General features: G+C 42.7%; 2 protein-coding genes across 3 annotated transcripts; one reads left to right on the forward strand and one right to left on the reverse strand.

Annotated features, from left to right (window-relative positions):
* Positions 1–461: 461 nt before the first annotated feature.
* Positions 462–52098, forward strand: LOC139464204 (solute carrier family 49 member 4 homolog). The gene is made up of 12 exons (XM_071245726.1): positions 462–891; positions 2616–2706; positions 8982–9145; positions 38466–38520; positions 41182–41216; positions 42024–42074; positions 42586–42715; positions 46756–46864; positions 48519–48586; positions 48755–48873; positions 50889–51071; positions 51968–52098. The coding sequence occupies exons 1-12, from the start codon at positions 462–464 to the stop codon at positions 52096–52098; spliced, it is 1566 nt and encodes a 521-aa protein (XP_071101827.1).
* A 10119-nt stretch (positions 52099–62217) lies between these two features.
* On the reverse strand, positions 62218–115426 carry LOC139464206 (sodium- and chloride-dependent GABA transporter 1-like). Of its 2 annotated transcripts, XM_071245728.1 has the most exons (14): positions 115374–115426; positions 96383–96499; positions 93756–93887; positions 92857–93232; positions 91741–91873; positions 78546–78680; positions 77192–77295; positions 76447–76571; positions 72661–72773; positions 70623–70751; positions 67965–68064; positions 63431–63531; positions 62878–63048; positions 62218–62505 (listed from the first exon to the last, which is right to left on the reverse strand). In XM_071245728.1, the coding sequence occupies exons 2-14, from the start codon at positions 96495–96497 to the stop codon at positions 62401–62403; spliced, it is 1839 nt and encodes a 612-aa protein (XP_071101829.1). In that variant the 5' UTR covers positions 96498–96499; positions 115374–115426; the 3' UTR covers positions 62218–62400. The 2 variants fall into 2 exon arrangements, with proteins under 2 accessions (XP_071101829.1, XP_071101828.1); XM_071245727.1 differs by lacking the exons at positions 96383–96499; positions 115374–115426 and adding an exon at positions 95679–95693.
* Between the last annotated feature and the right edge of the window lie 649 nt (positions 115427–116075).

Genomic DNA, 116075 nt, shown 5'->3' on the forward strand with positions numbered 1-116075 from the left:
CCAGGTCATCAGAACACACAGGCTCAGGTCGTAAAATAGGATGGTAGTTGGGTAGAGCTTATCATATCATAAGTAAACACATACAGATGTTGCCCCCAACAGCCAGTGGAAAAACCGTACCAATGCAGGGATGCATTACTCCGTAGTTTGTGAACTTCGGAGAGGTAAAACAAAGATATACCCAACAACAGCGTAGAATAACGTCTGGATGAGGCTGTGCATATCTGCTAGTGACAGTAACACGGTGTATCCATCTCAAGTGTTGGACATGATGCAAAGAGAAAAGCGTCTGTGTTTGAGCATGAGATACAATAGGTGAGATACACTCAATACCACCCAGTTGCTTCCGCACACCGAGGGATGGATCACAAGGTTATGTTTCTGTAGTTAATACAAACAGCCTTCACAGTCTGGACTGTAAATTCACACGAACTTCCATCATATTTGTTCCTCAGTCAAGTATGACGGAATCAGTTGTCACATACACTAATGAATTGCCCCGTAGTACAGATGACAATGTCACCAGTGACCCAAATGAACAAAATGTGAAAGAAATAATTCAACTGGAGAAAGGTGATAAAGAGAGTGTATGGCCTCAGTCTGGGAGAAGGAGGTCGTCAGTAACATTTGACGAGAACGTCACACAGATTCGCTTTGAGAGGGTGGAGCAGTTGGACCTGCATGTGTATAGACGGCGGTGGGTGGTCCTGGCCCTCTTCTCCCTCTTCAGTTGCCTCCAGGCCGCAGTGTGGAACCAGTGGGGCCCAATAGCGGCAGTGAGTGAACGTGTGTTCGGCTGGACTGATGGAACTATTGCACTGTTTGTCAACTGGGGTCCTATTGCCTACATCCTCACAGCGCCGCTCTGGTCATGGATACTGGACACCAAAGGTGAGTGAGTGAGTATAGTTTTACGCCGCTTTTCACATTATTCCAGCAATATCACGTCGGGGGGACACCAGAAATGGGCTTCACATATTGTTCCCCTGTCGGGAATGGAACCCAGGTCTTCGGCGCGATGAGCGAACGCTTTAACCACTAGGCTACCCGACCGCCCAAACACCAAAGGTACATTGCTCAAACATGACAATATATTTTTAAACATAAAAACGTGTTACATATTGTGCCGGTAGTCCTGTTTAATCTCAAAAGTTTCGCATGTTCTCCCCATGTGTTCCGCTATGTGTTCCGATCTGCATGTTGCCGACGTATCGTATTTCTTCATGCGAAGCAGGACACAGGCCACATGCATGTGACGGGGAGACCTGTTGTCATCAGTTATACGAGGGGCGTTCAATAAGTTTTGCAACTTGGGCATTTGTCTTTACACAAACAAAGTCAATTTGTGGCAGGTGTGACATTAGTCATAACATCAGGTTGACACGTGTCATAACAAGTTCCAGACACAACAATAAGTTAGATGTGATGGCTTCATTCACCTAAGGGTGGTCACAATCATGGATTCTCTCAAACATGAACAACGCGCTGTAATAAAGTTCCTTACCAAGGAGGGATGCAAAAGAAATCCATGATCGCATGTGTAAAGTGATGGGTAAGGATGCTCCTAACTATTGCACAGTTTGTCGTTGGTCTCTACAGTTTAAAAGGGGTAGGGAGTCCACAGACGATGACCCAAGGTCAGGCAGGCCTTCAGATGCCACCCAACCGGAAACCATTGCTGCTATAGAAAGAAGAAATTTTGTCTGTCCGACGAGTGAAAGTATCTAAACTTTCTAGGGAATTCCAAATATCAGTTGGAACTATTGGAACCATTATTCATGAGCATCTTTGTATGTCCAAGGTATCTGCAAGATGGATATCGAGAAACCTCAGATCTCAAGACCGCCATCAGAGAACTGAAAGTCAAGACTCCCTGGATCTCTAGACTGCTGATGATGCCGGATTTCTTTCTCGTCTAGTGACAGGTGATGAAACATGGATCCACCACTGGAACCCAGAAACTAAATTGGAATCCATGCAATGGAAGCACCCCAATACTCCGCCTCCGAGTACGTTTCGCACTCAACCATCGGTTGGCAAAGGTAATGGCCACCATATCTTGGGGTGCAAGAGGCATATTACTGATTGATTACATGCCACCCAAAACTACAACCAATGGACAGTATTATGCTAATGTAATGAAAGAATTGCGAAAATCTATTCTCCAGAAACGCCGTGGGATGTTAACACGTGGTATTCTACTCTTGCATGATAACGCTCCGGTTCGAGAATTGCACAAGCTGCCATATGTGAATGTGGATTCGAACAGTTAAATCACCCACCCTAAAGCCCAGACTTAGCCCCCAGTGACTATTTCCTGTTCCAGCAAATGAAATCTGCCCTACGTGGAGGACGCCTCCAGGATGACGAGGACATAAAGGCTGCCACAGAGGCGTGGTTAAAGGGCCAATCTGCGGATGTCTATAAAAGTGGTATTGAAAGCTTAAAGGACAAATGGAATACGTGTATTGAGGTGAATGGAAATTATACTGAAAAATAAAAGTGCAAAAGATATTCTGCGATTTGGTCTTATATTGAAGTTGCAAAACTTATTGAACGCCACTCGTATCAGTCGTCAGTTTGTGTGTTGGCCAGAGCTCCAGTGACTGTTCCAGGGTTGAGGGTGTCGTGTCTGGTTGCTATGGCGCTGATAGCTGTAGGGTCCGGTCTCCGCTGTCTGGTACGAACACCCCCGGCCTACACCTGGTAAGTAACACTTTCGCGTGTACGCCATTGTTCCTTGTTTCACCTTCTACACTGGTGAGAATCCACACCATTGTTCCTTGTCTCACCTTCAACACACTTCGCCACTGTTCCTTGTCTCACCTCCAACACACTTCACCACTGTTCCTTGTCGCACCTTCAACATCAGACACCACACCATTGATCCTGGTCTCACCTTCAACACATTTCACAACTGTTCCTTGTCCCACCTTCAACATCAGACTCCACACCATTGTTCCTGGTCTCGCCTTCAACACACTTCACCATTGTCCCTTGTCACACCTTCAACACATTTCACCATTGTCCCGTGTCACACCTTCACACAACAGTTCCTTGTGTCAACTTCAACACCCGACACCACACCATTGTTCCCGGTCTCACCTTCAACACGCATTACCATTGTTCCTTTTCGCACCTTTAACATCAGACACCACACCACAGTTCCTTGTCTCACCTTCAACACCCTACACCATACCATTGTTCCTGGTCTCACCTTCAAAACATTTCACCACTGTCCCTTGTCTCACCTTCAACATCAGACACCATACCATTGTTCCTGGCCTCACCTGCAACACATTTCACCACTGTTCCTTGTCTCAACTTCAACATCAGACACCACACCATTGATCCTCGTCTCACCTTCAACACATTTCACAACAGTTCCTTGTTGTACCTTCAACATCAGATTCCACACCACAGTTCCTTGTGTCACCTTCAACAACCGACACAACACCATTGTTCCTGGTCTCACCTTCAACACATTTCACCACTGTCCCTTGTCTCACCTTCAACATCAGACACCACACCATTGATCCTGGTCTCACCTTCAACACATTTCACAACAGTTCCTTGTCGCACCTTCAACATCAGACACCAAACGACAGTTCCTTGTCTCACCTTCAACATCAGACACCACACCATTGTTCCTGGTCTCACCTTCAACACATTTCACCACTGTTCCCTGTGTCACCTTCAACATCAGACACCACACGACAGTTCCTTGTCTCACCTTCATCACCAGACACCACACAACAGTTCCTTGTCTCACCTTCAACACCAGACACCACACTATTGTTCCTTGTCGCACCTTCAACACCAGACACCATTGTCCCTTATTGCACCTTCAACATCAGACTTCACACCATTGTTCCTGGTCTGACCTTCAACACACTTCACAACTGTTCCCTGTCTCACCTTCAACATCAGACTCCACACCATTGTTCCTGGTCTCACCTTCAACACACTTCACCATTGTCCCTTGTCACACCTTCAACACATTTCACCATTGTCCCGTGTCACACCTTCACACAACAGTTCCTTGTGTCAACTTCAACACCCGACACCACACCATTGTTCCCGGTCTCACCTTCAACACGCATTACCATTGTTCCTTTTCGCACCTTTAACATCAGACACCACACCACAGTTCCTTGTCTCACCTTCAACACCCTGCACCATACCATTGTTCCTGGTCTCACCTTCAAAACATTTCACCACTGTCCCTTGTCTCACCTTCAACATCAGACACCATACCATTGTTCCTGGCCTCACCTGCAACACATTTCACCACTGTTCCTTGTCACACCTTCAACATCAGACACCACTGTTCCCAGTCGCACCTTTAACAGCAGACACAAAATCATTGTTCTCTCTCTCACCTTCAACACACATCACCATTGTTCCTTGTCGCACCTTCAACAACAGACACCACACCACAGTTCCTTGTCTCACCTTCAACACCAGACGCCACAACATTGTTCCCTCTCTCACCTTCAACACACGTCACCACTGTCCCTTGTCTCACCTTTAACATCAGACTCCACACCACTGTTCCTGGTCTCACCTTGAACACATTTCACCACAGTTCCATGTCTCACCTTCAACACCAGACTCCACACCATTCTTCCTTGTCGCACCTTCAACACATTTCACCATTGTCCCTTGTTGCACCTTCAACATCAGACAGCACACCATTGTTCCTAGTCTCACCTGCAACACATTTCACATTTCACATTTCGGTGTCGCACCTTCAAGATCAGACACCACAACACAGTTCCTTGTCTCACCTTCAACATCATAGTCCACACCATTGTTCCTGGTCTCACCATCAACACACTTCACCATTGTCCCTTGTCATACCTTCCAAATATTTCACCATTGTTCCTGGTCTCACCTTCAACACACTTCACCATTGTCCCTTGTCACACCTTCAACACATTTCACCATTGTCCCTTGTCACACCTTCAACACACTTCACCATTGTCCCTTGTCACACCTTCAACACCATACACCACACCATTGTCCCTTGTTTCACCTTCAACATCAGACACCACACCATTTTCCCTTGTCTCACCTTCAACATCAGACACCATTTTACCTTGTCGCACCTTCAACATCAGACTCCACACCATTGTTCCTGGTCTCACCTTCAACACACTTCACCATTGTTCCCTGTCTCACCTTCAACATCAGACGCCACACAATAGTTCCTTGTTGCACCTTCAACACACTTCAGACACAACACAACCGTTCCTTTTCGAACTTGCAACATCAGACTCCACACAACAGTTCCAAGTCTCACCTTCAACTCACTTCACCATTGACCCTTGTCGCACCTTCAACATCAGACTCCACACCATTTCCTGGTCTTACCAACACACTTCATCAATGTTCCTTGTCACACCTTCAACACACTTCACCATTGTTCCCTGTCTCACCTTCAACATCAGACGCCACACAATAGTTCCTTGTTGCACCTTCAACACACTTCACCATTGTCCCTTGTCGCACCTTCAACATCAGACTCCACACCATTTCCTGGTCTTACCAACACACTTCATCAATGTTCCTTGTCACACCTTCAACACACTTCACCACTGTTCCCTGTCTCACCTTCAACATCAGACGCCACTGTTCCCTGTCGCACCTTCAACATCAGACACCACACCATTGTTTCCGGTCTCACCTTCAACACGCATCACTATTGTTCCTTGTCGCACCTTCAACACCAGACGCCACACCACTGTTCCCTGTCTCACCTTCAACACACATCACTATTGTTCCTGGTCTCACCTTCAACATCAGATACCACACCATTGTCCCTTGTCTCACCTTCAACATCAGATACCACACTATTGTCCATTGTCTCACCTTCAACACTTCACCATTGTCCCTTGTCACACCTTCAACACATTTCACCATTGTCCCGTTTCACACCTTCAACACATTTCACCATTGCCCCTTGTCACACCTTCAACACACTTCACCATTGTCCCTTGTCTCACCTTCAACACACTTCACCATTGTCCCTTGTCACACCTACAACACACTTCACCATTGTCCCTTGTCACACCTTCAACACACTTCACCATTGTCCCGTGTCACACCTTCAACACACTTCACCATTGTCCCTTGTCACACCTTCAACACATTTCACCATTGTCCCTTGTCACACCTTCAACACATTTCAACATTGTTCCTTGTCTCACCTTCAACATCAGACACCACACAACAGTTCCTTGTCGCACCTTCAACATCAGACTCCACACAACAGTTCCTTGTCTCACCTTCAACACACTTCACCATTGTCCCTTGTCTCACCTTCAACACACTTCACCATTGTCCCTTGTCACACCTACAACGCACTTCACCATTGTCCCTTGTCACACCTTCAACACACTTCACCATTGTCCCTTGTCACACCTTCAACACATTTCAACATTGTTCCCTGTCTCACCTTCAACATCAGACACCACACAACAGTTCCTTGTCTCACCTTCAACATCAGACACCACACAACAGTTCCTTGTCTCACCTTCAACATCAGACACCACACCATTGTTCCTGGTCTCACCTTCAACACACATCACATTGTTCCTTGTCGCACCTTCGACATCAGACTCCACACCATTGTTCCTGGTCTTACCTTCAACACACTTCACCACTGTCCCCTGTCTCACCTTCAACACCAAACGCCAGACCGCTGTCCCGTGTCCCACCTTCAACATCAGACTCCACTCCACTGTTCCTTGTCTCACCTTCAACACACTTCACCATTGTCCATTGTCACACCTTCAACACATTTCACCAATATTCCTTGTCGCACCTTCAACACACTTCACCATTGTCCCTTGTCGCACCTTCAACACACTTCACCATTGTTCCTGGTCTCACCTTCCACACCAGACTCCAGACCATTGTTTCTTGTCTCACCTCCAACACACTTCATCACAGTTCCTTGTCTCACCTTCAACATCAGAAACCACACAACAGTTCCTTGTCTCACCTTCAACGCCAGACTCTAGACCATTATTCCTTGTCGCACCTTCAACACACTTCACCATTGTTCCTTGTCTCACCTTCAACAAAAGACTCCACACCATTATTCCTTGTCGCACCTTCAAAACACTTCACCAATGCCCCTTGTCGCACCTTCAACACCAGACTCCAAACCATTGTTCCTTGTCTCACCTTCAACACCAGACTCCACACCATTGTTCCTGGTCTCACCTTCAACACACTTCACCATTGTCCCTTGTCTCACCTTCAACACCAGATTCCATACCATTGTTCCTTGTCTCACCTTCAACACACTTCACCACTTTCCCTTGTCCCACTTTCAACACACTTCACCATTGTTCCTTGTCTCACCTTCAACACACTTCACCACTTTCCCTTGTCCCACTTTCAACACACTTCACCATTGTTCCTTGTCTCACCTTCAACACACTTCACCACTTTCCCTTGTCCCACTTTCAACACACTTCACCATTGTTCCTTGTCTCATCTTTAACACCCTTCACATCACCACATCACCACAGAATGTATCCATGGTTACCAACACCAACCACTGCACAAGTTTTCTTTACGTGTTTTGCTGTTATACTCTATACTAAATCCAACATACCATCCATGAGACCTTTCTGTACACTCACTATCCTTCTGTACTCACTATCCTTTTGCACACTCACTATCCTGTACTCCCACTATCTTTTTGTATACTCAATGTCCTTCAATACACTCACTATCCTTTTGTACACTAACTATCCTGTATTCCCACTATCCTTCAATATACTCACTGTCCTTCTGTACATTCACTATCCTTCTGTACTTTCACTATCCATCTTTACACTCACTATCCTTCTGTCCACTCACTATCCTTCTGTACTTTCACTATCCGTCTGTACACTCACTATCCCTCTCCACTATCACTATCCTTTTGTATACTCACTACCCTTCGGTACACTCACTATCTTACTGTACTTCAACTATCCTTCTGTATACTCACTATCCTGTACTCCCACTATCCTTCTATATACTCACTGTCCTTCTGTACACTGACTATCCTTCCGTCCACTCACTATTCTTTTGATCTTTCACTATCCGTCTTTACACTCACTATCCTTCTGTACACTCACTTCCCTTATGTTCACTCACTACCCTTATGTACACTCACTATCCTACTGTACACTCACTATCCTTCTGTATACTCACCATCCTTCTGTACATTCACTACCCTTCTGTACACTCACTACCCTTCTGTACACTCACTACCCTTATGTACACTTACTATCCTACTGTACACTCACTATCCTTCTGTATACTCTACGTCCTTCTGTACACTCACTCTTCTTCTGTACACTCACTATCCTTCTGTACACTCACTACCCTTCTGTACACTCACTACCCTTATGTGCACTTACTATCCTACTGTACACTCACTATCCTTCTGTATACTCTACGTCCTTCTGTACACTCACTCTTCTTCTGTACACTCACTATCCTTCTGTACACTCACTACCCTTCTGTACACTCACTACCCTTCTGTACACTCACTATGCTTTTGTACACTCACTATCCTTCTGTACACTCACTATGCTACGGTACACTCACTATCCTTTTGCCCACTCACTCTCCTGTACATTCACTATCCTTCTGTACACTCACTATGCTACGGTACACTCACTATCCTTTTGTACACTCACTATCTCTCTGCACAGCAATTACCCTTCTGTACACTCACTATGCTTTTGTACACTCACTACCCTTCTGTACACTCACTATGCTACGGTACACTCACTATCCTTTTGCCCACTCACTCTCCTGTACACTCACTATCCTTTTGTACACTCACTATCCTTCTGCACAATCACTACCCTTCTGTACTCACTATCCTTCTGCCCACGCACTATCCTTGTGTACCGACAAACAACTCATGCTGCTGTTATTCCACAAATCTCAATCTCCCATCAATTCAGGGTTGCTAACGGCGGGCAACTGTTAAATGGGGCTGCTGGCCCCGTTGCTATGGGTGGCATTGCCAAGTTGGCCTCCGTTTGGTTCCCACCCGAGGAAAGAGCCACAGCGACTGCCATTGGTTATGTCATTCAAGGCTTGGGCATCGGACTAACGTTTGTGATCGGTATGTACTCACTTTGTAACAACACATGATAAGATCCTCATCTCGTTTTCGGGGCTGTCGGGTAGCCTAGTGGTTAAAGCGTTTGCTTGTCATGCCAAAGACCCGGGTTCATTCCCGACATGGGTATAATGTGTGAGGCCCATTTCTGGTGTCCCCGACCGTGATATTGCTGAAATATTGCTAAAAGTGGCGTAAAATCAAACTCACTCACTCACTCACTCACTCTTTCAAACTTTCGGCAACCTTTTGAGTTGCAATAGGGTCATGTCTTTCGACTGCCAAATTGTTATGTGTTCATAACTTTGGTATGAGGTAGTAGTATAAGTATTTGGGATTCTGGAATACTTCTACTGGAGCCAGATTTATACCCCTATACTGCTACTACAGAGGGCATTTTTTTTATGTGAAAATGATGATGCGCACAAATAATCGTCATGAGACTAAGCTAAATTGTAAAGAAAAGGGCTCTAGCTCACCACTACCTGAACCATTTTCGAACACTATCAATGCTTCTATGATATAATTTTTTATAGACAATGACAGTTCTGGCTCACTTCCACTGGAGCCAGATTTGTATACCTATACTGCTACTACAGAGGGATTTTTTATTTAAAAAAGATGATGTGATTCAACGATCGTCATGAGACTAAACTAAATTGTAATGAAAATATTCTCCATTACTTTTACTCATACACATACCATTATTTTGAACAATGTGATATTCAACATTTTTACTAAGTTCTTCGTTCTTTTACGAGGAGACCAGACGTATACACATTCTCGAAATTGGAAAAAAACAATTAATGACCCTATTTGATTGGTTTGCCATCACTGATATAATATATACCCTGTGGTAATTTTCCATTATTATAAACTTATGTAAGCATTCGTTTAGATTTGATCAAACAATCTATTTTTAATCTCCAACCAGTTCTTTGGTTTTGGCACGGAATAATTGATGCTTTTGTTGTCTCCCCTGTTCTATAAACTTTTTTCTTGTCTTCGCTAATACCACTGGTCTTACGAGAATTTGATCAAATCTCCTACTCCATTACGTTGTATTTGGTGAGATCTGACAACACTAGACAAAACTCCTCCTCGGATATCTTACAATCAGCCATTGCTGTTGAAATATGATCCTCAATACTGTTCAACTTTGCTTCGGCGAGTATCTGAATATTATCATGTTTTAATGCTTTCTTTTGCAACTTATGAGAAATAAATTTTATCGCTATTCCTGCCAGTCCTTAGACTCCATGCCAAGTACGATAGGTGCGGCGATTATAGTTGATAATAAACCAACACCAGCTACGCCGAGTCCCGTGCTAGCCGTTACAAGCGCAGTGTCAACTCTGTTGAGAGCATTCACAGCTCTGTGATACTTTTTATACAATCCAAGTCTCAACTCCCTCTCCTTCTCTATTCAATGTTTTATGTCGCTTATTTGATGTAATCGAAATCCATCAACAGTATCCATCTTTTCAGATGCTTCATTGAGCACCGGAAATAAACCCATAATGTATGGTATTATATCATATAATAGTCTTTAATTGGTCTTGCTTAAATGTTTTGAGAGTATACACCAACCTTATTAAATGTATACTATATGGCATAAATATCTTAGTAAGAGAAATGCTTTCACCTTTATTAACTTGGACCCCCTCAAAGGTTGCAACGGAAGATACTCCCATATAAATAATACTACAACGTTGACCCTCGTGTTTCTTAAGCTATTTAATTGATAAACCTGGTAATATTTCGAAGGCATCTTCTGGTGCATCTCCAAACAAGACTTCAATAATAAGTGTAGAAAGATCAGGTATAGCATTCAAGTAGTTTTTTATATCCTTGAATTCAGTAACCAAATTCAAAGTGACCATTTTAATGATGGACGACTAAATAACAGATGACCTGGGTTTTTTAGCAGGGGAGCGACTAACACACTCTTTCGTTTTGAGGGGATATAAGCCCCGAGTGCGATCCCACTATTTATTATCTTAGTTAAATGATATCACATATGATGGGGCAATGATGATATTCAGAAGCAACTCAATTTTTTCTTCGACCATAGTCCATTCATTATCATCGCTGCGTGTAAGATTGTATGAAGTGTTTTATTGTGTCTACTAACGTCAACATCACTTAAATCCTAGATTAGCTGTGAATACAACTTCTTTCCGCTTGTATACATTATCTTGTAAGTGTAAAGCATATAACTTGCCATCAGTACTGGGTTTACCGAATCCTTCTGTGTCTCCAAGATCGGAAAGCGCAGTTGTATTACATTGTCTAAGGTTATGCATTCCAGGGCCTGATGAATCAATCATTATTTATAATATGGGGTGTTACACTCAAGTATCCTATATGTACAGGTTGATGTTTTACATCTAATACAGAAATTTTGAGGTCTGAAATAATACCCCGCTTTAATTTTTTATATTGTAATGATGAGAAAGATTCTGTTCTACCGCTATTATATTTTTCATCTTTGACTGGAATAGCTCTTAGCAGAGTTGACGGACTTTCGAGTTGAATATTATCTGTTGTACTGATCTGATCAAGATGGATGCACAATTCTTTACAGGGAAATAAATCGGGTAATTTAATTCCATGCAATGTTCTGTTGGGAAATAAACTGACGTCCAAAAGAAACTTTACCAGAGTTTGAAATCACACTTGCTCAAAAACAACAAAACATACATGCATGAAGTAAAGTGTATTGAGCAGATCAATATATCAACATAATCACTGAAAATGACAATCATGCCGCGACCGAGAATGACGTCAGAGCTCCCCAAAGTTTGGTGTGGTACAAAACTCGAGCTTTCAGAATCATGGACAATAGGCAGAGTACATAAACAATCGCTCACGTTCAATTACAAGTCATTAGTAGCGTGTGTGACCACCAAATGCCTCAATACACGCAAAACCCCTTCGACGCACAGAAAAAGTCAGTCGTCTGATGAGGTCACGTGGGTTTTGACGCCATTCTTCTTAGAGGGACAAGATCAGATCTTGCCGGTTGGCTGGAGAGTGTGGTTGTTGTCGAACACGACGATCTATAAAGTCCCAGAGGCGTTCTATGGGGACATGTCGGGTGAGTGTGCAGGCCACGGCAGGTCATTGACGTTGTTGGCTGCAAGGAAGTTAGTGACAATTCTGGCTGTATGGGCTCTAGCGTTGTTATGCTGATAAATGACAGCACATGGCTGCTGTTGGAGAAATGGTGGGACAACTGGACGAAGAATGTTATCCATGTTACGCAGAGCTGTCAAGTTTCCGTCAACGATGACCAGCGGTGTCCTCTCCTGCCCACAGATCCCTCCCCACACCATGACACTCCCTCCACCATATGGTACGACCTCCTGCACGCAACACGCCGCCGTTCGTTCACCCCCTCGTGTGTAAACATGTTGTCTTCAATCAGCCCTAAACATACAGAATCGACTTTCGTCAGTGAAGACAACCCTCTGCCAGTCACGTCATTGCTAACGTCGTACAGTCCGGGCCCATCACAAGAGCAGACGATGATGTTGCGCTGTCAATAGCTGTCCTCTGTATGGTCTAAAAGCCCTGATTCCATGAGCCCTGAGTCTCCTGGCCACTGTCTGTCGACTAACCCTGTGACCTAAGGCATTTGTCGCCAATGACGTCATTGTCAGGAAGCAATTTCGGAGGTGCAAGGTACGCAAGTAGCGGTCATCATGGGGCGTGGTCACCCTGGGTGTTCTTGGCCTGTCAGCAGTTTGCCCTGTCTGTCTGTAACGTTGCATCAAGTTGGTAACGGCAACACGGGAGTAACCGAAGGTTCGTGCAATATGGGCATGGGTGGCTCCCATCTGTACCATACCCAAGGTTTGTTCACGTGGCATTTCTTTTGTGTTTTTTTTATCACTGTGGATTTCTGACTTGCTGTTGCAATCGTTTTATACCCTTACCCGCACATGCATTTGCAGTTGTCCGTGGTGCACATGTTTTTCACTTTTTCGCGTGTTATCTCGCAAACATTTAACAGACGATTAACATATTCTGCATACACTATTGTTGTATTCAGTTGGTAAAGATTCTTTTGGACGTCAGTTTATATATTTAATCAGTAATCCAAGTGTATCTGCTAAGTTGTAAATATTTACATGCTTTTCTCCAGCGCCTAAAATCAGCATCTCATTCGACACAATTTGTGTGAGACTAGCTCCCAAAGGCTTAACAATTTCATCATTGAGTGAGCATACGCTGTAAAACCCATCATGTATAAAGATAGTTTTGGTTCTATTATTGGTTTCAATTAGTAATACCTTATTATTTTCTCTCGCAGCACTTATATTGGTCCACCGTGGGCAATACGTTACATCGCAGAGAGTGACTTCAAGTTGCCCAGCCGTGTTATCGATAGTATGAAGCAGTTGAATAGACTGACCATTTGTTATTCCCGGGAGTGTAACAGAAATATTAAATATACAAAGATACTATATCATAACTTAAATATGAAATCAACTTTTATTACCAACCAATCGATTCTAGTAAGTGCCTCTGGTCCTAAATTTTTTGTTCATTTCCCTGATATATTTGAAAAATACAGGGTCATGGCAACTAGCGATAAAATGGTGCATGATTGGTTCGACGATCCAATGCAATTTTGGCAGAATCAGTTAAACTTTGCCATATGGTGTGCCACAACAGGATGTGGTGTATCTCTTTATGCCCCAGGATTTGAACTGAATAAGTCTGTTTCTATCATTTCAGAAGTACTATCAGATTAGACGTATACTTAAAGGAACTAGTGCCCCATTACCACAGGATCGAGCATGGAATTCCACAAATGATCCGCACAATAGGCTCGCGTATGAGCGTATTTGTCAGGAATTTATTGTTTCTACGAGTAAAGATTGGCGTATTAAAGGACTTAACCATGGTTTAGGTGTTCCGTACAATGGACAAATAACTGTTCAAGAAGAAAGTGATGATTTAGTTAAACAAATTCCCCAAAAACCATTCAATCCATTTAGGTTGTTACAGACAAACAAACTTTATGTAAGAATACATGATCTTTATTTAAAAACGCATAATTGGCATCACAGCTGGGAACTTTTGAGTAACGATTGGAGAGGAGTTATTATGAGTTTTAAGAGTGGTTTAATTGATATTGTTACAAAATGTGTGTAATTAAAAGATACTGCAAACGCTTGGAATTAATTTCCTAATGATAAAACAGAAAATAATTTTCCAAACCCAGGAGTTGTATGAGTTAATGAATCAATAAGAACTTATGTATGGGCAATTCTTGGTGCACAATCGCAAACACAAACGGGAATAATCAGTTCTGGGACAGAGCTCGATGCGCAAAAAAAGTTTGTCACAAACGTAGAGGATGCTATTAATTCACCAGTTGACATACTATCTTCTATAAAGTGTTATCAAGATGAATTACAGTACGATCAATCCAAAGTAGACTACATTTATGGGGCAGAACTATACATGTCTCCGAATAATATGGAACTTAAGATCGATCAAGTGATCGGCTATAATAATAAAATTGTGGTTGCTACTGATCAACAAAAAACAGGTATAAATTCAGATATTAACACCGAATTAATAACGCTAACAAAAACGGGTGAAACGGGAATAGTCAAGCCACAGATTTCTTCCAAAACTCAGCCATCTACTGACGTACAGTCACAAGTGCCGCCACATATTACAGCTAAAAATAAATGACATTGATGAAAAAACAGCGCTTATAGTAGGTAGAGTCGAGGCTGGTTTACTCATGATTTGGATAAATAGTCTTTAAAGTACAACAGCCTGGCAATTGCTACGATCAGTGCCCACAAGTTTTGACTAAGCCAAGTGGCGGTCTTAGCTAATCAATTCAAGAGCCAGGAAACAATACTCCCTATTATACCGGGAAGTGCAGATGCAGCTTTCCCAGCAAGCTTTCCTAATGCTTCTCTTAATGCTTTTAATTGCTTTTTTATCCACTCTTTTACACCAGTTTTACCACTAGGAGGTGTAGGCGGTGTGGGCGGTGTGGGCGGTGTGGGCGGTCCACCACCACCGGTTAATGCAAGAGTCAAAGTCTAAATAATAAATCCCAATGTGGTTAAAATACTGGCAATGGTTATCCCCTGTTCTCTGAAAAATGTTTTAATTTTATCGGCCAGTGTAGTATCATCGGTAGTCAGGACTTGATCAATAGTTTCTCGAATTCGACTGATTTGGGAACAAAGTGCGTTTCTATTACTGGAAGCAGCTTCGAGGCTGAACTTTCTTCTTCTAAGTTATGCAGCGTCTACTGAATTCATCGTCCGCCTGTCCAAGTTTTGTTTTCTCATAAGCTATATGCTTGTCGAGTTCAGATAGCTTGGCTATATTATTGATGAGTTCTCCCGCTTTGTTTGCATTGTCTTGTCAAGGCCTAGTACATCCCTTATATTGTACTCAAAGGATGGTACTTGTAATGTGGAATTATCGTAGTAGGTATCCAAGATTTCTCCAAGGCCATCCGAGGCCTGCTTAGCGTGTTCTTCCAAATTATCTTTATCTATGGCACCAAGTTAAGTACGCCCAGTCTGAGGAACCTTAGTAGTCTTCGCAGAAAGACACCAGTCACAATATTCCTTTATATCTATTGTAAACTTTGCATAGTCACGTCCAATTCGGGTAACATATTTTTTGTCTTCTTTTATGTCATCGTAATAATCATTAACGGTTGATTTCAAAAGTTCATTGTTAAGATTCATGCCACCAAAGCTAGTTTCATCAGTATCCTCTTTGATTGTACTAGTATCAGTTAGGTTATCTTGATTAAAATCATCCATTTTTATATTAAACATAAGGTTACATAATTTCAATATAAACAATGTCTTCACAATACGCACGCAAGTTCAATCCACAGCGTAGACTTTGGGATCCATTAGGTGTCAAAGCAATTCGTCAGTCGGTAACTATAACTAATAACCCGAGTACCATTTATCAGAATCAAACACTTCTGGTTCGCTTTCCTAATCTCAGAGCTCACGATGTGTTAGTTCCAGGAACTTCCCGACTATCATTTACAATTAGTTTGACTTCTACTGACACTGCCAGGGAGCTCGTTCAGAACATAGGTCGAAGAAAATCGTGATTACAATAAGCAGCAATGAGGTTTTGAGTATTGACGACAGCGATGTATACTTCTGTTACATGGATCTCTGGAGAACGGCTAAACAACGGGAAAACTTACAGTACCAAGGTATTTGTAATCAGAACACATTGAGACTGCGTTTGGGTGCTTCTACTGGCGATAATACCATCGTAGAAGATAAGGCTGTTGCTGATGCATGAGGTAACCGATTCTATATTCCACTCTACTTTGAATTACTAAATAGTCACATGCCCTTTTATCAAGCATCCCTAGGCGATAGGTTAGAATACAAACTCACTTTTAATGACTAGGGCAGAGTAATCAAAGCTACTGAAGATGCTAGCCATTCTATTGACAATATCTCACTGGAATATGATATGAAAACAGATCCTGAATTAGCCAGACAAATTCGTGACTAGTATATCGGAAGTTTAGCCATTTTGTACGATCGCATGCTTTGACACCGAAAGATCACCACAAACAAAAGAGATTCCATGTGGAATATCAATCATTGAAGGGTATTTTAATGTTCTTCCAGGACCCCTCTGAACCATTTGCAAGACATTGCAAGGCATTCTACAACCCCAAGGTTACAAAAGTAGAATTGACTATCGAGGGTGTGCCTAATCAACTATATAGTCAAGGCATGCGAGCATATCAACAGTGGGATGAGATTAAAAACTCCCTTCTATAAAACGAAGCCCAGAAGTTAAAGCGGTCGTGAAAGATCTGTCTCTCTGGGATGTATCGATGGCTGAATTCCTTACCACGAAGTATGCACTATGGCTCGATATGCAAACCACAGACGATGACCAACTACACGGTAGTGGGCTTAGAATAGAAAATACCAGTGAGTGTGTTACTATGCAGATAAAGAAGCTCTTCGAAGCGGCTGGTAAATTGAACATATATTTGTACGTGATTATGGATGCGCAACCTAATATACAGAATGGAAGAATCATGCAAGTAATCTATTAATAATCTTTTACCTAAAGAACCGCACTGTGCTATTATCGGCGGGCAAATGGGTTGCGGAAAAAAAGCTTTTATTCTAGATATTTTACAAAGTCGGGACATTTAAATTATTGGGTTGTTTTTGCCCATATTATTATCATGTGCCCGACTATAAACGTTAATAAAACATACATCGAGAGATTGGGTAATGGATGATCCCGGGGTGTGCAAAGTTGATCTGGGAGATCGTTTACAAGACAAGAGTATGTCATGAAAAATTACAAAGGAGAATCAACACTTTTCATAATAGACGATTTCAGTGTGAGTAAAGAACTAATCAAAAAAGAAAGATATGCTTTCATATTTAGCATTGTCCGGACGGCATATGGAGCATAGCGTTTAGGTACTTACTCAAAAATACAACTCTGTCCTGAAAGATCTCAGAGAGCAGACCAAATGGCTAGCCCTGTTTCATTGCAAAGACCGTGATTCATTTGAGGAATGTCTACGCGAAAATGATGTTCTACCAAGCTCAAACGAGATAAAGTCAGAAAACCAATCAATCAGCTGCTTATGCAATTGCTTACCAAAATAATAGCAACTGTTTAGCAAATTTTAGCAACTGCTGAGCAAAATATAGCAACTGCTTAGCAAAATATAGCAACTGTTTAGCAAATTTTAGCAACAGCTTAGCAACTGCTTAGCAAAATATAGCAGTTATGGCAAAATTTTGCAAAATTATAGCAAATATAAGCAAAATTTAGCCAATATAGCAAAATTAAGCAAACTACGATAAATTGAACATTAGCGGTTTTTATGTAATTATGTGGTTTGAAATAATCATTTTTTCACAATAGTTTATTTTTTCAGACTGTATTGGATATGCAATATTTTATTATGTTAGACTTAAATATCTCCTAAGGTATTACATTATGGAATGCGACGAACTTATCGAACAACTGCACCAAGATGAGCCAGAACCTATGGTAGATAAATCTTAAGATAAACATAGAGAAAGACTCGCAGCTTTGGTAGCCAGTGGAAAATGTTCCCAATATTCTGGGGAAAATTATACCACTGAAAAAATTGATAACATAATTGACGAAGAAATTAAAAGACTAGACTGGGAGCTACCAGGGATAAAACAATAGGTTCGGCTATGTTACAACAAAACACAGTTGTAGCTAGTATGTTTCTTCCTATCCCGGCAGAAAATCGCATGTATTTATGCGAATCTCGAGAAAGACCCATCTATCATACACGCTATAGGCGCAGTAAGCTGTGGGTTTTGTGTGTTGGATCTGACTTGGCCCGGGCTGTCAAAATCAACTTAAACATCACAGATGTAACATGACATGTATTCACATCTATAAACTAGTTTAATATCTACCTATATACCACTTTACAGTGTCTCAGATCGCGGAAAAACAAGGTGCTGAACATAGTCACTATCAAAAGTGTTTGGCTTGTGTTGGGTCCGACTTGCCCAGGGCTGTCAAAATCACCTTTAAACACATAGATGTATCATTAAATGTATTTACATCTATAGATTAGTATTCTATCTATCTATATACCACTTTATAATGTCAAGAGTCCATCGTATATAAAGAAAACAAGGTGCTCAGAGTGAAGCCCTTTTCCCTCTACATTCTCAACATAGTCTCTATCAGAAGTGTTTGGCTTGTGTTGGGTCCGACTTGGCCCGGGCTATCAAAATCACCTTTAAACACACAGATGTATCTTTAAATGTGTTGAAGTCTATAGATTAGTATTATTTCTACCTATATACCACTTTATAATGTCACAGTACATCGCATTTAAAGAAAACTTGTCCATTAAAGTCAAGCACTTTTACTGTATTTTCTTAAGAAATATCTCTATCAAAAGTGTTCGGTCCGACTTGGCCTGGGCTGTCAAAATCAACTTAAACCTCACAGATGTAACATCAAATGGATTCACGTCTATAACCTAGTATAATATCTACCTATATACCACTTTATAGTGTCTCAGATTGCAGTATTTACAGAAAACAAAGTCCTTTGTCACTGTGCCGGTTGACATGAATTCAGGGTGTCCTACTATGTTAGTCGATCCGGTTCAGAAAGGTTTTTATAGATCTTCGTTTAGGGCGTAGATCTTCTTGTTCAGGGCATCATGGTTTGAAATTCCCTGGCCATGATGCCATCGGTTCTGATATCTCGAAGTGACTCCGGAAAGGAATACCACAGCTCTGTACAAACATAAATATCTTAGACGTTATTCACACCCAAAACAGTACCGTTGCCGGTCAAGTCAAACACATCGGACGAACCTATTGTAATATGTTGTCATCTGACAATGTTATGGACTATGTGTCACGGTGCATTGCAAAGTCACCTTAAGAGCTGGTAATTTACAAACAAATATTGGATAGTGTATGACAGGAGATGATGACATACCGTGGGTTCTGTTCCCTTAATCAGCCGAGCAGTTTGGTGAAGTCGTCCAAGACTTGCGCGGGTATGTAAGCCAACATGGACAATGACGGACTGTAATGTTAAAGTAACGGTCACTTCAGATGTGTCTGTATCTACCATCAAAACCGGTTTCAATTATCATTGTGGTGAGCTTATTATGACTGATTATTCATTACTACGTGCGTGAAACAGTCCTCATAATGTGCGATGTTACTTCCTTTAACTGCTAAAAGATATGATATATACCTTAAACCTCTCAATGTCCCAGAGAAGATTGGGAATGTCAGCCACCTTGGCTCCTGACAGAGATCTTGTCACTATGCCATCCAAGATATTTGACCAAAGAGTCACCAAAAAGTACTACAGTCATTGTCAGATCGTGATATTTGGAATAGGATGTCAGTGAGCTACCCCGTCACGTTTAAAGGTTAACACTTGGAGAAGGTTAGGTGAGACACTTTGGATTTCAAGATAAAATTCTCTCTCAACCCTGCTTAATGTTTCTATTTATATGTGTGTGTTTAGGAAAACAGGATTATCTGAGAAAGTTGTAATCTGCCATACCGCTAGAATACATGCTGCATTTCCGAGGAGCCACTTCCGACAAAGCTTGTACTGTGATAACACACTTGTCCTGAACCTGACTTGGACCACTCAGTATATTTGTCGTGATGGTCAAAAGACGCTGTCAATTAAAATTTTTAAACACCCGGGCCAAGTCGATCCGACAGGTGGAATGATACGCAGGATGTAAAAGAAAAAAAAACAAGTACAGTACAGAAACTGAAGTAAGTTGTGTAGGGTTACCTATCTAGGTTTTTCTGTATGCTTACACATCATCACGTCATACTGTGTTTAATTATTTTTTTTAATTCTAATCCTGCTAATGTTTGTCAGTTGCCAGTGATGTTATGTTTTTATAGAATAGTAATTTTCATAGCAATATTGACGATATGTTATGACTTGATTTCGTACTTGTGAGGGAAACTACACTATCATGGCTTACAAAAGTATACCGGAATCATTTAAGGACTGACATGTTAACGGAAGTTAAAAAGACAACATTTTGGTTTTGTTGATGAGCCTCAACAAATACATAAGTTACCAATAAAATGGTAGGCTATTAACTACCACTAAAAGCTCGGGGCAGCTAACTAAGGGCAAATGATTGATTGATTATGCAACACCTACTTGATTGCAATAACACAAGGGGCAATTAAGCAAGCTGAGTAGAGGTGTAATTTGGATTAATTTCACACTTAATGAGACACAAGATTTGTAGTTAAGCTAAAACATTTCTCAATTTAAATTCAGTGTGATCGAATAATCAAATTAGTGTAATGTAAGACGATGTCTGAACTATGAAACCAAACATTAATGGTATTAACTCAAATTTGGGTGCAGAAAGGTGTTTTTCTTGCAAAAACATGTACATGTGCATATGTTAATGTACGATAACTAAGTGGTACCTCCGATGTAAGTACATGTACTATATGAGTAACTGTTCTAAGATTCATCTACCCAATAAAATTCAAACTTCCAAATACACTGATGATGGAGCTCTCTGCGTTCACACCAGAAGCATAAATATGGTTCAAAAGTTACTGCAGAATGCATTAAATAAAATTCAAATATGGGGTTTCTCACTAAATGCCGAAAAACCCACAGGGATAGTATTCAAACACAGAAATATGCGTGCAAACACACCCAAACTACAACTAAACAAAAAACCATACAATTCCAAAAAGAAACCAAATTCCTTGGACTAATCTTTGATCAACACCTCACCTGGGGTGCTCACATTAAAAACCTAACAAATAGATGCACTGAAGACCTAAGCACACTACGCTGCCTGACAGGTTCCAGCTGGTGGGCCTCCAAGGAGACCCTACTATCACTTTACAAATCACTAATTAGATAAAAAAATAGACTATGTATACCAAATATACAACACCTCCTTATTAAGCGATAAACTAAACTCAATTCAATATCAAGCACTCAAGATAATCACACACACTTATCATGGCACACCGCACATATCGCTACAGGCACTAACAGGCGAAATACCCCTGAATCTACGCCAAGAACATCTAACAATTAATTACTCGGCCTCAACCCAACAAAACCAACAAATCCAACAGATCCTTAAAACTAACATAAGCCCAAGACTCAGCTCTAGCTTGCAAAAACCCTCAATTAACGCCAATCTCTCAATGCATAATAAATTACCTAGATACACACAACCTAAATAATTTATAGTTAAACACAGCCCCAAATTACACCTTCACACCCAAACTCCAAACCCCAAGAATCAACATATTTCTCTCCACCAGACTAAATTAAGAAACTGATCCAAATACCGCTAAATCCATCACATTAGAATGCATTCACGAAAAATGGCCAAATTGGTGTCACATTTACTCAGAATGCACAGGATTCGGCATCCATATCACCAAACCCAAAAAGGAAACACAATCATGTAGGCTCCCAAATAATCACTCAATTTTCACAGCCTAATTAAGGGGAATAGTAACAGCCCTGCACAGTGATAAAATAAATAGACACAAAAAACCCTAATCCTTCCAGACTCATTAAGTGGGCTCCAGGCCATAAAAAACAGAAAGACAAAAAACGCCCAAAACTAATACAACAGATAATTAAAAGCGCCAACAATTTACATAAACTAGGTAAAGACATAGAAATAGTTTGGATCTCTGCCCATGTTGGAGTGTTTGGCAAGAGAAAAAGCAGCCGAATCAGCAATAATATTAGAAGAAGTAAGCATCAACCTAACAATATAAAAAAACGAAATTAAAAGTATCACAAAGGAAAAAAATCTTCCCAAAGTGGCAAAATAACTATCAGAAAACTGATTGCAAACTAAAACACCTGCTACAAAATCCACTCAAAAAAACAAAAATCCATCATAAAACCAAAAAAAATGACAGAGTAATAACTAAACTACAAACAGGCCATACTAAGTTAAACTCCCACCTACACCAAATTAAAAAACACCAAACCGCCTCAACATGTAGCATTCACACACTTGGCTTGGACAGACGTGTCCTCCAAAGTTCGCTACCTCATGCTCATACTATGAGAGACCTTTCAAAGTCACTGCCGAGGGAGCTGGTTGCCATCCTGGAGCCCCTGTTGGCTTCCCGGGTTGGCCACTCCTCCCTCAAGACTTTTTTAGACTAGGCCTGTATAGTTTATATCTTTGGGTTGCACTTCTTTATTTATTCATTACACTTTTTTTCCCCCAGTAGTATAAGTGCAACCCCGTGTGCTAGATATGCTATAGTGTAATTATTACACGCGGAAAGCGCACGTTAAATCTCCGATATTACCAATCCACCATAACATTATATTGCACACATTACCAGCAACACAGAACAACACTCCAATCCACATTAAATTGCAACAATCAAATGACACTATCAACGGTACTAGCAATGGTACTTAACCCCCTAACATTTAAAGCACCAGGCATATATCTAATCAAAACAGACCTACTTGGCCGCATTTAAAATAAAAAAAATAAAAGTACAGCAAACAAGCCAACAACAACCCAATAAACTACCTTTAGTCCACCTTCCAGCTTTTGTATGGCATTTTTCAAAATTCCAAATTTGTTCTCCAAATTAAGTAAGCAACCCTAAAAGCCCCCCCCACCCCACACCCCAACCCCCCCCCCCCCCCCCCCCACCCCCCCACCCCCCTAGGTTGCCTCACCTTTTCGGACATACCCCTATCGACCAAACACCAAATGACCTGGCAGACCCGTGCACGAAATACGCATTTGTCGGAGAGCGCACGTTAAATTCCTAATTTAAGTAAGTAAGTGTAACATTTATACATAAAAGTATTCTTTTTCTACCAAGGATTTAAGATTGGGAGGCCTCTAAATGCATAAGTTATTTCTTTTTACAAAAGAATAGGATTTCGATCAAAAGGTTTACATGACAAATACGACTTTCAATCACATTTAAATCTAAAAGGTTACAGTGCATTTCAGCCTAGAGTGGGTGTGGAGAGTATGCGAAAAGAGGCTTCACTTCGTATACATATAAATACATTTTATTGATACATATCTGTCGGTAAGTTGATTTTGACAGCCCCGGCCAAGTCGGACCCAACACAAGCCAAACACTTCTGATAGACACTATGTTGAGAATGTAGTGGGTATAGGGCGTCACTTTGAGCACTTTGCTTTCTTTAAATACTGCAATCTGAGACATAACAAAGTGGTATATAGGTAGATATAATGCTAGTCGATAGATGTAAACACATTTCATAAAACATCTATGACGTTTAAGTTGATTTTGACAGCCAGGACGAAGTCGGACCGAACACTTTTGATAGAGATTTTTCTTAAGAAAATACAGTAAAAGTGTTTGACTTTAACGCACAAGTTTTCTTTAAATGCGATACACTGTGACATTATAAAGTGGTGTATAAGTAGATACAACACTGATCTATAGATGGAAACACATTTGAAGATACATCTGTGTGTTTAAAGTTGATTTTGACAGCCCGGGTCAAGTCGGACCCAACACAAGCCAAACACATCTGATAGAGACTATGTTGAGAATGTAGAGGGAAAAGGGCTTCACTTTGAGCACTGTGTTTTCTTTAAATACAGCGATCTGAGACACTGTAAAGTGTTATTTAGGTAGATATAATACTAATCTATAGACGTGAATCCATTTCATGTTACATCTGTGAGGTTTAAGTTGATTTTGACAGGTAATTATGGTGCACGTTTGTGGTTGGTGATTGTTCAGTAATGTCATGTGTGTATGTTGCATCAATAATATGTAGGTATGGTTGCCGATAATGAAGTAATCAGCCAATAACACTTTGGCCAGTCTTGGCCCTGCTGAGAAAACTGAGGAAACACCACAAACACCGATTGCACCACAAATCAGAGTGACTAAGAATCCTCGAAAAGTCAGAGCTGGTAGGAAGGGTGAGCTAGCAAGGAAGGCAAAGGCCTCCAATTCAAACACTGAACATAGCCTGATTAAAACTTGTGCTGCCTATATACTAGGAGTTGTTGCTATAGGAGCGGTATGGATTTATAAGAAGAGAAAACAACACACGTTCAAAAATTAGATGAGGTTCAATTAGAGTTAAGCCCTCATGTAATGTTATAAAGCAAAGACTACTCCAGTTACAGACGGTAAAATGTTATGCCCATATAGCTAAAATGATTACTAAAGCCACACCACCAAAGCTAGATTTTAATGGTTATGATATTTGTATGATGGTTCTAGGTGTAGGCCTTGCAATTGCAACAAAAAGCATGCTAATCAAACAAGGGCTTATCCCAGAAGACATAATGCGGTAAATAAACATTTGAATATTTTATAAACATATAGTATGGCATCACTTGCAATGATGGTTGGTGGAGCTATTGTTAATGCTCTAGCTTTTTCGGGGAGTAATCATTTATTTTCTACTATGAGGGAATCAAACCCTAAAGAAATTAAAGAGGAGCATAAACGACATAATAAAGCATTAGAACAACCCGAAACAGCTCAGTCACAATGGGCCAGGCGCAGAATGGAGAGATTAGATTTTAATAATGATGAACTGCGTAAACAAGGACATTCAATTCAAACGTTTAAGGATGTTGAATCTGCCATGCATGAATACTTCCTTGTTTATGGAAAGACACTTGACCCAATACCAAGGCCAACAATAAGTCAGTTTTTTACACCTTCAGAAAGACTGAGAGATAGCGTTTATAGTTTTGGGGTTGACTGGTGTGTCCATATTTAACTACGTTATTATGCATAAGCTATGATCTATTACACACTAGCTAAAAATAACCATGACGGCTCAGCTATGTCGCCATGACCTGTCAACACACTAGGTTGAGCTGAGTCTTATCAGCTATTAATAATAACCCTGACAGCTCAGCTATAAATAGCGCTGACTGGCTGGGCTGACACGCATTTAGACAAATGATACTAGAAGTGTATATTTATCACAATGGTGAGGGGCACATCAAGATGTAAATTCATATGCATGGGCCAAACACAAAATTGTTGAAAGAACTGTATTGCAGATTTTTGTGGGATACATGCCATTGCAATTAGAAAAGGGCATGTTAATTATACGTGTTCTGTATGTGGGATTGGGTTCAAAGGTAAAAGTCTTGGTGCTGTCAAAAACGGTTTCAAATTATTTATGAGAGGAAAAAGGATAACCACAATGAGAGAAATAGATTGGGTAGAATTCAAACCAATTACAGATTAGTTCGAATGTAGTGATACATCACAATGGTTTTTGTCAGACAGTTGAAGGCTTTGGCAAAAGAACGTGGTCTACATGGTTATTCTCGAATGAGAAAAGCTGAATTGATTGATTTACTTGGTTTGGAATACAACAAACCCCAGACTGTTAAAGAACTCAAAGCTCAAGCGATAAAAAGTAATTGTCGAATGAGAAAAAGCTGAATTGATTGATTTACTAGATGATAGTGAGTGAGTGAGTTTAATTAAAGTCACGTCGGCAATATTTCAGCCATAATGTGACTTGAAAGAGTTGGACAAGATTAATAAAAAACTGTCTATGAAGGACAGTAGAATAACTAGCAGTATATCACAGATTGACTTAAAACTAGTTGTAGAACATTAAAACTATTTTAACAGTTGGATACGACACAATATAAAAATGTGGCTATAGATCACCAGCAACAAGGGGAAGGTCACCATACTAGGGACCAAGGGGACTTACTGTACCTCTGCTACCTGCATGGTTCCCCTGCAGGATTTACACCTTTACCCAAGTTACCGGTGATTGTTGCAAGTTTAGCCAGAGATTAAAATCAACAAATATTCTGCAGTTAAAATAGAGGTAGATATAAATATACATTGAAAGAGGTGGTCTTACATACCCTCTCAGGGGGACAATAATTTTACGTCAAGGGCATAGCCACGAACAATCTCTGTTAATAATGATACACCACCGATTCATAAAATACATATCAAAATTTGTGAACTAGTTCAATATCTTTTAAAAAGTTGAGGATTAAATATGCATTAACATTGTTAAAAAGGTCCTTAACTGTTTTGACACTGAAATATTGATCCCTTGTGATGGAAAAATCGATACAGTCAAGCAGGACATGCCTGACTGTGATTCTCTCATCACAAGGGATGCAAAACGGAGGATCCTCACCTTTCAAGAGATAATCATGAGTATATCTGCTGTGGCCAATACGACATCGTTGCATAACTACCTCATCAAATCTGGACTGACAACCCAAGTAGGTGTAACCAATATTGGGTTTAATGTCATGTAATTTATTGTCTACTAGGGTGTCCCACTTCTTTTGCATTAGATCACGGATGTAAGATCTTATTGCAGGTTTCAAATCACTATATGGTAGCAGAAGTGGTGTCACAGACTTGTTGAGCGCTGCCTTTGCAGCAGCATCGGCCATGGTATTTCCAGTTATGCCCACATGGCTCGGCAACCAACAAAATACGATGTCACATTGGCCAGTTGAAAGATCATTGTATACTTCTAAAATATGTAAAATTATCGGATGAGTAGAAGACACCTTAGTTAACACCTGAAGACAAGAAAGAGAATCCGAAAAAATGATGAACTGTTTACATGAAGACTGTCGTTGAATATATACCAAGGCTGTAAGGATAGCATTGGCCTCAGCAGTGAAAATAGAGCTATTGTCTTGTATTCTAGACGATATAATCTTGGAACGTCCTTGGACCCATCAGTAAAAATGGAACGGTGAGTGTCATATTTGCTTCGCAGTTGTAAATATTCCTGTTGATATACTAGTTGATTTGTGTCAGATTTTAGAAAGCGTGTCAGTGAAATGACTACTTCTGGCCTTATCAACTTCCGGGAAGGAGTGAGTGAGTGAGTGAGTGAGTTAATATTTAAAGTCACATCGGCACTATTTCAGCCATATCGTGACTTGAACAAGGTAAACATTTATATTATATATATAAACCTGTCGCCGAAGGACAGTACAACAATTAGCAATGTATCACAGATTATAATTTTAAAAACTAATTTTAGAGCAATAAAATGATCAAATTAAATCAGACGACACAGTATAAAAACGGGCTGTAGATCGCCAGCAACCAAAGCTAGGCCACCATACTTGGGACCATGGGGACTTACGGTACTTCTGCTACCTACATGGTCCCCAGCAGGATTTACACCATCCCTCAGGCTACTGGCGATGATCAGAAAGATTAGCCAAACAGTTAAAATCAACAAAAATGCTACGATTAAAATCACAGCAAAATGAAAAGATACTTTGAATGATACCCGACTTACGTACCTTCCCAGGGGGACAATAGTTTTATGATACTTCAACCCCCTGTAAAGATACAGCCACTAACAATCCAAGTCATGAATTCAATTTACCAAATTAAAATCACTTTCTATATACTGTACATATTATAATCAAAATTTATCTATCAATTCTATTTCTTTTAAAAAAATGATGAGTAAATGAGCACTGATACTAAAAAGATCCTTGATGGACAAAACTTTGAAATACTTATCCCTTGTAATGGAAAAATCAATACAGTCCAGCAGGACATGCTTGACTGTGATTCTCTCATCACAAGGGATACAAAACGGAGGATCCTCACCTTTTAATAGATATTCGTGTGTATATCTTGAATGGCCAATACGACATCATCGTAAAATGACCTCTTCAAATCTGGACTGACACCCCAAGTAGGTGTAACCGAGAGTTGGCTTAATTTGATGTAATTTATTGATACCTACTTGGGTGTCCCACTTCATTTGCATAAGATCTCTGATGTAACATCTGATCACAGGTTTATAATCACTGTATGGAAGTAGAAGTGGTGTCACAGATTTGTTGAGGGCTGCTTTAGCATCAGCATCAGCCATTGTGTTGCCTTTTATGCCCACGTGACTGGGCAACCAGCAAAAGACGATGTCGTATTGGCCAGTTGAAAGATCATTATAAAGTTCTAACATGTTTAAAATGATTGGATGACTAGAAGAGACTTTTTTTAGTGCCTGAAGACAAGATAACGAATCAGAAAAGATTATAAATCGTTTATATACAGATTGTTTTTGAATGTATCCCAAGGCTGTAAGGATAGCATTGGCCTCAGCAGTGAATATAGAGCTATTATCTGGTATTCTGGACGATAAATGTTTTGATCCAATGACGGTGACAGATGCTACTTGGCCACCATCCTTGGATCCATCAGTAAAGATTGAACGGTGAGTGTCGTATTTATTTCTTAACTGTAAATATGCTTGTTGATATATGAGTGGATTGGTCTCAGATTTTATAAAACGTGTGAGGGAAATGTCTACTTCTGGTATCACCAACTGCCAGGGAGGAGAAGACAAAAGGCGGTAAGGAGAGATGAGATCTAAATCTATATGGGCAGCAATAACATTTGATTTAATCCGAATTCCAAGTGGGGGAACCAGCTTTGGTTTCCTCAGAAACAGTTCTTCATACTGAGGATGAAAAACGGAGGCATATGCAGGATTAGAAGGGTTAGAGTGTAATTTTGTGATATATTGAAGGGATAATTCAATACGGCGTAGAGACTGTCAACAGGAGAAGTTCTAAAAGCACCAAGGCACAGTCTAAGTCCCTGATGGTGGGTTGAATCTAACTTTTTTAAATTACTCTTGCAAGCTCCAGCATACACAATGGAGCCATAGTCTAATTTAGAGCGGATTAATGATCTATAAAGGTGAAGAAGGGTAGCCGGGAAGGAGAGATAAGATCCAGATCTAGATTTGCATTAGTAATATGGGATTTGAGCCGGATTCCAAGTGGAGGGATCAGTTTCAGTTTCTTCTGAAATAGATTTTCATACATGGGATAGAAAACGGAGTAATAAGCAGGATTAGAGGGGTTCGAACGTAATTTAGTAACATATTGAAGAGACAATTTAATACGGCGGTGTTTTAAGGAAGGTTCATCAGCCTCGACATAGAGGCTGTCAACCGGAGAAGTTCGAAAAGCACCAAGACAAAGTCTTAATCCTTGATGGTGGATAGAATCCAGTTTTTTTAAATTACTCTTACAAGCTCCAGCATACACAATCGAGCCATAGTCCAGCTTAGAGCGAGTGAGAGATCTGTATAAGTGAAGAAGGGTTTCCTGATCCTCTCCCCACTTTGAGTTTGAGACGACTTTTAGCAAATCTAAGGCCTTCAGGCATTTTGTCTTTAGATATTTAATATGTGGCAAAAAAGTTAGAGGATGGTAAAAAATTAAACCTAAAAATTTGGCTTCTTTTACAATCTTGATTGGAGTGCCATCTAAAAAGAGTTCAGGATCTTTATGAGGTTTATATTTCCGACAAAAATGGATACAATTTGTCTTGGTCTGTGAGAACTTAAAGCCATTCTCAAGACACCATTTATGAATTTTATTAAGACACAACTGTAATTGGCGTTCAATAGTACGTATATTTTTACCACGACATGAGATATTAAAATCATCCACAAACAAAGACCCATCAATTGAGTCATTTAATACGTTAGATAAACTATTTATTTTTATGCTAAACAATGTAACAGACAAAATATTGCCTTGTGGAAACCTCTGATCCTGATTATAATGATCAGACAGGGTTGTTCCAACACGAACTTGAAATTGTCTGTCCGTTAAAAACTGCGATATAAAATGAGGCAAACGGCCTCTTAAACCAAAGTCGTGTAAATCTTTTAAAATACCATGTTTCCATGTTGTATCATAAGCTTTTTCAAGATCAAAAAAGATTGATACAGCATGCTGGCTATTTACAATGGAATTTTTAATGAATGATTCTAAACGAACCAGATGGTCAATAGTACTTCGATTTTTGCGGAAACCACATTGAATATTGGTAATAAGATTATTGGTTTCTAAAAACCATACTAAACGGTTATTGACCATGCGTTCCATGGTTTTACAAACACATCTAGTTAACGAAATAGGTTGATAGTTAGATGGATCAGTATGATCCCGGCCAGGTTTCGGTATAGGGATAACAATGGCATTGTGCCAGTAAGGAGGAAAGTGTCCAGTTGTCCAAATATGATAAAAAATATTTAGAAGTGTTTCTAGACATGGATTGGGTAAATGTTTAAGGAGCTGATAGTGGATATTATCAACTCCTTTTGCGGTATCATGAGCTTGCGTTAGGGCAGTATTGAGCTCATGTAGTGAAAAGACTTCATTGTAGTCTTCACCATTATCCGAATTAAAGTTAATAGTTTTCTTTTCTTGTTGATTTTTATATTTCTGAAATTTGGGATTATAATTGGCTGATGAAGAGTGTTTGGCTAAAGTTTCACCCAACTTATTTGCGATGTCTACTTTGTCAGTAAGTAGACCTTGACCATCTTTAAGATGATGAACGTCAGAATTTGAACCCTTCCCTTTGATTCTTTGTACCATGTTCCACACCTTTGTCATTGGTGTACGGGAATTAATCTTTGATACAAAGTTTCTCCAAGACTGTCGCCGATTTTGTTTGAACGTACGTCGAACCTTGGCACCATTTATCTTTACATTATTGAAATTGTGAACTGTAGGGTGACGGCGAAAGTATTTTTCAGCCTTCCCCCTATTCTTCCTAGCCTGTTTGCAATCATCTGTAAACCATGGTTTACGAATGTGTGGTTTAACAGAGGACTTAGGAATAGTTACATCAGCAATATTATTCAGCGTGTCCGTGAATAACTGAAGAGGATCAGGGACGGTAATGAAAATGTCAGATGTCAATTTGTCAGTACAAAGTGTCTGAAATAATGGCCAGTTGGCCCTTTTAAAATTCCACCGTGACTCAGGTGGCTCATCATTCAGGTTAATAGCAGAAAGTATCGTGGGGAAATGGTCGCTTCCACATAGATCATTGTGGACTGACCACTCAAATTCGTTATATACATTTGGATCTGTGAGTGACAAATCAAGAGCAGAATAAGTTCCAGTAGTGGGATGTAGATATGTGTCTGATCCATCATTACATATGCATAAATTATTATTTGAAATGAAGTCTTCCAGGAGTTTCCCTTTGTTGTTGGTATCTGTGCTACCCCACAGAGGGTTATGCCCATTCAAGTCACCCATAATGACACAGGGTCTTGGGAGCTGATCAAACAAATCCTGAAGATCAGACTGCTGAAGAGGAGACGATGGTGAAATGTATAAAGAGCAAAGTGTGAAAGTTTTATGTAAAGACAGACGGACAGCAACAGCTTGAAGGTTGCATTGAATAGGGACGGGGCTATGGATAACATCCTGCCTCACCAAAATGGAAGCGCCACCTGTCGCCTTGTCACCTGGAGGTGAAAACGAATGATACGAATTGTACTGACGAAAATCAAATTTATCTGTATTTTTCAGGTATGTTTCTTGTAAGCTAAAAGCTGATGGTTTAAAATCCTGTGATAATAACTGTAGATCATTGAAATTGTTCATAAGTCCTCTGCAATTCCATTGTATTAAATTAGTGGCTCCACTCATGGTGGTTCAACTGGGATACGTGAACGAGTGGAAGGAACAGTCCCATGTACTGGGAGAGAAGGAGTGACCTCCATGTCCAATGGTTCATAAGAATTATGAACCGCTACAGGGCACGCGTCAGGAGAAGCCTCCTTCAAGTGCTGGAGTGCTCTGGCCTTTCTCCTCATTTGCTTTTTGGTCTGTTTTTTAGATAGATGGGCTTCGCCCTGAACTGATTCGATTTCCATTATAATTTCTGGTTCAGTTGGTTGAATATGCGAAGTTTGCAAGTTTTCCATTTGAGATGAAGACGTCATTGTTGATGGCTTATCCGGAGACAATTTAGGTGCTTCAACAATGATGATCTGGTCATTGTGGACCCAAGAGATTTCAGTATGACAATGAGTGGATCTCATGGTGATTTTGTGACCTTGACTCAGAGAAGAGACTGCAGCTGAATATAATTTATTTGAAGTGGTCTGAGAGGGAACAAGGAGTTTTTTAGCATCAGAGTAGGAAATATTATTTGTATGTTTGATTTTTAGTATTTTCGATATGTGATCGAAAATCGGGCATGATTTGGATGACGACAAGTGCTCACCGCTGCAGTTAGCACATTTGATCTCATTTGTGCACTCTGTGCCCTCATGAGGACCACTGCAACGGGAGCATCTTGTCTTGGCCGTGCAAGATTTGGCCCCGTGACCGAAGTGTTGACACTTGAAACACCAGAGTGGATTTGGAACATAAACCTCCACTCCGATGTTAAAGTATCCAGCTTTTATTGATGATGGAACAGTAGATGTTGAAAATGTGAAAAGATATGTCTGAGTTTTTAATATATTTCCATCTTCTGTTTTGCGTGTGAATCGCTTGACAGCGGTGACACCCTGATGCTTAAGTTCTGCTATAATCTCTTCTTCCGTCATTTCTGAAAGACATCGTGCTCGATCTCGCACGATACCTTGACTAGAATTCAACGTCCTGTGCACTGAGACAGCAACCTGCGTGTTAACAAACTGCTGGAGACCCAGCAAGTTGATAGATTGCTGTTTCCGTGCACATTCCACAAGTATGGAACCAGACGTGTAACGTTCTTCACTTCACCACAAGTACTTTGGATGCCCTTTGATATGGCAAACGGATTAAGTCTTAAAGGAGTTTCATCGACCGATGCGATAACAATGAATTGTGGCCAAGAATCTGCAACAATAGGTGAAACCTCATCGTCAGACGAAACAGAATCGACATGACGACGTTTGTTTGCTTTGAAAGAACCAGGGGATTTGTTGTGAGACATGGTGTGAGTATGTAATTCGACATCTCTGCCCCCCATCCGCCATCGAGTGCCAACAAGGACGATGCTGCAGAGGAAACCAATCTACAACACCAGGGTTGCAAAGGTGTTATACTCAAGCAATATAAACATAGGTAGCTATTTTTGACAAACAGAATTTAAAGTCAGGCTGGTTTGGCCCTTGACAGTAATCTGAAGTCACATAGAACCTAGAGGTTGATATAGAGCCAGATTGGCCCATGAGCCACCGCCTTCTGGCATAAGACTCTAGGCAATTTATTCCATCCAAAATAGTTAATTCACACAAATTATGCATGGCCAAGGCCAAAATATATATCAAAATACAACACATGTGTGCATATATGATATTACGCACAGGGCATGGCATGACCAGCCGATTGATAAGACCGGGCCCATCTTACCACCCGTCTAGGCGAAGTAAGGGCCGAAGTAGTGTGTTGGGCAAAGGAACACAGATCCAGGAACCAGTGCCCTCAACTACCAGACTCCCGTCCTCCGCCGACACAGGGACGCAACCCACGGCAAATGGGCTGCCCACTTTGGTCGCCTCTTACGACCAGCAATGGGGTGCTGTGGAAATATTCTACCCCGGTTCCACACTGGGGAAGAGCTATTAGCGATACCCAGCACTCACCACGAGGAGGTTGCTCTTCACGAGTGCCTACTAGATAATAATTAACTCGCTGATGTTGATAAAAATCGATCAGTTGTTGAGTTAAGATTTGTACCCACAGCCGGCGTTGGTAAATATCTAAGATGTTGGAAAACTGATATTAATTCCAACATGGATGTTAATGATGTTAAGCCCATCATATCGAGCAAAATCAATGAGGAGTTAGATGATTTAAATAGTATAAAATACCAACGGTTTAAATGTGATTGAGTAAAAATGACGCTGAATATATCGAACTTTATTTCTGCAGCAACCAAGAAGTTATAACCGAATCTGAGTCTATAAGCGCATCATTAGATGCTTCAATTCAGCTGATACAAGAAACTTTAGAACTTTGGACTAATAGAGTTTCTGGTTGGGGTGTGGATAAAATCGCTAGTTTATATTTAGATATAGCAAATTATATGCCTTTCAAAGGTGGATCTTATATAGATTTACCCTCATATTATAAAAAGAAAAAAGCCATAATTAATGTAAAAAATAAAGGCGATGAATGTTTCAGAATGATGATAAGATCAGACATGTTCCCCGCAGACAAACATCCAGATAGACCTTCTAGCTATCCCCAAAACGACGGACTCAACCTTAATGGTATAGACAAACCTACACCAATCTCGCAAATTGATAAGGTGGAAGAGCAAAAAAAATCAGCTATAAATGTTTACAGACGTACTTCTCAAAGAATTGTTGTACACAGGATAAGCTCCGCTCCAGAACATATTCCCAGAATCAATGCATTTCTAATCGAAAAAGATTGTTAATATCATTATACGTGGATAACGAGTTTAAGCCGACTATTATACGATCAAACAAAACATAAGGAAAAGAAATATTTCTGCGAAAGATGCCTGCATTGGTACAGGAGACAAGATCTATTAGAAGTGCATAAAGAAGACTGCAGAGGTGTTGGACAGACTGTTATCAGGATTGATATGCCTAAAGAGGAAAAAAATATATTATTATTTGAGCATTATTGTAATCAAATGCCAGTACTGAACATAATTTATGCTGACTTCGAAGTGCTTATCAAACCGATAGAAAATACCAAAGACAATACTGAATGTAGTTTTATGTACAAAACTCAAGAACATTTTCCTTGTGGGTTTGGATATATAGTTGTAAGGTATGATGGGAAAACAAACCCGCCCGTGATTTACAGAGGTCCCGATGCAGCGGGAAAGTTCCTCAAATACCTACAAAATGAAGAGAGAATAATCAGGGAAAATTTATCGCGTAAGAAACCCATGTGTATGACGAGGGATGACTGGAGGGCCTATAAGAAGTCAACATGTTGTCATGTTTGTAATATTAATATACTCCTGAATGGGGATTCCATAAGGGATCATTGCCACGTCACGGGTAATTATCAGGGAGCCGCGCATAACGAGTGTAACTTGAAAATAAAAATGAATTCTCAAACAATACTCAACCCCGTTGTGTTTCACAACCTTAGAGGATATGATTCTCATCTCATCTCAAAGACTGACGGCGGCTTAACGTGCATTCCTAATAATATGGAAAAATACATATGACTGTCGTTGACTAAAACTATACGTTATACGAACAAAGATGGGAAAGCTAGAATAAAGCAAAGTAATAGGCTTAGATTCATAGACTCTGTATTGTTTTTGTTATCTTCCCTGGACAATTTAGCTAATGCGAACAATCCCGATGACTTTGCAATAACAAATCAATTTACTGATCGGTTAACAGGGCATTTGTTGTTGAGAAAAGGTGTATATCCTTACGAATATATGGATGATTTGTCTAGATTTGACGAAACCAAATTACCACCGTTTGAATCATTCTAACAGAATCTAAAACAACCGATGTCGATTATGAACATGCTCTGATGGTGTGGGATAGATTAGGTTGTAAGAATTTAGGTGAATATCACGATCTGTACTTAAAAAACGATGTACTGTTACTCGCCGATATATTCGAGATACTTAGAAAGACATGTTCCGGCATCGTACCATTCCAGTCCCGGACTATCATGGGATGCATTGTTGAAGAAGACCGGTGTAGAACTAAAATTACGAGCTGGTTACGATATGCACTTGTTTGTTGAGAAAGGATTAAGAGGTGGTATATCGATGACGGCGAAAAGGTATTCTAAAGCTGATAATAAACTAGTGGAAGGATATGATCCCAGTAAACCTGATACGCACATTTTATATCTCGACGCCAACAATTTGTACAGATGGGCTATGAGTCAACCTTTACCCACGGGTGGTTTTGAGTCGATCGACGTGAATGATATCCCCACGTACACATTCCGATATAGGGAACATACTAGAAGTTGACTTAGAATATCCAACAGACTTAAACAAAGACCATAACAGTTATCTGCTTGCTCCTGAAAGATTAATGGTTAATAAAGACTGGATGTCGGAATATCAACACTCCTTGATACGTAATACTAGGTTAGCTAACGGAGAAAAACTCGTACCAATTTGATGGATAAGACAAAATATATAGTTCACTATAGAAATCTCCAGTTGTATCTATCGTTAGGTATGAAACTAAAGAAAATACACGGAGTTCTAAAGTTTGATCAAAGCCCTTGGATGGAGCCCTATATAAGACTGAACACAGAATTAAGAAAGATGGCTACCAGTGATTTCGAAAAGAATCTATATAAGCTCAGAAATGACTCAGTATTTGGAAAAACTATGGAGAATCTAGGGAAGCATGTTGATGTTAAATTAGTCAGGTCTAATGAGGAAGGAAGACTCAGGAAACTTATAGCCAGTTCGGCTTTTAACAGAAGCAAGATATTTGTTAATGACTTAGCCGCACTACATAGAAAAATAATATAAAATTCAACAGACGGGTGTACGGTGGTATGAGTATTCTTGACTTGTCAAAACACTTAATGTATGACTTTTATTACAACAAACTTAAGAAGCAGTAGAGTGATAAATTTGAGGTGTTATATACTGACACGGGTTCTTTGTTGATGGAAATACAAACCGAGGATGTATATAAAAATATGGCCAAAAAAATAGATATGTACGACATGAACAATTACTTAATAGATAATCCACTGCACAGTGTAGTAAATAAAAAGGTATTAGGTAAGATGAAGGATGAATGTGCTGTGACCCCTAGAACAGAGTATGTCGGATTAAGACCAAAGATGTATTCTATAAAGAAGTCTGATAATTGGGAAATAAGAAAAGCTTAGGGTGTTGAGAAGTATGTAGTAAAAAAGCATATCAAACACGAACAGTATAAAGAAGCATTATTCAACGGTAGAACGTTCAAACACGAGATGAACCCTTTAAGAAGTTACAATCATAGGATATATGGATTAAGAATGAACAAGACATCATTATGCCCCTTAGATACAAAGAGATGGATTGATAAGGATGGTGTAACTACCTCTGCTTATGGTTATGGTGGTATTATGTATCGTTGGGAACTATGAGCAACTCTCCTCGTACAAATCCCCTACCCGGTCCATCTTTAAGATAATAAAGAATGGGCTCTCCTTCTTTCATAACCAATTGACTAATGTTATATATCTTAAGGGACCAAATCGGATCTGTTGCACGACGTTGGCCTCCTTCGAGTTCTGGTAGAAATATCTGACGCTTACTCCGGAAGTGTTTGTTCTATGCCTCTCCACAGTGCTGCAGATTCAGAAGTCACAGATTTCATTTTAATCGCATCAGATGGTTTCTTCCCCATTAATCTCGTTACTTCATTATTTAGTGTTGATACAAAAGCTGATAATCGTGTCACCCATTCGGTTGATCTTAATCGTTCCGATTTCATTTCAATCCCATACTAATATCCACATCTTTAGATACCTTAGCCGCAGTTGCTAATTTTGTATAGCTCCTATACTTTTCCAATATCCTCATGGGCTATAGTAAATTTTATCCATTATTAATTAATATTGATGTTTCTTTTAAAACGACTCATGACGATCGTTGAATCATATCATCATTTTTGCTTAAAAAAATCCCTCTGTAGTAGCAGTATAGGGTATAAATCTGGCTCCAGTGGAAGTGAGCCAGAACTGTCATTGTCTATAAAAATTTATATCATAGAAGCATTGATAGTGTTCGAAAATGGTTCAGGTAGTGGTGAGCTAGAGCCCTTTTCTTTACAATTTAGCTTAGTCTCATGATGATTATTTGTGCGTATCAACATTTTCACATAAAAAAATGCCCTCTGTAGTAGCAGTATAGGGGTATAAATCTGGCTCCAGTAGAAGTGTTCCAGAATCCCCATTACTTATACTACTGAGGGTGTTGTATTGAGTAAACCTGTTGCTATGCCAACACATCTTTCTTTTCAGGGCCTCAGGTTGTACAAGAAGACACACACGTTTACAACTTTACTCTGGGCAACATGTAAGCAAATGGACACCTGCATATTTAGCAAAACATAAACAGTAGGATGCTGGACATGAATCATAGAGTTATCTGCACATAAGCTAGAGCGAAGCAGTTTCGTAGGCAGCGATTGGACGACACTAAACATATCGTCCATTGGTCCACAGGTTCTGATGAAAACAGAGGAAAAACGGAAAGTTTTTGTTTTCATAAATATAATTAGATCAAATTGTTATCAGGTTGTTTTCCCCAAAGCGAACTTCCGAGGTGGAGACATGTCCCCAATACAATACCAATACAATACGTTTCTTAAATAAGGACGCTAGCATGCGCACATATTACCGGAAAAAACACATTAGGTTTAAAAAGGCTTAGGTTACTACGCCAGGTGGAACCAGTTTAGGCAATGACAATGAAAATACTTTATTTCCTGTAAGGGAATTCTTTGTACCAATGAAGTGAAAACAAATTGTATACTAAAATGACATGACAGTACAGAACTTAGGAATACTTTAAGGGACGAACACATGGTGGGATAAAAGGGCTGGGCAGCACAAGGTGTAGGTAACACAGATTTCTTTATGAAATTATTTAAGTAAAGAATTAGAGATTGCAACGACCAAGATTGGCACGCGTTAATGATAACAAACCCTGTTTGGTATTGTGTTCATGTATAAAGCGACGCGTGAAGATCCGGGGTAGAATAGGTCTTCAGCAACCCATGCTTGCCGTGAAGATCCGGGGTAGAATAGGTCTTCAGCAACCCATAATTGCCGTGAAGATCCGGGGTAGAATAGGTCTTCAGCAACCCATAATTGCCGTGAAGATCCGGGGTAGAATAGGTCTTCAGCAACCCATAATTGCCGTGAAGATCCGGGGTAGAATAGGTCTTCAGCAACCCATGCTTGCCGTGAAGATCCGGGGTAGAATAGATCTTCAGCAACCCATACTTGCCGTGAAGATACGGGGTAGAATAGATCTTCAGCAACCCATGCTTGCGTAAAAGGCGATGTGCTTGTCGTAAAAGGCGACTAACGGGATCGGGTGGTCAGGCTCGCTGACTTGGTTGATGCATGTCATCTATTCGAATTGCGTGGATCAATGTTCATGATGTAAATCACTGGATTGTCTGGTCCAGACTCGATTATTTACAGACCGCCGTCATATAGCTGTAATATTGCTGAGTGCGGCTTAAAACAACAAACCAAACCAAATCATGTATAAAGCCATCCTTTCAACCTGGAAATATTAACATCGCCAGGTATAGAATTGCACTGCTGAAATGTAGTCGGTTATAATTTATTGGGTATTCAGATAGATAGAGGCAGGTCTGTTGATGTAGAGAATATGTTTGTGTGCCCAGAATGTAATGTACTTGAAGAGGAAGCTCACGTAATTTTCAATTGTCCTCTGTACTTACAGATAAGAAGCAAATATTTGTCAGCAGGCGAGCATCTCAACACTTTTGTTAGACACGACATGGTGATCATGTTAAACTCTGATAATGATGAGATGATTTTTGATATGGCAAACTACCTAACAATTTTTTTACATATTCTTTATGAGAAAATAATTGTAGTTTATATTTACTACATATATGTAGAATGTTACAAGTGGTTATAATACTTACACAGTCACATCTTACATATATATTGTCATTTTGTGAATCACATGACTATCTGTACTGTGGGTCTTATGGCCTTTCACCTCAATAAATCCTTACACGGTCTAAGACCTCTAAAAAGAATTTGAAAACGCGGCAATAAATATCGCCGGGAAGGAGGTACAAGTGTATACTATTTGTTTAAAAAATTTCGTGGTCAGCAAATAATTTTCAGGCTTAATTTTAAAACACGCATTTCGTATAGATCAACTGTCAAATGCGACACACAGCTACTAAACAATCTTGTCTAAACGTGATTTGTTTGAACTAAAGAGCTCCGAACTAGCACTGAATAAAACAACGAAAAGAAAGAGAAAAGTGAATACTCTCTTGTTGACATAAAAATATCCCAATTTACGCTGAAACTGTCTTTGTTAACGTTATTTATAAACAGCAACAGTGTTGATATGCCAGTTTAACAAAAAACTCATTCACATTTAACACAAGATAACTGTCATCAAACCACATTGCGATATACTAATTCCCTCTCTGTAGTACTGTTCATTGTCTCTAACCTCTGCTCTAACGAGGTCAACCAATGCAAGCGGGAGAATGGAAGTTCTTGAATCATAGTGTGTTTGTTTGTTTGTTGTTTAACGCCAAACTCAGCAGTATTCCAGCTATATGACTAAATAATCGAGCCTGGATGAGACAATCCATTGATTGCCATCACGAGCATCGATCCACGCAATCCACGATGACATGTACCAACCAAGTCAGCGAGCCTGACCACCTGATCCCGTTAGTCGCCTCTTACGACAAGCGTGCAATCATAGGGGTAGCTGGAGTAACAATGTAGTAGCTCACTGAAGCACTGCTAAAATCTTCCTCCTTGCACAGTGAAGACAATGCAGACAGGACGCTGAATGTCCGTGCACACACTGTCATGACCCAGCCTACACGGGGGTAGTCATAGATTGACACCCTTGTATTGGCTTGTATTGACACCCCTGTTAGCACCAGATCTACCCTGACGGCCATGAGGTGACGTCACAACATGTTGTCTTGTGTTGCAGGTCTTCCCTGAGTGCGAGTGACAACGTAATGGAAGGTAAGACCCACGTGATGCATCCACAGTGAAATATATTCACAAATGCTTAAATATTCTAGTTTGTTTTATTTCCACCAGAAAGGAGATTTGTGGTTTAGGTCGTAGCAGTTTGCACAGTTGCCTCCCTTAGTTGTGCCAGGCACAGTTGCCTCCCTTAGTTGTGCCAAGACCCGCTGATAGTGGAATCGATTTCCATTTTTGCCCTGATCATGTCAGAGTCAATACGCGTGGGGTTTACCCAAGTGGAGAACTACACGCCTCACGCCAGGCCTCTCCCGACTATGAGATGCGGTAGGGTGAAGTGAAACGCCCACGATTATTGCATTTATATAGCGACGTGCATGCACGTGTGTGTGTGTGTGTGTGAGGCGAGGTGAAATGGAGCTTAACGTCGCGTCCAAGATTACTACAAATATATAGCGACATGCATGCACTTGTGAGTGTGGCTGCTTGTACAAGTCCGTATTGATGCCGATTTATAGTGCTAGCCCAATGAGATACCTACCTCAGTTTAACACGAATACCCCACTCAGACACAGTATACTGACCCAGTTCTTGTTTTAGCCCCTTAATGCCGAGCGTCGGACAGGATAAAACAAGTACCATCTTATAACGTCTTTTGGTTTGACGCGGCCTGGGATCAAATCCCCGACCTTCCGCTCTCTGGGTGGACGCTCTACCACTAGACCACGGAGGTGGCCCCGATGTAAGATGACACGTGGTGGTATAACTGACACACTGGAGTGCGTTCTGATAAACTTTCGCACTCAATCATCATGATAATTTGATGGTTCTTTTCCCATTCAGCTGATGTCATCAGCCAGCAGAGAGACCAAATCATGAACTACCAGTACGCCAGTGAGTGATCACATCATATTGGACTTACATAGTCTTAACTAAAATAACTTAACTTAAATGTCTGTAAGATGTTACAAGAAATGGACTTTCAAACATCCAGCTTGGGTTATACCAACAAAAGAGAACCAGATATGAACAAGATTTTTTATTGAAATGAAAGTGAAAAAAAATAGAATATAATTATGTGTACAACACATGTTTCACCTGCGACGTCATCGTTTTAGTTCCTGGTATCGCTTGTTTGCTGTATGAACTAGGTTAGTGCAGTAGTATTCCTTGTGACCTTGACCTCGAGGCTATATGTGACCTATGATCACAGCATTCAAGACTTGACTTTCGTTTTTAACCTATCAAAGATTTGACGTTCAGTTCACTGCAGTGCGCGTTTTCTTACGTATAAACTCGTTGTATCTGTGTTCACTCATCGTAAATTACGATATGCGGGTTGGAAAATAACTCTTTGTAAGCAAATGGGTAACGTTTTGGGAATTTTATTTTTTTTAAACTGCAGCATTTGGAGTGTGTGCGGTTGTTCTTCTTACTATGCTGATGTACTTCCCAAGTCGACCCCCCAAACCTCCTTCTCCATCTGCTGCAACCACAAGACTGGACTACCTGGCAGGTCTCAAACAGCTCTTTAGGTGAGCCCACGCTTCAGGTTATCTTTGTACACTGTATAAACACTTCATGCACAAAAGTTAGGCGCCACCATATTCATAGTCTCGTGTGGGAATCAGATCGACGAAATATGATGATGTATGACTGAATTAGGCTTCCATAGTTCCATGAACCCAGATTTGTCCAGATACCACAAGGAAAGCGTGCTTTACGTGTTGCTGCCGTTCCCCTTCCCTATAAATAGTGAAATTCAAGTTTCAGACACGTGGTTGCATTTTGCTCCTGTGTTAGATTCCCCTTCTAACAGAGGTTGAAAATCAGCCATGGTGAGGAGAAAGTTAACGAACGCTGAAAGATGGCAAGTGATAGGCATGAAAAATGCTGGCATGTCATGCAGGGCCATTGCAAGACAAATGGGTCGTCAGCACACTCGTTTGATTGTCAAACACGGTCAAACCAATGATGTCAATGACAGGCATAGGTCTGGTAGGCCAAGAAAGACCTCCAACAGAGAGGATAGACGTCTTTTCAGGATAGTCAGACGAAATCCATTTGCCACTTCAACAGATATAAGACTGCAGTGGATTACCAATCAGAGACACTCGCCGATGACCATAAGGCGTCGCCTCAGTGCGGCTGGTTATAATGCCAGAAGACCAACTGACTGAGAGGCACATGTGGAATCGTCTGATATGGTGTCGTGCCCGTAGTCAATGGAACTTGGCCAACTGGAGAAGGATCCATTGGTCTGACGAGTGTCGAATGCTGCTACGAACTGTTGATGGTCGAATACGTGTTTGGAGGCAACGTAACACTCGTTTTGCACCAAGGAACATCCAGAAGACCTTGGCATGTGGCGGGGGTCTGTCATTATATGGGGTTGTGTTTCCTGCGGCTGCAAACGTCCGCTGTTGACAATTCGTGGAAACCTGAATGGCCAACAGTACCAAGATGACGTTCTTCGTCCAGTGGTAGTCCCTCATTTTGACAACCATCCTCTTCAGACAAGACCTGTTTACATGGACGACAATGCTAGACCACACAGATCTCGGGCAGTTTTGGCTTATTTGCTTCAAGAAGCTATTGCTTCCTTGGCCGGCCTGTAGTCCGGATCTTAATCCGATTGAGCCTCTCTGGGACATTCTTGGCCGGAAAATCAGACATCGTGATCCCCCAGTTCAAAATCTTGCTGGACTTGAAGCCGCACTTCATGAAGAATGGATCCGTTTGTCTCAGAGAAGCATTCAACGACTTGTAATGAGTATGAGGCGTAGGGTTGAAGCTGTGGTCAATGTCCTTGGATGATACACACGTTACTGACGTTTCTGTCTTGCAATAGACTCTGCACTCCCTAGGGTGTCTATGTGACACCTGATATGGTCTGCTGATATCATGACAGTTACATGACATAAAAAAGTTTTTTAATGTTTTCTAATCCTTCAATTTCTGGTGTTCGGTAAAATTCCTTTCTGCTCATATTCTTTTGGAACCCAAGATAAACTTGCTTTGGGACAACTTTTGCATCACATGAGGTTTATATATACGGCTTATAACAATCGTACATATCGTTATAACAGTCATCATTAAGTGCCAAAAGTAACAGCTCACAAATATGGTGGGTGGCACTTACTTTTTGTGCATGTGTATAAATTGGATGTATGTTATTGGAAACTGTTGGTTGCCTGATATTCGTCAAACTGTGCGTCGAAACGCAGCTACTGTCGATTTGCAATGTCTTAAACGGCATTGTTTTCACACTTGTTTAATAATGTCATGGAGAAAAACAGTAAATCAAACTACATGTGCACGTTATGGCATTCGTAACTCATGGTAGTGGCTATAAAAAGGCAAGAATAAGCCAATAATTTGTCATTCAATTGTCAACATTTTTAAAGTTCGAAAATGCCGAGACTCAGCGCTGCCGATCGGAACATCGCCATAGGACGTATCCAAAGAGGGGAATCGCAGTCTTCTATTGCACGCCACTTTAACGTCCAAAACAGCACCATTTGCCGCCTTTGTGACTGATATACACAGTTCAATTCCACTGCAGACAGACCGAGAACCAGCCGACCAAGAATTATCACCCCTGCACATCGGAATGTTCCACCTACGTAAGCGCAATATCACAGCTACGGAGACTGCAGGACGCATTCCTGGTTTGAGGAGTATATCAGACCAGACTGTCAGGATCCATCTTGGCGAAGCTGGAATCCGACCCAGCAGACCAGTTTTCATCCCCGTTTTGCAACAGATCTATCGACAGCGACGCGTGCGTTGATGCCATAACTTACAGCCTTGGAATTTGAGAAACTGGAGACGAGTGTGGTTTATTGATGGATCACGATCACCGGCGAGGTAGAAGACAACGTGTTTATCGTCGTCGAAATGAGCGTTTTGCCCCACATTGTGTACGTGAATTCGAAATGTGTTATGGTGTGTGTGTGGGGGAGGGGGGGGGGGGGGGGGGGGGGGTATCCTACACCACGAGATCTGACTTGGTTGTGGTACAGGGAAATTTGACAGCAAATCGCTACATGATTCAAATTCTTCAACCCCACCTTCTGCCAATCATTGACCGCCAGAGGGAGCTGTTTCAATAATACAATGCTCCACCTCACACAGCTCGTGTCACGGTAGACTACCTTCACAATGCCAACATCTACGTCCTGTCCTGGCCGTCGAGATCTCCAGATCTCAACCCAATCGAAGATCTCTGAGATTAACTCGATCGACGTGTTCGTCAACGTCAGAACACTCCGCATACACTCCCACAACTGGCCAACGCGTTACATGCAGAATGGTGCAGAATTCCGCAGGACAGAAGTCGTACACTTATCCAGTCAATGAAATGCAGAGCGTGATTGCTGCCCGGGCCCGTCACACCAGATACTGATTTCAGCACAACCTTGTGGCCAAATGTGACATGACAATGAACAGTTTTCAATGCCTTTGTACAACGACAACATGTGACTATCGAGCTCCAAAATTTCTTATTTGTATCTATGAAATTAAATTAAATATATCGACTTCATTAGGTACAATAAATTTAATAAAAATCTACCTGTGCGTTTCGTTTTTTGAAGAGGGTATACATTTACTCTATACTCTAACTCAGTATTCACCTGATGATGTATTTAAACTAACCTTGTTGTAAGACGCTACAAAATGGTTAGGCTTGGTTGACTGCATGTCATGGTACTCGGCGTCGGAGTTTCATAATATCAAATCCATTCTCTGTTTTAGATTCGATAACTTACATTCCGGATATTGCCATATGTGGCCTTCAACATCAAACACACATACCGAATGAAAATAGATGAAAACATAATAATTTAGCATTACTTGTGTTCAAAACATCAGAGCACACGATGCAACATGAGATTGTGTTTTAATTCAAAACTAGAAAAAAATCTTGAAGCTTTAGCCTAACTCAACACCATCAAGGTATAAGTCTTTAAAGGAACAGCCCAGACATTCAAAGTATGTGCTCAATAAAGTATTATGAACTCAATGAACAAGCAGTTATAAACCTACTGGCTGTTTGTGTAACTCTATATGGAGTTTTTGAAATTGTGGTAACACCTCGCAGGAGGGCTCACAATCATTGTAAACCATTGATAGAACAAAAACTACGAACAGCCTACGAGACGCACGTGCAGATTTCGTGCCATTGCGAGACGCACGTGCAGATTTCGCACCGTTGCGAAACCCACGTGCTGAGGTCACCGGTTTCATTGAACCGAGTTCACGACTGCAGGCGATATTTCATCTCCGATACAGGTTATACATTTGAGAGTTTATATTACAATTATTTAATTAAAAAGGTTGTCTATGCGATGATTCGGTTTATAAGTTGAACAAACCGTTTCTCCTCGGGATTACCAGCGATTGTAAACCCTGACATGAGGTGACATATGTCAGGGTTTACAATCGCTGGTAATCCCGAGGAGAAATGGTTTCTCCTATACATGGAACACACTACCACTTTTTCTAAGGTGTATGCCTATTCAATATTATGCAGTGTTTGGTGTAATTCTAAACAATGTGATGAAACCTGCAGGAAGGGGCGATTCTGGCAGATAGGATTGGCCTATGGTGTGTCAACGGGAACTCGCGATGCCTGGTCCTCAATGCTTGACGTCAATCTGAAGGCACACGAGATATCGCAGGTACTCTTTGATATTGAAGCTTTTTCAAACTACTATTATGTCCGACACTGAATAAAAGCGACACAACTCGGTCCATAATCATAATAATAAAAGTGACAAAACCTTCCCCATATTAATAAAAAATCTCGGACATAATTTTTTGTCACTGATGTGTCAAATTTGGAAATGTCCTCCACATGTCTACGATAAAACTTTGTAAAAGCTTTCCTGAGGCCTTTACTGTTGTAACCTTGATCAAACAAAATCTTGGTAGAAACAGCCTGCTCGATTTTACCTCAAAAGTTGTGTAGACACCAAGGACTGGGGTTGCAGGAATATTGCCAGACATAAAGCGAAAGTTGACAAATGGAAAGTTGAAGTCATCACTCTTGTCATACAGTCTTGTGGAGTGTCTAACTGAATCTTTATGCATAGATCTAAACATGAAGCAGATGAAGCGGTCTCACGGGTTTCCTATATTTGTAGTTAAGGTGGGTAAACGAGTGGAAGGGAATTGGCTATTTGATTGTTATTGAAGGATATCAAATAAACGATATAGCTGAAGGTTAAGTTCAACTTCTTGGCCAAACTACCTTGTTTGAAGAAATCTCCAGGGTCCATTGTACTGTCCTGAATGTGTCCTAAGCATGTGTTTATGAATCTATGTAATTTAGTTATGATATCAAGTGTTCACGCAAAGGTGAGCATATGAATCTATGTAATTTAGTTATGATATCAAGTGTTCACGCAAAGGTGAGCATATCCTGCCTCACCGGTGTCATTGTCACAAACACATGGAAGGGCAAGTCAAATGTCCACCTGAGAAACAACAACACGGGTTCAAGCTAAACTAGGAGACTTGCATTGGGCATCATGTTGGAAATGTTGCAACCCTGTTCAAACAATTTTAAGAGAGTCGTATGACCCTCTTAGAAATATTAACATAAAAGCAATGCTCGATTCTACCTCAAACGTTGTGAAATTTAGACATCAAATGAATATTGCTCGTCATAAAGGGAAAGTTGACAAATGGAAAGTGGAAGTCATCCCTCAAAGAGGACATTATGTCACCAGAGTTTTTATGCATATATCTAAATATGGAACACGGGTCTCGTGTATTTCTCGTTCATGTGAGTAAATCAGTGGAAGGTAATTGGCTATTTGACTTTTATTCAACGACATCCGAATAATGATGTAAAGAAGCTGAGGTTGGACGATTCATCTGCTCACCGAATCAGATCAGCAAGAAGAGGAGCGCGATTGATGCCTTGCGGATGTCTACTTCTTGCCTAAATATCATATTCCCTATTTCACATAGATGTTATCCATGAGAAAGTTCAATTATTATTCTCTCAGATGGTATTTGCTTCCATTTCTGACAAAATGTTCAGAACCTGAAGGTAGTACATTTCACCTAAAGTTTTTTACCTGTTGATTTTACAAAACATAATGGTCATTATTCGTTTAGCGAATATGCTATGGACAATTCAACTTTGATAGGGATATTTCCTATTATGCCTCTATTTGAGAATATTTTGATGTACTATTCCTATTATGTTTTATTTCCTAATATGCCATTAATACTAAACAACTAGAAATATGGCAGTATCATGCAACACAAATCCATCCATTTATACCAATAGAGCAATAACATAAATGATTGTTTGTTCCATAGAAACAGGCAGGATGGCTTGGATTCTATGGAACTATAGCTGGGTCAATTGCAGTCATTGCTACAGCAAGGTAGGACACTAGTTGTGGTGGTATTGCTACAGGAATATATGACATGTTGCTATGTTGGTTGCGACACGTAACAGTAATGCATTCCCTACATGTACATGTGAGGTGTCGGTTGATATTTGGTTGATATGTAGTAGATATTTGGTAGATATATTATTATGTTGTTTACAGATTTGCCGACCACTTCCAGAAACGACTGAAGCTATTTATCTTGTTGCTGACGATTATCACCACAGCGGCGTATTTGTGGCTGATTTTGTTGATACTGGGCATTTTACCCGAATCAAAAGGTAGAAAACTTCGATATCTCTGCAATGTTTTATATAATATGAGGGTAACGCTAAGACCGAGGGCTTCTGCAAAGATAATGCACTGGAAAATAGCGTTACCGTTATTATAGCTAAACTGAATAGAATTTGTTATCAAATAAACATAAAGAACAGTATCGGTTTTGAAACATTTACTGCAATCAACACACAACGAATGTCACTGACCCAGATTTTACAAATATGGAAACGTGTTGAACAAACCTAATGACGTCACTATTGAACCTCATTTCATCTCGCGTAACAACGGGCGTGATAATGTCCCGTGGTCAAGCAATATGAGAGCATTATCAAATTACAGTAGCTAGCTCATTTCTGAAAACATGTCGGTTTAATGATAATTCTATCCATTTTAGCTATAAATATCAATAAAAAACAGTTATCAAAACAAAATGATAAACTTGGTTTGCACGGACATAACGGCTCTTATATATCCTGTCGACTGTCGAGGATAATCGTCCACTGGGCTGTATTGGCACTGATGTATTACACTCGATACAACCAGAGTGCCACCTCACCACCGTGATTTACTGCTGACATATTGCAGGCTGCCGTGTTCATCAATATTCGCTCAGTACGAGAACTACTTGTGATCGTTAAGATCTCAAATTTTGCGTGTTTGTTGCCACACTCTTTGTGGTAACCTATCAAATGAAGTCTCCTCATCCGACAAGCAGAAGTTGCTGGGAACCAGTTTTATCCCTGAATGCCCGCTCTTTCCCTGAATGCCCGCTCTCTCCCTGAATCCCCGCTCTCTCCCTGAATGCCCGCTCTCTCCCTTAATGCCCGCTCTCTCCCTGAATCCCCGCTCTCTCCCTGAATGCCCGCTCTCTCCCTGAATGCCCGCCCTCTCCCTGAATCCCCGCTCTCTCCCTGAATCCCCGCTCTCTCCCTGAATGCCCGCTCTCTCCCTGAATGCCCGCTCTCTCAAATGAACTTGCAAAGCACCCGTAACACGGCCATGTATGTTATGTTAAAGGGGTGATATTCTCTTTGACAAACCTGGATGTATTTAGATACCGCATCAACTTAACAAAGGGCTTATACTCTTACTAGTAGTGGAGATAGACAGCCTCCGAAGTAAAGTGGTAGGGCCTCCGCTGGGGGAGCGGCGTCATACCAAACGACGTTGAAAGATGGTATTTGTTGTTATCCTGTCTGGTCTTGGCATTAAGGAGCTAAAACAAGGAGTCAGTATACTGTGTCTGAGTGGGGTATTCATGTTAAACTGCGGCATGGTATATCATTAGGCTTGCACTATCAATCGGCATCAGTCCGGACTAGTACAAGCAGCCACAGTCACACGTGCATGCATGTCGCTATAAAAGTGCAGTAATCTTGGACGCGACGTTAAGCTCCATTTCACCTCACCTCACCTCACCTCACCTCACCTCACCTAGTGGAGATATTGATTTGTAAAGAACAGGTTTTCCCGCGCAATTTATTTTGTGTTACCTGTCATAAAAATAGAAAGAAATGTGAAACGAAAGACGTAGTTAGAAATAGACATTGTATGGTTTTCAGAAAATCTAAGTACAAAATAAAACATTTCTCATAGGTACCCACTGCCTTTTCCATGTTGTTCTGGAATAAATACTTTTTTTAAATCGCCTCGAAAAGAATATGAAGTGGTTCGCCCCTCCCTCCCCCCAATCCCCAATGTACGTCGATTTCAAAGGTTGACTGTTTTGAAGTGTTATTTGACCTCCTTTATACCAATGCAAAAAATGAAACAAGGACTATCTTCCCACTGGCTGTTCTACGTTCAGTTATTTATAAGATTACATAAGCACAATTACTGTATACTCCCAATCCATTCATTGAATGCAACACAGTGAAGGCGAGCCCTGATCCAGTTAGTCATGTTGGCGACGCCCTTACAGAACTAAATCACACTCCCATGATTCGTGAATATGGAATTCGAACGTTATTATTTATCGGGAAAAATAAAACTATAAAACCCGTTGTTCTATCTGCAGGGTCTACGTATGCATCTTATATCCTGACCTCCATTAGCAGCGGGTCCCTCAGTCCGCTGTTTTATGAACTTGTCTGTGAGACGTCCTTCCCTGTAGCAGAGGGCGTCACTAATGTCAGCCTCACCTCCATGAACAATCTGGCAGGCTTGGTGTTCCTGGGAGTCATGTCAGTGCCTGGGATTGGTAGGTTTCTGCATATTGGAACAACTGTTTTGTATTTCTTAGACCAAAGCAGGTGCGTGAGATGCAGATCGGGACAAACAGATGCTTTCAAATATATTTGATGGACCTGATCATGGTTGTTTTTAATTATCATCATAAATTTTAATTTTGATAATTAATCTCGACATTTCGGCAAGTGCTAAAAATGGTATAGAATGAAGTAGAATGACGTAGAATGAGGTAGGATGAGGTAGACTAAGGTAGAATGATATAAGTGGAATGACGAAGAATAAATAAGAACGGCATAGAATGAGTAGAATGGTGAAGAGTCATGAACAATGAGGTAAATAGCGGTCTAAAAGAATGATTCACAGTGATATATAATGATGCAGAATGAAGTAAAATGCTGTTGAATGAGTACAGTGGTGTAGATTCATGGAGAATGAAGGAGCTTGACGCAGAATAATAGAATGAGGTATACATACAGATATAGAATGATAGACAATGGTCTGGAATGACGTAGAATGCAATAGAATGAGTATAATGTGGTAGCTTAAGGTGGGGTGATCTTAAATCATATTGAGTAATGTTGAATCACATATATAGATGTACAATGAGGTAGAATAATGTGACTTTTAAAGGGTTAGGTGGTAGGCGGTAGAATAATATACATATCGAATGAAATAGAATGAGGTAGAATGAAATAGAATCCAGTGACATCGAATGCCACCACATCCGAACTTGTGTACCGAGCAAACCCAACACATAATGCTATTATTGAACACTAGTTCCCTAATGTGGTTACTTTTTGTAAGATGTTTGTCTTCATGCAAATATTTTGTGTCTTGTTTATTACAAACTCAGATTGACAACACAGCTCATACTGAATCTACAGTAACATGGAGCTTTCTGTTCAGGGACTGTCTGGATGAACTGGCTGCTCGTGTCAACCTTCTGTCTGGCTATATTCCTGCTGATTCTCCTGCCAGAGGGTCACAACCGCCTCGACGTCGACCAGCAAGGGGACCCAGCTCACGGTACATGTTGAAGGGCTAGGATTAGGGTTAGGATTAGGGTTTGAGGACACAACCGCCTAGACATCGACCAGCAGCAAGGGGGCCCCGCTCAGGGTACATGTTGAAGGGTTAGGGCTAGGGCTAGGGCTAAGGTTAGGATTTGAGGACACCACCTCCTATACGTCGACCAGCAAGGGAACAAAGTTCAGGGTACATGTTAAAGGGTTAGGGTTAGGGTTAGGGTTTGAGGACACAACCGCCTAGACGTCGACCAGCAGCAAGGGGGCCAAGCTCAGGGTATATGTTGAAGGGCTAGGGTTAGGGTTAGGGTTAGGATTAGGGTTTGAGGAAACAACCGCCTAGACGTCGACCAGCAGCAAGGGTTAGGGTTAGGGTTAGGGTTAGGGTTAGAGGACAAAACCGCCTAGACGTCGACCAACCGCAAGGGGGCCAAGCTCAGGGTACATGTTGAAGGGTTAGGGCAAGGGCTAGGGCTAGGGTTTGAGGACACCACCTCCTAGACATCGACCAGCAGCAAGGGGGCCAAGCTCAGGGTACATGTTGAAGGGTTAGGGCAAGGGCTAGGGCTAGGGTTTGAGGACACCACCTCCTAGACGTCGACCAACCGCAAGGGGGCCAAGCTCAGGGTACATGTTGAAGGGTTAGGGCAAGGGCTAGGGCTAGGGTTTGAGGACACAACCGCCTAGACATCGACCAGCAGCAAGGGGGCCAAGCTCAAGGTATATGTTGAAGGGCTAGGGCTAGGGCTAGGGCTAAGGTTAGGAATTGAGGACACCACCTCCTAGACGTCGACCAGCAAAGGAACAAAGTTCAGGGTACATGTTAAAGGGTTAGGGCAAGGGCTAGGGCTAGGGTTTGAGGACACAACCGCCTAAACGTCAACCAGCAGGACGGGAGTCAAGCTGAGGGTACATGTTGAAGTCGCTTGAACCACAGATGAAAAGTGAAGGAACAGTATTTCAGTCAGGCGTGTCAACTCAATGTTGGAGGGGAGCTTTTAGTGACACAGGTATAATAACCAAGCAGATACATTTTGTGACACCAAAATGGTCATGTTAAATGCGAATCAGGTCATGTATTTAAGAGATAGGCATAAGGTCATAAGGTCTGTCATAAGATAATGTCTTTCTAATGTACAGAACGTACGTCTCTCTACCTGTGCAATATGAAACGTCACCGCCAGAGAATAATCCGCCTCGTGTATCTGCAGAAGCCTTAGGGCGTAAATGGAAAAATGGTGGTGAAAATTATATGAATGGATCACTGAAAAACTCTGTTGATGTTAAAAACCACGAACATTACTGTTGATTATTCGCCATACTTTACTGGTGTTGACTTAGACGTGAGATTCTTCACTTGTAATTCGGTGCACGTAGCTATCAGCCTGTTCAACATTCACGGCGAGCGGCTTGTATTGGAAGCAGTGGACAATTCCTGTCAGATGTAGTTCCACTGGTACACGAACAGGCATGTGGACACCCTCCTCAAGTGTTTGGTTATTGTGTGGTCAAACAGAATCAGTCTTACGTCTGTGTTTTTCCCATTTGCTATCACATAATTTAGAGGACTATTTGCCCATTAGCATAATAAAAACGAAAGTGACACGGCGTATGTGATGTATAGGGAGACTCTTTACATGCGGATGGATACGTGTCATGGCTTAAGTTTGACAGGAACGGACACGATATGTAACACATGACCACACAGGATGAAGCTGGTTAAGGATAAAAAACCCACACGACACTCAAAATAACGGATTACATGTTCCTCATGAAAGTTGATGAAATATGTCTTCATGTTGAAAAAAACACAAATAAATATTGAAAATACATGGTCGGCGTTAATTGCTGGATGGATGCACATTTCAAAAACAGATACAAATCTAACACAATATCCTCCAATCACAGCTTCCAGATATCGCTTTCAAGGGACTGTAGCACCAGCAATTGCGTGATGGGAAGGGGGTTACCTTGTGTGACCGTAGTTGTAGATTGTGTGATGGGAAGGGGGGTAACTCGTGTGCCCATAGTGGTAGATTGTGTGATGGGTAGGGGGGTAACTCGTGTGACTGTAGTGGTGTATTGTGTGATGGGTGGGGTGGGGGGGAACTTGTGTGACTGTAGTGGTAGATTGTGTGATGGGAAGGGGGGTAACTTGTGTGACTGTAGTGGTAGATTAGGGGATGGGGGGGGGGGGGGGGGTAACTCGTGTGACTGTAGTGGTAACTCGTGTGACTGTAGTCGTAGATTGTGTGATGGGAAGGGGGGGGGGGGAGGGTAACTCGTGTGACTGTAGTGGTAGATTGTGTGATGGGTAGGGGAGTAACTTGTGTGACCATAGTGGTAGATTGTGTGATGGGTAGGGGGGTATCTCGTGTGACTGTAGTGGTAGATTGTGTGATGGGAAGGGGGGTAACTCGTGTGACTGTAGTGGTAGATTGTGTGATGGGAAGGGGGGTAACTTGTGTGACTGTAGTGGTAGATTGTGTGATGGGAAGGGGGGGAACTCGTGTGACTGTAGTGGTAGATTGTGTGATGGGAAGGGGGGTAACTCGTGTGACTGTAGTGGTAGATTGTGTGATGGGAAGGGGGGGAACTCGTGTGACTGTAGTGGTAGATTGTGTGATGGGTAGGAGAGTAACTTGTGTGACCATAGTGGTAGATTGTGTGATGGGTAGGGGGGTATCTCGTGTGACTGTAGTGGTAGATTGTGTGATGGGAAGGGGGGTAACTCGTGTGACTGTAGTGGTAGATTGTGTGATGGGAAGGGGGGTAACTTGTGTGACTGTAGTGGTAGATTGTGTGATGGGAAGGGGGGGGAACTCGTGTGACTGTAGTGGTAGATTGTGTGATGGGAAGGGGGGTAACTCGTGTGACTGTAGTGGTAGATTGTGTGATGGGAAGGGGGGGAACTCGTGTGACTGTAGTGGTAGATTGTGTGATGGGAAGGGGGGTAACTCGTGTGACTGTAGTGGTAGATTGTGTGATGGGTAGGGGCGGGGGGAAACTCGTGTGACTGTAGTGGTAGATTGTGTGATGGGAAGGGGGGTAACTCGTGTGACTGTAGTGGTAGATTGTGTGATGGGAAGGGGGGTAACTCGTGTGACTGTAGTGGTAGATTGTGTGATGGGAAGGGGGGTAACTCGTGTGACTGTAGGGGTAGATTGTGTCAGAAGTAGGAGACCTGAAGGGCAGAACAGATGAGGTGAAATGGAGTTGAACGTCGGTTCAACATTATTACACAGTCATATATATATCGAGGTGTGTAGGAGTGTGTGTAGGAGTGTGTGTAGATGTGGTTGCTTGTATGTCTGTTTTTCAGTGCTAGGGGCCACTCGGCATTAAGGAGATATAACAGACTTGCGACTCGGAGTAAACTGGGGGGCGCTCGGCATTAAGGAGCAAAGAGGGTTTTGGTGATACTGGCTCAGTCAGGCTCGTTAGGCTCATCGTCAGCACAGGGCCCTCTAGACGCAGCCCAGACAGCGAATAAGACTTCTCCTAGGAAGCGCTGCCTTGTCAAGCCCATCAAGAACTTTTCGGAGAATGTGAAGACTCTCAAACACTGCAGCCTTCTGCAATACCCAGATTGTCAGAAGGGTTGTATTCCTGGTAGCATACCTGGGTACTCTCCAGATTGGGAGGTACCAAACCTAAGGCATCGAGAACAATGGGGAGTCGAACAACTTTGTACTTGTAATGCAAGCGTGACATTTCGAAAGCGTGGTCTGCATATTTGCCATGTTTTTCCTGAATCTCGTCAATCACATTAGTGTCAAAAGGGACAGAAAATCCAATAATATAAATGATTTCAATGCATTTATCAAAAAGGACAAGATCAGGTTTGTTTGCCTGGATTCCTCTAAGGCTGTAAATGGGCCTATTCCAAAGAATTTTGTATTTATCATTTTCCATGACGCCCTCTACATATTTCGGGTCGTACCATGGATGGACCTCTGTGTCAATACCAAAGCATGGCGAAGACGGTCATAAAATGATCGAACCACTCTATCATGTCGCTTAAGATACTGTGTTTGTGCCAAAGTGGGGCATCCACAAACAATGTGTTGGACAGTCTCATTAAATTCATTACATAATCTATATTTCATATTTACATTTTGATGCAAAATCACACATTGACGGTTTCGATAGGGAAGTGACTGGTCCTGAGTAGCAAACAGAAAGCCTTCTGTTTCACTTTTCAGGCCAGCCGACCTCATCCAAGCGAAGGACTCGGCATGGTTGCTGATTTTCTCAACACTCTGCACATAAACTCGATGCAGTGGTCGTTCAGATAGGGCTCTCCTTGGAAAACTTAGTGTGGGCCGATTTGATATGGCACTTCACTTCGTTGGCAATCATTTCTGTACCGTTATTATGATTATTAGGGCTCCAAGCCGAAAGGCTGTAGAGCCCTATTGAAATCGTTCGATTTATTATTATTATTATTATTTATTATTATTATTATTATTATTTATTATTCCGCCGATTTTTGTACCACATCTAGCAAAATAACCACTGAGTCGATTATGTTCTAATTTTGTGTGTGTATGTGGACCGTTGGGTACTAGTGCCCGCCAAAAACCCAAGGCCGTATGCCCAAAGGCCAAGGGCAGATAACTAAAAGAACAGAATTTTTTGAAGATGTATTTCGCCCTATTGCTCCGCAATGGCTTATCCGATTACTTTGAAACCTAGCATGTATCTGCTGCTTGAGCTGCTTGACATCTTTTGTTCTTTGACTTTGGTCATTGGTCACGTGGTTTGGCAGCCATATTGGATTCAAGGTTTTTACAGTGTCTTTTGGGTACCTGTTTTCAAATGCAAACAACTTTGAGTCCACTGAATGAAATGCTTTCAAACTTTCTGAGAATGGTCTCCATACAGAACACATCAAACGTTAATAACCGATTTTGGATAACTTTTTTAGTTGCGGCCATATTGGATTTTGATTGTGATCATTTTTTTCACCCAAATTTTACTTTAAAGATCATATTTTATAAGGTTCTTAACAGAAACTATGGAAAGTTTGCATTAAGTTTTGATACTATGTGTACCTAAATTTTTTCTGGGTTGCATACTGAAAGCACCTTCGCTTGGTGGTATTATTTGATTTTAATAAAATGCTAGACTTGAGTACAAATACTAAAGGAAGCGCCTCATAAATCTACCATAAACCCCCATTCACTGGCTTTGCAGATACCCAAACGTTCTCCACAGTCTTCTTCAGTATTATGTGTACTACCCTTGACGATCAGGGTTAAAATTGGCCTTTTTCAACTGATGCTTGTCTCAAGAGGCAACTATGCTTGTCACAGGAGGCGACTAATCGGATCGGGTTGTCAGACTCGCTGACTTGGTTCTTCATTTTTCAATTGCCACTTGCTATGGTACCTTATTTTTGACAGCGTTGTTAAAAGCAAACCATTTGCGGATTAGAATATGGAGGTCGGAAATGGGTTAAGTACACTCTGGGAAACTGTGGCACACGCCAATTTGGTAGCGGTAATGTCCTGAAAACGGTGACTATCTTTTGACGGAGTTGGTACAAGCAAACCATATGCGGATTCGAACATGGTAGTAGTCAAACATGGGTAAAGAACACACTGGGACACATGGGGTGATGTCTCGCAAGCGGTTCCTTACATTTGATGGCGTTGGTACAAACAAACCATTTGAGGATTCGAACAGGGTCGAAGTTGGGAATTGGTTTAAACATCCCAGGACACCCAGGCACATGTCAATTTAGTAGTGGTGATGTCTCACAAGAGGTTCTTTACATTTGACGGCGTTGGTACAGGTAAACCCTTTGAGGATTCGAATATATGAAAGAGGTGGGAAACAGGTTCTAGCACTTTATCTCAACAATGCGACAGGAACCCGGGGCCCGGACGAACGCAGAACGATAATCCATTTGACTTGAGCCCAACTGACAAAGAAGTTACAGCCTGTTGAAGAGTCACCAACCCGAAAGGCTGAAGAGTCCCAGTGTTAGCGTTTGATTTAATATTACTATTATTCCGCCGATTTTTGTACCAGAGCTAGAAAAATAACCACTGGCTCGATTTTGTTCAAATTTTGTGTGTGTATGAGGACCGATGGGTACTAGTGCCCGCCAAAAACCGAAGGCCGTAGGCGGAAAGGCCAAGGGCAGATAACTAAAGGAACAGAATATTTTGAAGATGTATTTCGCCCTATTGCTCAACAACCGCTTATCTTATTACTTTGAAGCCTAGCATGTATCTGCTGCTTGAGCTGCTTGACATTTTATGTTCTTTGACTTTGGTCATTGGTCACGTGGTTTGGCAGCCATATTGGATTCAAGGTTTTCATAGTGTTTTGGGGTACCTGTCTTCAAATGCAAACAACTTTGAATCCACTGAATGAAATGCTTTCAAACTTTCTGATAATTGTCTCCATACACAACAGATCAAACATTAATAGCCGATTTTGGATATCTTTTTTAGTTGCGGCCATATTGGATCTTGATTTTGATCATTTTTTTCACCGAAATGTTACTTTAAAGATCATATCTTGTAAGGTTGTTGACAGAAACTATTGCAAGTTTACATGAAGTTAGTGTGCCATATGCATCTCATTTTTTGTTCATGGTTGTATGCTAAAAGTAACACTGCTTGGTGGTAATATTTGATTAAAATTTGGGACACCCCTGGAACACGCCAATTTCGTAGCGACGATTTCCGGTGACTATCTTTTGACAGAGTTGGTACAAGCAAACCCTTTATGGATTCGAACATGTTCGAGGTCGTAAATGGGTTTAGAACAGACCTGTACACCCTGGCACACGCCGATTTTGTAGCGGCGATACCCTGCAAGTGATGCCTACATTTGACGGATTTGGTTCAAGGAAACCCTTTGAGGATTCGAACATGGATGTTTGTGCACAGTGTTACTTGGAGCCCGCCATTGCTGCTTGCAGCTTTAATTATTATTATTATTGTTGTTGTTGTTGGTTTTATCATCATGGTGACGTTGGGCGAGTCTAACATAATAAAAACAAGGTTCGTGTATATTTGTGCAGACTTTATTAAGTTCATATCGAGTGGTACCAAGTAACCCCATCAAAGATAAATTGAGCTTAAACACTCAGCTCTATATACAATGCTCGTTGGCTTCAGTATGACGTAGCATGTTTCCTATGACATGTTTGTCAGCTATATACAGAAGTTCAATGTATAAAATACCTTAACGGCTTTCAAATACAAGGACGAAGACAAGGACTCCCCAGGCCTGGGTTGAGCTGATACCTCTAGGTATTTTGAAAGAGGTCACACGAGTTCAAGCTTCAGGTGATACAATGGCGGAACAGCTGAGGTTCAAAGATTCCATATCGTGTGTAGTAGAAGCCTTCTATCCCTCGCGGGCATCTTGTCCTCCTGGCAACATTGCTGAAGAATGATCCTGTCCAATATACTATAAACCGGCTCAAGAAAATAACCAGTCTAGATTATCTGCTGCAACAGATTTCATTTGTCGTAAAGGGCAAAATATCTGTGGAAACTATATGAATGGACAACTGATAATCAGTGATGACACCAGGTGTTCGCGAAAAGGGTAAGCCTAGTTACATTTGGTTTCACCAATGCCTTGCCGAAGAATTCGAGCTACGAAAGTTATTAGAAAAAGCCTAAATTATGATTTGTGTCACGACCAACTACATCATGAGTGAAGATTCTACTACCTATTTTGTGATTAAAAATAGCATGCTTATCAGTCAAAGCGACAAAAGAGAACACTGTACGATTCCGACTATACCACAAGCCTGTGTAAATGAGTCACTATCAAATAGTGATAGACAAAATGCTATGTCTTCATATTACTTTCAAAGTAACGAAACGCTCACACAATACAGGATGCGCTACTGTTTGTGACGTCCTACCATCACAAATAAACAATTTGAAAACAACAACATTTGTGCAGGAGTATTGTTGACTTCCGAGTTTTATGAGATTTTCGTTCAGTGTATGTGGGGATCAGATTGAAAGACAATGCATCAGTTGACAGCATAACCACTGAATATTCCGTGGCATTCGTCACAATGGCTTTACGTGGATACACACGCGTTCTTTCCCAGTCCAACTCATATAAAAATACAAAGCCCACAACCCCCATGTTCTATACAGTCTCACGGCGCAGCACAACCCCCATGTTCTATACAGTCTCACGGCGTAGCACAAGGCTCCTGTTGGCACAGGCAGTTCACTCTCAGGGCCGTTTATATCCGAATCAAATATTGTTCCGAAAAACCCTACAGATGTACAAACTATTTAGAGAACAAAAGTCATGTTCCGTGCTTGGTTTTGATGTCACTAATTGAATCACACCATGGAGCATGTCCCAATCTCCTATAAAGGTTTCGTAGCGGAGTAAAAGATGGGAGTGTTTTCCGTGAAAATCGTGGAATTTAACGAATGCTTAGATGACCGGAAGTGCTGAAATAGTCACGGTGGCAGGCATAAGTTGCATAGAAAATATCAGTGGTGATCACCAGGTGAGAGAGTAACATAAAATACCAACATTAGGGTGTGTTTCTTTCTGTTATACAGAAATGTACATCCTCGATGACGCTACAAAGTGGATAGTACGAATAACACCCACAGATCTAGGCTGACATGTAGTCCCAGATATAGACTTCTTTTGTTTACAGATACATATCTACTTAAAAAAAAAATTCAAATGAAGCCCAGAACAAATCATTCTGGACTTGAGTAGGACTCCCTTATTAATGTATTCTCTAGGGTATCGGAGACGGACAACTCGATTCCGAAGATGTCTTTGTGCCGGTTTGGCGTCAAAACTGGTAGTTCTAAAGTAGCATACAAATACTGACGAACATGTCACCCAGCCGTCTCAACAGAGGTCCTACAGGCCTGTTAGTACAAAACAGTTTCAATCTTATCTCAAATCACATAAATGTACATGTTCATGTACTTCAGTATTCGCCATCTTTGCTCGATACAATTTATAGCATCAAACTTTAACAATGTATACTTTAAATAACCATATATTTAAATATGTAAACACGCAAGTCAAATAGAAGACCAGAAAAAACGTAGGCAAATGATTTGATCTTGAGAAAAAACGTAGGCAAATGATTTGATCTTGAGAAATTGTTCACCGACAACAGAGAGGGCATAGACTGAATCAGACGGGTTTCACGTTATACAGCAGCATCCACCGGTGTGTGATACAGGGGTGGGGGTGATACAGGGGTGGGGAAGGTGTGTGATACAGGGGTGGGGGAGGTGTGTGATACAGCAGCATTCACCGGTGTGTGATACAGGGGGTGGGGGTGGGGGGTGGTGGTGGGGGGGATGGGGTGGGGGTGGTGGTACAGGGGCGGGGTAGGTGTATGATACAGGGGGGTGGGGGAGGTGTGGGGTACAGGGACGGGGGAGGTGTGGGATACAGGGACGGGGGAGGTGTGTGATACGAGGGTGTGATAAAGGGGGGAGGTGTGTGATACGGGGGTGGGGGAGGTGTGTGATACGGGGGTGGGGGAGGTGTGTGATACAGGGGTGGGGGAGGTGTGTGATGTAGGGATGGGGGGAGGTGTGTGATACATGGATTGGGGAGGTGTGTGATACGGGGGTGTGATACAGGGGGGAGGTGTGTGATACGGGGGGTGGGGGAGATGTGTGATACAGGTGTGTGTGTGTGTGTGTGTGATACAGGCGGGGTGGGGGAGGTGTGTGAGACAGGGGGGTCGGGGAGGTGTGTGATACAGGGGGGGTGGGGGAGATATGTGATACAGGTGGGTGGGTGTGTGTGATACAGGGGGTGGGGGGGGGGGGGTGTGTGTGATACAGGGGGGGTGGGGGAGGTGTGATACAGGGGGGGTGGGGGAGGTGTGAGATACAGGGGTGGGTGGGGGAGGTGTGTGATACAGGGGGGTGGGGGAGGTGTGTGATACAGGGGGGTGGGGGAGGTGTGTGATACAGGGGGGCGGGGGAGGTGTGTGATGCAGGGGTGGGTGGGGGAGGTGTGTGATACAAGGGGGTGGGGGAGGTGTGTGATACAGGGGGGTGGGGGAGGTGTGTGATACAGGGGTGGGTGGGGGAGGTGTGTGATACAGGGGGGTGGGGGAGGTGTGTGATACAGGGGGGCGGGGGAGGTGTGTGATACAGGGGGGCGGGGGAGGTGTGTGATACAGGGGGGGTGGGGGAGGTGTGTGATACAGGGGTGGGTGGGGGAGGTGTGTGATACAGGGGGGTGGGGGAGGTGTGTGATACAGGGGTGGGGGAGGTGTGTGATACAGGGATGGGGGAGGTGTGTGATGCAGGGTTGGAGAGGTTACATTTTGGTGCTCATCATTGTCTGGAGGACATCTTGACCGTCGCTAGCAGTCTGGTCCTGACAACCCCACTTTAGGCTTGGCTTGAGAGCGTTTTGGAGTTTCTGAAGAAGGCGAACGTATGCGTCACATACACGAAATGCATTAAATCTCCACGAATACACTTTTATATGTATTTTCACGAAAACATTTGATATTCTTGACGTATATGAATTAATCATCAGGCAGGGTGATAGGACGTAAATGTCGCATACACGTGGCGACGTGACATCATTAGCTTGACAGTATTGTGCGATCGTCAGCACCTACTACACATCAGTCGAAGCAAGTCATCGTATCCTAATAGGGTCAATAGATGTTCATGATATCAATCACTGGATTGTCTGATCCAGACTCGATCATTTACAGGCCGACGCCATATAGCTGGAATATTGCTGAGTGCGGTTACACTTCAAACAAACAACTAAACACATTACCTCTTTTATTGTGTCGCCATGAGTTTGATACACCGTCCATATAAACAAGATTGGGAAAGGGAGAATGGAGGCAAACGAGATGATCCAGCCAAGACCCGTCGCCCAGTCAGGAAACGTATACTCCCCGTAACGTGGAGGTCGGTAGGAGTACAGCGAGAAGCCGAACACAGCCTGCAAATAGCAATGGGCAAATTGTCAATGCAAGAGAATAACCAGCCTAGATTTTCTGCCGAAACAAATTCCTTTTGTTATAAAGGGCAAAATAGCCGAAGAAAGTATATGAATGGACCACTGAAAATCAGTGATGACACCAGGTGTTCGCGAAAAGGGTAAACATGTTCTGCCCTACCAGTAGCATCCGCCATTAATACGATTTGCATAAAACATTTATTGCCCGACGCCGCTCAGCAGTTCCCTGCCATGTGACGTCAGCCTGTAGACATAACACAGCATTCCACCCACAGGTAAGTCACGAAGGATAGTGTTGAGATAGGTTGTGTTTGTATTATTTCACTGCAAGGTTGTAGGTGTCATATTGCGTAACCATAGTTACCAGAAGGAGCGGTGGTGAAATGTATCTCAAGCAGAAGCTGATGTGTCGAGGAATGGTGCGACCCCACATGTTGGCTATGTCATCTTCAAGTCGCTTTGTGCCTGCAATATAGTCACACCTGTATCCAATCTCATGATACAAATCGCCCAGTCATTCAGACAATACACACCAATCAGTCCTCTACACTAAGACAGGACAAACCAATCAGTCCTCTACACTGAGACAATACATACCAATAAGTCCTCTACACTAACACAATACATACCAATAAGTCCTCTACACTAAGACAATACATACCAATCAGTCCTCAACACTGAGACAAGACACACCAATCAGTCAGTCAGACAATATATACCAATAAGTCCTCTACACTAAGGCAAGACAAAACAATCAGTCAGTCAGACAATACATACCAATAAGTCCTCTACACTAAGACAGGACAAACCAATCAGTCAGTCAGACAATACATACCAATCAGTCCTCTACACTGAGACAATACATACCAATCAGTCACTCAGACAATACATACCAATAAGTCCTCTACACTGAGACAATACATACCAATCAGTCACTCAGACAATACATACCAATAAGTCCTCTACACTAAGACAAGACAAACCAATCAGTCTGTCAGACAATACATACCAATCAGTCCTCTACACTGAGACAAGACATACCAATCAGTCAGTCAGACAATATATACCAATCAGTCCTCTACACTAAGACAATACATACCAATCAGTCCTCAACACTGAGACAAGACACACCAATCGGTCACTCAGACAATACATACCAACCAGTCCTCTACACTAAGACATGACAAACCAATTGTCACTCAGACAATACATACCAATCAGTCCTCTACACTGAGATAAGACATACCAATCAGTCAGTCAGACAATACATACCAATCAGTCCTCTACACTGAGACAACACACACCAATCAGTCACTCAAACAATATATACCAATCAGTCCTCTACACTAAGACAAGACATACCAATCAGTCACTCAAACAATATATACCAATCAGTCCTCTACACTTAGACAAGACACACCAATCAGTCACTCAAACAATATATACCAATCAGTCCTCTACACTTAGACAAGACACACCAATCAGTCAATCAGACAATACATACCAATCAGTCCTCTACACTGAGACAAGACATACCAATCAGTCACTCAGACAATACATACCAATCAGTCCTCTACACTGAGACAAGACACACCAATCAGTCACTCAAACAATATATACCAATCAGTCCTCTACACTTAGACAAGACACACCAATCAGTCACTCAGAAAATATATACCAATCAGTTCTCTACACTAAGACAAGACACACCAAACGGTCACTCAGACAATACATACCAATCAGTCCTCTACACTAAGACAATACATACCAATCAGTCCTCAACACTGTGACAAGACACACCAATCGGTCACTCAGACAATACATACCAACCAGTCCTCTACACTAAGACATGACAAACCAATTGTCACTCAGACAATACATACTAATCAGTCCTCTACACTAAGACAAGACAAACCAATCAGTCATTCAGACAATACGTACCAATCAGTTCTCTACACTAAGACAAGACACACCAATCGGTCACTCAGACAATACATACCAATCAGTCCTCTACACTTAGACAAGACACACCCATCAGTCATTCAGACAGTACATACCAATCAGTCCTCTACACTAAGACAATACATACCAATCAGTCCTCAACACTGAGACAAGACACACCAATCGGTCACTCAGACAATACATACCAATCAGTCCTCTACACTAAGACATGACAAACCAATTGTCACTCAGACAATACATACCAATCAGTCCTCTACACTTAGACAAGACACACCAATCAGTCATTCAGACAATACGTACCAATCAGTTCTCTACACTAAGACAAGACACACCAATCGGTCACTCAGACAATACATACCAATCAGTCCTCTACACTAAGACATGACAAACCAATTGTCACTCAGACAATACATACCAATCAGTCCTCTACACTTAGACAAGACACACCAATCAGTCATTCATACAATACGTACCAATCAGTTCTCTACACTAAGACAAGACACACCAATCGGTCACTCAGACAATACATACCAATCAGTCCTCTACACTAAGACAATACATACCAATCAGTCAGTCAGACAATACATACCAATCAGTCCTCTACACTAAGACAAGACAAACCAATCAGTCACTCAGACAATACATACCAATCAGTCCTCTACACTGAGAGAACACACACCAATCAGTCACTCAAACAATATATACCAATCAGTCCTCTACACTTAGACAAGACACACCAATCAGTCACTCAGACAATATATACCAATCAGTTCTCTACACTAAGACAAGACACACCAATCGGTCACTCAGACAATACATACCAATCACTCCTCTACACTAAGACAATACATACCAATCAGTCCTCAACACTGAGACAAGACACACCAATCGGTCACTCAGACAATACATACCAACCAGTCCTCTACACTAAGACATGACAAACCAATTGTCACTCAGAAAATACATACCAATCAGTCCTCTACACTTAGACAAGACACACCAATCAGTCATTCAGACAATACGTACCAATCAGTTCTCTACACTAAGACAAGACACACCAATCGGTCACTCAGACAATACATACCAATCAGTCCTCTACACTAAGACAATACATACCAATCAGTCCTCAACACTAAGACATGACAAACCAATTGTCACTCAGACAATACATACCAATCAGTCCTCTACACTGAGACAAGACAAACCAATCAGTCCTCTACACTGAGACAGACCGCCTCCGTGGTCTAGTGGTAGAGCGTCCGCCCGGAGAGCGGAAGGTCCGGGGTTCGATCCCCTACTGCGTCATGCCAAAAGACGTGTAAAGATGGTACTTGTTGTTACCCTGTCTTGCGCTCGGCATTAAGGGGCTAAAACAAGGACTGGTCGGCTTGGAGTCAGTATACTGTGTCTGAGTGGGGTATTCATGTTAAACTGCGGTATGGTATCTCGGTGAGCTAGCACTATAAATCAGCATCAGTCCGGACTAGTACCAGCAGCCACACACGTGCATGCACGTCGCTATATAAGTGCAATTATCTTAGAAGCGACGTTAAAACCAATTTCACCTCACCTCACACTGACTCACCAATCAGTCACTCGGAAAATACATACCAATCAGTCCTCTACACCAAGACAACAAAACAGTCAGTCACTCAGACAATAAATACCAATCAGCCCTCTACACTGAGACAAGACACATCAATCAGTCACTCAGACAATATTTACCAATCAGTCCTCTACACTGAGACAAGACACCCCAATCAGTCCTCTACACTGAGATAGGACACCCCAATAAGTCCTCTACACTGAGACAAGACACCCCAATCAGTCCTCTAGACTGAGACAAGACACACCAATCACTCCTTTGCACTGAGACAAGACACACCAATCAGTCCTCTACATTGAGACAAGACACACCAATCAGTCCTCTACACTGAGACAAGACACACCAATCAGTCCTCTACACTGAGACAAGACAAACCAATCAGTCCTCTACATTGAGACAAGACACACCAATCAGTCCTCTACATTGAGACAAGACACACCAATCTGTCCTCTACACTGAGACATGACACCCTAATCAGTCCTCTACACTAAGACAAGACAAACCAATCAGTCCTCTACACTGAGACAAGATACCCAAATCAGTCCTCTACACTGAGACAAGACATCCCAATCAGTCCTCTACACTGAGACAAGACACACCAATCAGTCCTCTACACTGAGACAAGACACTCCAATCAGTCCTCTACACTGAGACAAGACACTCCAATCAGTCCTCTACACTGAGACAAGACACACCAATCAGTCCTCTACACTGAGACAAGACACTCAAATCAGTCCTCTACACTGAGACAAGACACTCCAATCAGTCCTCTACACTGAGACAAGACACACCAATCAGTCCTCTACACTGAGACAAGACAACCCAATCAGTTCTCTACGCTGAGACAAGACACTCAAATCAGTCCTCTACACTGAGACAAGACACTCCAATCAGTCCTCTACACTGAGACAAGACACTCCAATCAGTCCTTTGCATCCAGGCCTGACACGTCGATCTTTCCTCTTCACTCAAGACAAGACATCAATTTTTCCTCTAATTTCAAGACAAGACATCAATCTGTCCTCAACTTACAGACAAAACACACCAATCTGTCCTCTGAGAAGAGTAACGTTGTTTCAGAACATCTTCATCTTACACAACTGGAATTCTCGACTACATATCGAGTTATCCACAATGCATGCTCAGCTCTGGGTGTCAGACTGACAGGATTTCTACATGAAATGATGACCATGAAGTTGATGACTACATCAAGGGCGATACACAGCACAAGATCAAGAAACTCAACTTCACGAGATGCATGTTTGTGGTCATTAATATACACCGACCGGTGCCTTGAAGGTAGTTGGAGTGAGTTCTGGCCGAGACATACCGTAACACCAGCTAATGGCAATGCACTCCATGGTTGCGAACAGGGCCAGAGATGGGAATGTAGCGTACCAGTCCACCAGCGTGATCACATAGATTCCCCCCTGCAAGGAAGTGAGAAAGGTGTTACGTCGCAGCCCTGCAGTTCAATGTACAGAGTTGCCTCCCTTAGGCCTGCCGGAATCCAACGATCATGGATTCCTACACCAGATTGAAATCGATTCGTGGAATGCACCATCCTTTCCATGAGAAAACTTAAGTATATTTGGAATAGAAATAAGCTTCCTTAATGCTACACAGTATTCATAAGACCTCACTCTGAGTATCTCTGCGAGTCTGGGAAGGATGTAGCCAGTATATAAGTTTTCAGGTTGGAAGATTACAGCTGGAAGCAGCACGAATAATTACAGGTCTTCCCCAATATACTTCTCACAAGGCTCTCAACTGTCAAACAGGGCTGGAAACATTAGCAGAACTTGGACGAATGTTGTGTACAATGAAAGCCTCTTTATATTTAATAGAACTCGTCCCGCAATGTGAATGAAACAAAAATTCACTAACATTTAAGAAACTCTGAAAACATTTCAACGCTAAAAAGGAGAATTAAGAACTCTAATGAATCGTTTTCTCAATCAGCAAATAGACTGTGGAATAATCTACCACTTAGTGTAAGCAACTGTACATCATTAAACATTTTAAATCACATATACAGATGTAGAAATCGGCCACTACGTTTTGTACTTACGAGACAAGAACATTAAAAATGATTCCAAACAGACATTCATCTGGGGCTTCATCTAGTGGACTAAAACATGATCTGCATCTTACAACTGACCCATCAGGAGCTTGTGGAAATTGTTGCGAACATTTGTACCACTATTAACCTGAATGTTTATGATTTATCAATAAAGAAAAGTTCACGTCTATTCACGATGTTCTTCATCGTGGAGATTACTTTACATGTGCTCCTCTGTAACGTTTCTGATTTGTTTAATCTTTGAACCTTAAGCCTGTTGTACGTAGCTTCCTCTCACTCTCTCTGTGCAGCCTCTATCTCTGTGTAGCCTCTATCTCTGTGCAGCCTCTATTTCTGTGCAGCCTCTATCTCTGTGCAGCCTCTATTTCTGTGCAGCCTCTATCTCTGTGCAGCCTCTATCTCTGTGCAGCCTCTATCTCTGTGCAGCCTCTATTTCTGTGCAGCCTCTATCTCTGTGCAGCCTCTATCTCTGTGCAGCCTCTATCTCTGTGCAGCCTCTATCTCTGTGCAGCCTCTATCTCTGTGCAGCCTCTATTTCTGTGCAGCCTCTATCTCTGTGCAGCCTCTATCTCTGTGCAGCCTCTATCTCTGTGCAGCCTCTATTTCTGTGCAGCCTCTATCTCTGTGCAGCCTCTATCTCTGTGCAGCCTCTATCTCTGTGCAGCCTCTATTTCTGTGCAGCCTCTATCTCTGTGCAGCCTCTATTTCTGTGCAGCCTCTATCTCTGTGCAGCCTCTTTCTCTGTGCAGCCTCTATCTCTGTGCAGCCTCTATTTCTGTGCAGCCTCTATCTCTGTGCAGCCTCTATCTCTGTGCAGCCTCTATTTCTGTGCAGCCTCTATCTCTGTGCAGCCTCTATCTCTGTGCAGCCTCTATTTCTGTGCAGCCTCTATCTCTGTGCAGCCTCTATCTCTGTGCAGCCTCTATCTCTGTGCAGCCTCTATTTCTGTGCAGCCTCTATCTCTGTGCAGCCTCTATCTCTGTGCAGCCTCTATCTCTGTGCAGCCTCTATCTCTGTGCAGCCTCTATTTCTGTGCAGCCTCTATCTCTGTGCAGCCTCTATCTCTGTGCAGCCTCTATTTCTGTGCAGCCTCTATCTCTGTGCAGCCTCTATCTCTGTGCAGCCTCTATTTCTGTGCAGCCTCTATCTCTGTGCAGCCTCTATCTCTGTGCAGCCTCTATCTCTGTGCAGCCTCTATTTCTGTGCAGCCTCTATCTCTGTGCAGCCTCTATCTCTGTGCAGCCTCTATCTCTGTGCAGCCTCTATTTCTGTGCAGCCTCTATCTCTGTGCAGCCTCTATCTCTGTGCAGCCTCTATCTCTGTGCAGCCTCTATCTCTGTGCAGCCTCTATTTCTGTGCAGCCTCTATCTCTGTGCAGCCTCTATCTCTGTGCAGCCTCTATCTCTGTGCAGCCTCTATCTCTGTGCAGCCTCTATCTCTGTGCAGCCTCTATCTCTGTGCAGCCTCTATCTCTGTGCAGCCTCTATCTCTGTGCAGCCTCTATTTCTGTGCAGCCTCTATCTCTGTGCAGCCTCTATTTCTGTGCAGCCTCTATCTCTGTGCAGCCTCTATCTCTGTGCAGCCTCTATCTCTGTGCAGCCTCTATCTCTGTGCAGCCTCTATTTCTGTGCAGCCTCTATCTCTGTGCAGCCTCTATCTCTGTGCAGCCTCTATCTCTGTGTGTGTTTCCTCAGGCAATTGTACAATGTTTATATCTACGGAGAGGGTTTGTAAGAACTTGTCCCCAACCCATTTCACGTACGCGGAAACAATGTATTCACATTCAAATCTATTCATAGTGAATTATGGCGTATCGGACGACTGTCCCCAATAGGTAAATACATTTTAATAGTAGAGCCACGATGTGCGAAGCACGTTACAACATATTGGAAGCAACTTTCGTACCTGTGATACATACACCAGTGACACAAGTCCAGACACTGCCAGAACCAGCACAGTGGCCAACCAACGTCTCCGTGCTAGGGCAGGTACTCTGTCCGTCAGGGCAGTCACTACCATCTCATATGTAGGTATCTGGGAGCAGACAATATTGTATATTACGCCCCGGCCAAACTAGGGGGACGGTATTCTCGTACCCATTACTTCACAAAACATCTTTTCATGTGTATGGCTTTTTCACATTTCGGCGAAACATAACTGGAATTGCTTAAATGTTATTGGAAATAAAATCAAAATTCATTTTATTACCTATGGGGCAAACCTATCGGGGTTCATAAACATCACATGTGCCCTATAGAGAATACTACACTCATTCTCGTTAGATACCATTTTTACGAAACGAGTGGACTTTCTATGGTATCTGACCGAGCGAAAGCGAGGTCAGATACCATAGAAAGTTCACGAGTTTCGTAAAAATGGTATCTAACGAGAATGAGTGTGGTATTTTATTTATTACCCACGTTAAATATATATTTAAGTGTAAATACATAACAACTTTCGTTCGTTGACACACCAAACTGAAACCGGTTGCAAAATGTGGTTGCGCATGAATATTGATATATGACCAAATATGGGCATTGTTGACATGTTTATGCATACGCATTAATTAACAACATGCGCCTGCTGTTCTGTTTGCAAAGAAACCAGCACCGACGCTCAAGATCCTTTTGGAAGAAAGTCTTCAACTTATGGTAATTCAAGCGCCATGTTGTTAGTACGCAGGACACCGATAAGAAAATTTGAAATGTCACACTAGCGCCGCGCTTTGAATATCGGACCAACAGTCGGTCACACTGCCGGGGTCCTGTCTGTGCAATCAAAATGGTTCGGTTTCCTTGATCTATCAGCTGAATTTATATCATGTCCGTACCATTTTGGAAGAGGGAAATCAGACTGTTCGCCAAAGACATTCATGTTAACTGTACCACCCTTTACTGAAGACGTGAAAATCAACAAACTCAAGTCTGCTTGCATGTCAGTGACAGCTTCGAACGATCGAAGGGCAAGGTCGCCACCGGAATAAGAAAAGACAACCGCGATCCACTCACAGCGTTTTACGCTAGAGATAGGGAATGTTACTGTTCACATTTGGGATGTTTGGGGCCACAAAATCAGAAGTCAGGCACACTTCCACGGAGTTTTCGAATGATTTTTATCGGAACTGTGAACTTTAAGTGATCTGGTCGTGCTGTCGTGTTCGTTCATTCATGAACAACAACACCTACCGAAACAGCGCCACAAAATACGCTTCAAAGGGGACACCGATGGCACCGGATCATCCCAAGTAAGTCTAGATATCTGTCCAGATAGTTTAAACAGGCTTCATTTCACCACGCTTATCCGTTTACGTTAAATCAAATTGAAAGTTGCGAAAATGGTCGGGTGCGTCACGCTCAAGGGACGCGCTCGATCGGCAGTCGTACATTGTAAATCGATTTATAGATCTAGCTCGATTATACGTCTGTAGGAGCTCTATGCATAACTTATATTGAATGCAAACCGAATTTGATGCGTGTTACTTTCTTGTTTGGTTTAATAAAGTGTTTGTAAATATCTCTCGTTCTCATGAATTTCTTCAGTTCTGCCTTGTAATCGCAAAATGAATGACGTCTCGCGATTTTTTATGAATGAAAAAAGTAGTCCCGGTGTGACAGAGGTCACGGTTATCCAATCAAAACGAATAAAACAAGGTCAACCTTGTACGACACACGTGTGACGTACGGATTTAGTATCTTACCACCTGTATCTTCACCACGTGGGTAATAAAGGATCATACACGTCAGAGACAACAGTGTATTGTTTCCGTCATCCGGGCGGCATTGTTGACGTCATTCGAATCTTATTGTGACGTAAGATCAGAATGACGTCACACTAAAATGACGCCATAGCCGCTACTGTTGCGACCTGCTGTCCTCATAGGTAAACACTGGAATTTGTCTTCTTCGTTGACATGTACACTCTTATAATATCCTCTATTTCTTACCAGTGTATCGATGAGCAGTAAAACCAGCATTATGAAGGTTAAGGCCGACCACAGTTGCGGAAGAGGAAGTGCAGACACTACTTCCGGGAACACAATGAAAGCGAGGTTGAACCCTGAAAAGAAGAAAGCACGCTTCAGATTCATGGTTTCGCCACAATGTACGATTAAAATGAATAAACATTCTATAATAGTTGTCACGATTTTGAAACGTTTAAAGAAGTTAGAAATAATCATATGTGTGAGCGGGAGTCTATATATTGTGTTGTCTGTATGCAGCATTTTAGATAAATGATTTATCGATAATTGGTGAGCGCAAGTAACACGCTGATAAATCACATGTAGGCGTGTAGATTACAGTCTCGCTCAACCCTACAATGAATGAACTCAGTTGACGCGTGTCTCTGTTTAGTGAAATCATGTTGAATGTCTACATGAGTATATCTATAGACAACATGAGGGAATGATTGAAAATGGTTCTACGCCGCTTTTAGCAATATTCCAGCCACAACATTACGGGAAACTACAATATCTATATATAAACCCTGGTCTTCAGTGTGACAAGCGTTAGCCCCCAATGTCGTCCCCCACTGCTGTCGTCCCCCACTGCTGTCTTCCCCCACTGCTGTCGTCCCCCACTGCTGTCTTCCCCCACTGCTGTCTTCCCCCACTGCTGTCGTCACCCACTGCTGTCTTCCCCTACTGATGTCGTCCCCCACTGCTGTCTTCCCCCACTGCTGTCTTCCCCCACTGCTGTCGTCACCCACTGCTGTCTTCCCCTACTGATGTCGTCCCCCACTGCTGTCGTCCCCCACTGCTGTCGTCCCCCACTGCTGTCGTCCCCCACTGCTGTCGACCCCGAATGCTGTCGTCCCCCACTGCTGTCTTCCCCCACTGCTGTCGTCCCCCACTGCTGTCGACCCCCACTGATGTCGTCCCCCACTGATGTCGTCCCCCACTGATGTCGTCCCCCACTGCTGTCGTCCCCCATTGCTGTCGTCCGCCACTGCTGTCGTCCCCGACTGCTGTCTTCCCCCACTGCTGTCTTCCCCCACTGCTGTCGTCACCCACTGCTGTCTTCCCCTACTGATGTCGTCCCCCAATGATGTCGTCCCCCAATGATGTCGTCCCCCACTGCTGTCGTCCCCCACTGCTGTCGTCCCCCAGTGCTGTCGCCCCCCCCCCCCCCCCCGAATGCTGTCGTCCCCCACTGCTGTCTTCCCCCACTGCTGTCGTCCCCCACTGCTGTCGACCCCCACTGATGTCGTCCCCCACTGATGTCGTCCCCCACTGATGTCGTCCCCCACTGCTGTCGTCCCCCATTGATGTCTTCCCCCACTGCTGTCTTCCCCGAATGCTGTCGTTCCCCACTGCTGTCTTCCCCCACTGCTGTCGTCCCCCACTGATGTCTTCCCCCACTGATGTCGTCCCCTACTGCTGTCGTCCCCCACTGATGTCGTCCCCCACTGCTGTCTTCCCCGAATGCTGTCGTCCCCCACTGCTGTCTTCCCCCACTGCTGTCGTCCCCCACTGCTGTCGACCCCGACTGCCACATTAACATGATGAAGGTATGGAAGAACTGGCAAGAGTGGCGGCGAGTGAATGTTCATGGTTTTACTGCTTAATAACTTGCAGTATGATAGCCTAAACACCTGGCTCCTTGACATCACCGCATGACTATCGTACGAGGGGTGGCTGCAGGGTTCTGAGCCTAGCTATACTGGACTATGTTGATTGAGTTAGTTGACAATTATCTTCCACACGTCTGCCAACGATGCTGGAGTGCCTGGATCCCACTGGTGCAGAAGGCTTTCCTCTGCTGAAAAGTCCTCCATGGCAGAAATGACGTCATCATATATTTAGATAATGCTTGCCAGACAGTTCTTTCTTCAATGTGGAAATCTGAGGGTGCCAAATCTGAGGGTGCCAAATCTGGTGAATACGGAGGACGTTCAGTGAGTTCATAGCCATCGTTATGCATTGCAACCATACTGACAACAAACCTGTGCATAGGTGCATATTTTGCTGACGGAACAACACACTTTTAGTGAGTTTTTCACTACGTTTAGCCTTGATATTCTCACGTAATTGCCTGAACAGATTAGCCTAATACTGGCCATCAGTGGTCTGACCTTTTCGAAAGGTAGTTAACTATATCCAATTGGATTCCGTTCTTAGTTCACTAGTTGGATTCCGTTCTTAGTTCACTAGCTGGATTCCGTTCTTAGTTCACTAGTTGGATTCCGTTCTTAATTCACTAGTTGAATTCCGTTCTTAGTTCACTAGTTGGATTCCCTTTGAATCCCAGCAAACCGATGTCATCAACTTGATGGAACAGACTTTACCTTCTTTGGAGGAGACGACAGATGTACAGTCTGCGTTGTCTGACGGTTAGCTTCTGGTGGTGGTAAACCACATTGTTTTCCATAGTTACAAATCGCTCAACAAAACCAGACGGGTATTTTCAAAGCGCCCAAAGTTTCACGAAAGAAAACATTTAACCCTTAAGATGAGGAGTCGGAAGCCTTTGTCATGCCCAGTTCATTCCTTCGGATGTCCGCAAATCTCTCGTCAGAGATGTCTACTGTACTGGCTATGTGTTGTGTCTTCCATATCATGTATTGTATCAACAATTTCCTTTGTGGTGGCAGTTTTAGGTCTTTCTGATCTTGGATCATCTTCGAGGCTCCCTCCCTTGCCCCCTGGAACTCTGCTGCCCACCGCCTAACAGTGGGGAAGGAAAGAGCGTTCCCCCCTAGCGTTTACACCATGTCCGCATCATGACGGCTGGAGTCAGCCCTTTCAGTTGGATATACATGCACTTGTTAACAGCTTGGTGTCCAATTTTGTCCATTTTCATCAACAGAAATATGCTACCACGTTGTTTGTTTTACATGTAGCCTGTGGGCATGGGGCGTAGTGTACTTAATACAGGCAGACTGTTAATAATGTACTTATACGTCCTTCCTAGTTAGACCCATAACGTTTTAGCCAGTCCTCGTACATTTGGTAATAACGTGTGTTGCATCAAGCAGATGACACACATTCAGCGATGTCCCGGCTGTGAAATGATCTCCTTTTGATGTCGAGCATCAAAAGACTATTCATACCGGTAGCCATATTGGCCAGCGGATCCCCTTTGTGTCATCCTTTACGATAAGCAACATAAGACACCGGGGATCTACTCTGCCCCGAACTTCCCATGGAGGACTGTCAAGAGAAACGCATGTGACATTAACAGTATTTCTACACGTGGTCATGCTTCTGGGTACACAGTGAAACCTCGTTAATCCGGACCCCGATTATCCGGACACGCACCTTCCGGTTCATTACTGTTGGCAACGCTTACATGATACATCCAGACATGATTCGTAACCCTCATTAATCTGCAAATGTCTTGGATTTCAAATGAGCAGGTGGCTGTCCGGTTGAACGGGTTTCACACTAGATATATATACATCCAAGATTTTCTCTAAACACTAGAGTGTAGGAAATGTGCATGCAATGTAACGCTTACATGAATATGACAATGGGGTTACACGACGTAATGTTACCTTTCTAAGTATACCTACCTTTTCCCGCTGTATCGAGTGGGCGTTCAGCGGCTACAGGGAGTGAGCATATTGGCCGGACCCACGGATCATCCTGCTTTCCCTTGGATGTCCTTACAACTCTTTATTCACCCTTATTCTGAAATTACTTATATAATAACCTTTTATGCTTTGAGAGCGTGTGCACAGCACATTATTTTCTTTTATTCACATCACAATAACACATTGTATAGCGTACCTGATGACTGGAAGTCCTCCACGGTCAGGCCCCGCTGGTGGGCTACGTGGCCGATAATCGCAAACACGGAGAAGCCGACGTAGATGCAACTGACGGCGTCCACGAGGCACATTACTATGGAGTCCCTAGAAAAACATGGTAGACATTCTGTACAAGTTCTGTAAAGCTCTGTACAAGTTCTGTTCAAGCTACGTACACGTTCTGTGCGCGTTCCGTAAAGCTCTGTACAAGTTCTGTACACGTTCCGTACAAGCTCTGTGCACGTTCTGTACAAGCTCTGTACAAGTTCTGTACACGTGCGTACACGTTCTGTACAAACTCTGTACAAGCTATATGTAGGTTTTGTTGAAAGATGTGTATAAACATGAGTGAGAGTAATATTCTCAGCAATACCCACCCACCCCCCCCCCCCCCCCCCCCCCCCCACCCACCCACACACACACACACACACACCCTCCCTGCTCGCCATGCCCCGCCCACATAACAAGTTGTCATCAAGATGAGCATAAATCCTATGCCCGCCTATCAACTGACTTGTTGCCAAAGAACTATTACCGAGTGAGGTGGAATTTTTTCCCCAATATTCTAACACGGCGGGGGGTCATCATTACTGGTCTGAATACAGTGTACATACGCTGAACGCTGAAACCACCACGACCAACCCGAATTAACGAATCATAAGTAGCGTTCTGAAGGAGAAGCGTCCGGTTAAACATGTTTCAGTGTATACGAAGTGTTACCGTACCTGAGGCAGTTATTGTTAAATTTGTTGTGGCCTGACATCGTTATGATACAGCCCATGCCAATTCCCATTGAAAATAGGGAATATGCACAGGCCTCCAGCCAGACCTACAGGGGCAATAGACAACAGTGACACATTAACACAGATTACATCTTCATTAATATAAACTGAGGAGCAAACGAAACTATACCGATCACTTGATTTTATTTTCAACTGAAATATTGTAAGTTAGTTATATTGTTCCAAACACTGAACTGTACTGGCGCTTCATCTGCACTCACACAAAACTTCTACATGGTCTTATCTTTAAAATGTAATTTGATTACAAAAAAATGAATATAATAAATTCAAATAATCCACAACTGGTGATGGGCATCTCAGACATCTTGAAAAATCAATACAGTTCCACCATTCCACACATGATCCGGGTCACGTGGTTGCAAATTCATTTCTTACCCCAGTCTGCAATGAACACAGCCACAAATTACATTTCCCGAAACTGTTGCAGGAATGAGTGATGACTGAATAGGCTTTATTCAATTTAACAACAAATTTAACGACTTTATATATAAAACCCCTAACTCGGTATACTTTCCTTTGCCCATCAGTGTATTTAACATCACCAACACTCTACCTCCTTGTGTGTTTACATCTATGATCTGCGGATGTTTTGTTTAGTAGAGTTGTCTATTGTTTGAATCCCACACTCAGCAATATTCCAGCTGTGAGATGGCGATCTGTAAATAACCCAGTCTGCACCAGACAGTCCAGTGATTGGTATCATGAAAATCGATCCACCCATGTGGGATACGATGGAATGCATCAATCGCATCACCCAGCCTGTCTGGTGCCCATCTCCTTAGCAGGGATCCTTCCGGGCTCCTTTGGTTGGTTGTTTTTTTAACGCCGCACTCAGCAATATCCCAGACATATGACGGCTGTCTGTAAATAAGGGAGTCTGGACCAGACAATCCAGTGCTTGACATCATGAGCATCGCTCCACGCAATTGGGATACGATGACATGCATCAACCAAGTCAGGGAGCCTGACCACCTGATCCCGTTAGTCGCCTCTCACAAAAAGCTAAGTCGCCTTTTACGACATGAATGAGTTGTTGAAGACCTATTCTACCCCGGATCTTCACGTGTCATTAATTTGGTTATAGAAATGCAGGCATGACACACATGTATACAGTTTAGGTTGTGTATATGTTCATATAAATTGATGATAAATCATTCTTGATGCATTCTTTTCCGTCTCAAAGAGAAGACCTCTACAGCTTAAAATGAACCGCTTCAATTACTGTTACTTGTTTTAGTTAATGATAGTTGATACGAAATGTGGATTCTAGTTTTACTCTTGGGTATAATAGCTTCTCGAAGTCGGGATATATATAATAATAGATCCCCTCAGCTGATCCAGGAAGAAGGCATCCCCGGATGAGGAAAACGGTGTTCAGTATGTAGGGGACGCTGACAGTGATGTACACAATCTGCAAAGAAAAGAGATGACACAGATATCCTACATGTAGTTAGCTTTCAAAAACAAGCCATTTTATTAAGCGAGACAAGTGAGATGGGGCCCAACTATTTTGAACAGTATTTACATTGTATCAGGGCGTGTCAGCTTGATGTGGGAGAATATCAGTAATATCACAGTGTGTCAGCTTGATGTGGGAGAATATCAGTAATATCACGGTGTGTCAGCTTGATGTGGGAGAATATCAGTAATATCACGGCGTGTCAGCTTGATGTGTGAGAATATCAGTAATATCACGGCGTGTCAGCTTGATGTGTGAGAATATCAGTAATATCACAGTGTGTCAGCTTGTTGTGGGAGAATATCAGTAATATCACGGTGTGTCAGCTTGATGTGGGAGAATATCAGTAATATCACAGTGTGTCAGCTTGATGTGGGAGAATATCAGTAATATCACAGTGTGTCAGCTTGTTGTGGGAGAATATCAGTAATATCACGGCGTGTCAGCTTGATGTGGGAGAATATCAGTAATATCACAGTGTGTCAGCTTGTTGTGGGAGAATATCAGTAATATCACGGTGTGTCAGCTTGATGTGGGAGAATATCAGTAATATCACGGTGTGTCAGCTTGATGTGGGAGAATATCAGTAATATCACGGCGTGTCAGCTTGTTGTGGGAGAATATCAGTAATATCACGGCGTGTCAGCTTGATGTGGGAGAATATCAGTAATATCACAGTGTGTCAGCTTGTTGTGGGAGAATATCAGTAATATCACGGTGTGTCAGCTTGATGTGGGAGAATATCAGTAATATCACGGTGTGTCAGCTTGTTGTGGGAGAATATCAGTAATATCACGGTGTGTCAGCTTGATGTGGGATAATATCAGTAATATCACGGTGTGTCAGCTTGATGTGGGAGAATATCAGTAATATCACAGTGTGTCAGCTTGATGTGGGTGAATATCAGTAATATCACGGTGTGTCAGCTTGATGTGGGAGAATATCAGTAATATCACGGTGTGTCAGCTTGATGAGGGAGAATATCAGTAATATCACGGTTGTCAGCTTGATGTGGGAGTATTTCAGTTATATCGGGGCGTATCAGCTTGATGTGGGAGGAAAGTGATGCAGGTCTCAGACATTTAAATTACCGCTTTAGTGAAACCCACGAGCACAGGCACTGTGCTGACAACACTAGAAACATAAACAAGACGAACTCACGACCAATGGTTTCTGGCACGCCCATGAGACGCAACTCTGCGCTACGATTGTGTCACCCGCGGCACCCCTTTTCCTTCAAGCAACCGAAAGCAATATATCGGTTGATCAAATATATTCCTACATTAAACTGTAAAATCCTTCAGGATGCGGAGATGTGGAGGACGCCTCCATCAAGTGAATTCCTAGCATGCTCCTCACCTATGCCCTTTGTCAAGAAAAGGTCAGTGTCTGAATGACCGTATGTGCTGGTCTGAGCAGAAGGTTGCACGGGTCGGATGATCGTTGACTTGACCCAAAATATCGGGCATGGTACTTGATGTGCATTTACTGAGACCTCGTTACCAACCAGAGTATACCGTCGTCTTAATCCTCATATCTAATTATCAAAACACAACAACATAATAACGTTTGGGTCGCCTCAGTCGCAGTATACCAGCTACATCACGACCAACTGTACGTCACGGAGACCAAGCATACCGGTGACTGAAACAATGAGCACGTCACACAGGAGTCGCCACAGTCGCAATATACCAGCTACATCACGACAAACTGTACGTCACGGAGACCAAGCATACCGGTGACTGAAACAATGAAGCCTTCTCTAACGGCCTACTTGGGACCTAACTCGGACACCCAACCCACTATGTCTCCTGCTACTACTACTGCTTGCTGGGGACCTAACTCAGACACCCGACCCACTATGTCTCCTGTTACAACTACTGGGGACCTAACTCGGACACCCAACCCACTATGTCTCCTGTTACCACTACTGCTTGCTGGGGACCTAACTCGGACACCCGACCCACTATGTCTCCTGCTACTACTACTGCTTGCTGGGGACCTAACTCGGACACCCGACCCACTATGTCGCCTGTTACAACTACTGCTTGCTGGGGACCTAATTCGGACACCCGACCCACTATGTCTCCTGTTCCTACTACTGCTTGCTGGGGACCTAACTCAGACACCCGACCCACTATGTCGCCTGTTACTACTACTGCTTCCTGGGGACCTAACTCAGACACCCGACCCACTATGTCTCCTGTTACTACTACTGCTTGCTGGGGACCTAACTCGGACACCCGACCCACAATGTCGCCTGTTACTACTACTGGGGACCAAACTCGGACACCCGACCCACTATGTCTCCTGCTACTACTACTGCTTGCTGGGGACCTAACTCAGACACCCGACCCACTATGTCGCCTGTTACTACTACTGGGGACCTAACTCAGACACCCGACCCACTATGTCTCCTGTTACAACTACTGCTTCCTGGGGACCTAACTCGGACTCCCGACCCATTATGTCTCCTGAGTAGTTAAGTACCTCGGTCTAGAACCCCCTCAGGATTCTGGAACCACTCAGGATTCTGGAACCAAGATGGCGGCACATCCTCTGTGACGTCACTTCCGGTCACGTGACCTGCGCAGTGCATGATGGGACTCTGCGCGTGCGCCTCCAAGATGGCGTCGCTTCCGTTTCCGGTGGCGAGCGCCTCCAAGAGGGCGTCGCTTCCGTGTCCGGTGGCGTGCGCCTCCAAGAGGGCGGCACTTCCGTGTCCGGTGGCGAGCGCCTCCAAGATGGCGGCACGTCCGTGTCCGGTGTCGTGCGCCTCCAAGATGGCGTCGCCTCCGTTTCCGGGGAGGAGGGGAAAACCCGGAGAAGCGCACGTCAAAGGTGAACGGGATCGACATGGAAAGAAGCGCGTCAAACATCTTTTGTTGTAGTTGTTGTTGTTCTAAACATAGACGTGGTGAAGGCAGGGAGGAGGTGGGAGGGGAGTCAGGTTCTTTGTTTTGTTTTGTTTTGTGGGTGTGTGGCGATTTCATGTGGAGATGATAGCTCACTGAGACGAGCTTATCATACACAGTCGACGACTCTGCCACTTTGTTGCTAGGTTGACGTCATATCGGCGAAGGATCTTGCAACAACATTTCACAAATCATGTCATCGGGTATGGTGATGTGTTTGTCAACTTTGAGGTGTAAGGTTTCGTTCCACAAGGCGACCGTGTATTGTAGCCACTATGAAAGCCGTTCGTCCAAGTTAAAAGTCGGTGAGTGGCGAATTTAAAGGTGCTAAAGGTGTTGGCTGAATTCTAAAGGTGAAATGACAGGCACAGACATGAACGTGATGTAAGTATATGCCTACGTACTGTCATTCGTGTCTCCATGCAAACAGGGTGCCACGCGTGTCGACAAAAAGACGTTGACGTTGATCCATGGGGTGATTATTACTATGAATTATACCGAGGAGTTGGCTCTCGTGTAGGTTGACATGTGTACTGTTACGCGTGTCTTCATGTACACGTCATGTACTTCGTGTTGCCATGCAAACGCGGTGACACGCGTGACTACAAACACATGTTTATCCTTAGGTTGATGACGTTGTCATTCGTTCATTTATGCCGAGGTGCTGGCACTCGTGTAGGTTGGCATGCGTACTGTCACGCGTGTCTTCATGTACGCGTACTGTCATTCGTGTCTCCATGCAAGCATGGTGCCACGCGTGACGACAAACACACGTTTATCCATAGGATGATGACGTTGTCACTCGATCGTTCATTTATACCGAGGTGCTAGCACTCGTGTATGTAGACATGCGTACTCTCACGCGTGTCTCCATGCACACGTGATGTACTTCATGTCTTCAAACACACATGGTGTACTACGTCTCTCCATGTAAACGTGATGTACTTCATGTCTTCATGCAGAACGTAGTGTCATGTGTGTGTCTTCAAACAGACGTTGATCCATAGGATTATGACGTTGTCACCCGTTTATTTATACCGAGGATCGAGTTGGCTCTCGTGTAGGTCTACATACGTTCTGTCACGTGTGTCTCCATGCAAACGTCATGAACTTCCTGTTACCATGCAAACGTGGTGTCACGCGTGACTACAAACATACGTTTATCCTTAGGATGATGACGTTGCCATTCGTTCATCCATGCCGAGGAGTTGGCACTCGTGTATGTCTACATATCTGTTACCATTTGTGTTTCCATGCAAACGTCATGTACTACGTGTTTCCATGCAAACGTGGTGTCATGCGTGACTACAAACAGACGTTTATCCATAGGATTATTATTTATACCGAGGAGTTGGCACTTGTGTATGTTTGCATGTGTACTGTCACGCGTGTCTGCAAACAGACGTGGTGTACTTCGTGTCTTCAAACACACATACTGTACTACGTTACCTCCATGTAAACGTGATGTACTTTATGTCTTCATGCAAAACGTAGTGTCATGTGTGTGTCTTCAAACAGACGTTGATCCATAGGATTATGACGTTGTCACTCGTTTATTTATACCGAGGAGTTGGCTCTCGTGTAGGTCTACATACGTACTGTCACGTGTGTCTCCATGCAAACGTCATGTACTTCATGTTACCATGCAAACGTGATGCCATGCGTGACTACAAACAGACGTTTATCCATAGGATTATTATTTATACCGAGGAGTTGGCACTTGTGTATGTTTGCATGTGTACTGTCACGCGTGTCTGCATACATACTGTACTACGTGCCTCCATGCAAACGTGATGTACCAAGTCTCTCCATGTAAACGTGGTGCCACGCGTGTCTTCAAACATTTATCCATAGGATGATGACGTTGTCACTCGCTCATCCCTGCTGAGGAGTTGGTACTCGTGTATGTCTACATATGTACTGTCACGCGTGTCTCCATTAAACGTAATGTACGTACTTCGTGTCTCCATGCAAACTTGGTGTCATGCGTGTCTCCATGCAAAACGTTGTGCCACGCGTGACTACAAACACGTTACTAGAAGTGTAGATCGATACACATGCGTGACGTTTGCTAACGTGATGTACTTCGTGTCGCGATGGGAAAGTAGCGTCACGCGTGTCTCCATGCAAACGTGGTGTCAACCATGTCTTCAAACAGACGTTAGTGATCGATAGACATACGTCGTGTTTGATTCCTGTCTCCAGGCAAACGTGATGCCACTCGTGTACACCACCATACATACATACATATTTATTTTATTTTATTTTGAGACGTACCATGGTGGTGTCACGCATAGACGTGTACCTCCTAGAGGACTGGGGAGGGTGTGGGTTCTTTGTTTCGAGTTGTTGTTTGGGTTGACAAAGCAAAGGATGAAAAGCGTTCTTTTGGGTGAGATGGGTGGCCCTGAAAAGGGCCGTTGGAAACAGACTGGAAACAAGCTGGACAAGGATTGTCTCCTTGATTACATTTCTTTCCTTGATCTCGATACTAGATAATAATACGGACCACCCCAACAGTCGGGTACGTCAATTCCGTGTTGAATAGTTCGTTGTAATGCTGCCATAGCCTCAGACTTGGTCTTAAACCAGTGTGGGCTCTGCGATAGGATCGTCTCCGATTCACCCCGTGGGTAGGCCACTATTGTCCACGAATAGACTTTCCTCCTTCGTTGGCATTGTTGACTGTTGGTCTGACACGTCAGACAGTTGCATCGAGGCGACATGGTTGATCTCTCCAGTGCTCGGTCTGTGACGGTGTGCGTGGCTTTGCTCTTGTTTTGTAGGAGAGGCACTGAAACCCTGCTTCCTGATTGGTCGAAAACGCAGCATGCTGATTGGTTCGTTCCGGCGCCTGGTCTCGGATCTTTTTTTCCAAACCGGAAATACCCTTGTGATGGATGTACAGTCAGTTTGTCTTACAGTGGTGTACATTCAGTCTTACAGGGTTGCATGGTCAATATTACATGGGGTGTACACTCTGCCTTACAGGGGTGTACACTCAGTCTTACAGTGGTGTACACTCAGTCTTACATGGGTAGACAGTCAATCTTACAGGGGTGTACAGTCACTCTAAAGGGTTGTACAGTTAGTCTTACAGGGTTGTACAATCAGTCTTACAGGGTTGTACAGTCAATATTACAGTGGTGTACACTTAGTCTTACAGGGATGTACACTCAGTCTTACAGTGGTGTACATTCAGTCTTACAGGGTTGTACACTTAGCCTGACAGGGTTGTGCACTCAGTCTTACAGGGTTGTACAGTCAGTCTTACGGGGTTGCATGGTCAATATTACATGGGGTGAACAGTCAGTCTTAAGGGTTGTACAGTCAATCTAAAGGAGTTGTACAGTCAGCCTTACTGTGGTGTACAGTTAGTCTTACAGTGATGTACACTCAGCCTTAAAGGGTGTACAGTCAGTCTTACAGGGTTGTAAAGTCAATCTTACAGTGGTGTACACTTAGTCTTACAGGGATGTACACTCAGTCTTACAGGGTTGTACAGTCAATCTTACAGTGGTGTACAGTCAGTCTTACAGGGTTGTACACTTAGCCTGACAGTGGTGTACACTCACTCTTACAGAGTTGTACAGTCAGTTTTACGGGGTTGTACGGCCAGTCTTACGGGGTTGTAAAATCATTCTTAAGGAAAGTACAGTCAGTCTTACAGAGTTTTACAGTCTGTCTTACAGGGCTGTACAGTCAATCTTAAGAACTTGTATAGTCAGTCTTACAGTGGTGTACAATCAGTGTTACAGTGGTGTACATTTAGTCTTACAGGGTTGTACACTCAGTCTTGCACATGAGTGTACATTCAGTCTTACAGAGTTGTGCAGTGAGTCTTAAGGGGTGTACAGTCAGTTGATGTAAGTTAATTCAATCGTACAAGGTTACCGACAGTATTACCCGAGCGTACTGTCAGTCGTACATCAGTGATCAATCAGTTTTATAATTATGTTGAAATCAATATGGATGTACAGTCAGCCTTACATGGGTGTACAGTCAGCCTGACAGGGATGTACAGTCAGTCTAACATGAGTGTACAGTCAGTCTTACAGAGTTGCACAGACAGTCTTGCATGGGTGTACAGTCAGTCTTACATGGATGTACAGTCAACCTTGTATGGTGTAAGTCAGTCTTAAGGGGTGTACAGTCAGTCTTACAGAGTTGTACAGTCAGCCATAAGGGATATACGTCTGTCTTACAGGGGTGTACAGTCAGTCTTACAGGGGTGTACACTCAGTCTTACCGACGTTCCGATTGGTCGGGTGAAAGGTCGTTCTGACGTGGCCGTAACTGGGATGTCCAGAGAGTTTTACCAATCAGTAGCGAAAACTAAGATTTGATTTAATGAGAGAGGGGTGCCCTCATTCGACATTGCCATACGTACTTCCTAACTGATAATGTAACAGTAAGGAATATTATCAGTTAGGAAGTACGTATGGCAATGTCGAATGAGGGCACCCCTCTCTCATTAATTGGTCGGGTGAAAGGTCGTTCTGACGTGGCCGTAACTGGGATGTCCAGAGAGTTTTACCAATCAGTAGCGAAAACTAAGATTTGATTTAATGAGAGAGGGGTGCCCTCATTCGACATTGCCATACGTACTTCCTAACTGATAATGTAACAGTAAGGAATATTATCAGTTAGGAAGTACGTATGGCAATGTCGAATGAGGGCACCCCTCTCTCATTAAATCAAATCTTAGTTTTCGCTACTGATTGGTAAAACTCTCTGGACATCCCAGTTACGGCCACGTCAGAACGACCTTTCACCCGACCAATCGGAACGTCGGTAAGACTGAGTGTACACCCCTGTAAGACTGACTGTACACCCCTGTAAGACAGACGTATATCCCTTATGGCTGACTGTACAACTCTGTAAGACTGACTGTACACCCCTTAAGACTGACTTACACCATACAAGGTTGACTGTACATCCATGTAAGACTGACTGTACACCCATGCAAGACTGTCTGTGCAACTCTGTAAGACTGACTGTACACTCATGTTAGACTGACTGTACATCCCTGTAAGGCTGACTGTACACCCATGTAAGGCTGACTGTACATCCATATTGATTTCAACATAATTATAAAACTGATTGATCATTGATGTACGACTGACAGTACGCTCGGGTAATACTGTCGGTAACCTTGTACGATTGAATTAACTTACATCAACTGACTGTACACCCCTTAAGACTCACTGCACAACTCTGTAAGACTGAATGTACACTCATGTGCAAGACTGAGTGTACAACCCTGTAAGACTAAATGTACACCACTGTAACACTGATTGTACACCACTGTAAGACTGACTATACAAGTTCTTAAGATTGACTGTACAGCCCTGTAAGACAGACTGTAAAACTCTGTAAGACTGACTGTACTTTCCTTAAGAATGATTTTACAACCCCGTAAGACTGGCCGTACAACCCCGTAAAACTGACTGTACAACTCTGTAAGAGTGAGTGTACACCACTGTCAGGCTAAGTGTACAACCCTGTAAGACTGACTGTACACCACTGTAAGATTGACTGTACAACCCTGTAAGACTGAGTGTACATCCCTGTAAGACTAAGTGTACACCACTGTAAGATTGACTTTACAACCCTGTAAGACTGACTGTACACCCTTTAAGGCTGAGTGTACATCACTGTAAGACTAACTGTACACCACAGTAAGGCTGACTGTACAACTCCTTTAGATTGACTGTACAACCCTTAAGACTGACTGTTCACCCCATGTAATATTGACCATGCAACCCCGTAAGACTGACTGTACAACCCTGTAAGACTGAGTGCACAACCCTGTCAGGCTAAGTGTACAACCCTGTAAGACTGAATGTACACCACTGTAAGACTGAGTGTACATCCCTGTAAGACTAAGTGTACACCACTGTAATATTGACTGTACAACCCTGTAAGACTGATTGTACAACCCTGTAAGACTAACTGTACAACCCTTTAGAGTGACTGTACACCCCTGTAAGATTGACTGTCTACCCATGTAAGACTGAGTGTACACCACTGTAAGACTGAGTGTACACCCCTGTAAGGCAGAGTGTACACCCCATGTAATATTGACCATGCAACCCTGTAAGACTGAATGTACACCACTGTAAGACAAACTGACTGTACATCCATCACAAGGGTATTTCCGGTTTGGAAAAAAAGATCCGAGACCAGGCGCCGGAACGAACCAATCAGCATGCTGCGTTTTCGACCAATCAGGAAGCAGGGTTTCAGTGCCTCTCCTACAAAACAAGAGCGAAGCCACGCACACCGTCACAGTCCGAGCACTGGAGAGATCAACCATGTCGCCTCGATGCAACTGTCTGACGTGTCAGACCAACAGTCAACAATGCCAACGAAGGAGGAAAGTCTATTCGTGGACAATAGTGGCCTACCCACGGGGTGAATCGGAGACGATCCTATCGCAGAGCCCACACTGGTTTAAGACCAAGTCTGAGGCTATGGCAGCATTACAACGAACTATTCAACACGGAATTGACGTACCCGACTGTTGGGGTGGTCCGTATTATTATCTAGTATCGAGATCAAGGAAAGAAATGTAATCAAGGAGACAATCCTTGTCCAGCTTGTTTCCAGTCTGTTTCCAACGGCCCTTTTCAGGGCCACCCATCTCACCCAAAAGAACGCTTTTCATCCTTTGCTTTGTCAACCCAAACAACAACTCGAAACAAAGAACCCACACCCTCCCCAGTCCTCTAGGAGGTACACGTCTATGCGTGACACCACCATGGTACGTCTCAAAATAAAATAAAATAAATATGTATGTATGTATGGTGGTGTACACGAGTGGCATCACGTTTGCCTGGAGACAGGAATCAAACACCACGTATGTCTATCGATCACTAACGTCTGTTTGAAGACATGGTTGACACCACGTTTGCATGGAGACACGCGTGACGCTACTTTCCCATCGCGACACGAAGTACATCACGTTAGCAAACGTCACGCATGTGTATCGATCTACACTTCTAGTAACGTGTTTGTAGTCACGCGTGGCACAACGTTTTGCATGGAGACACGCATGACACCAAGTTTGCATGGAGACACGAAGTACGTACATTACGTTTAATGGAGACACGCGTGACAGTACATATGTAGACATACACGAGTACCAACTCCTCAGCAGGGATGAGCGAGTGACAACGTCATCATCCTATGGATAAATGTTTGAAGACACGCGTGGCACCACGTTTACATGGAGAGACTTGGTACATCACGTTTGCATGGAGGCACGTAGTACAGTATGTATGCAGACACGCGTGACAGTACACATGCAAACATACACAAGTGCCAACTCCTCGGTATAAATAATAATCCTATGGATAAACGTCTGTTTGTAGTCACGCATGGCATCACGTTTGCATGGTAACATGAAGTACATGACGTTTGCATGGAGACACACGTGACAGTACGTATGTAGACCTACACGAGAGCCAACTCCTCGGTATAAATAAACGAGTGACAACGTCATAATCCTATGGATCAACGTCTGTTTGAAGACACACACATGACACTACGTTTTGCATGAAGACATAAAGTACATCACGTTTACATGGAGGTAACGTAGTACAGTATGTGTGTTTGAAGACACGAAGTACACCACGTCTGTTTGCAGACACGCGTGACAGTACACATGCAAACATACACAAGTGCCAACTCCTCGGTATAAATAATAATCCTATGGATAAACGTCTGTTTGTAGTCACGCATGACACCACGTTTGCATGGAAACACGTAGTACATGACGTTTGCATGGAAACACAAATGGTAACAGATATGTAGACATACACGAGTGCCAACTCCTCGGCATGGATGAACGAATGGCAACGTCATCATCCTAAGGATAAACGTATGTTTGTAGTCACGCGTGACACCACGTTTGCATGGTAACAGGAAGTTCATGACGTTTGCATGGAGACACACGTGACAGAACGTATGTAGACCTACACGAGAGCCAACTCGATCCTCGGTATAAATAAACGGGTGACAACGTCATAATCCTATGGATCAACGTCTGTTTGAAGACACACACATGACACTACGTTCTGCATGAAGACATGAAGTACATCACGTTTACATGGAGAGACGTAGTACACCATGTGTGTTTGAAGACATGAAGTACATCACGTGTGCATGGAGACACGCGTGAGAGTACGCATGTCTACATACAAGAGTGCTAGCACCTCGGTATAAATGAACGATCGAGTGACAACGTCATCATCCTATGGATAAACGTGTGTTTGTCGTCACGCGTGGCACCATGCTTGCATGGAGACACGAATGACAGTACGCGTACATGAAGACACGCGTGACAGTACGCATGCCAACCTACACGAGTGCCAGCACCTCGGCATAAATGAACGAATGACAACGTCATCAACCTAAGGATAAACATGTGTTTGTAGTCACGCGTGTCACCGCGTTTGCATGGCAACACGAAGTACATGACGTGTACATGAAGACACGCGTAACAGTACACATGTCAACCTACACGAGAGCCAACTCCTCGGTATAATTCATAGTAATAATCACCCCATGGATCAACGTCAACGTCTTTTTGTCGACACGCGTGGCACCCTGTTTGCATGGAGACACGAATGACAGTACGTAGGCATATACTTACATCACGTTCATGTCTGTGCCTGTCATTTCACCTTTAGAATTCAGCCAACACCTTTAGCACCTTTAAATTCGCCACTCACCGACTTTTAACTTGGACGAACGGCTTTCATAGTGGCTACAATACACGGTCGCCTTGTGGAACGAAACCTTACACCTCAAAGTTGACAAACACATCACCATACCCGATGACATGATTTGTGAAATGTTGTTGCAAGATCCTTCGCCGATATGACGTCAACCTAGCAACAAAGTGGCACAGTCGTCGACTGTGTATGATAAGCTCGTCTCAGTGAGCTATCATCTCCACATGAAATCGCCACACACCCACAAAACAAAACAAAACAAAGAACCTGACTCCCCTCCCACCTCCTCCCTGCCTTCACCACGTCTATGTTTAGAACAACAACAACTACAACAAAAGATGTTTGACGCGCTTCTTTCCATGTCGATCCCGTTCACCTTTGACGTGCGCTTCTCCGGGTTTTCCCCTCCTCCCCGGAAACGGAGGCGACGCCATCTTGGAGGCGCACGACACCGGACACGGACGTGCCGCCATCTTGGAGGCGCTCGCCACCGGACACGGAAGTGCCGCCCTCTTGGAGGCGCACGCCACCGGACACGGAAGCGACGCCCTCTTGGAGGCGCACGCCACCGGAAACGGAAGCGACGCCATCTTGGAGGCGCACGCGCAGAGTCCCATCATGCACTGCGCAGGTCACGTGACCGGAAGTGACGTCACAGAGGATGTGCCGCCATCTTGGTTCCAGAATCCTGAGTGGTTCCAGAATCCTGAGGGGGTTCTAGACCGAGGTACTTAACTACTCTCCTGGTACAACTACTGCTTCCTGGGGACCTAACTCAGACACCCGACCCACTATGTCTCCTGTTACAACTACTGCTTCCTGGGGACCTAACTCAGACACCCGACCCACTATGTCTCCTGTTACAACTACTGCTTCCTGGGGACCTAACTCGGACACCCGACCCACTATGTCTCCTGGTACAACTACTGCTTCCTGGGGACCTAACTCAGACACCCGACCCACTATGTCTCCTGTTACAACTACTGCTTCCTGGGGACCTAACTCAGACACCCGACCCACTATGTCTCCTGTTACAACTACTGCTTCCTGGGGACCTAACTCGGACACCCGACCCACTATGTCTCCTGTTACAACTACTGCTTCCTGGGGACCTAACTCGGACACCCGACCCACTATGTCTCCTGTTACAACTATTGCTTCCTGGGGACCTATAGTCTAACCCGGAATCCCCACAAGTTCCCAATGTAGTCGCCTCTTACGAATGTTGGTGTTCATAGATTATACCCCAGGTCTCCGTGGTGGTGATGGGTTGGGGCCTGGGTTGGGGTGTGGGTGGGTCGGTGGGTGGGGTGTTGGTTTAGGGGTGGGGAGGGGGTACATGTATGACGGACTCACCTTCCCCGACACTTTGATCCCCCACAAGACGCTGAAAAAGGCTGCAACGATGGCGACTGCGAGGAAGCCGGCTAATGGCCACCGGATACCGCCGAGGTGGTCTAGCCCGCTCGTTATCTCCAGCACCTTGTATCTGTGTAAAGAATAGTGAACCAATAGTGTGGCATAGTCTAACCCGGAACCGAGTCAACATTAGATGATGTATCAATAACTCCTCCAGTCCTCAGTGAGGAGTGAGTGAGTATGGTTTTACTCCCCTTTAGCAATATTCCAGCAATATGAAGGCGGGGGACACCTGAAATGGGCTTCACACATTGTACTCATGTGAGAAATCGAACCCGTGTATTCGGCGTGACGAGCGAACACTTTAACCACTAGGCTACCTACCCCACCGCCCCGTTCCTCTGTGGGGAACGTCTACACATAGACAAATAACACTACAAAGGATGTCCTCCCGCCGAGGATGGATGCTGCTGAAGCTGCAACCAACTTACATGGTTCGTGCGGGATCAGAAGTACTCGTGTAAAGACTGGTAAAGTAATCAGGTTTTCAACGTCTTTGACAGAAAGGGGGTGGTTGAAGTAGCAATGCAGTGGTGGATCAGGTGGACCAGGTGGACCAGGGGCATCATACCCACGAAATAAAACCCGTATGCTTGGGGCATCAAATAGGTAATGCACACGATTGAGTTTAAAGTATGAATACCATTCTCACAAACAACACTAAAAAGCGACATATCACAACATACGTGTGTTTGTGTGTGTGTGTGTGTATGTGTGTGTGTGCGTGCGGTGTGTTTGCGTGTCTGTGTCTGTGTGTGTGCGTGAGTGTGTTTGTGTGTGCATGAGTGTGTTTGTGTGTGTGTTTGTAGTCTGTGTGTGTCTGTGCGCGCGTGCGCGTGTGTGTTTGTGTGAGTGTGTGCGTGTGTGTGTGTTTGTGTTTGGCTGCCTGTACTAGTCCATACAGAATGAATGTGATAAATATAGGAACCAACAATGACTCGCACGCTTCACTGTTGAGTTAGGCACACATGGGCAGTTCTTCGCGAATGTAGGTCAAGGCCACGGTTATGTCAATGAGATCTTGTAGTTGAATACAGACATTTAAAATTCTACCTCCAGAATTCCTCTGCAGCAGTTACTCCAACTACTGAACCATTTGTAGAATACAGAGTTGCAGCCGACGATACAGCAGTGAGGTTGTCGGAGTAGGTAGTGAAGTTGTCGGTGTAGGAAGTGAGGTTGTCGGTGTAGGGAGTGAGGTTGTCGGAGTAGGTAGTGATGTTGTCGAAGTAGGTAGTGATGTTGCTTGATGTTGTATTGCCGAAGCCTGTGGCTGATATACAGCGGTCGGTGTTCCAGTCGTTGTTGCAGTGGGCCCAGGGCAGATTGGCGGCAAAGGAATGTACGAAGTAATACAGATACCAGGCAAAGATGGAAGCGTTGTAAGTTGCATAGGTCCAGGAAATGAACACCGTCCCCAGACCAATACCTGCAAGTTGTGGAAAACAAAATCGGTACCCACAGTAATGCATGCTTTGGGGGAGTGTGGCAAACAAACTTTTACGTACGCAATCATTAATGTAAATTGTCTTTAAACTTAATGTACCCTTTGCTTCAAGATAAAGTTAAAATAAAACGTTACAATTAATAAGGTTTGAAGCGACAGTTGCATGTATAAACAAAATCAAAAGCTGCAAGTTTGCATCAGAAATAACAGCAATAAGTAATCATAATAAGAATAGTAATCAGATTTGAAGTTTACCCCCCCCCTCCCCCCCCCCGCACACACACACACACACACACACACACACACACTTATTTGGCCCACTGAGATGAATACTCCACATGAATACCCCACTCAGACACAGTATACTGCCTCCGAGCCGACCAGTCCTTGCTTTAGCGCCAGACAGGGTAACAACAAGTACCATCTTTTGGTAGGACGCGGGCGGACGTTCTCCCACTTGGCCACGGAGGCGGTCTTACTTCATATTCATATGAATCTATCCTACCTTTAAACGGCGGACACACGTTCCAGACTTGTACTGGCCCACTCTGGGAGAACTGGCCGATCACCATCTCCAGGAATACACATGGAATTGCCCCGATGACGGTGAATATAAGAAATGGGATCAGGAAAGCCCCTATTTGAAAGGAAAAAAACGTATATTTAGTATCTCATGCACTGTACCTTTGGGCAAATCGCAACACTGCCTACACCTCATAACATATTTCATTAAACTAAACACAAATATATATGATGTGAGAATTGGAATTTAAGAAACAATGTTGAATGATATGACAGATAAAAGTATGTTAATACATTTCCATTTAATAAATTTGTTTCTCCTAAGGGACCGACCATCCAATATCCTGAGGGTTGGGGGAAGGGGGGGGGTGTAGCTGGAATATTGTTCAGTCCAGAGCTTCAAACCCTCTGAGAGTAGGAGCCTGATATATCAGAACACCCCACGTCACGTGACAGATATATGAGAACATCCCACGTCACGTGACATATATCAGAATTATACACGTCACGTGACAGATATATCGGAACATCACACGTCACGTGACAGATATATCGGAACATCACATCACAGACAAACGATAGATTCGGGTATTTTTGAAAACAACGGATTATATAAGGAATTAAACCAATGTCCCCCCAGAATATGGGATGGTCAGCTCCCGTATCACCTAGGCCCTGTCAGAGAAGCTGTCGCTACATGTACAACGTATCATACAAAGGCAAGTATTTCTTGATACGGCGACTTCAGTCTACGATCTGATACAACGATCCACAGATTTATAGAAAGAGGCATATTTTCTCATACAATGATACCTCGCACATTTACAGTCATATGAACAACCGCGACTCCATAGTGAGCTGGAGACTTGAGCGCCAGCATGGAGCGTCATGTGGACACGGGTAATACCGGCCATGCTGTTATACCGTGCTCATCCCTATCAGGTGGGGGATAATATCTCATAATGTCATGCTGAAATAACGGATGTCAGATGGAAGGAATTCAGAGTATTTAACATTTTCTGAAACCGGTGTGCCTTAAATCTAGACGACTCAACCCAGCTGAGAAGGTTAGTGTGCATTTCATTGATATAGTCGCAATTATCAACAACAATTAATTAATTTCTCACTAGACATATAGCGGCCATCACATACTGCCTTTACAGTTTTGCATAAACATGTATTTAAAAGTATTTATTTTAGATAATTTTTGAACCGCCTATGGATAAACCGTTCAGCTATAAGCAATGTTGTGTGTGCAGATGTTAGTGTTTCATTGAGAACATGAATAAACGACCGCAGTTACGTATTTTAACAATTTCTAACTTGAAGCAACTATCCATTTATGGTGATGAACAGTGCGAGGTTGAAATGCAATGACGTCACAGTTTAAAGACCGCTACGACGCTCCTTTCAGACCTTTGTGACGTGAACAATGAAGCACCTGTCGTAAAACTGGACTTAATTCACTTTTTGTGGTTGAAATATTAGACGAGTTGGCTTTTAGTCGGTGATTCTCCAGTTAGTCATTTCTCAAGGGAGATGAACACAAATCACACCAGCTTACGTCCTTAAGACGTATCGTTATTCACTGAAGTAACTTCCGAAACAATGTATTAAAACAAAGCTTATTCTCCTTCTGTCAGCGACCTGGCCCATTTAGTGCACAGTGCGAACTGACGTGTAGCCATGTTTGTTTACAGAACACACACCGGGGAGTGTTCAGTGTGGAAGGGGTAATCGCAGATTACCGCTACGACGGTTAATCAGATCATGATCCCAAGTTTACCCGACTGGTTTGCCGCATGGGTAACTCAATTATGTGAAAAATAGAGTCAAAGACATCGAGTCAATGATGAATAGTACTCTCTAACAGAACTAATGGCACTGTGTATATGTGATTACAAACCTTAGCGTCCTACAGTCACACACTGAAATGAAAGCACGTGTTAGTCCAGCACATCTGGGATGCACCCGAGAGGAGACATTCCCCATGAAGCAAACATGATAACACAGCATATATGTCCATACATGTATACACCATAATACAATAGGAGCCAATGTACTGGTAAGAGTGAGTGAGTTTAACGCCGTTTTCAGCAGTATTTCAGTCATATGACGGCGTGCACGTGTCAGCTTGATGTGGGTGGAGAGCCCGACCTGAATACGTCTCAAACGTTTACAACTCGGTTACATCCGTGAGCACGGAGGTGGTGTTAAGACATAATCAGGGCAATCTTGGGTTCGAACCCACGATCTGAGGTTTATTTCACGCCCAGGAGACGCAACTCAGCAAAGTGAATTGTTGCATGTTCGATGCCTTGGTCACGTGCCGGGCAGGGGAAGATACTACTACAGTCTATTGCACAGAACTTGTGTTATCTCGAATTGTCAATATGTTACAAACTCGTTGTTGTCCATCGTAAAAATATATCTATATATAAACAACCGTTTATCTTGATTGAGTGGGTGAGTGAGTGAGTGAGTGTTTTAATTTATTGCCACTTAAGCAATATTCCAGCCAGAACCGGGCACACCACTATCAACTCACCCACTTTTGCAAATATTCCTATGAACACATCACAAACATTTAAGTTGTGTCAAGACACTTACCTCCGCCATTTCGCATGGACAGGTAGGGGAACTTGAGGAAGGTGCCGGCGCCGATGCTGTAGCCCAGCAGTGTGGTGAGGTAGTCGAAGTGGTGAGTCCAGCGTTCGTGCACCATGGCTGAAAATACAGAACACACTCACACGTGCAGATGGTGTGTGCAGGTGCGGGAACACATGCATGCTCTGGTATTTGGAGTAGAGCAAGGTTTCGGGGGCCGATACCGATAATGTCAGTTTCCAACATGAATGACCTGCAGCCCAGAAGGGATTGTGTTCGACAGCTGCCACAACACACGAGCCACAACACATTGCGAACCTACACAACTAGACTTACATTAAAAGTCTAGGAAATCTTATATCACACAATACTCTTCTTGCCCCTAAAACTAAACAAATAATTTTCCTGATGCTGATTTGGAATAGAGCTATCTGGAACTGGATAGACCTGCTTTTATATATATATATATATATATATATATATATATATATATATATATATATATATATATCTAGATTGCTTTTTTTCATAAAATAAATATATTCCAGTCATGGTTCAGGGCTATTGCATCACCCGAAGCACGTGCTTCAAGTTGCATCACGTGCAGCAGTCTCAGACCTTGTTGTAACAACTCGTTCATTCTGTACACGTTATTAAACAATTAGAAGCTTAATTAGTTCATGTTATTATTTTATATTCCCAAATTAGCTATTTTCAAATTTAAAAATAAATACATTTTTTTCAAAATATGAAAAATAATTACTTCCACACTCGTTGACCCTATTCACTCATACGCTGTAAAAAACAAGATTAATAAATGGGATGGGTCGGATAAATAGTGTTTGGGTATTTCTGTTGTTCAGGTTTCATATACACTGAAACCCTGCTAGACCGGACATCAGTCTGCCAGACTGGATTTATGTCTACAGAACGCAGCCGGACGACCGGAGTTCACTGGAAACTCATTCGGGTTAGAATACGTCTTCAGGGACCCATGTTTGTCTATATACTTGTGGAGTGGGGCGACTAACGGGATCGGGTGGTCAGGCTCACTGACTTGGTTGATGCATGTCATTGTATCCCAGTTGCGTACATCGGTGCTCATGATGTTAATCACTTGATTGTCTGGTCCAGACTTAATCATTTACAGATCACCGTCAAATAGCTGGAATAGAGCTGAGCACGACGTTAAACAACAAACAAACAAACAAACATTGGACACGAGGTCTCGGTGTAACCCGGATGAAGTGGTAAACTCTTAAACTGCAAACAATCTTCTGATGGGTCGTGTTTGTTTCTGATGCATAGGATATGGTCAGAGAAAGATGAACTAAACATAATCGCTACAAGTGAATAATTCCTTAGAAGAAAGAAATCATACTCGCAGTCTTATGGGTGACAAAATGATACTGTGACTTCTGGTCGGTGAACAACAGAAAGTGCTTCTGAGGGACAGAAGGGGTTGTGCGCCTGAGTGAACACCTGACGTCTGCTCCTGACGAGAACTCGGCCAGGCCTCTCTTTGATCTTCTGTGTGGATGTGACGGCCCCATTAGCCCCGAGTTAGAAGCACGGTGGTACAAGAGCACATGTTGTACATATTACATACCGATCAGACCTGGTACATGAAGGTAATTCTTATGAGTGAAATGTATACTGGCAGTAGATTGGACCACAAGTTCTTTAAACAGAAACAGAAATGTGACGGTAAGAGTGCGTGTTGGTCGACAGTCTGTCATCGTATTTATGTCGATAATAACATTGTGTACAAAAAAAGTTTCGTGTCTCATCAGGCCGGACTTTGACCTATATTAACTGCATTGGTGTGAAACACGTAAACAAAGTAGTTCTTATCTCTTCTTCTTCATCACGGTGACCGATACCGACCTGGATGCCAACTACCCCGTGTATAAACATCAGCATACAGAGTTATCTGCCCGTGAAACAGAGACAGCCTTGAGTCAGTGGCGATGCTTCTCTGTTACGAGACCTTTCTACGCGCAATCATAGGGTACACCCAGTCCGACTTTGTCCAGTTAACATGTAGAGGTCCTCCGAAATCCGTTTTAGGGCCGGTCCTTCATTTTTACTTTGCATACATGCCAACATGGAGACGTGATCAATCTGGGAGCCGTTGTACAAAACAGCGCTACGACTGTCGTAAGTCTATGTTATGGCATGGGAGTTACGATCACTTTGTACAACGGCACCTAGTACAGTATCTCCCATTACTTTTATGCTGATGATTCCCAGCCACTGAACAAACAGTCTTTCAAATCAGACATTCCATTCAGCTTCAGACAGAAACTTGGGGGTTAAACTTCGTTGATTTCAGCCTATCTAGAACCGACCATATTAACTATTTACATGTATATCGTAGTTACCAGTTGAGGGTCATCGGAGCCGTGCATCATCATCATTGTCTTATGGCGGCCCCAGATATTTACTTATGGCGGCCTCAGACATTTACTTATGGCGGCCCCAGATATTTACTTATGTCGGCCCCAGACATTTACTTATGGCGGCCCCAGATATTTACTTATGGCGGCCTCAGACATTTACTTATGGCGGCCCCAGACATTTACTTATGGCGGCCTCAGATATTTACTTATGGCGGCCTCAGATATTTACTTATGGCGGCTTCAGATATTTACTTATGGCGGCCTCAGACATTTACTTATGGCGGCCCCAGATATTTACTTATGGCGGCCTCAGACATTTACTTATGGCGGCCCCAGATATTTACTTATGGCGGCCCCAGATATTTACTTATGGCGGCCTCAGACATTTACTTATGGCGGCTTCAGACATTTACTTATGGCGGCTTCAGATATTTACTTATGGCGGCTTCAGATATTTACTTATGGCGGCCTCATATATTTACTTATGGCGGCCTCAGATATTAACTTATGGTGGCCTCAGATATTTAATTATGACGGCCTCAGACATTTACTTATGGTGGCCTCAGATATTTATTTAAGCCGACCTCAGATATTTAATTATGGCGGCCTCAGACATTTACTTATGGCGACCCCAGACATTTACTTATGGCGGCCCCAGACATCTACTTATGTCGGCCCCAGACAGTTACTTATGGCGGCCTCAGATATTTACTTATGGTGGCCTCAGACATCTACTTATGGCGGCCCCAGACATCTACTAATGTCGGCCCCAGACATTTACTTATGGCGGCCTCAGATATTTACTTAGGGCGGCCCCAGACATCTACTTATGGCGGCCCCAGACATCTACTTATGTCGGCCCCAGACATTTACTTATGGCGGCCCCAGACATTTACTTATGGCGGCCTCAGATATTTACTTATGGCGGCCTCAGACATTTACTTATGGCGGCCTCAGACATTTACTTATGGCGGCCCCAGACATTTACTTATGGCGGCCCCAGACATTTACTTATGGCGGCCCCAGATATTTACTTATGGCGGCCTCAGACATTTACTTATGGCGGCCCCAGATATTTACTTATGTCGGCCCCAGACATTTACTTATGGCGGCCCCAGATATTTACTTATGGCGGCCTCAGACATTTACTTATGGCGGCCCCAGACATTTACTTATGGCGGCCTCAGATATTTACTTATGGCGGCTTCAGATATTTACTTATGGCGGCCTCAGACATTTACTTATGGCGGCCCCAGATATTTACTTATGGCGGCCTCAGACATTTACTTATGGCGGCCCCAGATATTTACTTATGGCGGCCTCAGACATTTACTTATGGCGGCCCCAGATATTTACTTATGTCGGCCCCAGACATTTACTTATGGCGGCCTCAGATATTTACTTATGGCGGCTTCAGATATTTACTTATGGCGGCCTCAGACATTTACTTATGGCGGCCCCAGACATTTACTTATGGCGGCCTCAGATATTTACTTATGGCGGCTTCAGATATTTACTTATGGCGGCCTCAGACATTTACTTATGGCGGCCCCAGATATTTACTTATGGCGGCCTCAGACATTTACTTATGGCGGCCCCAGATATTTACTTATGGCGGCCTCAGACATTTACTTATGGCGGCCCCAGATATTTACTTATGTCGGCCCCAGACATTTACTTATGGCGGCCCCAGATATTTACTTATGGCGGCCCCAGATATTTACTTATGTCGGCCCCAGACATTTACTTATGGCGGCTTCAGATATTTACTTATGGCGGCTTCAGATATTTACTTATGGCAGCCTCAGATATTTACTTATAGCGCATGTTCCGTTGAATGGACAACCTGTATTCCTTGATCAAACAGCTTTTGAACAAGAGTTGTTAGACGCACTTTGAAATGTTCCGAGAAGGAGCATATTCCTTTGTACCTCAAATGTTGTGAGATGTAGACACCAAAGGCTGGAGCTGCTGGAATATTGCTCGAGGAAGTTGACGGTTGGAACGATGAAGTCATCCCTCTTGGTATACAGTCTTGCCATACACTCGTGTGGAGAGTTGTTTGTCACTCTGGATCAACAGTTTATGTTTTATGTCGTAATTACTGTACTGACACGTGGGAAGTGTTAAACTCACCATACTGACACGTGGGAAGGTGTTAAACTCTCACCATACTGACACGTGGGAAGGTGTTAATCTCTCACTGCACTGACACGTGGGGAGTGTTCAACTCTCACTGTACTGACACGTGTTCAACTCTCACTGTACTGGCACGTGGGCAGTGTTCAACTTTCACCGTACTGACACGTGGGGAGTGTTAAAATCTCACCGTACTGACACGTGGGAAAGGTTCAACTCTCACCGTACTGACACGTGGGAAGTGTTAAACTCTCACCGTGCAGGCACATAGAAGGTGTTAAACTCTCACCGTACAGAAACGTTGAAGGTGTTAAACCCTAACCGTACGGACACATGAGAGTGTTAAACTCTCACCGTACAGAAACGTGGCAGGTTTTAAAGCTCACCGTACAGACACGTTGAGGATGTTAAACTCTCACCGTACTGACACGTTGGAAGTGTTAAACTCACCGTACTGACACTTGGGAAGTGTTGAACTCTCCCTGTACTGACACGTGGGAAGTGTTAAACTCACCGTACTGACACGTGGGAAGTGTTAAACTCACCGTACTGACACGTGGGGAGTGTTCAACTCTAACCGTACTGACACGTTGGAAGTGTTAAACTCTCACCGTACTGACACGTGGGAAAGGTTCAACTCTCACCGTACTGACACGTGGGAAGTGTTAAACTCTAACCGTACTGACACGTTGGAAGTGTTAAACTCTCACCGTACTGACACGTGGGAAGTGTTCAACTCTCACCGTACTGACACGTGGAAAGTGTTAAACTCTCACCGTACTGACACGTCGAAGTGTTAAACTCTCACCGTACTGACACGTGGGAAGTGTTAAACTCACCGTACTGACACGTTGGAAGTGTTAAACTCTCACCGTACTGACACGTTGGAAGTCTTAAACTCTCACGGTACTGACACGTGGGAAGTGTTAAACTCACCGTACTGACACGTTGGAAGTGTTAAACTCTCACCGTACTGACACGTTGGAAGTCTTAAACTCTCACGGTACTGACACGTGGGAAAGGTTCAACTCTAACCGTACTGACACGTTGGAAGTGTTAAACTCTCACCGTACTGACACGTGGGAAGTGTTCAACTCTCACCGTACTGACACGTGGAAAGTGTTAAACTCTCACCGTACTGACACGTGGAAGTGTTCAACTCTCACGGTACGAACACGTGGAAGTGATAAACTCTCACCGTACTGACACGTGGAAGGTGGTAAACTCTCACCGTACTGACACGTCGAAGTGTTAAACTCTCACCGTACTGACACGTGGGAAGTGTTAAACTCACCGTACTGACACGTTGGAAGTGTTTAACTCTCACCGTACTGACACGTTGGAAGTCTTAAACTCTCACGGTACTGACACGTGGGAAAGGTTCAACTCTCACCGTACAGACACGTGGGAAGTGTTAAACCCTCACCGTGCAGGCACGTAGAAGGTGTTAAACTCTCACCGTGCAGAAACGTGGAAGGTGTTAAACCCTAACCGTACAGACACATGGGAGTGTTAAACTCTCACCGTACAGAAACGTGGAAGGTTTTAAAATCTCACCGTACAGACACGTGGATGGTGTTAAACTCTCACCATTCTGACACGTGGAAGTGTTAAATTCTCACCGTACTGACACGTGGGAGGTGTTAAACTCTCACCGTACAGACACGTGGAAGTGTTAAACTCTCACCGTACTGATACGTTGGAGGTGTTAAACTCTTACCGAACTGACACGTGGAAGGTTTTAATCACTCACCGTACTGACACGCGGAAGGTGTTAAACTCTCACCGTACAGACACGAGGAAGGTGTTAAAATCTCACCGTACAGATACGTGGAAGGTGTTAAACTCTCACCGTACAGACACGTGGGAGTGTTAAACTCTCACCGTACTGATACGTGGAAAGTGTTAAACTATCACCGTACTCACACGTGGGAAGTGTTAAATTCACTGTACTGACACGTGGGAGGTATTAATCTCTCACCGTACTGGTTCTGATTACTTGATTCATTTAATCATCCGTTAAAAATTCTGAAAGTTGAATTCATTGTAATACAATGTGTACACGCAAATACAATTATGGACATACAGCTGCACACAGACGTTCAATGAGAAATTTTAATGCCACATGTAGGAGCAATGTAGTATTTTATTTCTATGCTACCGTGTCGACTGGGAAGAGTGAGTTAAAATGTCACATCAGCATTATTTCAGCCGTAGAGCGATGACTATGAAGAAGTTATCGTGGCGATAGTGGATGAGGCTGTGGTGCGGGCTCTGAAAGCTATACTTCTATACAAACTGATAGCAACTGTCAGCAATGCATTCACCCGTCACTCCAACCCCACACCTGGTTGACTCCCCCCGCCCCCTCCCTCCCCACACACAACCCCACATCCCCCTCGCCATTTACTCCCCTCACCCCCCCCCCCCCCCCCCTTCCCCCCCCAGCCTCCTGTCCCGTATCATATCATATGATCGGCGTCTCACATCTCGCTATGGGATGCCTGGTATAAAATGAACCCCGTGGTTGAAAGAACTTTCATTACTTCAAGCACATCAATCCAATCCAACTACAATATACAAGCAAGTGAAGCTTAAACAAGTTATTCGTCAGTGTCAATGCCCTTCCATGGAAGATTAGTCTCGGGCCATCTGGCTATCCTCATTAATAATAAACAACGTGCTAATTACACTCAGGGCAGAAATGAAACAGCCAACAAGTAACTGATATATTCAACAGAGCATGTGGCCACCTCGTACCGAACAAAATGAATGGAAGGTCAGTTTAGAATGTAATGTTGGATTTTATGATCGATTGAATAATTTATTCCTGCACACGCCTCGCATTGAGTGAGCCGCAGTGTGTACGCCAACAACGGTGTCGCCACACGAAGATGCTCCTCGCCAGCTGTGGTGTGATATAGAACCTAGATACGTATATGTTAACATTCCAGACCAAGTTAACCCTGGCATTTCCACTCGGCCAGGCAGCCACGGGCAAGCAGGGATATCAGAGTGGTTCACGTGCTTTTGATAATCGCAAGAGTCCTGCAGACTACTTCTCATCTTTTCCCGCTGACAGCCGTCTCAATACAACATCGTTATTTTAATGCTATGTCGTTATAAGCAGTTATGATTCATATTCATAAGACTCTTCCTAGTCTGCCCTTAACTAAAATGACCAACATGCGGGAGGCGAGCATGTACATTGACCTCAATGAATACTGCCACCATGGAGAATTTCCATAGCAATCAGAGGAAGGACAAAATTTAATCATGACGTTAAAAAAAATGTAGCACGTAGCAGGGACGTTTAGTATATAGTCAGATGACTAACTGAAAATGAAACTCAAAATATATTTGACAATTTGACCTTTTTAAAAATAAATGCTTATACCATCTGTAATAAAACATTTAACAGAAAAACACATCTACAGCGTCGGTGACTATAAAAACCTGATATCATGTTGGGCAAGTGACTCCGGTAACCAGGAAATTAAGTGCTACGTATACATACTCCACCCAGAGAATGATGAGAGGTGATATATACACGATGAGAGGTGATATATAAACAGTGGGAGGGTGATATATCAATGATGGGAGGGTGATATATAAATGATGAGAGGGAGATATATGAATGATGGGAGGGTGAGGTCGATATATAAATGATGAGAGGGTGATATATAAATGATGAGACGTGATATATCAATGATGAGAGGTGATATGTCAATGATGAGAGGTCATAAATACATGATGAGAGGTGATATATAAATGATGAGAGGTGATATATACCTGATGAGAGGTGATATATACATGATGAGAGGTGATATATAAATGATGAGAAGTGATATATACCTGATGAGAGGTGATATATACATGATGAGAGGTGATATATAAATGATGAGAGGTGATATATACGTGATGAGAGGTGATATATAAATGATGAGAGGTGATATATACATAATGAGAGGTGATATATACATAAGGAGAGGTGATATATCAATGATGAGAGGTGACAGATACATGATGAGAGGTGATATATACATAATGAGAGGTGATATATCATTGATGAGAGGTGATAGATACATGATGAGAGGTGATATATACATAACGGAAGGGAGAAGTCGATATATCAATGATGTGAGGGTGATATATTAATTTTAGGAGGGTGATATATAAATGATTGGAGGGGAATATATAAATGATGAAAGGGTGAAATATATATGATGAGAGGGTAATATATAAATGATAGGAGGGTGATTTCTAAATGATGGGAGGATGATATATAAATGAAGAGAGGTGATATATAAAAGAAAGGGTGAAATATACATGATGAGACGGTGACATATGAATGATGAGAGGTGATATATAAATGACAGGAGCGTGATATATTAATGATAGGAGGAAGATATATAAATGGTGGGAGGATGATATACAAGTGATAGGTGGATGATATATAACTGATTGGAGGGGTATCATAAATGTTGGGAGGGTGATATATACATGATAGAAGGGGGTATATATATATATGACCTTCCTACCAGGTGCCACACATAGCTTCAGACACCTATCGGGCTTATGTTTTACTTGGACCTTTTGGTAATTTGGGATTTGTAAACCTCTATTGTCCCCGTTTCCTTGACAACGGGTTCCGCCCTGGCGCCTTTTGTTAGGAATTTGGGGTCTTGACAACAAATTGAATTTTAAAATCAATGAAGGGTTCATTTCCAGAGCAACCACCATTCAAAATACTGTTACAAACCCTTAGTGCACACCTCCTACTGCTGGTCACTCGGGATTTGTGAAAACTGTAAAACGTCTTTTGCTTGAATAGATCCTCATAGGTAGACGGGATGTAACACCCTTGATCTTAGTTCATCACGGGTATGTGACGACGAATTTCTAAAGCATCCGAGAGTTTTTTGTTCGTTTGCTTGTATCTTTGATGTTAATGTTAATCTGATGCTTATCGTGCTTATCACAACATATATACCCAACAACCATCTTCACAGACTTGCGACTACAGCTCAGGACGCTCCCCGTATCGTCTTCCAGTGTCTATGGGGTAGCCGAGTGGTTAAAGCGTTCGCTCGTCACCCCAAAGACCCGGCTCCATTTCCCACATGGGTACAATGTGTGAAGCTCATTGTACCCATAAAGATATTTTTCTTTACGTTGATTTTGTATCTAATCATATACAAATGAATGATGTAAAGAAATTTAGTGACCTCAAATATTTGTTATTACTTTTGTTTATGTAGCAGTATGCTTGTAAATAGTATATTCTGTTTTATTTTAAAGCATCATCATAGTTAACTAACATGAACCAAATTACTGAGGTAAACCTAAATATTTAACATTTATTTCCTCATATACTTGTGTTAAGTTCAGCACCCGCACACATCTAGGAATTCATTGGTAAGCTAGTTCCTGTAATTAGCTTGGGTAGTTCGGCCATTTCTTTTTCTGGTTCATTGCTCTTGTCACCGTGTCGGTCACAGACTTGGTTTGTGGTTAGGTTCCTATTGTTCTCTAGCTGCGCATGATCCCTGCAATCAGTTGGGGACCCTGGCCAGTCAGCATATTTCCTCTGCACATATTCTAAGCGCATTCGCTTCACTGCATCATGTATTTTAATCATTGTTGTTGGATATAGTATTTTAGCTACCATTGTATTATGATATTGTAATGCATTCTTAATTCAACTTACTTGTGTATTTGAGGTATTAGACATGTGTACATTTTATAAAATGGATATAAACTGATTAGATGTGATATATGTATATGTATTATATACATACGTATAGTATTTTGTAGAACTGAAAATGCTTGTATTCCATCATGCTAGTGTAACTGTTGCTATATTATATTTATATGTAGTATACTTATTTGTGCAGGGCTATTCACTGTACGTCTATAAGAGAGTCCCTGAGAAGAGGTATGATATTTGTGTTTTATTAATTGTGCATGATTAACTATATATAAAGTGTAATATGTTTTATCTAGAGGGATTTGTTCAACTATATATACCAAAAGGAATGAACTATAAATCTAAACGTATTATTGCTGTTGTTATCTAGGGCCTTTATACTATCCATACCCTTGATGTTTATATTGAATTATGTATGTTTAAGGGCAGATCCAGACTACCTTGTAGTACCCACTCAACTCCCCCTTTTAATCTTACAAGTACTCCCTTAGGATTATCGACGAGCGGCTGAACAAACTGGATTACAAACTATAGTTGAACCTATCCAAGTTGAACGTCCGGATCTATCGGAGAGAGGAGGGGGTCAAGGGTCTAAGGGAAACTACTGGCAACATCGAGGAGGCGGCGAGTGTTCAGGAACAGTTCTACACGGATCTGAACCAGAAATGTGATCAACAATCCCGCAACATAAAAGACATGAAGACGAAGCTTGCTGAGCTCAACTCAAGTATAAAGGATCTCAGAGAGAAAATTCTGGATATTCAGTCGAGGTCAATGCGTGACAACCTTGTCGTCATTGGAATCGCGGCGTAACAGGATGAGAATGCTGAAAGATTGCTGAATTCATTCATCCATGAGAAGTTTGATATCACCAGGGAGGTCGGGTTTGTAAGAGTTCACAGGATGGATGCCCAGCGCACTGGCAGAGATACAAGGCCTAGACCGATTGTGGCCAGGTTTCACAACTACAAGGACAGGGAGTGTGTGCGTCAGGCATCTGTCAAACTGAGAGGTACACCATTTTATATCAACGAACAGTTCCCTAAGAAGATTGAGGGAAGAAGGAAGCAACTGTACCCCATTCGACGAACAGCACACCAAGCAGGTGACACAACAGCTTTAACTGGTAACAAACTATACATCAATGGACAACTGTATATGTCCGGTGCACATTAGACTAACACTTAGTCAATGAAAACATGTCTTGAAAATAATAAAACATTTTTTTCCCAAAGAACCTTTCTTCTTCTGCGGCGTGGAATCAAGCAAACTGGACTTGGTTTATTTGATCTAGACTTGCCTAGGCTTTTAGTTAAAAAATATCTAAAAATATAAATGGTGGCATGCTGCAGGACTAGGTGCATCTGTACCTAAGCGAAATCATGAGGAGGCCTCAAAAACTTGAAGAAATGTGGAAACCGAGATCAAAACCCCAGGCAATGGATGTATAGGACAAAACCCAAGGGAATGGATGTATAGGACAAAACCCCAGGCAATGGATGTATAGGACAAAACCCCAGGCAATGGATGTATAAGACAAAACCCCAGGCAATGGATGTATAGGACAAAACCCCAGGCAATGGATGTATAGGACAATAGAGAACATGCTGGTTACAACTTCTATCAGTTTCCTTAAGTTTCCATGGAAAAACGTCACGGCTGTTAAATCCCCAATTTCGTGAATATATTGATAAATTTGACATTTTCTGTCTAAATGAGACTAAAGTATGTGATTTAGATGGATTAGATATTCCTGAATTCTGTGTTTATACCAATAATACAAAAATAATGACGACAAGCAGCGACTATCTGGGAGTTTAACTATAGCTTGTTAACATTCTCGTTTAGGATATGTAAATATTTTGAATAAGTCAAATGAAATTCCATTGTGGTGTCGCATACCAGACAACATTATAAAACTAAATGATGATGTAATATTTGCTTGTGTTGACATTGCCCATGACATTCTCATGGGCGAGGTTAATGCACGACGGGAAGGCGAGTAGATTATACAGAAATTGATAACACTTTGGAAGATATTTATGACAGTGAACTTGATAGCTCCCGAAAAATGTACTTACGGATAATGGGTTCGATGGTGATAGGCACTTAATGGATGATGTGACAAACTCATATGGCTTTAAGCTCTTGGATATTTGTAAAAACAACGCCATGTTTATCGTTAACAGCCGAGTTGGGACAGATAAGAAAGTGGGAGCATTGACTTGTAAAAGTTCTTGCGTAATCGATTACATCCTATCCTCAGCAGACTTGTTTCCTTTCTTTCAGGAATTTGTCGTTAAAGAGTTCGATCCCATTTTCCATTGACGTCCATTGTCGAATTGAACTTCTTGTACACATCCAATCAGCTATCTCACATCATGCGAATGATGACAGTACACAATCTAGTAATGAAAAAGCATACGAAAAACGAAGTAGAAAATGGGATCCTAGATCAATTTTGTGCTCCATTCGACACCGAATTTGTAAACAACTTATGTCAGAGTATTGAACATGTTAGGACTGTAAACAACTTATGTCAGAGTATTGAACATGTTAGGACTGTAAGCAACTTATGTCAGAGTATTGAACATGTTAGGACTGACATGTGAGTATGGTTTTACGCCGCATTCAGCAATATTCCAGCAATATCACGGCTTCACACATTGTACCAATGTCGGGAACAGTCAATAGGAGAAGGGGACGATATTGATATTGATGATCTTCCAAGTAATGATTATCTTGATACACCCATTACAGTAGAAGAGATGAGATTACAAACACAAGCCGGCTTCAGAAAAAAACAACATTCAACCATTGATTACATATACGTCCCTATGTCCCTTCTGCATATCTATCAATCATCTGGTAAAAAGTTATTTTGTGCTTTCATTCATATTAGTAAAGCTTCCACACAGTATAGAGATATCGGTAATGGCTTACAATGATTAAAAGTGGTGTTAGTGGGAAATGGTTTAAGTTATTTCACAACCTGTATCAGAACATCAAGCCGTGTGTCATGTATGATAATGACGTAACATCTTTTTTCACATGTAATTTGTCTCCTTTTCTGTTTGCGCTTTATATAAATGATATGGAATGTTTTCTGAGAGAAAATGAGGTCAAGGGGTGAGTAACTATATCGAGAGTCAAGTGGAGTTCTTTTGAAGTAATTCCTGCTTCTTTACACAGAGGACACAGTATACTGTCGGAGACATCTGCCGATTTACAGAAAGCTTTAGATACTTTTGAAAATGATTGTGTAGCATAGAAGCCAAAAGTCAACAAAATGTAACCATGGTTGTGATATTTTCAAAAGGATGCGCTAGGAAAAGACTTAAGTTTACCTTTACTCTTGTGTATTATTTTCAGGCGATGGAAGGTTTTGTAGCACTAGTCCTTTAGTGACCAAGCAAGCAGTTTTTAGGGTCCCAGTTGATTGTTAGCTGAGGTTCTTGAATAACTTAATCCTATCAATATATTGTTGTAGGGCTCTGAAGTTTGTCCTTTGAAAGATTAGGTATTTTAGAGAAGTAAATTTAAGATATTGTAAATATATCCTTAACGTTAAGCAAAAAACTCCAGATGATATGATCTATGGCGAACTTGGTAGCCATCAAAGTAGTATACAGTTAGAGTAACACCTTACTGGTGTAGATAAAATACTACAAGGAAAGCTCTCCCCACACTTTATATCCTGGTATGCTGTCATGACGAATATCAGTGAAAACGACTCCTTTCCGCTGATAAATATGTCAATGGAAATCTTGGAAGACACCGGTTTTTATTATATATGGTTATCACAAACTGCACCAAACACATTATAGGTAAAAGAAAAAGTCAAGCTCGTTTTACTAGACCAGTCTAAACAATATTGAGTATGTCCATTAGAATTTCTTCGAAAGCGTCTGTATACAGGATATTGACACTGGACACCATATATATTTACAGCTGTATTTCATATTGTTCCTAATACTTTGGTGTCATTATTGTTTAATAGACATGTTTTCTTTCACCCATGTTGTTTATAAAAGAGTGTGTTGTTAGGTTACTGTTTGGTTGAGTTGTCCTTGTTTCGTAGTAATTAATTAATATTCCCATTAGATTACACGACACTTCTGTCAGTACACCTGTCCTGTCCGGGTTATTTTGTTTGTGGTCTTGGGAGTCAGCAGTATCAGTTCAGTATGGATTAAGGTGTCAGGTAAAAGTTATTAACCCGCAACACATGTTAAACTAAACTAATTTTGTCACACCACTAAACCTTAACAATTTTTTTTAAGACTTTGCAAACTCGGAACTACTTTTTAAGTCGCAATTGCAAGGGGTGGCGAAACGTCCTTGCGTGTTAGGTAGGGAGAAGGTACGTTAGTGATGTCTTTATCTGGAAAATAACGACTGGCAAAGAGGGAACCCCCTATACATACATGTACCTCTCATCACTAGGTGGTAGTCACTCCAGCTTGATAACGGTGTAAGGTCTACACTTCAATGTCGCCTAGTGCAATAAACCAGAAGTTGGTATTCATAAATCTGTATGTTTTCTTATTCCATAACTACAATCTGGATAGGGTTTAAATGAGGATAGGGTTTACTTCCGGTGAAAAGTGCAGACAGTTAGATATGACATCAATGAACAGTTAATTTCCTGAACATAACTCGTCTACCATTTGCATTTCCACACTTACATTCACGTTGTCCACTCAGGATGTTTACAATTGTTGGTTTTATTTTTTTTTTTTGGAACGATTTATCTTAAATATTTTTTTTCAAATTCCATCGACACAAATTGTACTTTCCTTTCTGGAGCTAGCCTACAATACCACGCAGTATGTCTTCGTTGTATCGTACCATCAATGGACTTTGATGAGATTTCTCATGATTATGGAAAGGGTTACGTCGCTTTTATTTAACATGCAAACCTAGCGGTCAACTGGCACCTTGACTATTAAACATAAGACGTCAACGCCAGAGAATAACCAGTCTCTTGTTTCCGATGAAACAGATTCCATCGGGCGTTTGGAAATTGTTTGCCTGGATCAGTGAAATTCTGTGATGACATCTGAAGAAATGAAACATCGGAGTGGCAGGGCTTTACAACGCAGACATCAGAACACAACATATTTAGCACTGAACATCTGAGTGGCAGGGCTTTACAACGCAGACATCAGAACACAACATATTTAGCACTGAACATCTGAGTGGCAGGGCTTTACAACGCAGACATCAGAACACAACATATTTAGCACTGAACATCTGAGTGGCAGGGCTTTACAACGCAGACATCAGAACACAACATATTTAGCACTGAACATCTGAGTGGCAGGGCTTTACAATGCAGACATCAGAACACAACATATTTAGCACTGAACATCTGAGTGGCAGGGCTTTACAACGCAGACATCAGAACACAACATATTTAGCACTGAACATCTGAGTGGCAGGGCTTTACAACGCAGACATCAGAACACAACATATTTAGCACTGAACATCTGAGTGGCAGGGCTTTCCAACGCAGACATCAGAACACAACATATTTAGCACTGAACATCTGAGTGGCAGGGCTTTACAACGCAGACATCAGAACACAACATATTTAGCACTGAACATCTGAGTGGCAGGGCTTTACAACGCAGACATCAGAACACAACATATTTAGCACTGAACATCTGAGTGGCAGGGCTTTACAACGCAGACATCAGAACACAACATATTTAGCACTGAACATCTGAGTGGCAGGGCTTTACAATGCAGACATCAGAACACAACATATTTAGCACTGAACATCTGAGTGGCAGGGCTTTACAACGCAGACATCAGAACACAACATATTTAGCACTGAACATCTGAGTGGCAGGGCTTTACAATGCAGACATCAGAACACAACATATTTAGCACTGAACATCTGAGTGGCAGGGCTTTACAATGCAGACATCAGAACACAACATATTTAGCACTGAACATCTGAGTGGCAGGGCTTTACAATGCAGACATCAGAACACAACATATTTAGCACTGAACATCTGAGTGGCAGGGCTTTACAATGCAGACATCAGAACACAACATATTTAGCACTGAACATCTGAGTGGCAGGGCTTTACAATGCAGAAATCAGAACACAACATATTTAGCACTGAACATCTGAGTGGCAGGGCTTTACAATGCAGACATCAGAACACAACATATTTAGCACTGAACATCTGAGTTGTGAATCTGTCATGTCATATACATGCTGACACTGAACTCCTATCAGTGAATCATATGTTCAAGATGCAGTTTAGAAGGTGTATGGTTTATTCTGCAATAGATAGAAGGCACGGAAAATCATTGACTCTTTAGACATTGCTTCAGTCTTACCCCAACATCACATATCACAAGTGCATTTCATGCTTGTTTAGAAGTAAACCGTTACACTGTTTGTGACATGACGCACGGACTTAGTGGAATAATGTAATTTGAGTTTTAATAATTCATAAGAATATACCAAGAATCTGCCATGGTGCACCTCCATGGCGTTAAGGAGATCATGGATACATGGCTTAACGCGTTCACATAGTTCACAGGGTGTTATTTCAGAACAGTCTTTGTACACAGCGGATGTCCAAAATCTCACGGATGACTAATTGCTGGGATCCCCGAGTTTCCTTTATGCCGGGCATTGACTATCTGCCGCGGTATTTCAGGGGGGCCTTACATTAGTTCGCCTTCACTGAACAAGTAGGTCATTGGCAACAAAGCACCGGTATCACTGACGTACAATATGGCGATTAGCAAACAATCACGATATGAAAATTCAAGACAATGTTTCATTATGTATGGTTGCGTGGACACACGCATGCACAGGTTAAACATCGCTAAACATAATATACCAAGCTTAGGCCATTGGACGGCTAAACAGGGTGGACGGCTATACAGGGTTGATGGCTAAACAGGGTGGACGGCTATACAGGGTGGATGGCTATACAGGGTTGATGGCTATACAGGGTGGACGGCTAAACAGGGTGGACGGCTAAACAGGGTAGACGGCTAAACAGGGAGGACGGCTATACAGGGTTGATGGCTATACAGGGTTGATGCTATACAGGGTGGATGGCTATACAGGGTGGATGGCTATACAGGGTTGATGGCTAAACAGGGTGGACAGCTTCAGAGTGGATGGCTATACAGGGTTGATGGCTATACAGGGTGGACGGCTAAACAGGGTGGATTGCTATACAGGGTGGATGGCTAAACAGGGTGGATGGCTATACAGGGTTGACTGCTATACAGGGTTGATGGCTATACAGGGTGGACAGCTTCAGAGTGGATGGCTATACAGGGTTGATGGCTATACAGGGTGGACGGCTAAACAGGGTGGATTGCTATACAGGGTGGATGGCTAAACAGGGTGGATGGCTATACAGGGTTGATGGCTAAACTGGGTGGATGGCTATACAGGGTGGATGGCTAAACAGGGTTGACGGCTAAACAGGGTGGATGGCTATACAGGGTTGATGGCTAAACAGGGTTGACGGCTAAACAGGGTGGATGGCTATACAGGGTTGATGGCTAAACAGGGTGGATGGCTATACAGGGTGGATGGCTAATAAGGGTGGACGGCTAAACAGGGTTGACGGCTAAACAGGGTGGATGGCTAAACAGGGTGGACGGCTAAACAGGGTGGATGGCTATACAGGGTTGATGGCTAAACAGGGTGGATGGCTATACAGGGTGGATGGCTATACAGGGTGGATGGCTAATAAGGGTGGACGGCTAAACAGGGTGGATGGCTATACAGGGTTGATGGCTAAACAGGGTGGACGGCTAAACAGGGTGGATGGCTATACAGGGTTGATGGCTAATAAGGGTGGACAGATTCAGGGTATACAGGATGGACGGCTATACAGGCTGACGGCTATACAGTGTTGACGGCTATACAGGATAGACGGCTATACAGTGTTGACGGTTATACAGGATAGACGGCTATACAGTGTTGACGGCTTTACAGGATGGACGGCTATACAGGGTTGATGGCTAAACAGGGTGGACAGCTTCAGGGTAGACGGCTATACAGGGTTGATGGCTATACAGGGTGGACGGCTATACAATCTGGACCGCTATACAGGGTAGACGGCTGCAGGGTGTAAATGTAAAGAGTGACACAAACATAAAATCACTCTGGTTTTCCTTGTGGTATTCTTACAGGTACTTCTGTCAGAGAAGAGGAAGGTAGCGCAAACTCAATGGGATCAATCAGGCAACACGAATCATTGCACACGATAAAGGTGATCATTACTTGAGAAACAAGTGAAGACGATCTGCCTCACCGTTAACAATCAACCAGGTCTGTGTATACGAGGTGTAGTTAATGATAATGTAGATTGATAATGGACGTAAAGATATGTTTACATAATGCCACATATCATTATGGCAAGAAGAATTTCGGATAACATTACGTGAAATAACATAACTGAAAATGGCTTCATTTGCTGGAGCCTGAAGTCCAAGACACAGAGTTTACTACTGATCAGGCTACAAGCCTGTAGCTGGATGCGTTACAGCGACTGTCCTGGTGCTATTATAATATGAAACACTCTGACACACGCATTGCATACCGGCACCTAACGCCGACGTCTTGCCGAGGTTGATCCATTCACCAGCGGCGCGCGAGTGGTTCCGTGGAATTTAAAATATAGACTTCAATGATTATCACGTCAATACACCCTTCCACACAATCACACTACATCACACATCGTACACTTACTTGTATCGCTGTCCACACAAAGTATAAATCCTGTCCGTTGCGGAGAAGCTGTGTGCTACACACCACTAGGAAATGAACTGACGGTTCAGTCCAGCGAGACGAGGCTGTTGACTCAGTTTCCAGCCTCGACCTCACTGCCGTGGAAACACTCCCCACGTGGAACACCTGCAGCCTGCTCTGTGATTCCAGGCCGGCATGTCGAGACCTGCCCAGCGTCCTTCGCCTTCATGTCTTATAGATACCGACCATTAATATTCTGTTGAAGTGTGGAGCTGCCATGTTTTCGGCGACCTCATCAATATGGACGTACAATGGTTTCTGTCAAAGCAGGAGCCGGATAATGTCCTTTATAAGACACATGTCCCCGAGCCCCAGAGTAACCAACAACTGTGTGTTTTGTTGCTAATTGAGGCCAATTATATTTCTTCTGTATTTCCTGGATTTCAGTTGCAACCTTGTTGGTCGTCTTGTCTGTGTCACATAACACAAGTGGAGAGAAAGTAACTGAAACCGACATATTGATTAAATGGGATGTTTCTACACTCATTCATCAGTGGTGGCCTAGTGGACAGGACGTATACCCGCGGAGTGCAAGGTCGATGCGGTGAGGGTCACGTCTGAATGACAGAAAAGAACCTTCGTGTGTCTGTAGAGAATGATAGGTCAACCAGGCGGAAATAAATGTGTAGGTGGATTTACAAC

The sequence above is a fragment of the Haliotis cracherodii genome, unplaced genomic scaffold (genome assembly GCF_022045235.1).
Source record: "Haliotis cracherodii isolate W230 unplaced genomic scaffold, xgHalCrac1.p SCAF_17, whole genome shotgun sequence".
NCBI lineage: Eukaryota > Metazoa > Mollusca > Gastropoda > Lepetellida > Haliotidae > Haliotis > Haliotis cracherodii.

Coding starts and splice junctions, on each gene's coding strand:
- LOC139464204 (XM_071245726.1), top strand. CDS start 462: ATGACGGAATCAGTTGTCACATACACTAATGAATTGCCCCGTAGTACA. Junction 41,217..42,023: donor GAGTGACAACGTAATGGAAG/GTAAGACCCACG, acceptor TTTCCCATTCAG/CTGATGTCATCAGCCAGCAG. Junction 48,587..48,754: donor GCAGTCATTGCTACAGCAAG/GTAGGACACTAG, acceptor TGTTGTTTACAG/ATTTGCCGACCACTTCCAGA.
- LOC139464206 (XM_071245728.1), bottom strand. CDS start 96,497: ATGGTGCACGAACGCTGGACTCACCACTTCGACTACCTCACCACACTG. Junction 93,888..96,382: donor GTCCATGCGAAATGGCGGAG/GTAAGTGTCTTG, acceptor CCTTTCAAATAG/GGGCTTTCCTGATCCCATTT. Junction 63,532..67,964: donor TGCCATTAGCTGGTGTTACG/GTATGTCTCGGC, acceptor ACTATATTGCAG/GCACAAAGCGACTTGAAGAT.